The sequence below is a fragment of the Lytechinus pictus genome, chromosome 5 (assembly GCF_037042905.1).
Source record: "Lytechinus pictus isolate F3 Inbred chromosome 5, Lp3.0, whole genome shotgun sequence".
Lineage (NCBI taxonomy): Eukaryota > Metazoa > Echinodermata > Echinoidea > Temnopleuroida > Toxopneustidae > Lytechinus > Lytechinus pictus.
This window is the reverse complement of record NC_087249.1, coordinates 22,716,837-22,861,015: the sequence shown is the minus strand read 5'-3', so window position 1 is coordinate 22,861,015 and position 144,179 is coordinate 22,716,837. Positions and strand designations below refer to the sequence as shown.

General features: G+C 35.4%; 4 protein-coding genes across 6 annotated transcripts; 3 read left to right on the top strand and 1 right to left on the bottom strand.

Moving 5' to 3' along the window:
- Positions 1-37,864: 37,864 nt before the first annotated feature.
- LOC129262260 (leucine-rich repeat-containing G-protein coupled receptor 5-like) lies at positions 37,865-42,227 on the top strand. Its single transcript, XM_054900349.2, has one exon. It carries the CDS (start codon positions 38,663-38,665, stop codon positions 40,682-40,684), a length of 2,022 nt encoding a protein of 673 aa, XP_054756324.2. The 5' UTR covers positions 37,865-38,662; the 3' UTR covers positions 40,685-42,227.
- Positions 42,228-48,831: 6,604 nt separating this feature from the next.
- Positions 48,832-68,883, top strand: LOC129262262 (lysosomal acid glucosylceramidase-like). Of its 2 annotated transcripts, XM_064100047.1 has the most exons (11): positions 48,832-49,081; positions 53,450-53,638; positions 54,204-54,362; positions 55,266-55,399; positions 55,991-56,202; positions 57,237-57,474; positions 57,917-58,138; positions 65,247-65,410; positions 66,504-66,620; positions 66,825-67,807; positions 68,084-68,883. In XM_064100047.1, exons 1-10 carry the CDS (start codon positions 49,024-49,026, stop codon positions 66,925-66,927), a joined length of 1,596 nt encoding a protein of 531 aa, XP_063956117.1. In that variant the 5' UTR covers positions 48,832-49,023; the 3' UTR covers positions 66,928-67,807; positions 68,084-68,883. The 2 variants fall into 2 exon arrangements, with proteins under 2 accessions (XP_063956117.1, XP_063956118.1); XM_064100048.1 differs by having other exon boundaries at positions 56,045-56,202; positions 66,825-68,297.
- A 69-nt stretch (positions 68,884-68,952) lies between these two features.
- Positions 68,953-77,094, top strand: LOC129262261 (lysosomal acid glucosylceramidase-like). Of its 2 annotated transcripts, none has more exons than XM_054900350.2 (10): positions 68,953-69,186; positions 70,417-70,605; positions 71,268-71,426; positions 71,885-72,018; positions 72,941-73,113; positions 73,423-73,660; positions 74,065-74,286; positions 74,960-75,123; positions 75,471-75,587; positions 75,810-77,094. In XM_054900350.2, the coding sequence occupies exons 1-10, from the start codon at positions 69,129-69,131 to the stop codon at positions 75,931-75,933; spliced, it is 1,578 nt and encodes a 525-aa protein (XP_054756325.2). In that variant the 5' UTR covers positions 68,953-69,128; the 3' UTR covers positions 75,934-77,094. The 2 variants fall into 2 exon arrangements, with proteins under 2 accessions (XP_054756325.2, XP_063956119.1); XM_064100049.1 differs by having other exon boundaries at positions 68,958-69,103.
- Positions 77,095-83,529: 6,435 nt separating this feature from the next.
- Positions 83,530-113,675, bottom strand: LOC129261654 (S-adenosylmethionine-dependent methyltransferase Rv2258c-like). The gene is made up of 4 exons (XM_054899706.2): positions 113,464-113,675; positions 88,609-88,814; positions 86,946-87,068; positions 83,530-84,196 (listed from the first exon to the last, which is right to left on the bottom strand). Exons 1-4 carry the CDS (start codon positions 113,673-113,675, stop codon positions 83,631-83,633), a joined length of 1,107 nt encoding a protein of 368 aa, XP_054755681.1. The 3' UTR covers positions 83,530-83,630.
- Positions 113,676-144,179: the final 30,504 nt, after the last annotated feature.

Below are 144,179 nucleotides of genomic sequence, written 5' to 3'. Positions count from 1 at the left end.
GTCGTCTCTGCATGCAAAGTCAATACGCGCATTGAGACCGAGGAAAATACAAACAATATACCTATCCCTTCCTGATAATAATAAAATACAGGGAAATACGGTTTTGTAAATGACCAGCTCAGATGTCTGATACGGGTGATAATCAATTAGACTATGGGGCTGGCGCAAATATTTACTGCTAAACATGCTGAATGATACGCGTCGTATAAGCTAAAACAAGAACAACATCAACAACTATAACTGCAATCGTATCAAAACGATGTGCATGCATTGACGCCTGTGCTGTGATAGAGGGCAACAAACAGAAGGAGATAGAGAGAAAACTCTTGATGATATTAATTTTCAAATTATAAGAGGGCCCTATTTCTTAAAGGAATTGTCACTGATGCGTAAAACGCAGTTGGATTATGTGAAATGATACAATAATATGGCAAACCTTGAAAATATGAGACCAAAATAAATTAAAACAAGGAAGTTATGGTCATTTTACTATTTTCGACTTTTCAATAAAGGGCGTTATTTCTAAAGATAATGGTCACTGATGCGTAAAAAATCAGTGAATTATGAAGGATGTTACCATAAGCAAACCCTGAAAATATGAGACCAAAATGGATGAAAACGAGGAAGTTATGGCAATTTTACATTTTACGACTTTTCAATAGAGGGCGTTATTTCTAGAGGTAATGGTCACTGATGCGTAAAAAACGGCTGAATTAGAAAGCATGTTACCATTAGCAAACCCTGAGAATATCAGACCAAAATGAATGAAAACAAGGAAATTATGGCCATCTTACTATTTTCCACTTTTCAATAGAGGGCGCTATTTATTAAGGTAATGGTCACAGATGCGTAAAAAACCTTTGAATTATGAGGGATGATACCCTAATCAAACCCTGAAAATATGAGACTAAACTGATTGAAAACAGGGAAGTTATGGCCATTTTACTATTTCCGACTTTTCAATAGAGGGCGCCATTTCTAAATGTAATGGTCACTGATGCGTAAAAACATGGATTATAAGGGATGATATCATAAGCTAGCCCTGAAAATATAAGACCGAAATGAATGATAACAACAAAGTTATTGTCATTTTACTATTTGTTGACTTTGCAATAGAGGGCGCTATTTCTAAACTTAATGGTCACTGATGCGTGAAAAAATGTTGAATTGTGAAGGATGACATCATTAGTAAAACATGAAAATATGAGACTGAAATTAATAAAAACAAGGTAGTTATGGCCATTTTACAATTTTCCTACTTTGCATTTCAATAAATATGAAGTTTTTTAATGTAGATTATTTCGGATTTGAATTTAGGGCAAGAAGACGGCATTTTGAAGCGCAAGTCGTAGTTTTTATATGAAAGAGCAACTCCTAAACAATCTACAGCAATTTGTTAGAAGTCTGTAGCATTTAGGATAAGAGAGTTAGGACGGCCAGGATGAGGAATGGTATGCAAATGAACTTGAAATTTACAAAATGGCGCCTGGATGGTCATGCATGAGTGATTTTGGAAAATGAAATAGAAGGTGCACAACTATATAGGGATGCTGGACGACATGTCTACCAAGATTGGATGAATTTGGATGAGGGACGGAGCCTGGGCAGAGCTAACAAGAACCACGTGTTAAACAAATGGGATTTTGTGGAAGAAGAAGAAGACGGAATAGGAATACGGAACAACAACAACAACAACAGTTTCAGATCAATATTTGATTTTGCTAACAACACTGGAGATGATACTCATGTAACACATGTATATTTTTAACTTGGCGTCTTCTAGACATTGTCCTATTACGTCATCTTGAGTACGTTTTCAAATCCTAATGTTCTATTGGATATGTGTCACTATGGTTACAAAATGAAACTTATGGCATCAGTTTACTGATATAACCTCGCCTATCTAAAGCAAGCTCGTGTTCCTATTTTGGTAATTATAGATGGGAAATATGAAAATCTTACATAATACTGAAAGTAGCAAAAGCATGTCTTTAATCAGGGTCTATTAGGCACGATACCATTTGTACCCCTTCAGTTGTCTGCTTTTGTTCAGTCTATTTATCTGCCTCTCAGTCTCATCCTCTCTTTCCCTTTCTCCTCTCCAGCCCACCACCTCTCACCTCTCTTTCTTTTGCTTTTCGAGATTATTGGGGATTTTTATTTCTAACCTCACCCTGCCTTTTTATCCCTTACCCATTCTCCTTCAATTGATTCAGCGTATAGCACCACAAACCAAGATCACAAAAACCCGACCTTTCGAATTTTGGTTCATATTCCACTTTGCAAATAAAAATCGATTTTATTTGAAATATCATTCATTTCTAGCTTATTTTGAATTGTCATCAAATATTCCTAAAATATCATAAAAGAAAAGATGCGTTCAAGATGAAAAAACAACAACACTCATTTTATGATTGGGATCGAGTTGGCTCGGATCTCGACCGACCCTTTTGTTTTTGATGAGACGAATATTATAGAACAACCAGATGGCGTGTTATTGATTTTGGTGTGATTATCAACTAACCATCACACATACACCATCCGTGTGTCCTCAGATGGCACTGCTATAAAGCAAGATTATACTTATTACGTAATATCCAAAGTCATAATAAAGGAATAACGATTATTTTCAAATATCGTTATGATTTAGATATTCTGTATACAGCGCGTTGAAACGAAGCACAGTGGGACATTACATCCGGAAATAATGTATATGTTTAGGGTATATTTCTTTTATAAATTTGTGAGGAGGTGAAAAATGTAAAATAGGCTTATAATTTTGTAGGCCTATTATAATACTATATATTAGGAATATAAAGAGTATGAACAAATTACATATGTCTTCGGCATTTACAGCAGTCTACATAATATATCGCTATCGAATATTCCCTTCCCGATCAGAAATATGCTTATGTCTTTTCCGGAAATTTCATTTATCAACAGTCGCTCAAGAAGGTCTTGCTTCATTGAAATGATGCAGATCACTGATGTAGGTCTACTCACATAAAATAGATTTGTCTTCGGGAAATGGCTTGAAAAAAACGTGACTTCTCTCAGTCATCGCACATGCCAATCAATGTTATGAAAATTTACATTTACCTGCATGCCTCCAACCTGCGATGTGCATAAATCCAGACTATGGATGCGTGATGTCATCACTTTGTTCTTTCTACGATGAAATATAACCCTGGGAAGCAGGGGTACTGGGGTGCTGAAGCGCCCCCAAGATTTTCCCAGGGGGTGCTGCGTGTATTATTCTCCATAGGCAGCACCACTCGGAATTCTGGTGGGTGTGGCAAAATGGAGGAATGTAAGGAAATTTACCAACATTTTGTGTTGAAGCCCTTTTTTTTGCTTGTCAATTTTCTTGGGACCAAAACGACCTTCATTTTGTAGACCCCCCTTTTTTTGCTTGTCAAATGTACTTCAGCACCCCCAGGGCCCTGCTATGAGGCTTCTTTACACTAACATGTATATGAGTATAAATATTTTACATTCTCTGGATACGTTGTTTGACGAAAAATTAATACAAGGGGAAAAGAATGGAATTAAGGGTTTATTTTGTTGATTTTAATTGTTTTAGTTAGTGCATTTCTTCATTATTTTTGTATTTTGTGTGTGTTAACTGTCGCCAAATCTTGAAGCCATTCGCCTGCTACGCCATAGGTCTCAAGCATTTCAGGGAGAGGAGAAAATTGGATATGCCTGTTGTAATGGATATAATGAATGAGAACCAGGTAATAGGGCGGTGCAACAAGAGGGGCAAGGAGCGACCTCCTGTTTTCAAGTAATAATGTGTCAGAAAAGTGAAGGGATCAAATCATGGCATATGGGTGAAAATAGTAGCGAGGGAATGAAACTAGCGAACGGAAAATCTAATTCATGACAAATTTTGGCATAATCTCCAGAAAATAACATAATATTCTACCATTTACTTTTCTTTTCCTTTATTTTTGGGGGTCTTTCTTACTTGTCTTTCTAGGTCGTGGAATTTTTTTATTAATCAACTGCCCGGAGCCCCCATTTGTACGCTAGCGATTATAAAATGAAACAAGTAAATACAATATGACAGAACTACGGAAAATATATGGATTAATCACTAACCCATTCATTTTTACTGAAAAAAAAATCGAGCTCAATTTTGGATATGTCGCCCTATTAAAATACACTGGCGCCATCTTATAGGAATATTTATCCTTTAGTTTTTCGGAATTCCTACTGGGATATAAAGCTTGGATAATACCATATAGGTGTAATAGGCCCATTGTATTAAATACTTATGATATACGAGCCCCGTGAGGGTGACAGGATTGTAAAGCCAGTTTAAATGTAAAATCCTACAAATCACTTATACAATTTACATTTTCATTGCTTTAGCTTGTAAACAGATTAAAATTGTGAATGACTTTATGGGTTAAAAAAAAACCCTTAGTTTATTCCTGTTTTATTCTCCTTAATTTCCTTCAATTTATTTTCAAAAAGCGCCTTGAGTAATCTACAGAGTGCATATGCTGCGATTGGGTATAATTTATTACTGTCATTGATATTTTGCTTGATTTTAAATGTTCTTTATTCAAATTTTATCACCATTGCTAAGCTATTGACCTGATGGGTGTTTCATAAAGCTGTTCGTAAGTTAAGAGCGAGTTTAAGAACGACTGGTGATCCTTTCTTGTGGCAAATGGTATATTCATTGGCGATGGTTTAGCGCGTAAGAAAGGTTCACCAGTCGTTCTTAAAGTCGCTCTTATCTTACGAACAGCTTTATGAAACGGCCGCCTGTTATTATTCAATCAAAAGAACTCTTTATATCATTCATGATTTCAATCGTCACGTAAGAGGGCACGCATTTCATACTTTCATTGATCTCACACAAATTGCTATCAATCACAACCCAAGAGTATACATAATACATATTGGAATTTGAGAATTTATCTGTATGATCCCCAGTGCATAAGATAAAAATGCACGCCAATATCTTTCGATGACCACTCAAAGACTTAGATTTTAGGGAATACATCACTAAGAATTGAAATTGAAATCGAAGGATTTCACTCATCAGGTTTATGCATTAGTTCAGATTCAATTCATCCCCATGTCTAGGCAAGCCGGACATACAAATCGCTTTAAATGATATCCCAACAAGGTTGCATCGAAAGACGATGAAATTATATTTCTAACATCATTTATAGGCCAAAAGGGTCCACAAAGTCTATAATAGGATAAGCATAGATGGGGCACAGAAATGGTACCGAATTCATATAGAAATTTAAGTAACGTGAGGTATAGACAGTGATGTGACAAGACCTGCATGTGCTTATCTCAAAGGAAAAGTCCACCCAAAACAAAAGTTGATTTCAATAAAAATAAGAAAATCCAACAAGCATTACACTGAATATTTCATAAAAATTGGATGTAAAATAAGAAATTAATGACATCTAACGTTTTGCTTAATTTTACAAATCAGTTGTATGCACATCTTGGTCGTTATGCAAATGATGGAACTGATGACGTCACCCACTCACAATTTCTTTTTGTATTTCATTATAATAAAGTATTTTAATGTTCTCCTCACTACGATGTGATACCGAGTTTTATTCCTCCTGGACGTGTGAAATTACCAATGATTTAACATTCTGTGGCTTAGTCAAGTTGGTCATTATTGTCAATTCTGTAAAAAAAATATTGCATTATTCAAACAATAAAAAACGAAAAAAAAAGTAGTGAGTGAGAGACATCGAATCTTGTGAAAAATAAGCGAAACTTTAAACTGTCATAGCTTTCTTATTTCACATCTGATTTCGATGAAATTTTCAGTGTTGTGCTTGTTTGATTTTTGTCTATCGATTCCAATCAACATTTTATTGGGGTGGACTTGACCTTTAATCTTTATTATGATCTGTTTATTTCATGAACTTTGTCCGTAAACTTCTTTCCTTTACTGTGTTCCAAATAAAGTGACATCAAATCAATCCTAACTTTATGCATTGATTATTCAAAAGAATCAAGCCCTCGTCTATTTTCTTGATTAAAATAGTACCAGTTTTAATCATTGATTTTTCATTTTCATCAAGGTAGTGTTTGTGGATCTTCGAATATGGCATAAATCATAGAATTCAATCGAATTCCATCATTGAGTACAATATTCACAACAAAAATAAAACCACAGCCATAAAACCGCATTGATTGCTTAAAACTTGTATAGATTGTTACGAGTGTTGTTATGGAGCATGAAGCTGTATGATTGTTATAAATACTTAAACATGTTTAAGAATCCGTTGGTTCTCCACCCCCCCCCCCCCACTTCAGTCTCTCGTCTCCTTCTCTCCCACTCTCTCTCTCTCTCTGGTTTCTCAGTTCACAACCGAATATGAAAATTAATTATTTAAGATGGAATTAGGGCAAGTACTTTGGGACACACACGAACAATATTAGGGAGCTGGTTGATCTTACAATTTGAGAACCAACAGACTATCGGGTAGAAAAGGGAGATGTGGCAGTTATTGCTGATCACTAAAATCACCTTGTCTCACAAGTGGGCGCAGCGAGCGAGGAATATATTTTTTTTCACTGTCAAAGCACCCTTAAGATAAATTATATAGAAATGTCATGTACTCCAGTCTCCAAACTTGCAAAAGATGTTAGGCTTTCCAAAACCGTCTTTTCTTTTCCATCCGTTTATCCTATATACTATTATAGGCCTATAATTATTATGTAAGAATGAGCGTAGTCATGGTAGTGAGCAAGGAAAACTAACACCTCTCTTTCATTGTTGTCAGCCGAATATGACTCAATTTGGGAGCTGTATTTTCAGCCCCAAACACTTCTATTTCTGCATGACTGGTGAGCAAAATTCAAGAAATAAAATACGCTCACCTCTTTATTGAAGGGATTTCAAGCAGCGATCGCCCTTCTTCCAAACATGTAGCGAGGATTCTGGTTAACCCCAAATTTTACAGAAAATATAATAACTAATTCATATTCTTTGGATAAATCCTACATCAAAAGAAAAACAAATTGTTGGCGATGGCTCGCTCCGTGTTGGCAAAATATGCAAAATGACAATACAATAGGAGAAAACATAATCTGGGTATACGCAAAAGTAAATAGGGTATCGTTTCAAGTGATATAACGTTTAGTGTCACTTAAATTTCTTATAAAAATATATTTTTTTTCCTTGATGGGAAAGAGTCTATTTAAATTATTACTTGATGGTTTTAAGAAGCTGAATGATTAACGGAAATTGAGAATATAGCTAGATGATGAAGACTTTCCTATGTCCGTCCCATTTCAGATAAGCTTTGGTTTGTGGGTTCGCAGTGAGCAATTTAAATACATTCCATGTGCAAAGGCCTCTGTATAGATTGTAGAATCAATAGATGAACTGTAAATAAAAAAAATATTCATGTACCTTTTCATGTTTACCGGCTATGAAAGTCAAGGAAACATTGACGGTCCTGATTGAACAAATTCATGAAGCAATCAGCATGATCAGAGGCATTAAAAGGTACCTCCTACCATTCGTCATAGTTTTGGCCGATTATAAAGGGCAGATGAGCAAGGGGCTGAACAATTTTACAAGCAAAAAAAAAGGGGTATCACCCCAAATGTAAGGTAATTTCGACCAAATCAAATGTTTTATTTCGATTTTGAATGATGTATTTCTTTCCATCATAGAAGACCAAAAAGAGTAGGGGGACATTTGATATTGTGCCCCCCTACTATTTTGGGTAGGGGGACGCGTCCCACCTGTCCCCCTAGGATTTCCGCCCATGCAGGATGGGGTTGCAGGAACGTGGAACTCAAGTATATCAAAATGAGGGAGAAACGAAGAGAGAACGTAAAATTATAGATATACCGTAAACCACACAACCAAAATTCGATTTATACCGATATAAATATTATATGTATGTACTAAGGTGATTGATCAGGGAGCATGCACGGTAATAATATTGATCGACATCTAAGTATATAATAATGGTGCCTGTTGCTTCGTTAGGCAAGCAAATAATGAAGAAAAAAAAACTATATGCGTACATGATATTACGAAAAGCTGATTCCCCATTGCCCCTGCCTGAACTTGACTACGCCTCACTTTTCATTGAACTACCCATCACCATCCTCAAAATACATGCATTTCAAACAATGATATTGACGTTGGGAAATTTCATGTACAAGGTCAAAGTACTATCACCTCAGACTGACAGAAAAGAATTGCATCGTCACCCAATGCCATATGGGTGAATAATGCAAACAACTTTTAAGCCAGGCGACATGGTACAATGTATATTCATGACCAATTACTTTGACAGGGACTTAGTATTTTTATGAATAAAATATGATGCACCGCGGACAAAGGTGCAACTTCTTGAAAGGATTCATGATTGCTGATGATTTATTCAAAAAAAAAATTCTCCTCTATCTGCTGTGAGGGACGGCAATGACAGAAATATGAAAAATGCATCTTTTCAAATAACCAACTAATTTCTTCGAGCTGAAGGTCAAACTTTCTGACGGAAACTTTTCAGTTTATTTGAAGTTTTGTAGGGGGATGTTCAGTGCAAAAAATAGGGAAGAAAAAAAGATTGTCCGACCAATATTTATGCTCGTAAATGTCACCACTTTTGTTGGGTTTGTGTCACACGGCATCTTTTCACATTATGATTATCACTCCTTTCGCATTCAAGTCACAGCCACACCTATACCGATCAAAACAAAACAAAAATACAAAATATTTCGTTGACATGGCTGGATATCGCGTCACATAATGCCTCTTCAACCCTTGAATGTGTCCTCTATTACAAGTAGGCCTACTATAAACACACAAGGTAAATAATAATTCAGCAAAGTATCAAATGTTCACGTTTATTTACGAATATTATTCCCCCCGAATGATGAAAGCAAATGGCTAAGGTTTCAGAGTCATCCGTTTTTCTCACATTCTATACTCTGAATTCCAAGGATTTAAAATAAATTTAGATCGGTTGTGAATAGTGACCAGCCGAATATTAGATCTAGATTTAAACCTTGTTGATTTGAACATAAATCTAAAAGATGTGAATTTAATTTTGTTGGGATTAAAAGTTAATCCTTAAGATTGAAAACAAATTGAAACTTTGGCTGGTCAATATTCACAGACGATCTGGCTTTATTTTAAATCCTTGGAATTTAGAGTGTATTATAAATCACAAATAAAGTTTACAATAAAAATAAATAAATAACAAAAACAGTATCTGTCACATCTCTTTTTAAATGTAAAGTTTTATTGAACGGTTTACAACTATACCAGCAGGTGAATGGAACGCTTAATTCTTGATTGATTGTCTTTGCCACATGCCAATTATTCGGAAAATAAAAATCTTTTGATTTGGATTTGAATTAGCTGTACAATGAAATAGGCATGGCGAATGTGGCCATATGTTTATGGAAACCACTTACCCAAACGGTTTTGAAGTATTACTATGGGTTTTGTGGTAAATGAAAGAGAATTTAACTCGCAGACTTAACGGCATTTTCACCATCCTGAAAGTAAAGCTGAATAATATTAGCTAAGATGCATTCTTTCAACCTTGAAATGCTGGCATATTAACGACATCTGTTCTTCCCAGTTCTGAGTTGCGTTTTTGTTATAAACATCACGCAAAACACAATGAATCATTTTCTTTTTTATTCTCAAGATTCAAAGCTTAGACTTTGTTTAGGGGAACGCAACTTTAATGGATTTAGAATTTAGCTTATTCATTGAGTAAGTATCGTATTATATACTTTAATCTACGTAGCAAATAATTATTCGCATAAAAATACTGAAATTAGCTTCTCCTATGTTCGTGTTAAGCCGTATCATATAATCATGTCTGTATGTTTTACCGTGACACACTACCATCAAGACCATAATTTTTTTTGGCGGGGAGGAGGGGGGGGGGGGGGGGGGAGGTGCATCTTTCCAAATTACCTACAATATAAATTTGCACATTCTTTTGAGAAATAGTTTCATATCAATATTTGAAGGACCAAAAAAAGTATGAATTACGCTACAGTTTGTTTGATTACATTGTGTTAGTTCCAACACATCTTCAATACCAATCTGCCGGTTCTTTCTTTTAAAGTATAGCCATTCACTTCAGGACCCTTAAAGATGTCGATTTAACATCCAAGTGCTTAAATTGAATATATATTGAATTATGACGTCATTAAAAATGTGTTACGTCAAACGTTGCATGTTTATGGGTTTTCTCTTCTATCATCCATTGTATGTCTCATGCCCTGATAACAATGCTTGAACGTAATTCACAAACCCCATTGTTCAGAAAGCATTGCGCGATTTCAATCGACGAACATGATCTGTTATTCATGTTTAATGTTGAGTAAACATGAGTAAAACATATGAGAGTAAAAATATTTTGCCATTACAGCACGGATCCCCTTTGCACAATGCCATAGCCGCAAGCTAATTGCTGGTTTTCTATGACATCGTAGCTCTTAGCCTATAAGATGTCTCAATTATCAGAGAGCTTATTAAGTAACATGTTCAAGCTTTCATTGTGAATATGACCCTGAAACATATATGATAATGTTTGCTTTTGCGAAATTGGGTCAGTTAAAGCAAGTTGGGGCCTATATGTAGTTCAGATTGTAAAGACATGATATTATAAACCCTTCGACATTGTATTCCACAAATTATTTAATTGATATGACTTTTAACTACGACCACACTACTGATCAGTGTTGATGAACTTGTAGTAATTGTACGGTCAGTCTTTTTGTATAGATCAAATATATTTTTATTACAGTTCAATGGGAAATTGTGATTTTTATAGGAGAACCCCATAAACAATTTATATTCAAGTACATGATTTATAGGAAAGGAAAAAGAAGGGTTGTTCCATCTTAATACTTATTTATCAGAACCGACCTACAAAATTGTAAATGTGAAACTTGCACAGATTTAGTGATCACACCTATTTGTCAGTCATTTATCCATGGCATTTTATTTGTCTGATTTCTTTCTAATTTTCACCTTTTCCTTTTCTTACTCTTCTTGTTTCACAAAAAGTGCTTATTTTATATTATGCCCTATAAACAACAGTATTGTTTGGTTTGTTCTTGGAGATTTCAAACGGGATGGCAAAGATTGTATTCATCCAGCTGCTGAGAATGCATGCTCGTAAGAAAAGAAACCACAGAGATGTTGGTATTATGTCCTATCCGAAGGACCTGATGCGATCTTATACTTTGTAGGAAAGGTTAGCTTATGAACTTAATTTTGGAAAGTGGTTTGAAGCATTGTGTCTAGATTAGCAATCCACTTTTCCAGCAACTGAGCCAGTTCCAGCAGGTAACATACATTGTGATAAGTTCACGAGAATTGTTGGTCAAAAGCCCCCCAAATTTACAATGTATATTCTCAAGAAAAAAGTCTCGCTGAATTATGCAAATACTTGAAAAGGCCGGTCCTCACACTTCCGCTGCTGCCACCGTGTCTATTAGTGAATGAATGAAAATGTGCAGAGTTCACGGGGGAATTTCAGGACGATTCATCAATCTTAGGGTGAGGCGGTTTCACAAGGGACCCCGTGTAGGACAGCATGATAGATGGATCCTCGTTAGCATGGCTAACTATAGGATACGATGTAAAGGTTCACATGGTAATAACACCCCTATAAAGGGTCTATATCCGTATAATTCATTACCCAATTTAAGGCTACAAAATACAATCAATAATTGTCATTCCAAAATGGCGTCTAGGCATGACCTTTTCGAAGTTGATAAACGGCATTTAGCTTTAATCTATTATCTACAAATTACCATGAAGCCTGCTTATAATTCAGTATTATATGCGGCATATGCCTACCAATATGAATTATATTGCGCATTTACTAATTCACACCCCTCTCTTTTCTGCCGCCGTCCCTCCTTTTTCTATATGTATTATTTCTAGGCCTACATTGCATCCGAGATGCAGTCCATTTAAACACTGATAAAAACTTATTAACACTTATAAATCTATGATGTCACTTTAGATATGACCTTACTCAATTTTGGATTAAAAAATGAAATTGTATCCGAAAGCCTTATTGTTTTTTTTTAAGTTTAAACCCATTTATGACTTTGATGACGCAGCTTACAGGTACTCTCTTGAAATCAGTACTTGTTTTGAATTCATAAGAATAAAATTGATGGTACAATACTTTATAAAAAGTCATTGATTCCGAATGTTGTTTGAAATACAATTAAGTATTTTTTTTATAAAATGGTTGGGTATTCCCAGTCTTAGATAAATATTTGCCTACATTGGATCTTAATTCATGAACCAATGATACACTAAAAGAGATGAGGTGGAAGATATCTGCACATGTACCGCACTATCTTCTTATAATGGCAAAAGCGGAAAGACATCTCGACATATGTTTCAGCAATAGCTTGGTATAATAGACTTTGCAGTCCACTTTTAATTATAGCATTGTCAACGTAATGAGCTGAAGTAAAGTTGAAGTTTGACTCGTCTGGTATGTTCATTAAAGCCTTTGTCTTCTACCCCATGTTATTTTCCAGCGTGGCCCTTTTCTTGGTCTATATGATATATATAGCTTAATAGGTATGGTGAAACATGTAAAATTTTGATTATCGTTATACATTCTTTTACATCATTATTTGAAATCTTTATCCTAAACCCTTGTACATCATTTTTCATAGTTCTATGCAAATGTTTTCTCATTCTTACGCTGCAACAACTCCGGTGTTGATTTACTACCCGCCCGGAATCTCTCTCTCTCCATATATATATTTTTCAAGTTCAATTAATTATTATTTCTCACCAATATAAAAAACAATATACAATAATGTCCAAGAATGAAAATGACATGTATGAGAGAAAAACGGAAACTACTAAAAAGTTGATAAGAACTTGTGAGGTAGCTCACAGTAAAACAAGGTAAAATACATATGAAAATCAAATGAAAAATATACACACAGCATCAGCAATCACCATACATACATACATACATACATACATACATGATACATACATACATACAGGGGGGACAGTCGGGATAAGTGTAGGATTAGGCAGAAAAAAATTATTTTAAATATTCACTTATATACACGTTTTTTACTTGGCTTTAAATTAAGTTAATGTAGTTGAACACTTGATATTATCAGAACGATAGTTCCATGTACGAGGGCCACTATGCCTTAATGAATTCAGTAGAATTTGGGTTTTAACTTTGGGATAATGAAATTTATTGCTTGACCGAGTATTATGAGAATGAACTGAACGATTTATTAGAAACATTTGGGAGATGTTGGAGGGAATTATGTTACTAACTGTTCGGAACATCACAGATGCAATCTGAAATTTATGAATGTCATATACATTTAAAAATTTAAGACGAAAAAATAAAGGTGAATGAGATCTAAAAGGTGAATTCGTACATTTATTCTTTAATAGAATTTTCTTTTGCAATTTATGAAAGGGTTCAATTTTTTGTTCCAGTATTTGCTCAAAAAATATTGCAATATTGCAGATAAGATAAGGTAAGACTGTTTTAAATCATAAACATCTCTTTCTGTGGCAAAAAGTTGCTTACTTTAAAAAGAATACCAGCATTTTTTGCAATTTTATTATATATAATAGAACGATGGTTGTTATAGGATAATGAATCATCTAAAGTAATTCCAAGATATTTGGTGGTTGTTCGAAGTAGTCAAAGGGATTCCATTCATGAATATATTTACATCAGAAATACAATGCTTTATATAATCTTTACTAAAATACATAAAGGTTGTCTTATCATAGTTTATTACTAATTCATTGGCTTGGAACCAAGTCGTAATCTTAATTAATTCTTCATTTGTATTTTTCACAAGAATATCAAAATTGGAAGCAATTAAGTTTGTGTCATCTGCAAATAGGACAAAATGAAAAATAGTAACATTGCATAAATCATTAATATATATACACAGTTCACACCAGAGAAGTGTTAAACAACACCAGTTTGGAATCAGACCAAAACGAAACTGGTGTTGTTTAACACTTCTCTGGTGTGGGCATATATATATTCCGGGATGGTGTTAAATCAACACAGGAGTTTTTGCAGTGTACATGTCTTAATCAGTTCGAAATGACTTTCTACCATTATATTAACTTCCTTATTTTTTAAACATTATAACATTACTAATACTACCTAAATAAATCGAACAGATCCGGTAAAGTATTTGCATGCAACCACAAACAGACATTCAAACAACATTACAAAAACAAAGATGCGTTCTTGTTCTCAAAACAATGACATTTGCAATCTGGGCCCATAAAGTGGCCCATTTGTCTTAAAAAAACAACTAAAAGACACACACAAAAATGTTCATACACCACATTACCGTTTGGCATTTGATACGATGGCTGCTAAATTTGTCTCTATCGAATAAAATATGGGAATGACAATTTAATACAGGCAGTTAAAATCGGTTTCCTCTTTTGGCGGGAAAATGACGTCATAGTGGTGAGTTGTCTGGCAACTGTGCACCCAGCCGAGGATTGAAAAGTAAATGGTTGTTCACTGCATGCTAAATATAAATTTACTTGTCCTTACTCCTTCTTAGTTTAATGTCATCTATTGATCTAAAAAAAAACCCAATCTTTATATGGATGCAGATCAGTGATCCATGTACTATGATCTTTACAACATATATTTTTGTAGTCGTGTTTTTTTTTCAAAGATAGCCAACTACCCGTCTAAGCCATGGGTTTCTTTCTCCTGCTTTAAACTCCTCCTCCTACTACTACTGCTATTACTACTACTACTATACTACTACTACTAGTACTACTACTTCTACTACTACTTCTACTACTACTACTACTATTACTACTACTACTTCTACCACTTCTACTTCTACTTCTACATGTACTACTTCTACTACTACTATACCACTACTACCATTACCACCACCACCACTACTACCACTACTACCGGCGGCCATTTTGGATTTTGGCCCGGCACACTATTTTTCTCGGACCCGAGACGGAAGATGGTGTCGTTTCATGTTGAGATAATGAAAAAGGATCACAAAGAAACTGTTGCCATAGTAAAACCCAAAATCACCCATTTATAGCCCACTCCTATAGTTGCATGTATATCTATTTTGATTATGATGTGATGTTTTTGGTTTTGAATAAATAAACATGAACTTGAACTACCTCTACTACCACTTCTACTACCACTCCTACTACTACTACTACTACTACTACTACTACTACTTCTACTACTACTACTACTACTACCACTTCTACTTCTACATGTACTACTTCGGCTACCACTACTACTAAGTTCTAACACACCTACACTACTTCTGCTGCTACTAGGCCTCCTCCTCCTTCACTACTACTACTACTACTACTACTACTACTACTACTACTACTACAACTACTACTACTACTACTACTACTACTACTACTACTACTACTACTACTACTACTACTACTACTAATATACTACTACTACTACTACTACTACTACTACTACTTCTACTCCTACTACTACTACTACTACTACTACTACTACTACTACTACTACTACTACTACTACTACTACTACTACTACTACTACTACTACAACTACTACTACTACTACTACTACTACTACTACTACTACTACTACTACTACTACTACTACTACTACTACTACTACTACTACTACTACTACTACTACTAGATGGAATGGAACCGGCCTTTAAAACCAACATAATGACGTTTGATTTACTCGAAACAAATTGACAATCTCTACAGTCTGTTCTGAATAACAATAATCACATCGTCAAATACAGCGGCTCTCTGATTGTGTTAACGGGGGTGGGGAAAATCCCGTCAGCTTCACCGATCGTAGCTTTTGTAAAGATAACTTTTAAAATTCGGATAACTTTTTTGATATCTTTTTTAAAGTCCGCTGCGGGCACTTTGAAGCAATTTTTAACACGGAGATATTTATGAAAGCGTATAATACTTCAAACAGGAAATAAAAACGGATAACTGGATAGAACCTTACCAGAAGGTCCAATCATCGAGGAAGGAAATCGAAACAAAAGTGGATGAGAACCTTTACGTTCAAAGAAAATCAAGAATCAACGCTGAGGGGGATAATGAAATTGATGGAATCACATTTCGATTGACTATTTAATATGGCTATATTCATCAAGGGATAGTCCCTTTTTGTTAGGTCATGCCATGGAGTGCTGGCGGCGACCGTGACGAATCCACCACGTAACTTTGGTTATTGATTATCAAGAAATAATAGATAATTAAGAAATCAGCAAAGATGGAAAGGAAGTGTTCAGTGATTTCATTTCTTATTTCAGATTATATTTTCTTTGTGAAACCATGATGCGTACATAACGGGGTTTTCAGACAGGCTAATATATATTTTGCGTGTATATGGTATAATATTGATATTTTTTAGTTGAATCCGTGTCATCTTATGACTCAAAAACTTGCTAGCTCTATAATATAGCTTATCACATCGGTGTTACTACTTAAAATATACATGACTACTCTACCTCACAACCACACCGAAAATAAAACAGTAACAGGACAAACCGAATTAAGATTTTAATAACAACGAATATTGTGTCAATAAAGTGTTTTGAATTGTTCTCGACGGTTGTGCCTCCATATCAATCGTTATCATAAATCTTTAAGATTAATGTTTTAAGTTTGAATGATTGTCATAATTAGCATGATTGTGATTATTACATGGTTTTAAAATATTTCAAATATGAATATCTAAAAAGCGCTAATTACCATTGAATTTGAACACTAAAAAAAAAAATGAAATGTTAAAATCAAGAATTGTAAGGTTGGAGGAGTGACAACCTATTTCAAATGTAATATCCAACCTTGTATAAAGCTGAATCAACCATTCTAATGGGGGTGTTGCAAGAAACTTGCGATCAATTGAGAGTCAATTTTGGTCCCTAAATCAAACATATGTCTTGCTGTTAATTGCAAATTAGTGATTGATTGCTAATTTGCTCCTTGAAACAAGAAGTTTAATCTGATTTGCTACAGCTAATGTTGATCTATCAGTTGTAAAATTGCAAGAGAATGTTTGCAGTTGATCGCAAATATTTTCTTGCAGCACCCCCTAAGTGTTGGGTCGAACCATTTATAGTGGTAGATGCAACATTTAGAATAGGTTGTCACTTCTCCAACCTTTCAAGGTGTTGATTTGAAATTTCATTTTTAGAGTGAATGAAACATAATTGTAATCAGGCCCTAAGTTTCGATATGTTTTGGGGCCAAACCCCTTTTCTACATAGGACACATTTCTATTCAACAGCAAAATATGTGAAAAAATGAAAAATAACACAGAAATATCCAAAGGTAATGAGAGGGGCATTGAGGCGAATTAATATAGCATCCAATGCCATGGATTGCTTTTGGCGCTTTGAGAGTTTGAATTGTTTTATCAACTATAAATGCAAAAACTCCGGTGTTAATTTAACACCAGCTAGTATCTATGTCGGTCCACACCAGAGAGGTGTTGAAACAAAACCGGTTTGGCGTCAGGCTAACACCAATTTGATAGCAACACCAATATCGGTTTGATTCTTAACTGGTGTTGTTTCAACACCTTTCTGGTGTGTACCAATCTAGATACCGGGCTGGTGTTAAATCAACACCGGTGTTTTTGCAGTGAATATATCAAGCTGTCGCCAATGTTGCCCGACGATACAACATGTTAACAATTGTAAAAGGAACTTTAGCATGTCAATGACAATGATGGACAGTCCCTCTCTGTTATTGTAATGCACAACATGACATCGAGGGTATCATTGAAACAAAGGAGAATATTTTAATTGATTGGTCGTCTGTTAAACACTACAGTCACACCAAACGAAACCGACTCCAAACGAACCGAATCATGGTCTTATTTGAAATGACGTAATAGCTTTGATCGGTATGGAGTCTGTTTTCATTGGTGTAACCGTCGCATCAGGGTAGACTGAAAATGAAGGTCAGATTCCATAGGGGTTCATAGATGGTCAAACCATGGTCATACACGGTCTAATGCTATATAGTCACACCAACGAAACCGACTCCAAACCAACCGATGTATACCACTGGATATATCACGTAATAGCGTTGATCGATAATGGAGTCGACCTTGTCGGTGGGACTGCGTTGTTACAGTGAGCCATGACGCGAAATATGTTTAGATGTTATCCCCTTTCATTAAATCAACGTGCAAGAAACGAACTTGATGCATACAATAGGCCTATAAAATACATTAAAATGTTTTGTAATCAGTGGCGTACCTAGGATCTTCCAAAGGGGGGAGGGGGGCAAATTCGTCCGCAAAAAAAGGAAAAAAAGGTATTCAACCACAAATAAAGGACATTTTGCACCAAAATAAAATTGACAAGCAAAAAAAAAAGGTCTTCAACCACAAAAAAAGGAAGAAAAAAGGAAGGTGTTTAAGTTCAAAGGAGGGGCCCACTTAGCTCGTCAGGGACCAGTTTTGACTCGTCGGGGGGGGGGGGGGGCAGAGATACGTCCCTTGCATGTGTTGTGACTCGTCAGGGGGGGGGGCAGTCTGCCCCCTGCCCCCCCTTAGGTACGCTAATGATTGTACTGACATATGGTATATTAGAAGAAGGAAATAAATTTTACAAAAATTAATTTCTTATTCAATAATTAGTATGGATGAATATACCACTATAAACCGATAAATAATGAAACAAAAGAGGTTGTGAAACAGTTTACATACGAATGACTTGATTTTTCATATAATTATAAAAATATATGAAGATTTCCAATGCGGAAATATAATTTCATCGATAAAATCCTTCTGAGTTTGAATTGACAACCAGAGACACGTCAGCAAGGTGAAAGGAATCATATTGAATTATGATTACATGATTCAAATAATTCAAATTCAGAAAATACATTAATATATCATACCTAAGTGTAAAAGTTTACAAACAATTATAAAATACTCTTCAGATGATATTGTTTTGAAAACGGAGTTTGAATTTTTATTCAATTTTTGACGAGAGGCATAGAGACATGGCTCAATATCAATCCTATAAGAATCTATTCCTTCCTAAGGTGAGGCATGCCGGATTTAAAAATAACAACTTAAATTAACTTTTATATGGGCCTCTATGGCCTACTGGAAAATGATAAACAGCATTACAGTAGGATACACGTGGGCATGTTTTGTTTATGAAAAATATTTCATCACATGAAAGATCAAATGAAATCGGAAATTAACAATTATCTATTTGCAAAGACCTCTCTCGTGCGCTGATGGACATAACCTAGTGTTAAAAACAATCGGCTTACCGCTCTTAATTTATAGTACGCATACATTGATTTGGTTTATTGATTATTTGGACAGGCTTTCGAATACAGTAGATGTTTCTGAACAAACATGAAATGCATTGTGAATACAGATTTAAATGTTCCTATGCGAAATGTATTACATTTGTTATTCCCCAGTCGAAATGGATTCTTATAGATTACCATGAAGAAACAAGTCGACTTTACTTTAAATGTAGATGTCATTTTGGGTGATTATTTGGATACTTTTATTTTTGTTAATTTTCCCTTCAAAATCATCGCAGTAAAACAATGATTGATTCGTAACATGAAAAAAAGAATTATCACTGAAACAGGCAAATAATGTAATTTTTACATTCAAAGGAGCTTAAATTTATGATTGTTGCAAGATCACATTTGGAGCGACGTGTCATTCGTCATCGAAAGGGTCAGTATCACGTGATTATACAAGCACCCATTATGCATTTTCCTAATCTCTTCTCTTTGAGTATAATATTTTATTATTTTCTTCTTTACGACAGGAATGGAAGTTTAATGGGGGAAGTTCACAGACTATGAAGGAACATTTGTTGTAACAATACAGAAAAAAATACTTTTAAATATTTTATAAGGTTTGAGGAACATCCAACAAATTTTAAGTAATAAGAATTCTAAGTTCTTGATTTGTGATGTCATATACGAGAACCTGCCCCATTTTTTAATGAGTAATAAAATGCATACATTTAATATTTTAATGGTTCCTTTAAAAAAATCTTTCAGGAATGGGTGTGAAATAATTTGTTTGTTGATAGAGTGGAGGTACAATAAAATCATTTTATCTTTTTTTTTTTAAAATGACATTTTATTGTTTTTAAGACATACGGGGAAGCTGCTCGCATATGACGTCACAAATAAAAAAAAATACTTTGTAATCTTTGATGGATTTTCCTCAAACCTTCACAAATATTTTTTATTTACTATTTTTGCTATTTTCAGGATAAACTTTTTGTCAGGATGAACGCCATCTTTACATCTTTCAGACCTTTAACAACCAGATGTACAAGCTAATTATGGAAACACCCACACCTGTTAACAACCTTTCTTAGGAATCTAAACTGTTTGAGAAATCAACTATAATTTTTTTTTCATATTAACTACACAGATAAAAATCTCTACAAATTCTAAAGAAGTAGATTCAAGGTAATCCAATCGATAATTCCCACATCTAGACTATACCACGTTTTAAAGACGTTTGATTTGATGACAGATTTCGAAGGATAAGGATTTCTTAACCATGGTTACGAAGAGCCTTATTTCAAATTCCTCATTAACGAGCGTCGTTTAGAAGCAGACCTCGTCTCGGAGGGTTTAGTGAACCTTTCAAAAAGCAATCTAGACATTGGGAAGCAATTTCGCCTTGTAAGTGGTTAGTACGTATACACGGTTAGTGATATGGCAAGGGGTTTTATTAGAGGGATTTAGATGGGGGGACGTTTTGTGAATTGATGGGGGCATTGTCAAAAAGGAGGAGAATTTGGAAATCGGGAATCCGCCTCTACGATTATCCATCTCGTTTTCCTCCCTCCACGCATCTTTTTAATTTCATATGATAAGGAGATCGTAAGAAGGGGGGGGGGGGGGGGGATGATGTTCCTGAGAGGGCTCCTAACCGTGAAATTATCTCCTAGTGATGGAGCTCGGGGAGTAATCATTTTACTCGGAGTCCTTCAGGCTAGCTGATATCCTCAACGCCCATTTGGTCCCAAATGTGAAAATCAACACCAGTGGCAAAAGAAACTCCTTGATGTTTCGCACAAATTGAAGGATCTAGATTTAAAGGAAATATATACACTGAAACAAGATGATAATAATAATTATTTGAACAACAACAATAAAATAATAATGATAATAATAATAATACTAATAATAATTAATGATGATGATGATGATGATAATAATGATAATAATAATAATAAGTTTTGTATATAGCGCATAACTCATAAATGATTGCGTTTCAGATGAGATATACTTAAATGGGGGGGGGGGGGGGGTATATCCGCTAAGAAAATTCCAAATTGCACTTACACACTGATTACAAAACAAAAATATGCGTTTGTATTTTAATGAATTACTGCAGACTGAAACTATATTTGAGTAAATTTTACGTTGATTCTAGGCCTAAAAAACAAGAATAATCGATCATGTTGATTTCAAGTACCTATATCTTATTTCAAGATAATCAAAATAGAAAAGAATATGATTTTCATCCCTATCAGCATTAGATATGAACATACCAGGGATATGCATATCTCTGAACATACAGACATGGTGAATATTCTGAACAAAAACAAAATAAAATGTTTACCAAATAATACGTAATAGCTAGTTGAGTTTGTTTTGTATAATGAAATTATAACTATCATTATTTTCACCGATTTACCGGCGGTAAACGGGATGAGACTTGAGTATGTTTAGAACCCACGGTCCCCATTAAAAATATTGTATTTTTGGTAACATCATTGTATTGTAGTATAAAATGTCATTGTTTTCATAAAAATACTCGAGTATTGGACCTATTAGACACCTGGTACACGGCAAAAGAATTACAGAAATCGAACATGTTTATATAAAGTCATTTTTATCTACTCGCTCGCTTCGCTCGCTCTTATTTCTATTTTTTTTCTTAGAGTGAACTGTATCAAACGCTTCGTCAGTAACAACACTGTACGTCATTATCTACTTATGATTTTTCATAATGGACCAAGTTAACAGATTTCATTAGAATACCATAAAATAATCCTTGTTTTGGTTGAGCAAACCAATCTTTTTTTTTGGTTCGTGTCGTTCTCTGTATCGCTCACGTGACGTGTATGAACTGTGTTTTCACACCTCGGCCTCTCATCAGTGTCTTCCCTGTATCTTGTCGGTTAACGCAAAAAAAAAGGACCTGAGAGCCGCTTGGTATTAACCAGTTGATTCGCGCTCTATCACCTACGGTTCATTATTACCGACTTTACAATTCCCAGATGGACTTCTTATGTACGTCACACTTTGTGGGAATGGTATAATTACAAGCCGATTTCTAGAAAGGTGTTGTAATTTCAAGCCAGCTCATCTTGCAGGTAAACAAAGGTATCGGGTTGGTTTGCATCGTCTGTGGTCGGTTAAAAAAGACCTAAATACATATTTAATGTAACTGTCTTGTTCTTGTTTGGCATAAGAATTTTAAGTATTTTCTTCTATAGCCCCCGAGCAATGCACTATCTAATCAATACGCGTTTCGTTACACGATCATCTTATGAAGATAATTAACAAAGAAATCGAGAGTTTGCTTTTGTGTATATTGGGTCATTTGCAGTGGCGTAACTACCGGGGGGGGGGGGGGCACGGGGGGCACGTTCCCCCAATCGGCTTGCCCCCCATAAAAAATAAACGGGGAAAGGAGAAACAGAGAGAGAAAGGTAGAGAAACGTAGTGGGAAATAAGAAATCATTGTACATTATAATTTGTTATATTATAATTTATTACATATATCTTTATATATTATGTTATATTACATAAGAAAAATAATTATCATAACTTTATGAAACATAATTTGCTCAGGACCTATGTGTTCCTCGTTCCTGGCGCTCGCATTGTCTGTTTAACTAGACATATAATCCTGTTTTACTAAAACATCCCGTTTTCAAGTCAATATACACCAATTTTATTTCCTCGCACTTCAAGTTTTATGTAGTGACAAATGCTTCCTTTTCATGACTACTTTTAAGGTCTGAACATTTTCATTCCGTGCTTTTGCATTAGTGGATTGGTGAGATAAGTCTGCTCTTCATGAATTTCTATAATCAGTCCTAAAAATGAACCCTTTTCTGATATGAATATGAAAAATTTTCAGCTCGCGCTCGCATCATTTGGTTAGTGAAAAACGTATGGTTTTATGGTGAATTCCTAAAACAAGCCTTATAATGCTCTTTCTCAGGTCTGAATTCCCTACATTTTTGGCACGCGCTTCGCGCTCGCAATATTTGATGGGTGAGATGCATATGATAATCCTGATTACAATGACTACAAAAAGTGCTTCATGTGTTTAGATGTAATTCTAACAAAATCAGCAAGCGCTTGACTTTCGCATTAGATGACTATGGTGAGCTATATGTATACTCTAAATGGATTCCTACAAGATTAAAATGTCCCTGTTTGTGGTCAATATATACACAAATTTCAGCTCGCGCTCGCATTCTTTATTTAGCGAGACAGGTACGTATCATTATTAAAAAAAATTGCTTATAGTGTCCCTTCTTAGGTCTGATTATCAAATAATTTCAGCTCGCGCTTAGCGCTCGCATTATTTGATCAGTGAGATACATAACCGTTTGATGGCAGTCCGTAAAATGTCTCTATGAGGTCAGTATACCTGGCAATTGAGCGCACTTTGCGCGCCCACTAAGTGACTCAAAATTTTTGCTGGTGCCCCCAAATGCCGTGACCCACGGTACGCTACTGGTCATTTGAACATTGTTGCAGTGTATAACTTGTTATTGATATAAGTAGTAGTATTATTAGTACTAGTAGTAGTATAATTAGTAGAAGTATAGTAGCAATAGTAGTAGTAGAAGTAGTAGTCGTAGTAGAACTATTAGTATTAGTAGTAGTAGTAGTAGTAGTAGTACTATCAGTAGAATTAGTAGCAGCAGCAGTATTAGCAGCAATAGTGGCAGTAGTAGTAATATCAGTAGTAGAATATTTGCAGAATCAAGAGCAGTTGTCGCTGCGTCGCTGCGTGTATCGAAATCAAAGCTTTCTCGTCTTGCAGATAAGCACCATTTGTGGTGGAACATTCCGACCAAATTTGTCTTTTGTCATTTTAAAAATATTTCAAGATATACTTGTACACCAAGAGTCAATAATTATTTGTTTGCCAATTTACATTGTAAAAATATATACATTCTGCCGTTGGTATAGCAATACGGGATTTTACCAGGATTTTTGTTGTTAATCCACCCATATACCCGAGCAAGGAGTGAGTGAAAGGCGATTTCTGAATCCAAATAAAAAACTCATGGCCATTATTGACTGTTTTTCTAATATAAGCGGGTAAGATGACGTCCAAAACTAAGGTACTGTATCTGTACATAATCATAACCCTCTTCTCGCTCTCATGGCTGTATAGTGGTGTATATTATTATCCGAGATATAAAAATAATCTTAATAATTCAGGCAAATAATATCTATTCCTACCTGCTTCGAAAATCAATATCGCTGATTGCACCTGATATATACGATTCGAACAGTGCACGGTTCTCGCATTGATTGTATTGCTAATGCTAATTATGTCATATCTTACAAGGAGGCAGAATTTTGTTGGAGTGTCTGGCGTTGTTCTTTCAGATTGAAATAGAATAGCTTGGCGGGATTGTCCCATGGCGTTGCCATCCAATACCCCTAATTGAGCCCCAGAAATGTGACATTGTATTTTCCTTACCGGTAATCTGAAAATTGGGGGCAGGCTCGCATAGTGGTTTCAAGGCATTTCTTTCTGAAAGATTTTTTCTTCTCTTGCATTTTCGGCATAGGGAAGGACTGTTCAACTGGCCACCCTACCATTGAGGCATGGTCTAATTTTAGCAAAGCGTGTTATCATAATTTTCTTCTTGGGGAATCGCTGGTGGATTTTCAACTGGGTTACACTCATATTGCACGTTTATACTAGCTGTTGCGGAACTTAGTTAAGAAAAAAAAATTTGGGTACATATCAATTTTGACTTGAGGGATTTAGCATTTTAAGTCTGAAGTTTCCAGTGTACTATAATTGTCAGGAAGCATTAAGTCTTTATACAGGTAACACTGTTCTATATAAAAGCGGTAAGTGCTGCTTTATGTTGTAAAGTATGCTTCAAATTTCGCACTTGTTTTAGTGGGCCATTTCCGTACGGAATATATTGATATCTTATGTACAATATACGAAATGTCAACACGTTCTTTCCCACTTTTAATGCTAGGCTCACAAAAAGCAACACGATATAATGAAAAGAGGCATGGCAAACAGTCCTATCTGCACCTCTCAAAACCCCCATACTCCACAAAAAAATGCAGACATTTCAAGTTAATTTGTAAGAACGGACTCCACACAGATAATTATTTTATATTCCTAAACAATTCGTTGTCATATTTTTTCCTTGCTGTTAATTAGCAATAATTACGTTAAGAAAATAAGTACTTTGAGACGTTTCACTCCCAGCGAAAGACAAGAATCAAGACACACTGGCTTGACAACATGGTTTAAATAGTAACCAAAATAGGGCCGTTTGATCAGTGGCGTAAACTGGTCCGAGTAGGGGGGGGGGTGATATCAATATATTGACATTAAAAAGTTAAAAAAAATGAGGGGGATCCAAAACACTTATAGGCCTATCACGACTTTATTTCGATGATTATATTGTAATGGTTTTGTTGTTGTATAAATTACTGAATTACAGTTAATATCACTATGCGAGCGAGCGAAGCGAGTGATAAAATTTTCAGAAGCTGGAAGACAGAATGGTGTTCAATAACATCCTTCGAGAAGTGTGTAATTACCACATCAACCATGTTATAACGGCGATGTATACGGAGTATATAACGGTGTAAATAATACTACCATCTACCAATTTTGGTGATGACATTAAAGGGCTATTACATTTTTTTTTTCGATGGCTATTTCAATTGTTTTGTTGTGATATAAACTACTGAATTTCAGTTAATATTCAAGGGGTGTGTAATTATGGGAGAAATGCGGCGAGCGAGCTTAGTGAGCGAGCCTTGAAATAGTTGTTTCAGTCGTTTAAAATAATGTGTATACATTGTACACTGTTAAAAAAAAAACCGATTTTACAGAAAAAAGATTTTGCAGAAAGCAATAACAGAATCATTCTGTAAATTCATAAAACAGGAATTTTATTAAAGGAAATTTGTAAGGTTCCATACACCAAATACAAATTTCCTGCAATTTTACATGATATAATGTAAGATTACGCAATCTGGTAAGATTACAGGTGTTCTCGAGACTCTGCTGCAGGAACTTCTTTAATTTTAAGGATGATTTTTCTAACAGTGTATACGGGAGCATGATATAGGTAACTCATTAAGAACGAAAACTCTAGAAGAAAGGGAAAAAAGAAATATGAAGTTGTTACACCAAAAATTGGAAATAAGGATTAACAGTTGAGAATTCTTCAATGAAAACACATTTTCTCACTGGTTAGAGTTGAGATGATAATGAAAAAAAAAAAAAAACGGAATGATTATCGGGAACAAGGGAGCCTTTATGAAATGATTATAGACCATCACAGGCCACAATATATATGTCCTAAAATGTGTAAATGGTATAATGCAAATAAAAAGGAAAAGATCGCGAAGAGGAAAGATTTTGAACAATCTTTATTTTATTGGGAGATGATGTAACCTTCAAAATTTTGAGGAAAATGTGTATTTGAAATATTCATGAGATTGTTGTTTAATTAATGTAATTTAAAGTTTCCTATAAAATGGATAAAATTGTAAAGATATGTGGGAAAAATTGATTTGATCAATGCTATCAGTAACTTATCGCACACTTAACTTGAAGAATAGGGAAGGTCTATATTTTATGTTCAAAACTACCCCCCGCTTCCACAAAAATACCAGAATATGAACCCCCTCCCGAATTCATAAAAATGTATAGTGTATTTAAGAGATGTTATGATTCTGTTATTAAAGTCATTGGAATCATATAATCATAAATGGAGTTATTACAACCATACTTCCACGATGCAGTGGATATAACATTTGCAATAAGCTAAACGTAGGGATTTGTCATGGCCAAATTCTTGTTAGAATATAGATTGAGCGCGGGAGCGGGGCGACCGCGCGAGAAATTCTGCGTTTTTAGAACGCAAAAGTAGGCCAATTTAAGCACTTTGACTGCATTTAAAAATGAATATAGTATTAACCATTTGATGATTAAAAAAATATAGTTTCTCTCTGAAAAAATGGGGGGGGGGGGTGGCGTAATTGTACATGCCACCCCCCCTCTCCGAAAGTGGGGGGGATATATATCCCCCATCCCCGGGATTTACGCCCGTGCTGTTGATTCACAAATAATGTCGTCGCAGTCAAAATGGGATTGAAGAAAATTGTTTATTTCAATATAAGCACATTTAAAATTCTTTGCGCGTCAAGAGTAATTCACTTACTTTTGGCGGTTTGTTGATACCTTTAATCTTTTGCAAGATTCGTGTGCTTAAATGTAAGAAAACGAACGCCTGCACTAAAAACGGTATGCTGATCACGCACATGTTAATAACTGCACGTAGAAACTATCTATTATGTAGAGGTATGTAGAGGCCTGTTCTTGTATTTTGTCTGAATTCAGTTTGTACTTTTCCGTGGATCGAAAAGAACCGTGCCATTTAAACAGAGTTTCCTACGAATCATCCTTTTTCTCTCTACTTTCTGCTATTGATAAATCAATAATATATGTTGGACCGGCTTGGACAGAGACCAAAATATAGGGCGTCTACGTTGTTGAGAAAAAAAAACAACAACTGTAGAATAACCTTTTAACTATCATAATTTTATTGGATCCCCTGTCCCCCTCTTTTCCCCACTTTTGTCACCACCACTTCTTCTTTTTTTTCCCTTCTACTTCGGTTTTTTTCTTGTTCTCGTTCTTCCTTTTTGTTCTTGACCTTCTTCTTTTCTCTCTCTCTCTCTTCTGTTTGATAATGCAGAACGGATGTAAAGTAACAGGAATAACTCAACACAAGTCATATCTTTTTCCAAATACCTAGTATACTATATTCATTTATATATTGTTTTGATAATTTTTGCTATCACTGTTTGGTTTGACTGGCTAACCCATCTGGGGCCTGTTGGCCTCAAGTGCTATACTAGAGCTTCTGTGAATGATGTGCTGACCGGGCGTGTCCCTTAAATCGTTGGTGAACGGAGCAGCAAGCAAGAGGCCACCAGGCCTCACCTGGCGCAGCTGAAAATACTAATAGGTGATTCAGTCTAATGTACACAATTTAATATATAGATATTATTTTGTTACTTAAGATTTATATTTATATTCTATGTCTAAAATAATTTTAAGCGTTGTGATACTTTTGTGTATTGCGCATTATAACCATTATTATTATCATCATAACAAAAATCGGAAGATTTCTCATTATGTACGTTGCTCTTCTGCTATACTTCCAGGAGTACAAATGATTATTACCTCTCGGAGGGCGTATTAGGTCCTATCACGGTTGTTAGTCCTGCCTGTCCTCAAAATAGGTCGTCGCCCTGTTGGGTCAAAGGCTAAATGCAGTTGAATATAATCGGCATAGCAATAAAGTGATATAACGGAGACCGAGTTTGATCTTGTGACAAACGGGAATGATGTAAAGACGAAAAAAGAATCGGCCCTAGAACGGACTCTTGGAGTACACCGTATTTGGTAACCCACGCGGGTTGACGTCCAAACAGTTCGCTAGGACTTTTAGTTGAGCTAGACCTAATATAAGGAAATCCAGTGATTTGTCTCGGTACACTTATCTAATTCTGCACTTAGGTCTAATGAGACTAAGAAAGCAGACTTATTTTGATAAAAAAATGGGATAACGTCATACCCATTCACTCACCTGGGTCGAGTGCAGCACGGTATGGATAAATTTCTTGCTGAAAGAAAAATACGCCAAATACGCGATTTTCTAGCAGTAGTGATGTAGTATCAATCAGTTATCACTTAACAACACAATTCGTTTATTAGTAACCTAATGATAATTATTTACAGTTGACGATAAATTTTGGTACATACATGGGTTTTCATTGTCTCGCATTTAAGTGTCATACGACGAGTTGTATCTGCTATGCAATATTCAAGTTTGAAGTACATGGCTTGGATAGATTAAAGACTCATTATGATCCACCGTATGAATTGAATTGATAACCTTGCACACGCCTCTAATTAAACAAAAAATCAAACGGAAGTAACTAGATTGTGAAAAATGTCACAAAATATCCATTAAGGCTGCATTATATAAAGTTTTAGGGAGTTTCATTAACATACAAAATTTGAGAAAAACAACTTCCTTTCTCACTGGACGGTCAAGACAATATAGTGCGAAATGGTATCAAATGACGCAGAAGATTGGTTAGAAGGGAGAGTTATTGGAAGCGCTTCTGACATTGTCCAATGGGAGCGGCGGGTTAGGAGGAAGGGGGGGGGGGGGGGGGCGTGGTACCGGATATCCATTAACTCCCGTATGCATTTCAATACAAATGGCATTTGACGGTCATTGGCTTTTCTAACTTCTTCACATAATATTATGAATTACTCGTCACTTTCCAGGGAAAGGAAGCTTTACAAAGAATGGTCTTAATATACAACTCATTTTAGTTCAATTGACTCGATGACCATGTTGATGTCTTAATGGGTTGAACAAGCCTGAGATTTCGAACATACCATCATCAGTCCGGTCATGGGGGATTTATGCTGTAAAGTCGAAAACATTTTTATTTTCTCTCTTTTACGTCATTTGTAGCCTATATCCTCGTTTCCGGCCCTCACAGTTATACACATTTCGTTGAACATTAAATCTAATGTAGCTTTTGTTAAATATAGAATTGCTGTCTTTAATCACATCTACACATAAATTACCCATTAGTAGAAAAGCCTTTTGAGATGTATTTCAAGTTTGTGATTCACGTTGGTTGATCAATGGCATTCATGGGAATTGACAAACCAGTGTGAAAACCAGTGGATTTTTTTATAGGCCATCCAAACACCTCGTGAAATGTTTGTATGACACTTCTCAGATTTCTTAGATAGTAATACAAGTATGATAAAGATAGAAATACATTGAGAGGCAGGTTCTGCATGTGCGTGTGTGTAAAATTAGGCGTGTGTGGGTGTGTGTATGTATGTGCGTTATGTTAAAGGAGCATGAAACCCTTGAAACCAGCTGAATCCATATCAAAGAGAAAAATCAAAGAAACATATTGTTGAAAGTTTGAGGAAGATTGAATGAATAATAAGAAAGTTATGAGCATTTAAATATTGAGATCACTAATGCCATGTAGATCCTCCCATTGGCAATGCGACCAAGATCTGTGATGTCACACACGTACAACTCCCTCATTACTTTAGTACTTATTTCACTTATATTCTCACTTTTATAGAGTCTATCACAAGGTGATGTGTTCTCTTTATGAGAGGACAAGTACAGAGGTTTCACGACATTATATCATTGATGAATCGTTTGTCATATGATTAGAATGAGCAAAAAGAGATGTTTTGGGGTATATTTTCAGCGTCCAAAAGGGGAGAGTTGTTCATCTGTGACATCATAGATCTTGGTCGCATTGCCAATGGGAGGATCTCCATAGCATTAGTGATCTCGACATTCAAATGCTCATAACTCTTCTATTGCTAGTCCTATTTTACTCAAACCTTTGTTGATCTTATTCTTTGATTTTTCTGCTTTCACAAAAGCTAACTTGCTCCAAGAGTTTCATTCTCCTTTAATATAACATTTTGGCAAACCAAATTATAACAGAACCCCCAATCGTCCAATGATTGTCATCAGTATTACGTGTAATAATACATGAATATTGAATTAGATATTTTTAATACCTATATTCATTTAAAATTCTTAATATTTGTTCTGACTAACTTAAAAAAACCATGCAATAAGTAGGACAGTGACAAACTTCCGGTTCGTAGAATATCAAAGTGTAAATTGTACCAGCGTGCTGTATTTATGGATACCTGGATAGCAACGAAACATTGTCAAACTCCACCAAAATATCGATTTAAGATAATGAAGTTGTGAATTGCTGAAACAAAAACATCACAAATCTTTGTTTAGACTTGTAAATTTTTACCAAATAAAAACCGATAAGGGTTTATCTCTCAGACCAATACCTCTCGATTTTGTTCCACAGCGGTGAACTCAACTTCAGACCGACTTAGTTCGTTATATTCCAATGGAATCATCAGTCGATGAATCAGATTCATTGGTATACAGGAAGGGATCTGTTGAAGAGATGCGTTCAAACGGAACTTGAAGATAACATGTTGATAGTCGATTCTGATTTGTAGACATCGAAATTCTCTGTTTATTTTTTGTAGTATATATATATAGATTGAACTGCTCCGTAACGGGCACTGATGAAAACATGTATTATTTCACTCGGACTGAATGACGGGAGCCCATAAAAAGCCCATGTATTGTTGGTTTCAGTGTGACTGGGGCTTCGATGATCTGTGTGAAGACAATTGACCAAGGTGGCGAAGCGAATGAGACGTCCTAGACATTATGAAATCAGGCGTGTAATAGATGACCACGCAAGATCCTTGAAGTTTCTAATGAGCTTCAAAAAGCATCACCGATGATTTTGTTTTAGGGATACAGACGGCAAAATATTGCAGTAGGAAATAATGAATATTGACGCTCGTGAGCAAGAGGAGTGTGAAACTGGTGGAGTGAAGTTGCAGATGTAAAATAAATGTTAACAGAAGTCAGAAATGTAAATGAGTTTTGCCAAGCAAGCGGTGAACATAATTTTGCTCTTTGTCATTGATGTTTGACTCTCTAGAAGATAAAGATGCAGCTCCTCTGAGATAAACTGCAGAAGAAGTATCTATAGATAATGGAAATACTTATCAAAATTTGTTTAGATGCGTAAAGGTTCGATCTTTAATGTGGTCTGATAACATATAATTTTTAATAATGATAAACTTGAAACAAATTTGTAGAATGATTGCGATTTGCGAATAATGTCAGAGGTCCAATCAACTTTCCACATTTCAATGTATCGCAACGATTTGCAAATACTCAAAATGTGCACGATTTTACCACATGATTGTTTTCTCAGAGAAGTAGGACAAAACGTTACACTCATGGTATATTCCTACTCGCTATGTTGGAGGGTTCAGTGAATACGTGGATGTATCGCATTTGTATGCATACACAAGTTAACCAAAATGAAAATATCGGAAAGGAAGTTTGCATTCTATATGTGATAATGATCAGATAACTTAATTCACATTCTGATCTGCTACCAGTTTCGTTCCATAAAGAGAAATAATTCTTTTCAATCCATGGGCGCCAATCGCTTTCATAGAAATAAACATGATCTTGTCTTTTCCACGGCTGTGGCACTTCAAATTTTAATTCGTAGAGTATTATCCTAACATTTCGAATTATTAGTGCCTGGTATACTCCCCCCGCAAGATGCGGAGATGCTGTCATTTTGTAGTGAGAGAAGAAACGCAGAAACACGTTCTCGTAAGTGAAATGATTTCGACTGACGCCACTTTGTGATATCTTCATTTCAAAATGTTCAATGCAATTTGTTTTTATACTACGAGAGATGACGCATTCTGTCAATGCAAGATGATTTTCCCCGATAAGCTATATCATTTCCTTTATACCAATTGACATCACTGAGTCAAATATCGCTATTGGGTGTAATCATTTTTGTACTGGACTTTCTTTTCTGGTATTTGCATGACTGGCCTATCGTTGCTATTGCCGGGGTGAAGTTTGTCTATATGGTCTTTTTGTGGTCTGGGATGGGTATGTATCGTCCAGGTCATATCACCTGTTATACATGAATACCAAATCCTGTGAGATAATCGTACCAAGATTGATTTTTTTGAAGGACGAATCCATCCAACAAAAAGTTGATTCGAATAAAAAGAGAAAAATCCAACAACCATAACACTGACAATTTTATCAAAATCGGATGCAAAATAAGAAAGTTTATGACATTTTTGAAGTTTCGCTTACTTTCACACAGCAGTTATATTCACATCCTTGTCGGTATGCAAATTAGGAGACTAATGACATCACTCACTATCTCTTTTGTATTTTATTATATGAAATATGAAATATTCCAATGATTAATTCCTCCCTGAACGTAAGGAATTGGCATTGTTTAATGCTATATGGTTCAATCAAGTCGGTAGTTATTGTCAAATCTGTACAAAATGAAATATAGTATAATTGAAACAATAAAAAACAAAAGAAATATTGAGTGAGGGACATCATGGACTGTCTGATTTACATGACACTGAGTTGTGCATATCACTGTTTTGTGAAAAATAAGCGAAACCTTGAAATGTCATAACTTTTTTATTTTACATCCGATTTTGATGAAGCATAATGCTTTTTTATTTTTCTCTATTTATTCAAATCAACATTTTTTCTTGGGAGGACTTGATCTTTAAAAGCTACCTTTGTCTATTCAGGGGTATTGCCCCCCCCCCCAAAAAGGTTGCATTTCAAAGGAGTTTCAAATTTTAAGAAAACAGCCAATGAAAATGATTTGCCATCGTGGCCATTTTATCTAATATACAAAGCTTAAAACGTGAGATGTGGCATATTGGTAAAAATGTAACAACTTATGACGGCCATTTTGAAATTAAAAAGTGAGGATGAATACATGGTAGGAAAACATCATACGTTTTTTTTTAAATTTAATCATCACTCCAAAATGAACAAGTTGGCTAAAAAAATATTTGGCACAATTGTCTTCTCACGCGATTTCACAATAAAACTTCACTAACGCTTCGAATCGTATGAAAATCGCTATGCCATCAAATTTGCCATTGTCACCAAAATGATCTTATCGTTATCAAATCTATAAAAATCATCCCCATTTCCAAATGTACGTTACACAAAACACATACGAGCAACACTGCTGTTCCTAACAATATACCAATCAACTTATGTCCCTTGTTCATTGAAGATCGATCTGAAATTATAACAAAAAGCCTTATGAACTTGACTGCAATCATTTCCTGAGAAAACTTTTTAAAGAAGAAAGTCAAAAAGGGGCCTAAGCTTTCGATCCTAGCAGAATCTTCGTCGGAGGCAAAATGACAAACATATAAAGTGGGACAACCATAATTTAGAAGAAACAAAAGGACAGTTATTAGGTGTTTGATGGTTCGTTATTTTACGAATTGATAGTTTCCTAAATTCATCAGGCTGACAGATGAATTCCTCGATTTTTTAGAGAGAGGAATAACTGATGAAATAGCTGATGCTAGAGTCTCATTGCTTGATATCTTTCATATCATTGTAGTTTTAATCAATTTATGAACCTTATGTAGAATGCTTCTGTTTTCCCTCGGTAGACATTCAATTACATCTGATTACCACATTTAGTTTTATTTTACAATTCTGATGGAAAATTCTGATGGAAAATTGTGATGCAGCGTCAGATCGGTGTATAGAAACAGGCTCCCAGAGAACGAAAATAGAAAGCCAAGTTTCCGGGGTGTTGCAATTGGCACTTGCATTGAATAATAAGACGCTATCAGAGCCCAGTTGGGAACGCAATGCCACTGGGAACGAGTCTGTATTCTATTTGATCCACCGTGACATGTATGATTTAAAGGCAACTTCTTCAGCAGTACATCGGAAACACAGATGATTTTAAAGTTACTTAGGTAAAATAAAGAAAGAGGAAGAGAAAGAGAGTGTGGGGGAGGGAGAGAGAATGGGGGCTATTTCGATGTTTCAAAATTCTGTTACGAATACCTGCTCTTTTTTACCTGTCGTAAGTTTATATATGCTCTCTGATCATCAAATTCCATATCCAGGTTTTGAATCTATAACATTTGGTTATTCTTTTTCAAATGATTATGATCAGTGTATCTTGAGAACTATCAAATCAGCGAAGGAGTTTGTTTCCGCCTTGCGCTTTCTTTACGCGCGAAAGTAGGTCGCCTCTTTAGCTTACATTGTAACTTGAAATCTGTGCCATTCTGCCGATATCAAGATATCGATTTTGAGAATGATCCTCTCCCGGTTCATCTGCTGATGCTAAGTCACACTGAATGAACGAACTCCAAACCGACCAATGATATGTCAGTCGAAATAACGTGATAGCTTTGATCGGTCTGGAATCGGTTTCGTTGGTGTGACTGTTGCAGCAAGCTTAGGACTTTACGAATACGAATACGAATTAAGTGTACGAATAAAACATATAGTTTCCAAAGAGGCGTTCTTAGTCTCGCAACACAACTCATTGCACTTGATATATGGGCTAATTGTAACCATTGGTTGGATAAATACTTGGATCGATTTTTATGCACAATCAAAACCTTTTATATTTTGAATTTCACTTCAAAATATCAATAGAACATTTATCTCAGTATACACTTTACTATGTTTTATTAATGATTGAATTTGCATACTGTATATTGGTACTTGAATTGGTTCTTCTCACTTTCATATTTTATTTTCCTCAAATAACTGCCAATAAAAACGTGTAAATTTTGTGATTTGATTCGATTTGAAACAATAAATCACATAAAAAAAAAAAAAAACATCATCTCTGATATGTAAACACACCCACCCTCACACACACCCACAAGCACGCGCGCGCACACCCTCACACACACACCCACCCTCCATACATACGCACATACATACACACACCCCTACACCCTCAAACATACATATATATTGTTTTCATTCATGCATTTTCCCCTCAAGGTCAGCCTGCAGATATTTCATTCAAGTGTATCGTGAAATCTGTTCGTACGACGTGTTTATCCTCTGTATAAGTTTCACATCAATCACAGCTAATCGTCCTTTGTAACGCAAAAAGGAGTAGCTCTATTTTTAGCTCAATTCCCGTGTTAAGTTAACACTTCAGAACAGCGGAACTCATCAATATAACAAGGACGATTATCAATAATCATTACGTGATTATAAATATCGTTCATTAAGGATATTGTCACAAAATGCGTCGAGTCGATATTCCAAAACGAAAAATTGTTTTGACACGACAATAAAGTAATGACGTAAATGCAATCTCAGTTGATAAATCGAAGAATACTAACAATTTTTATAAATGTTTTTCTTCTCATACCCAATAATTGCAAATTGAAAAAAGTAGGGCATATACGGAGATGAAAATTACCTATAAATCACAATCCATCATTTTGTATTAACGCTTGTTCTATCCAACGCTTCCATGAATACATGAAATAATGAAGGAACTTTGGGGTGAAAAATATTTTTAGAACCCTTATAATAAGATGAATTCTCTCTTAAACCTGTCGCAGTTGTGAGTCCGGTCTCTTCTGCATTTTCAATAGAATTTGAAATGTCCAAACTGACTTCTGGATATTGAAATCAATAGATAATTATCTCCTGGGCGACATTTTCACAGCTTTCACATGACCTCAAAATATTTTCCTAGAAGACATTTCTATTATTTACAATATGATTTTATATTTCCTCGAAGGGATGAGCTGGAAATCCGCAGGGGACCAAGAGACCTCTATAATATTTGCATTGACTCAGTTGGATGCCTACGCTAATGAGTGATCGAACTGCATCAGCGCTAGGCATATCTCGAGCCGTATCATTCAGAAACAAATCTACACTAAGATCAGTGCCTGCATTTTAACATCATGGAGAATAAAGAAACTTCTTGAGATCAAAATTTATTTCTTGATAATAACTCTAATGGATCGTGACATGTGATTACCTACTACAGACTTCTACGTTCTTGAAATATAAAGTTCCCTATTTAACGATTGTCATAATGATAATGTTGTGTTAAGATGGAAGGAGTTATTATACAAATCTAGGTGTCATATAAAATGGATTATGTGACATCGAAAAAAGTGAAACCCATATAGACGGTCAGGCAATTTTTCAAATATTGTATCAAAGTTTCAGTTGACCAGATACTATCGAAGTCCAGATTTATGATATAAAAAATAAGAGCCCCGTTTAGAGTAATGTTTAAAGAAAAATACCGGCTATTCTTTGTTTTGTTGGATAATAATCATTATTCAGTGTAAACGTACCTTCTGACCATTCTTTCACAGATATATAAAACGATTCAAAAGCACCCGATTCTTCTCCATTCTATCCAGGCGTCTCGCGCACCCTTTTGTCCCCAAATGTAAATTCTGCGTTCCCTTTCATGAGAAGCTGTGCCTCCTTTTTTAAATTGATGACTTTTTACCCCCTCATTTACAAAGTTCTGGAATCGCCCCTAATTCTTAGTGATGCAACGTTTTTAGCCTACTCTTGGTTTTAGGATGTCGACTATCCTGGTGCTGTTCAAAGCCGATATTGGTCAGTGACGTAATTCATAAGAACCTGCATGCACTGTGTCAGACATACAAGGAACGCTCATAAGCTGCAGCCCTGTACATCTAAAGGTTAACTCTTTAAGTGAAAATAAAGGTGCTTTAGTTGAAATGTTTCAGAAAAATGTGGAGAGATCTACAGAGATCGTTAGAATCACATCATGGATGAATGATTAGAGCGTACACGAGATTTTTTTTCAATTTATATTTTTTTACAACAGATATTTGTATTTCCTTTAGTCTTAAGTAAAATAAACAGAGGATAAGGAACATACAATCACGTTTACTTTGGCTTATTGGAATTTAATGGACTTTTATTTTTTTTCTGCAAGAAAGCCGGGCTGTCTTCGAGGTTTGAAGCCTAATATTACTGCTTATTCTATTTATGTTTTACTCATGTCTTGTTTATTTACAGGTAGGCGGAAGGAGAGAAGCCCTGTGAATGATGTATATTTAACGAGATTCTGTTTATCTGATGTGACGTGATACCCGCTGTCTCTGCCCGCGCCAAAACCCCTGAACGTGAGGGATCCAACAGACTTGAGCCATCCATCCATACAGGTGTGCGACCAGTTGAACCCGCGCAGCAGCTGTGGAAGTAACTCTCCAACTCACAAAATAGCTTCGCCATGTGGCGGGTTCGAAAGGATGACATTGCTGTTTCGGTGCTTTATTCTGCATAAGCATCAACTATAGCATCGCGAGCCACCGACGGCATTGGAACATGCGAGAGGAGCCCAGTGGCGCTGGATAATGATGTCCCATACGAGTCGCTTATCCCAAACAACGACTTGTCCACGTGACAGACGTATTAACCACTTTTGAAAGGTGATGACGAAGACAGGAGCATTCTATGGGGGTCATTGAAGGTCAAATTGACAACTTCGGTCTTATTCATTTCTGGATATTAATATAATGGGATGAATACAAGCCATGAGTTGATCACTTTGCTTGCTGGCTTCTCCAAAGAATGTCGCTTACAGCAAATCGTCATCATGTTGTGGTTTAATTGAACTCTATTCTTTGGATCTGTTTTTAACCTTATCATACAGCTATGTATAACCGAAATGCGCATATCACATGTAATATTAATGATAGCTCCATTGGAACAGGAAAACATGGGATGATTACGCACATTACTTTGTGCAGCGGCATTTGTCTTGTAACCATGCCATGAAGAAGCAGCGAAAAAGCATGTTAAGGCTCACGTGGATGCCATGGCTTATTCCTTACTCCAAATCAATTTGCGTCAAAAGAGTTTCATCAATGGCTCACTCAACAATACCTTCTACCCTGCATTCATCTCATTTCTAGCCATTCTGTTATTTTTCTCCCGTACCGTTCCGGGAATAACCGCCCCATTTCGCTGTCCTGACGGATGTGACTGTGATCACATAAACGACAAAGTAGATTGCACCGGAAGGGGAATTGCTTATTTAAATCAAAATCTATCCGTTTCTACTCGTGTGCTGTTGTGTGGCGACAATGCGTTTAAAGCGATATCAAAAGAAAATATAAATCTCACCCACTTGCGGAAACTTCGAAAACTATCTTTCGCAAATAATGAGATAACTATTGTGCGGACTGGAGCTTTTCGAGGTTTGGAGAAGATATCATTCATTGACCTCAGCAGAAACAACCTACGAAGTATTCCTAGTGATATAAGACTTTTAAGATCACTGAATACCCTTAAACTAAATGAGAATGCTATACAAAGGATTTACCGAGATGAATTTCATCCTGAATCTAAACTGGAAACTCTCTCCATGGCACACAACAATCTAGACATCCTTGAGTCTGATACCTTTATGAATCTTCAATCTTTACTCTACATAAACCTACAAAACAACTCGATAAGCAATGTCAGTAGCAGGGTGTTCACTGTTAATGAGTTTCTTATAGAGATGGACCTGTCTTGGAATCAAGTGGGTTTCTATGATCCTGAACTGCACGTCAGTGATTGGTTTCAGCTACCCGCACTGAACTTGAACAGATTAAGCATCAGTCACAACATGATACAGGGGTTCAATAAGGGTGCCTTTGATTTGCTTACCGAGTTGAAGAAGCTCGAGATCCAATTCAACGAGATCTCGCAACTAAATCACGATGTCTTTCAAAACCTACATTCTCTCGAGATCTTACTCTCTAGTGACAATCAAATTAGCAGTCTACCAGTGCAGCTCTTAAAGGGATCACCTGATGTACACACCGTAGACTTTAGCAACAACCCTATATCCAACGTCCCAGCAGGAATATTCTCGACAAACGAAGCTCTGGAGACCATCAACTTTTCAGGTAATGAACTTAGTGATATTGATTGGGTTGTGCATACTTCCAGTAGTTTACGCGAGTTGTACCTTTCCGACAATTCAATCAGCTCACTTCCAGACATAACATTCAAATTTTGTGTTAATATGGAGATCCTTGAAATGCAAAACAACGCTCTGACAGAGTTTCCTAAGTTAATGAATATGACGAATCTAGAAACCCTAGATTTGACCAACAACCAGATATCAGCCATACCAAAAGACACGCGTTTTGTGCAATATCAACATCTGACTTTTATTTCGCTTGCATGGAATCGACTAGTAACGTTGGAAGAAGATGTCTTTAATTCCCTACCGCCTGTGGAGACTTTCGATGTTGCTGAAAACCCCTTTAAATGTGATTGCCATTTGCTTTGGATGGATGATATATACGCTGCATTATGGAATGGAGAAGAGGTCCCTCCAAACCTGGAAACCTGGCTTCCGACCACGTTTGAAAGCATGGTTTGCGATCAACCTAAAGGTTTCCGAGGCAAGTCAGTTGCCATGTTGGCGGAAAACAGGAACAACTTCATGTGCTCTTCGTTTGCCAGCCGTCGAGGAGTGATCGGCCTGATCCTCGGGTGGCTGATTCTCCTATTAACTATTGTTGGTGTGTACTGGAGATGGAAAATTAAGAAAGCAAGGAGACATATGCGAGCGTGGAAGACGAAACGGAGGAAGAAATTATTCAAAGACAGACTGAAAAAGAGGGTCCAATCGGATGGGGGTCGTGTGGACAGCAATAGATCAAATGGTAGAGTCAAGATGTATTCTCCTAGTCAGCACGAATACATTAGTCAATTTGATCGCGACTCGTATCATTCTGTGGCAAATCCTGGGGAAAAGACTTTCAGTCCAGCATGTGTTTGTTTGTTACAACACGATGACTCCATGCAGAGCTGTGATCTCCTATCCGAGACCACGGTTTGACATTGTTCTCGGGAAAAAAATGAAGCCGAAAGCGGAAGTGACAAAATATATTTTGATGAAATTCAAGTGCAATTATATAAATCAGTATATCATTGTGAAAACATTATGCACATTTTATACAGCTTACATTTACAGGGTTTCGTTGTATGTTACTTGTTCCTTATATTAACAACAGTAAGGTATCTTTGAATTTATACAAAGTGATGTGTATAAAAAATTGCCGTTTCACCATATTCTCTATATAAAAAATATTTCCCTTTTTTACAGACACAATAATTTGTCAGTGAAACATGTTTTTATGGTACTAAGTTTGATAGGAATGTTCAAATTCACATTAACTTTATAAGTCAATCTTGCATGGTGAACATACATAGCGGGAGACATGGCCCTTTTCAAAAGGCACAGGAGTCAACATGGCCATTTATAATGCTAAATTAGCAGTAAATTATTGTAGCATTTTAGCATTTATTGTGAAATGTGCGAATGCAACCATGACAAGTTTTGACCTCATATTTTGTACGACACGTGAAGACACATTTTGCTTTGAAAATTTTAAATTTCATTAAAAAATGAATTTATTTCATGGCAAGTTTTGATCGGAGCTCACCAGACCACAAATATGTGAAAAGTATCAGGAGACGAATACAGAAAATAAACATTATATAATTAACATTAACAGTGCTTATTCATTTACCAGAGTCGGAATCCAAATGTATACGAATCTCCCGGTAACCTAGTGGCTTTTGAAAAGTCGGTGGCACTTTTACCTTTGATACTGTGCTCATCATGCATTCTGAAAGTTAATTTGGTTTAACATATATTTCTATCATGTTTTCATTGGGATTTCTTTTTATTTTACATTTGTCATTTTTAAATGTAATTGTCAGGCCCCTTTTGCATCGTAAACTGTCTTTAAATTCTATTTTTTTGTTCTCTGAAATGAATTGAAAGCTATGTCATGTAAATCATAGTAGAACCTTCGATTTTAAAGATGTGCCTCTTCAGACTCTTTGTGAAGAAAAATCTTAAATAATAGAGTTTAATTCTATTCTTTACCTACTAAAAAGCTAATTTATTGAATAAATATTATGTTTTTATGATCAAAGCGTTCTGTTTTTTAATCGGTTTTTACCCCTACTCTACGGTGATTTCATTTGTTTAACTTCAAAGATTTTCTCAAGTTTTGGTAAGTTCCTTCGAAAGTGTTGCTCACTATTCCAGGTTATTACTACAAAAATATGAAAATTTGTTTTATAAAGGATCTCATCCGCGATTTACTCTAATCAATAAAGCTAAACCAACTCTTCAAAGGTTGTGATGATAATAAAACACGAATGAAATTAATTTTCTTTTTCTTTATCATGCTACGAAATTAGCACGTTTATTTTGATGTACAGAAATAAAATGATATTGAAAGTTCACTGCATGGCATCTAGAAGCTATACCCAAACGGTAATGTCGCAGACACACTAAAACCGACTCCACTGTGATGCTATGTAAAGAGAAATACAGTCATGTATCTATCATTAATTATATGCTGTGTAGAGTGCAGGGGCGGATCCAGCTTTTTATAAAGGGGGGGTTGGGGTGGTATGCGAGGGAGCGTAGCGACCGAGTCCAAGCGAGCGGAGCGAGCGAGGGGGAGGGTGTGGGAGGGGGGTGTCCCCCCTCCCACAGTAGGGAAAATTTTTGAAAATCTGTGTGTGAAAATGGCGTTTTCTAAAATTACAAGTTTTAAAAAAAAGATAAGATTTAAAAAAATGGTCCCCGGATTTTTTTTTTGGGGGGGTTGCAACCCCCCCAACCCCCCCTCTAGATCCGCTTCTGGAGTGACAATAGGGAGTTTTCGCAATACTACGCATATGCCTTTTGGAACGTAGAGAATTTATTGTCAAAAGCATTTCATTACAAAGCAGCCTTTGTCGAAAACTGGTGAATCAAAACAGCAGTTTCGTCCGTGACTCTAGACAAACGACACTATTTGTAATTTTTCGTCAACTCAGAATTTTACGACGATCAGCTGTGCCAGTTGACCAATTTTTTACAAAGACCTCTCTGCTGTTCATTGTGAGTTGACGGGCATTTTTCAATAGATTTACTACGTTGTAGAATCCGTCTCCGTTGCAATTGAGAAAACTCGCTATCAGTGTCGTAGTTACATCATCCAAACCGACTCCAAACTAACCAATGGTATGTCATTGGTAATAACGTCATAGTCTGGATCGATATGAAGTCGATTTCGTTGGTGTGACTTGGCATTAGTCTGTGTGTCAGAAGCATGAAATATCGTTTTTTCCTCAAATACTTCCAATCGGCAGGATAGATTGACATAAAAATCTATGCAACATCATTGAGTAGTCTGTGACTGTTCGCTCATCACTTGCATATGCTTTTCCTTCTATAACCAGACAACGATATTACGTAAATTTGTAAAAAGTATATGGCCTGTTTTATGTAAGGTGATGGACATGAAGTTTGTCATTTTCGAATAGTCGACTTCGTTTTTTTAAATGAACCTTTTATCAGTATATTCAGTTTAGCACGAATCTTTGTTTTTATTTCAATGATTTTTAGGTCCTTCAAAAGATTTTACACGGATCAAAATTGATTCCAACAAGCCATTTGCTTGTTTCAACTGGGTATAAAATTTGGGGTTTAATGTCAAATTTCAAATTGTTTCATATCATTCGGAATTTTTAAAAAGCATGTAAAGATGGGTGCAAGTTCAAATGAAATCAAATATAAATGTTGTGCTATGATTTTGAACAGTTACCATGGTTTTACCTTCTCAGAGTTTTAAACAGAATTATGGTCAATTTTACTTTGAATAGTTTTGGGTATTTCATTACAATAATATAAAGAATTCCTCATCGAATAAAAGATAATTATATATTGAACCATCACTAAAATAAAAAATATGTTATTTTGTTGAAATAGCTTTTGTATTAAAGCGTATACCTACGGTAAATGGGATAAAACGACTTCATCAGTAGTGTATAGTTCAATTATTGACACAGAGTCGTAGAATGTTACAGAGGTCCTAAAATACATGAGATGAAAGATTAAAAAATGGACTCGTACTATGTCCATGACATCAGTATCTTTGATTCTGTATCAAAAATAGTTGAGGCCACCTGGTGATTTTATAAAATATGAGCGACACGACCCTGTATGAATAATAGCCTAAATAACAAAAAAGATAAAATCATGAAAAATTCATGTCGAATGAATCACCGTGTCCATTTCATATTCAGTACTATATGTCCCGAAAATAGCAGCATTGATTTCAAAATCTTCATATTCTTCCATGTATGAATTACAAGTCAAAATATAAAAAAAAAACACTATTCTAAGCTTCCGTACTTGGCCGATAACAGAAAAAGTAAAGGCTTACTAAAACTCTCAAATAACCGTTTTCTTCCAACAGAAAAAAAAGTTCTTTTAACAATCTCCATTTAAGCCATGCAGATTCATTATCTCTTTTAAAAAATGCGACAGTGTGGGAAAATACCCATATTGCGAATTGGAAGAATAAATACTATTCACATTAGAGCTCAAAAAGTTTATAGTTATGACATGAAAATTCAAGTGCTTTTTCCAATGTATGCATGTATTACATGTAAGTAATCTAATGCTAAAGGGGGATTGTCGCCTTCCGTTATTGAATGAAAATTTGGGAATTCATTCTTCATGATTATCCTTTACTTTCTACATGTTGCATAAAAGATGCATCACGGAATCGCTCTTTTCTATGTCCTCAAGCGCAGAAGAAACATCAATTTGAATTTTGATGTAATATATGGGCCTTGGGAGACTGGTGAGAATACCTAATCGTTCCCTGTCGAAGTCCTTCCCATTCCGATGGTTTTAATTTGAAGTTTGACAGGATGAATGTAAATCGATCACCGGCACACATGGGAGAGGTTTTGATAACATTTGTTGGTTTTGTTTATCGATAATATTTGTATTACCGCGCTGTTATAGAATTTTGCGCCATTCCTCTTCCACTGTATCCTTCAAAGAAGCGCACACATTGATCACATTAAGATGTATGGGAAAAGAGTTGTTTTTAAAGGACCACTTTCAAAACAGGTTTAGTTTAATGGACGGGGTAACAACAAAGTAAAACTTTTCTTGGAAATATGATGAAAGTAACAGCATTGCCATCTTCGTTTTATCAAACAAAAGCAAAACTTAAAAATGAAGTAATGACCTTATAACATGACCCATTTCAATGAATTTCGTTTCACTGTTTTTTCTTGTTTAACGCTAACCATGTCCAACCAAATACATTTGATGCTAGAGGTGACGTGGCCGTTTAAGAACTGACCACATAATTATCTTTCTACCTCATCTTTCCCTTCGCTCATTGAAGCACAAAGCAAAATGTAATATTCTTTAAATTTTGAATGACACCAGGGTAAGAGACTCGAATGAGCATTCAAGCTTAAAAGGGATATATATATATATATATATATATATATATATATATATATATATATATATATATATATATATATATATATATATATATTATCAACATACATTACCCAATACAGAGGGCAGTATGTTGTCCAACATTTTAAGTGTGTATATTGGAATCCAACAGGCAAACCACTTAAGCTTTCACTGAATGACTGAAATAAGATTTAAGGATATAACACAAGGTTACCCGTCATAATGTATAAATCAACACTGATGTAACTCATTTTGATGTAAGTGAAGATATTTCACACTCCGAATGAAACCACTCTTCAGCATTGTTCAAAAGAGCATAATTCAGAACTTGCTAATGCAAATTATCGCCATGTTTATACTAAAATTGATCTTATGCTTGCAAATATTGATCAAGTCTCTGGCCTTTATACATTCCGCACATTTTGAAAAGAGTACTTCGTATACAAAATAAAAAGATCTAGTAGTAGTTAAAGTGTTTATCTAGCATTCACAATTTCCCACTGATTCCTGAAACAAGTTTATATATTGAAAGATATGTATTAAACGTAATGTGAGCACCCTTACAATAAGTAAACATTGCACGAGCGTATCACAACATAGTCCCACTTATATCATTACGCTTAACTGTTAAGAAAAATAACCAACGTGTTGATTGATGTGTGGCTGATTGAAAACTACATGATTTATAAAAATAAACTAAAATTCTACTAGAATCTAACGAATTTGAGTGACACTTTATTTCTCGGTCGGATACATATTCACCAACACATTGGGCTTTTTCCATTAGTCTTTTTAAAGAGTGTTATCTTGTGTTATTATTTGCAAAATTGTATAACCAACTTATCCTATTGTGTTGATCATATAACTTTTGGTTTGTTTTTCATTTGCATACTTGTATAAACACTGAAATCGTAATAAAGTGAAATTATCATGTTTATTTCTACAACAAACTTAGATTCGTAAGATGTTTCAGTCATTACCGTATATGAATACGAAATACCTTTGTAAAGTATGATATGGTGATATGCGCTTGATCTATTTCTTCCGAATGTGTATGAGAAGGGCGGCGAAAGTGTAGTTTGGTAGGGAGAGGGACAGCAAGATCTGTCTGAGGGTGGTGTAATTGTTAATGATTGAATAATGGCGCCGCCCCTGATCCCACATGAAGTAAACTGGTCAGTTATCTGCTCAGTTAAGTGTCGGAATTTCAATGATTGATATTTCATAATATTATTATCAAGAAAATAAAATGAAGGGCTAATTTAGCACATATGGGGAGCTTGTATCGTGACTGTACTTCAGAGTGCTGATTTATTATTTCAATTTTGAACTAGAAAATTAGCACTCTCAAGTGCAGTCAGTATACAAGCTGCTTTTAAGTAGCTTAAAAGCGCTAAATTAACACTTCACTTTTTAGAGTGTGTATTCATTTTGAAAGATAACCCTGTGAATTGAATAATACTCTGAAATAATCGTACAAATTGTTTATTTTAGACAAACATATTCTTGTGAACATTGTGGTCAAAGAAAAAAAAATTCAAATATTCTTTTGATCACGTTCGGATTTTTTTCCTTCTGCACATATATGACTGATAAAACTTTAAATTCGTGTGAAATTCATGCTAAAATCGATGGCTTAGCTGAGAAGGTATGAGAATGATCATAATCATCGTATAAAAGATTTGGTAAATTGATTGACGGGGTTTGCATGTTAGTGTGCAAATGTGGGTTTGTATGTGTGTGTGCGTGTCTAGGTGAGGGGTGTGTGTTTATTTAAAAAGTGTGTCTGTGCGTGTGTGTGAAAGGATGCATAATTACGCACCCCTCTCTACAATTATAGTTAATGTATAAATCTCTACAGAAAGTCTAAAGTTCTCAATAGAGAAAGAGAAAAGGAGGACAGGTTGAGCGGTAGGGAGAGAGGGACGGAGATAGAGAGGGAGAGAGAGAGAGAGAGGGGGGGGGGAAGATAAGAGATAGAGAAGCGAGAAAGGAGAGAGGGGGTAGTTATAGATCGTGGGGAGGAGAGAAGAAGATCGAGGGGAAGAGAGGGAAAAGATTCACGTAAAGAGAAATGGGGGAAGGGAGTGGAGGAGAGGCTCGCACAGGACTATTGATATAATTATCTAAGAAACAAAAACACTTTCAGATTTCACTCTAAAAAATGAAGTGCTAATTTAGCACTTAATGGGCTAGTATAGTGACTGCACTTTGAATGCTGATTTTCTAGTTCAAATTTGAATGACTAAATCAGCACTCAAAGTGCAGTCACTACAAAAGCCCATTAAGTGCTAAATTAGCTTTTCATTTTTTAGAGTGTTCACGTCAGAAAGCTGCTTTACAAATATTCCCCAATATGAGCCACGATGATAATTTGAATATGAATCCTTAAAACACACTTAAAACATCCTGCAAACTCCCTTAATCATTCAGAATGCATTGCTATGTTGCATTTTGTTATAACACCTACATTGTAAAAATGAAGTGCTAATTTAGCACTTACAGTGCTTGTATAGTGACTGCACTACGAATGCTGATTTTCTAGTTCAAATTTAAACTAGAAAATCAGCACTCGTAGTGCAGTCACTATACAAGCACTGTAAGTGCTAAATTAGCACTTCATTTTTTACAGTGTAAAACCATTACCATAAGTCCTTAAACAGGATCATAGTGTCAAACTGATCTTGTTATCCTAAATATATGTCTCTTCTTTGACTAAAATAAAATAGATATAAAAATTAAATTAAGTATTAATCTAACATTCAACAAACTTAAATAAATTCAATTAATGTTTCAAGTTCGTTCAGTTATCGCCTATTTTGGTGCAAATTAATCAGCTTATCGTTTGGCTTACCGGGAAAATAATATTGATTGCATCGCCAGTGGTGGTTGACCGTATATCGTGAGTGTTTTTTGCGAAGACGGACACCTGTTTTGATATTCTTATCTTTACCTCACATTTATCTTTCAAGGCATGGAAATAAGCTTGGCTTGTTTATGTACTAACTTCACATTCTCATTTGAAATACATCAACCATTAAGAAAATGTACGAGGGAAATACAATCACATAAATTTCTTCTTATCTGTGCATATCACGGTTTGCTAATCAAGGAAATGAGAAAACGCAGTTCTGCAAATATTATGTTGGATCTCATAACGCAATACAACAGTAACAGTCGAATGGAATAGCGTCACATTTTTACCTTCTTAAAAAATACAGTAATTACACTTTCTTTATATCACATGATTCACGGATGGCAACAGTACATTGTCAAAATTATAAAATGACGACAGCTGTAGAAAATTTAGTTTTCCATCAATTCATTCATATATTTAAAAAAAGTTTCAGTAATTTCAGAATGAATCAATCATATTTTAAGAGGTTCCGGTTATGTAGCCAAATATTTGTCAATGACTCCTTGGAGACTTATTCAATCAAACTCTTCTTTCTTATCTAAAAAAACGCTTCAAATACTAATTCGCTTGAATATACAATGCGGGCATGACATATCGTCCTTCGATTTGGCTTGTTTTTAGGTATCCTTTAATCATTTCAGGCGTTCGACAATTCTCTCCAAGAACGACTCTATCGAAGTCGCATGCATGATAAAACTGTTAATGATTACACTTCTTTAGAATTCTATCATATGGCTGTTTCATTATTTTAATCTACTCACGAACAAACCCCATTGCATGATTTAAGAGCGTCTTAGATGAGTGGAGTTTTAGGGCCGTCTGTCTAACATTTCTAATTGCATCACTCGCCTCGTTCGAATTAATCCCCTTTGCTAATTTTTAAACGATTGACTCCCATTACAATATTCCTCAGTGTATTGTGGGAGAATATTCGATTTGGAAGTAGAGGAAAGTTTATTCCGGGATGGATTTCATCTTCTGGCATTTGTTGTTCGTCCTTGCGGGGATTGTCAGTGGTACAGGTTGGTAATCGAACAGTTGTTATCCTATTAATTAGCCTCTTTTACTTCTATAAATCAGATATTTAGATGATTACATCTATGATGGGTAGTAATTATATTGTGGGAGGATCTGACTTTACATTGCTACTGAAAAGATATTGATTCAAAATACAAAAAACGCATTGACAAATTAGGCAAAGGGGGGATGTAATTTATTGAAAAGTAGATATAATCACACTTGCATAATTATGGTAAAATCAATTAAGTATATATATATATATATATGTATCTATATTTTGTTCTCACTTCCGGTTTAGTGTTTCTAAAATCTCTAATGATTTTTTTCATTCAACCTCAATAAAAATATATCCAGGTTCTTAAAATCATTATTCTGTATTCATTCAATCGTTTATCAATCAACCCGTCAATAGATTAATGTGTTCTTCCTTTGTTCACTGGTTAATTGAATTATTTTGGTTTTAATATTAATTTTTTGTACATCTTTACCTACGGGGGGGGGGGGGAGGAATGAAGACTCCTTTAATCATGAATTTATAAAAGATATATAGTACGCCGTGTAATTCCGCTGAATGTTTATAATGGCGCACACTCAAGCCATCAAGTACTTTTACCAACACTTACACAAAATGTCTTACCTAACATGTTCCTTCCAAAGTGTCGCCAACACCCACACTCTTTCTCCCTGGTTTTGCTTTCAAACAAGCACACACACCATCACACACACACACCCTCACACACACCCTCACACACACACCCTCCTACGCATATACCACTCCTCACACACACATTCAAATACTCTCGCCTAAAAAAACACACAACCCATATACATACCCTCACCCACATACACACACATTCATCAAGCAACTAAAAAAATCTCATTCGCAAATAACACCAGGATAAGTGTAGCCTAGGCCGTTTCATGATTGTTATTTTTACTTTCGTCAACATGTATGGACAAAATTTGTTATTTTTGGAAAAGCATCATGTCGTATCATTTTAAGGAAGCTTCTTAAAGGGATGCTCCAAGTTGAAGGTATTTATATCCAAATAAATCGAGTAAAATTCACAGAGCAAAATGCTGAAAATTTCATCGAAATCGGATAACAAATAACGAAATTTTGCAATATTTTGTGAAAATAGATACATGCACGTCGTCATGAATATTCATTAGGTGGGCTGATGATGTCAAATCCCCACGTTCCTTTTTGTTACATGAAATCATGATTGTTTCATTTTTTCATACATGTGTAAATGATGTGTCTCCATTAATGATGAAACAAGTTGCAGCAATAAATAACTAATGAACTTAATTAGTTGTCAATCCAATTGTTTTAGTTCTTAGCAGAATTTTTTTTTGAATGAACCTCACTTCATATAAAAAATACAAAAGAACAAGTGGGAATATGACATCATCAGCCCACCTAATGAATATTCATGAATACATCCTATACCTGTTTCACCGGAATAATGCAAATCTTTGACATTCAATAACTTCGTTATTTCTTATCCGACTTTGATACGATTTTCAGCATTTTGCCTCGTGAATTTTACTCTATTTTTCAGAAAATAAATATCTACAGTCTAGAACATCTCTTTAATTATTTTCCACCATTAGCCCTATTATGATTATTATATTTTAAAAGTATTTTTTTTTCTATTATTGGAGTTGGTATTTGTAATGTTCATTATCATGATGATTATTAGCATTATAAAGACTAATTATTATCGTTCTCATTGCTGTTAGTTGTAGTAGTAAAAGTTACAGTAGTAGTAGTAGTAGTAGTAGTAGTGTCGAATTAGATAAAGTACTACGACTACCACATCTATACAACTGCTACTACTACTACTACTACTACTACTACTACTACTACTACTGCTACTACTACTACTACTACTACTACTTCTATTTCTACTTCTACTTCTACTACTACTACTACTACTACTACTACTACTACTACTTCTACTTCTACTTCTACTTTTACTACTACTACTACTACTACTGCTACTACTACCACTACCACCACCACTCCCAACACTACTACTATCATTATCACTTTATTCCAACAATATCAATGAAAATATACTTTGGTCCAATTTCACTCATCATACTCATTTTGTTTTTCAGTAGGTGCAGAATAAAATGAAGAATATTAAAATAGTACTTCCATTCTGATTTAAAGTTTTCATTGAAGCAGAAACAAAATGCGTCATTCGAAACCGCCAATGCCAGTATGAACTACTATTTATTACATTTTCATTCAATAACATTCTACTGTATCTGCGACACAATGCTGCAATGTTTAGAGGCCATAACATGTACATGTCTCTCACATGTATCTATAGATGTGACGTTCTGACATAACTTATTAATCAACGACACTTCATTTGAAAGGCCGCGTATTTTACGTATAATACAGCTTTGTGTTATGAGAAGTACAAACAGCAATGATAACAACATAGTGTACTCTATACCCACGGCCAAATAAACAATTCGATATACACATTATATGCAACGCAAATTATGCCACTGTTTTGAGAAGGCATGAAAACCCCCATATGCTAAGCGTGCCTGTAGAGAATACCGATACATTTTCCCGTTCTGTCTGTTTTTCTAAGCTATCATCTGTCCATTATAGCACTTTCCAAGGTTCAACCTGTACCAATGTGACGTCATTTTAACGCTTTGGTGATTACGTATGAGTTGAAACGAGACGTGACGAAACCAATCTATATTCGTCATTATGTTTATTTTAATGGCATGATCTCCAAAAATTCAGATATCACATTGCATAGAATTGGTTCATATAAATGACCCGAAATAATGGCAGTTGCTATTTAAAAATTGTAGTCTCGTTTTGTGCTTCCAGTGGTAGGCCTACTCGCACTGCAATTAGAAATGAAAAAAAAAACCGGAGATATAACTATGATGTAAAAAACTTCCTTAAGCCACTGTTTAAATCAACTGATATTAGATGCTACAAAAGATGTAATTCGGCGCGGCCGATTATACTGATCTCCAAGTAAAACAACAACAACAACAAACAAAAAGAACAAGAACAAAAATATACAAGCCTTTTCATAAACGAATGATTAAAATTCTCATAATATACAAACATTTCTTCTTGGAGCTTACTAAGGATCATGGAATTGGGGACATTATGATGTCCCAGGTTTATTGATTAGGGGCTTAATTCATGTTTTCAAGATTATGAACATTCGATACACGATTACCAAGACATAATTTTTGGAAAATAACATTTGCTTGTTACGGGCATAATTATACAGATGAGTTATAAAATTTTTTTTTTTAATAAGTCGACTTATTTTGTAAATCTAGAAGAGAAAGGACTCCGATATATTATTGATAATTACCTTAAATAAATATCAAAATAACATTTAGGTATTCATTTAATCTTTGCGAATGTTCATTCTTATATCTATCTTCATGTACCGGCCATATTTCTTTTTCATATTCTCACCTAAATCTATATCCTTAAGATACTATTATGTGGGTGATATGCGCTATAAAAGTCTATTTGGCCATCTTCAAACCCCACATGATCATACAGGTCAACATACACAATACGAATCAGCACGCAAATTGCATTTGTTCTTTGTGTTTGTTGATTCATCGAAAAAAACATGACAAATGAAGGAGATTCTAGGGTCTAATTCAATAGTAGTTCACTGTTGATTACACTTTGATCAAATAATGAGGATTGAGACTGCGAACAGGATGACTAAATGTGTCATTTCTAATATAAATAAAAAGATGTGTTTCTTCGGAGCCTGTGTTCTGGTTCAGGAAGCTAAACTTTCCCCAATCTAGTGCTTCAAATTCAAAGAAGTTGATAATGTGGGTCACTTATTTGGTGGGAAGAAGGGGGGGGGGGGAGGGGGTTCGAAGTGCAAGGTAATGAAGGGTACCAATAGATGTATCTACTGTTATCAGTAATGACGGAAATGTTTTGATGAGTAACAGGGGCGGATCCAGGATTTTCCAAAAGGGGGAGGAAAATTTCGACACGCAAAAAAAAAAAAAAGTAAAAAAGTTCTTAAATTTAAAAAGAGGGGGCACACCTCTGTTTTAATGGCATTTTTACATTACAAATTTTAATTTTGCTTCTCAAAGGGGGGGGGGGGCACGTGCCCTCAGTGCCCCCCCCCTGGATCCACCAGTGATGAGTAATAATCAGAGAGATATCGCCATTGTCTTTACATTGTAGGCCTACTTTAAGCAAAGGCATTATCTCGAGTTTAATACATAAATTATCTTTTGTAACTTGATCCAGGAGAATTCCTCGAATAAGAATTGTAGTTTAAAATATTGCCTGTGAGTCAGCATGATATTGGTCTCCCATGATACAGATAATGATTGCAAATTTCGTCAGTTTTCCGACACAAGCTCTTACGTCTGTGAGTGCTCCGCCTCTCATTGTGACGTCATCGAAGAATACACCCTCGACGATGAAAACTTTGTAGTGTATACTTCTGGAAAGCGAGGCTTTAGGTTGGATAAAGATGAGATGCCAATCAGAAATCGACCAACCCCTAATAGTAAGTGAGCTCATAAGACATAAATCTAGTATTGATTCTTTCTAGACACCACCATATACCACATGTTCCTATTTCTAATTTGATCAAATATTTTGTATGTTTTTCTATCATAATTTTGAATTTCTATTTCATTTAACGATGAATGAATAAACTACCAGCTAAAAAATTGCTACCACAATAATTTCCATAAATTTGTATATACATGCATGGTTCCCTATCTTAGATATACCCACTCTTTTTTGATCATCCGATTTTCTTTGCTCGAATTACAAGCAATTTGTGTCCCCTTTGGGATCAATAACCCCTTTTTTTTACCTGTCAGAAAATTCTTACTGTAAAAAAAGTTTTTCTATCCCTCACAAATATATTAAAGTCTAGCTCCCACTGGCTCAGAATGGGCATTTCCCTTTTTGGCAAGTTTTTGGAAGTAAGTTTAAATTGTTTTAATTGAAGGTATCCTCTATGGTTGAGTGAAAGAAACAGAATGATAACTGACAAGAAGTAGCTTTCGGTCTTTGGTGTCCTTTTATCATTTAGTCTCCCTTCTTATTCATTTTATTTCAAGTACCAGATACGAGCATTACGATCACAATTGACAGATCAGACAAGTACCAAACCATTCTTGGTTTTGGCGGTTCTTTCACCGATGCAGCTGCGCTCAATCTCTACAACCTATCGTCTGGCATGCAAGATACCCTGCTGAGGGCGTACTTCTCACCTGACGGTAATACAAAGTTAAAGATAAATTCCAGTTTTGGTAACGATCTAAAAATGACTTTTTACAGAATCTAATATAATGACCACCTAAGTGTCTGTTTGTATGAATAAAAAATATGTGCCAAAGGATTCTGGAAGAAATTGTGTGATTGCTGAGAAATAAGCAAAATAAGCGCGGATTCGGTCACTTCCGTCGGGTCTTTATTTTAGCAATTATAATACACTGTCCCACGTGTGCCTATCTGTGTTGGTGATCTTCAGTATGAACATTTTTCAGCGTAGATTTCAAGATTTCACAAAGTTCAGTTTATGTAACTGTACCAGATCTAGATCCTCGATGATATACTGACAATTAAGCCTTGTTTTACAGACTTTCTCATGAAATCAGTGTTTACTGCAAATACTGGAATTTCTCTTTAAGTCTATCCTTGAGGAAGGAAAGTGAGAGGGAGGGAGAGAGAGAGAGAGAGAGAGGGGGGGGGGGAGAGAGAAGGGGGAGCGGAGGGTGAAACTGAATGATCTATTAATATTATCGATTTTTTTTTGGGGGGGGCAGAGTCTAGGATCACTTGTTTTGACGTGAATATTTATATATATATATTTTTACATATAACGGTTTAAAAACTCTTTAACTTTATACGTATGATGTCAGGATCACTCGATTTGTATATATCCAAAAATTAGCTGATCTTAAAACTTTGTATTAGTCCACCTGGTGTACATTATAACTTTCAAAGAATGACGTGTTTCAAATTTCACGGTAGAAGATTTGATATCAGATGAACTTAGAATTTCGACATGCTTTTGTCACACAGAAATCACATGAGTCAATCAAGATACATTTAAATGTGTATAGGCCCTATTTGGAACAAATAATGAGTATCAGTGTCTGTCTTTTGCAATATGTCAGGAATTGAATATACCTTTGGTCGTGTACCTATTGCAAGCTGTGATTTTTCAACCAGGGAATATTCGTACGCCGAAATACCGGAAGATTTCAATCTCGATTATTTCCAACTTGCCCCAGAGGACACCGATTTCAAGGTTAATTGAGCGTTATTTTTCTGATATAAATGATTATTATTAGTATCACATTGCCGAAGAAATTGCAAGGAGTGATTACTATTGTTTTGAAAGAATACCCATAAATCAAATCTACATGACAATTTCGTTGTACACCATACTCATTGTCATTTATTACATAATTCCTAGCTTTTCTATCCTCTCAGGAAATAAGATTGAATTTCTTGTCACTCAAATTAGAGGATTCTGATTACAAAAATAAGTATATTCATGAAATTTATCAATGAAGTTAGTAATACCATTAATAATTATAATCCACATCTTACCCGTTAATTTTGTTTGCAGTATGAAGATCAACTACGTGTTAATCGTACTAACATCCCTTTGCAAGAAGTCAATATAGGGAACTGGATATTTAGGTGTTGGGGGTGGACCATTTCACAATTTTCAGTGACTTTCAGCATTTTCAGCCAATCAGATGCGAGTATTTCACAATCCTATACGAGTTGCTAAGAGAGATAATCACTGACAAACCATATTGAGGAATGATTTCATGATAAATATCAAACTCCACAAGATAGTAATTTCACTTATATAAATATTGTATCACAGTGCAAAAACTCCTACCTCGTCTTTCTTGTCCTCTTTCAAATCCCGATGATCAAGCGAGCGTCAGCCATGAGTTATAGACCCATCAAGTTGATAGGTAGTGCCTGGTCAGCTCCAGGATGGATGAAAACAAATGGTGCTATGAAAGGAGGTGGTCGACTCAAAGGATTGCCTGGCGGAGAATACTACAAATCATGGGCACTCTATCTTGCCAAGTGAGTTTTACAATTCGTGCCATAGAGACGTTATTTGGAGATCTCGAACGTGGTATTATGGTTCAAGCTACAGTCAAGTATAGTTGAAAGTCACGCTTAATTGCCACTAAAGCATGGTAATCACAATATTTGTTGTGCGGTAGAGGGTGTCCCATGAACGCAATCTGAACAATGCGTTCAATGACTTTCATTCAGTAGCAGATTGGATCCAGGGGAATTGGAATGAAAGGTTCATGATAGAGAAACAAAAACCTCTGTTACACCGGATTTCGTAAGTAGTCTCGGGGCGTCTCGGCCAGGTTTCTAATCTGGTGTAAACGCACAAATCTATCCGAGAGCCCTTCTGAGCAAACGAATCTCGGATCACCTCGCGATGTGTTCCGAGACCGGATCTCCTCGCGATGTGTTCCGAGACCGGTCTCGGGCCGCTCAGCGACTGCTTTGGATTCGGTGTAAACGCAATCCTGCCCGAGACTGGTCCGAGACAGGTTCGCTTGATGCGCTACACGTGTCCAAACCATAGGTCCAAACAACAAACGCAGCGCGCGCTTGGCCAATCCTATCTCGAACAGCTTTGGTAATTTGGGGTAAACGCACAGAAAGTTGTCTCGGGCCGCCCCGAGACTCATTACGATTCCGGTGTAATGGGAGGGGGTGGGCAACAATTTCAGTAAATTTTTTTTAAACGGGTAGAAAATCCGGTGTAATGGGGGTCAAAGATAATCTTCATTTGATTAAATCTTATTCATTGCCTATGCTTCACACCACTTTGTGGAAGTTCAACATCATGTGTTTCAAAAGTAGCAAGCAATATGAAACTACAGAAAACCCAAATTGCTCTTGCGTCCTTAAAACTAGCATGTCATACTGCATTCATGAGGGGCCAGGAGCACGGTCGTTGCCTGAGATTAAAATCACGATACGATACCTTATTAGACATCATCTTACAGTTCCATTGAGATCCATTCGAAATCCATTATATAGGCCTACTTTACACGTTTTTTTCACTAGCCTTTCAATTTTCTATGTTCCAGATTCTTAGAAGCTTACAGCAATTACGGCGTTCCCTTCTGGGGTCTGACCGGAGGCAACGAACCCTCTGCGGGTCTGTTTCCAAACTGGGCCTGGCAAGCCATGTTCTTCAGTCCAAGTCTGCAGAGGGACTTCATCAAACTTGACCTTGGTCCAACCTTACGTGAACGAGGTCATTTAGATATTCAGCTTACTATTCTAGATGATCAGAGGTTTCTCCTTCCCCGTTGGGCAGAAGTGGTAACTATATAGTTTTTATCTTTACCACTATTATGACCGATATTAGCGCGGGATGTGTATAACAAATGCCATTCTCTGAAATTAGGGAAGACGTTCTCTTTTCAAGCAGTGAATTGAAAATAAATTGAAGGTGACGTCTCCACAAAAGCGGATTCAGATCAAACATAACTATGTCTTGCCTAATTGGACTAAATTCAAAATTTGAACTGAAACTCACGATGGCACTTGAAAGTTTTATTAGACCGGAGGAGACATTTTTCTTTAACTTCTAGTCATAAGAAAGTGAGATAACGAATCATGAGAAGCAACAAGTAAAGCAAACAGAGAATCCTCAACAGATAGAATGATATCTTAATCAACAAACTCGATGTTTTCATTCATCATTCCCACTAAGCTCTTCTGCCATGAACTGAATATTCTAACCTCTTATCGTCTCCTGCAGGTGTTGGAAGACCCCCTCGCCTCACAGTACGTATCCGGTATTGGACTCCATTGGTATTGGGATGACTGGGTAGACCCTAGTCGTCTTAATGCTACACATCATGCTTATCCAGACTACTTCATGATAGGAACAGAGGCTTGCGAGGGCCACTTGGACAGGGAAAAGGAAGTCATTCTTGGAAGCTGGGAAAGAGGAGAAGCATACAGCTTTAACATCATCGAGGTACTTGACTTTTGATTTAGGGGTGTCTTCTGATTTTTACGTTCACCCAGAAAGTAGATTTGCTTTGACATTATCTTAACCCTATTTTCTTCCATGATCCATTACATCAAATTCAACGACAATTTCTTTACCCAGCATTATAGGCGTGCGGCAAACTAAAAAAATGTTATGTACCCAGCTATGAATCTTCCGAACCATATTATTCTCTTTTTATCCGCAACATTTGAATTTCTCTTTACAGCTGCTCTTTTTTATATGATAAAGTTTAAAAACCAAGCTCACCGTACTCATATATTTGGTAGACAAGCAATACAAACAAGGTGATTTTTTTTTTAAATAAGAGAAATAAAGTGGTGTCCTTTAATTTACCATTGCCAGTATGCATGTAGGTATATTATTGAACAAATGGTACTGTACACTTCAAAGTGGATTATTTTCCTCAAGATTTGTTAAGGGGAACATATTTCATTGCAAAGGTAAATAGTGTTACTAGTCAATGAAATTTTGTCAGTAGAAAATGGTAAACTCCGGAATGCTGTTTGCCTATCGATAACAAACTATCATATGTTAATTTTCTCAATATTTTTACTCTAAGGCACAACTTAGCACATTAGGCCGAGATGAAGAGTGGTAATATATCCGTTGCTAGGGAATGTTGTTTCTAGGCAACACATTTGTCTCCATGGAAGCTATAAGATAGTCAGTTTGTTGAATGATTATTGAAAACGAGGTTGTAGGCATCTATATGATAATTGTGTCAGTATTATTGCTCATAATGGAATATTTTTCCACAGATTTGTTCAGGGAAAAGAGTGTTAACATAGTCGTTGCTATGGAAAATAGTTGTTGCTAGGCAACAAATTGTATCCATGGGTAATATGAAAGGTCATTTTGTTGTTCTATTGAAGAAAAGATGATACATATTAATTGATCAGGTATTATTAACTCAATCAACTTTTTCACCAGAAAATAGTATAAAGTATGTGACTTGTACATATGTGTATCAATGTAGACAAAATGAACAATAATATGGCGATTTGTACGATGTGAAGGGGCATAGACAAGACCAATATGGGGAGAACTTGAGTTCAAGGAGCATTTTGGGGTAAAAGTTGGGAACCGGTCTATTTCACCTAATTTGAATGTGCCGAATCTGATAAGACCGGTTCCCAAGCCAATTTTTCATGTTTTGACCACCTAATTTGCATAAACAAAATGGCTGCCAAATTGACAATTTATAATCTTATTTCTACAATATTCTTTTATAATATTCGCTTTCACCGATATGGATACTGCAAAATCCTGCATACTTAACATGTACCATTTTGGAAAATTTGTTATTTTTGTTTGCGGCTAATTAATTATGCAAATTTATGCATATTTTGCAATATTATGCTATAATTTGATAATTACACCTAAATGTTTTATTATTTTGGGTACAAACAGCATTTGTATCATTATGATAATTGTTTGGCCCTTGAATATAATACTCAAGTCAATTTTTATATTTATTTTATTGTTCTTTGATATTTCTTTTGTGTTCTTGTATTTTCTGCCATTTGCTTTGTATATGTTTGATATGAGATCTTTAAAAAAACTAATATCAATGGCTGACAAATACTAAGCTTCAATGATTGAATCATTTGATAAACTTCTTTTGCCACAACTGATAATTGTACTCAGGAAAAAATACACACACATGCTCCCACACCCACACCTGTGTATAGAAAGTAATATACTTGCAAGGTATGTGTAGTAGACATGCCCAATATAAAAACATTGATGCTGATCCTATAATCATGATAATTACCACATTCAATGAACCCGTAAGAAAAGAAGAGTTTAGAAGTTGGAAAACCTGTAATCATGCTGAACTTAAATTTCTTGAAATAGATATATTAAAATGTTTTATAACAGATCAAATAATCAATTAAACGTATGATTTACGCAGTGTAGTTTATCAATCGGATATAAGTATCAGTACATTGTTATTATCCTTGTAGCAAAATTATATCTTTGATTCAGCTCCATCAGAACTGCAATGATGGCAGTTAACCAAAGAACAATTTGTAATAAATGCAAAGGGTCTGTATTACTGGATCACTTACTAGTTTTTTGGTCATTACCGATTTATTTATTTATTTGGCAACGGTACATTTTCCCCAAGTCAACCATCAAAGTGATAACTGAAAACCACAGCTTTTATCCAATCATTGCCTTGGAAGATTCTTTGACGAACGATACTGAATACAGAAGAGGAAATGATAAAAACATTGGGCTAAACACAGATTAGCTCCATGGTTAAAACATGGGCAAAACAAGGTTTCCAGCCCAGCCACTGCCCAATGCAGAAAAAATTTTCACAGTGTGTCCTAAGGTTAAAAAGTGTTAGAGATGCATGTTGAAGGTAAACCAGCATGGAGACAGTTGCAGAAGTCCAGTGGCAGTCTAGAGGTTATCCGGTCATGGGTGATATTTTCTGCACCACCTCATGTAAGACAATGTTTGATCTCAGCAATTCTGTGGAGCAGGTAATATGCAGATTGGCAGACATGTGATGTGTGTTTCTTCATGCTCATTGTTCTATCAAAGACTACGCCAAGAGATCTAGCCTTGCATACTGGAGATATATAGCTTCCTCACCTATTAAGACTGGAGTTGTAGTCATAATAATTACGCATATATGGAGATGACAGAACAAGATACTTCGCTTTTTATTGTTAAGCTCCAGGAAGTTGACCTTCATCCAACATCGAATCCTCAATGGCAGCACCAACAACAGCAGCTGCACGAACCTCTGTATATTTACCTTTTTGATCAAAAGTGAGGTATACAGCTGGATGTCATCAGCATAGAAGTGTATACCAAGACCATGTTGCCACATTACAGAGCCAAGAGGAGTGATGTACAGTTTGAAGAACAAGGTACAAGGACAGACTCCCAAGGAACTCCATATCAAAGGGTAGTCACAGGAGACTGCATGCCAGTGATGAATACAGCTTCAAACAGCTCTGTTGGCAAGGTAAGAGGAAACCTGCCATTGGAGTGCAGAATCATGAATTCCAAAACAGACTGTCAGTCTCCTAAGGAGAATGACATGTTCACTGGTATCAAAACCGGTTGACAAGTCAAACATAACTTAGGCAACTGCTTTCCTCATAGAAAGAGAAATCCTGGCTCTACAATCGAATAAATTCTCGAACTAGACTTTGATGGTGATATCTCAGACTCGCATGCAGCCTATCAGTGCTGGGTAAGCTATTGGATGCTGTTGGGTTTAATACCGATCAAAATAAGTGGATTAATAATCACCTACAGGAACGCCAAACATGCCAGGAACCCACCATCCTCTGAAAGATATCTTCGTTATCAATTTGAAATAGTCTATCTTATGAAGATATGAAAATGTGTGAATATTAGAAGTTCGATAAATGGCCTAGAAGACATTACACAATTCACTGCGGTATGGAAAAGGTGCACTCCGAGCATTTTAACACCTGAAACAAGATCTGGTTAGACAGCAGATTCTCTCTTAAGACAAAAGTTTAGGTTTTCTCTATGGATCTGTGACATGAGAATCGGACATATCTCAAGAACACAAACACGATGACTTCGATACGAACTGCCTCCGCAGAATACTTGTACTAAATTGGTTTGATTTCAACAATTAGAGATGACTTTTATAATATGAGGCTGCCCTATCAATCAAGCCATCCAATGGAACACCAAATCGATGATAACTGAAATTGATCATTCAACACCCCGAAGGTAAAGGTGTATATCAAGCTGGGGGAAGCTGGATGCCTGTAAGTTGGATGAAGCGGCAATCATTGATAGGACAGATGCAGTACTGCATTGGAAAAGATATATTATGGAGATGCACATGTAATCCGTTAATGAAGTCCAATGATTAAAAAAAAATTATTAAAAGGATATGCAGTGACTTATTCGTTGTGGAACTTTAGAACATCACAGTCTGGCTTTTAAAACACGGAAAACGGTATAATTGATAGGCAAAATGAGAAATTAGATGGATTATAATTATGTGGGTTCAGTTCTGAGAATTTTTGTTCAATATTGGAACAATTTGACGAGCGTAATGGAGTAAAACACAGGTGTGGTATTCTGAGATCCATTTTAACTCAGATAAAATAAAATATTTTATCTCCGTTTAAATCAGTAAGATAAAATACCCTTAAAATCTCTCCGAATTGGTATTCTGAGAACAATTTTATCTTCATTTTATCTTTGCAAGACACACCTATTTTTTAATCAATATCCAATTAGAAACGCGCTTTTATAGCTCTCTCATATCACTCAACCAATGGAAATCCATTCCGCGAGGAGTTGTGGCGAAGGAGTGAGATTGCGTCAATTTATTGACTTCAATACGCTTGCACTATACGCTTGCGCGTCTTTACAGAGATTTCTTTTTAACAAAAATGGCAATACTCATCTTTTTTTCGAAGTCTATATCGCATCTTTTCAAGCTTCATTTCAAAGACAATATTAGTCAAGAAAAGTCTTATGAAATGATTCCTGATTGTACAGGAATAACTTTAAGGTGTTGTTCTCAATGAATATATAATTTTTCTTAATTTTCATGCCAACATTTGGAGTTGATTCACCTAGAAATATTGACGAAATCAACGTCGCGGAGATAAGATAGCCCCTACCCTCTTTTAAGTTTATTTTATTTTTTCTTCAAAGTAACTTGGGCGCAAGCACATTACCCGCGTTGCAATGGCCAGATACGCGATGGGTATATGTCTAAGCAGCCACTGCTCTGTTGCGTATCATGATATATACGCAAGATAAAATTTATACGCAAGATAAAATTTTAAATTTTATCTGAGAGATAAAATGTCATCTCAGAATACCAATTTCATTTTAAGAGATAAAATAAAATATTTTAAAGATAAAATGACCTCAGAATACCGCCCCAGGACATCTCATTTTCAGCAGACGGTTTTCACTTCATTTTGCTGAAGAAAAACACACTAAATATATATACATATATTTATATATATGTATGTGTGATCAGATTCTGCTGGTCGGGAACATAACTACTCCACAGGATATTAAATGCAACTGATTGACTATTAGGAGTTGAGAATTACAGTAATGTTATGATTCAAATTTAATAATTCATCATCTAAAATTGTAAATATGAATGAATTGATTGATATCATAATTCAAGATACCATATTTTAATAAGAATATAAGCAATTAATAGTGACATTCGCTTGAATACAGATAGGTTCATTAAATTCGTTGGATCTCCACCAGTGTGCTTTTAAATGGGAAGGCAGGAGTTTACCTTTGTATGCAGATGTGGGTGTGGGAGTGGGTGCATCTGTTTATGCCCATGGATATATGCGAATAAAAAAGTGATTACATAATTAAATCATTGAAGCTAATTATTTTCTGCCATTGATAATCAATAATTTGACAGATCCCATAACAAAACATGTACAAAACAAAAGGTACAAAAAACAAAGAAATTCAAAAACAATAAAATACATTATTATTCACTGTGATATTATATTCTAAGGGCCGTACAATTATTTATAATGATGTAAATGCTATTTGTACCAAAAATATGAACATTTGAGCTGGAATTATCAAATTATAGCATAATGATCCAAAATATGCATAAATTTGCATAATTAATTAGCCGCAAACAAAAATTTACAATTTTTCCCGAAAGGTACACGTATGTATGCAGGATTTTGCAGTATTCATGTCTGTGAAAGCGAATATAATTAAAGAACATTGTCGAAATAATATTCTGAATTGTCAATTTGGCAGCCATTTTGTTTATGCAAATTAGGTGGTCAAAACATGAGAAATTAGCTTGGGAACCGATCTTATCAGATTCAGCGTATTTGAATTGTGTGAAATAGTCCGGTTTCCAACTTTTACCCCAAAATGCTTCTTAAAGTTTATATAGGCCTCTTTTTCCAGAATGTGTCTAGTCTAGCATGTCAGGTAGAGCCTAGCAAAATTATTTGAGGTTCGCAATATTTGAAATGGGGTTTTCAGTTCTTTTTGTTATTTTTCAATAATACTTTGTATAAATTCATTGGTGTAACTTATTTGGTTTAATTTAACCTAGTTAAAAAGTTAGGTTTGAAATGGAAAATAAGTGGTTTACTTAGGAGTTAAATGGTTGCTAAGGAAAGTTGTGTTGCTAGGCAACAATTTCTGAGAAAATGTTCATAAAATTCATGCTAAGATGTTTTTCAGTAATTCTTCTTACAATATATAGTGGATCCATCCTTTGAAAAAAAAATGCCTGATAAATGTTGAATAAGTATCTAAAATGGGCGTGGCTTATTCAAGGCTGGTTTCCATAGTGATGCTACACATTACGGCATTTTTAATGCCCAATTCCGAAAAATTCAGAAAATTTCCTTTAATTTGATGTATGATTTTGCTTTGATCCAGCCGGGGGGATTAAAGTCAATAAATACGGCACTTTTTGGCTTCTGGCCGCCCACCTATTATACATTTGCCTTGTTCTACGAAGTCTCCTAATAAACATACACAGTTTCGAAGCAAGTCCTCTTACATTTCATGGGAAGAAGACATTATTTGCTGTCATCAAACTCTTTATGTGCATTTGTATTGTTTTCTACCATTTACTGTTCTCACTGACCTTAGGTTGATGGATAATGTTTATATTCAAGATGACAGCTACCCTTGCCCATATTCCACAACACCCAAAATTTTTAAAGTAGGTCCCGGATCTTGTTTGACATATGTCTTAAATGTCACTGACCACTGCCCTTGAGAAACCAACTTGTTATAGAATTCAGGCTCGTATATATTGCATTCCTAAACCCTATTGAGTCAAGTATCATTTCTTACCATGATTATATAAGACTTTGTACAACTACTTATAAAACAAATTAAAATGGTCCTCAGGGAGCGGTGTCAGGTCATTTTAGCAAGAAGCCAGGCCACCCCTCCGCACAGGTAAGACGAGAAAGAACTATGTACGAACTGAAAAAAGGTTCTAAATGGAGGTTTGGACAGTTTAAACCATTTAAGTAAATTTAAGTCTAATCGTAACCTGCGATCCTGCTAATTGTTAATACCTTAGGATTTTGGCAATTGGGTTGCTGGTTGGATCGACTGGAATCTAGCTCTAGACATGATTGGAGGACCAAACTGGGTGGGTAACTTTGTGGATAGTCCTATCATCGTCAATGCCGAGGAAGACGTGTTCTACAAACAACCAATGTACTATCACCTTGGTCACTTTAGGTAGGTGATAGGCGGCCGAATAAGTTCCTGGTGGGTGTTTCATAAAGCTGTTCGTAAGTCAAGAGCTACTTTAAGAGCGACTGGTGATCCTTTCCTGTTGGAAATGGTATATTTAATTGGAGATGGTTTAGCGCGTAAGGGTTCACCAGTAGTTCTTAAAGTCGCTCTTAACTTACGAACAGCTTTATGAAACGGCCCCCTGGTATCATGCGTTACTGAAATAACAAATAAATAAACCAATCTAAAGGAATGTCAACACATTAACTTCTCTAGATTTTCATGGTTTTAGTGGAAACAGAAAAGATCATGCCCACCTGTGTATAGACCATGATCCCACCTTCACTTTCTAAATTTGGTTTCAAAATATACATGTAGGTTTATTAAATTTAATGACTTAAAACAGAAAATATATACTTTGATACTTGATGACAGTTTGATATTTCTTTCTTTCCTAGATGAAGAATAACAAAACTGTGATATATATGATATATATATATATATATTTATATATATATATATATATGGTGACCCGGGTTCGATTCTCACTTTGTGCGCTAGTGCCCTTTGGTAAGGCATTAATCCTCAGTACCAGGTCCTTCGGAGAGGACCTTAAGCCGTCGGTCCTCTGGTTGCTTGCTTACAAGCATTCATGCTTTCTTAGCAATCAGGCAAAAAATCACCACCAATACCAATATATATATATATATATATATATATATGTGTGTGTGTGTGTGTGTGGTTTACCACATCATTTTTACTTTCATACACGATGGCTTTACAATAATAATAATTATTATAATAACGGTATATTTACCCAGGGTAGCCACTTCAGTTCCGAAAACTATTCTCCCGGCGGGCCCTGCTATTATCATTACCCCGGCTGAGCTAGGCTACCGATTCAGGTGCACACACCTTTTCAGGAATTTCTTCCTGCCGGTACGCATTCATCTCACCTGGGTCGAGTGCAGCACACTGTGGATGAATTCTTGCTGAAGGAAACTATACGCCATGGCTGGGATTTGAATAATGTTTTGCTTTATGCATGTTTTTTACTTTAATTTTTGTGTATTTAACTTCTACATTTACATAATAGTAAGTTCATCACCCCTGGATCGGTGAGGGTGGGGTCATCGGCTGATCGCGATAGGTTGGTTGAGCATCTAGCATTCAAGCTCCCGGATGGAAACATGGCGCTTGTCGTCTTGAACAGGTAAATACTGTCTGTTTTTTTATTTGATCCTTTAAATTTTAACTTATATTTGCATTGGTATTGGCCCATTGCCTCTTATATATTCCTATACGTTACCCCCCCCTTTTTTTTCAATAACTACTCTTTAAAAATTATATTTTCCTATACGTTACCCTTTTTTACAATAACGTCTCTTTAAAAATTATATTTTGTTTCTTAATGCAGGAAGGAGTTCACGTTTCCTCTTCATGTCTATGATCCGGATGTGGGTTATCTCAACGCCGAGATTCCATCTCGTTCAATTCAAACGTATATCTGGAAATCATAATCTAATAATTTAAGAAAACAATAAAAATCTTAGTGATTATGTCGTTAATATTTACCACCTTGGATATAAATACTTTGCTATACATCCTACTCAATAATTTAATTCATTAATATAAATTATTTAGATCTACTAGGTTTACAGTTGAAAATAACTAGGACTAATCGTTTCATTATTGAATCTGGACCTTATTTATGCGTTTAATTGTTTCGTTTTCAGCCATACCCTGAATTTCTATATCTTCATATTAGTTCTGAACTACTGTACCAAATTCAAATTTTGTGCAATTAAATGATGCAAAAATTACTTATTCTCCTGCAAAAAATCATGGTGTGCATTAGAACAGTGATTTCAGCTTATATATCATTGTCACATTCCTGCACTATTAAAGGTCAAGTCAACTTCAGATAAAGTGTTGATTTGAATCAATAGAGAAAATTCAGACAAGCATGATGCTGAAAATTTCATCAAAATCGGATGTAAAATAAGAAAGTTATGACATTTTAAAGTTTCCCTTATTTTTTACAAAATAGTTATATGCACAATTTAATCACATGCAAAAGAGAGTATCGATGATGTCCCTCTCTCACTTTTTCTTTTGGTTTTTATTGTTTGAATTACACAATATTTCAATTTTTATAGATTTGACAATATGGACCAACTTGACTGAACCATAAAATGTTAGACAATGGTAATTCTACATATTCAGGGCAAAATAAAACTTTGTTTCACAGGACAATGAGGAGAAAATTAGAATATTTTATATTTCATATAATAAAATTCCAAATTAATAGTGAGTGAGTGATGTCATCAGTTCCCTCATTTGCATACTGACCTGGATGTACATATAACTATTTTGTGAAATGAAGCGAAACCTAAAAATGTAATAACTTTCTTATTTTACATCCGATTTTGATGAAATCTTCACTATTGTGCTTGTTGGATTTTTCTCTTTTTATTCAAATCAACCTTTTGTTGGGGTGGACTTGTCCTTTAAGTATCATCATTATTTTTTTATTAAATAATTTCTCATATAAACGCGGCAGAAAAGTAGCTTCCTCTTTTTGAAACAAACGTAGATTTTTAACGAGAAATGGGAGCGGGTTGATTTTGATTTAGATACATAGATATTGAAAACTGGTGACAGACTCAGCAGAATCTTCACTTTTCCTTTTTTAAAAGAAGGGGCCGTTTTGCAATAGACAAAAATATACACATATTTCCAAAAAGTCCATTTTCACTAATAATATTTCAGATTATTTTTTAATATATTTTTTTCAATAATACTTAAATTAAATAAAAAACATTTCAGCGAAATTAAAGAATTATATTTCATATTATTTCAAATAAAACGGTATCAAATTTGCTCGTGGGAATGGCTATTCTACAGTCTAGTGATATTTAACTCTATTATTCTCTGGCTGTCAAACAGGAAAATTAATCTTTGAAAGATAAACTTTGATTTTTATATTCAGCAACATAGAGAGAGAGAGAGAGAGAGTGTGTAATAACACCAATGCTCAGATATCAATGTGTAATGTTTTAATTTCTTCTGAAGATACATGCATCAAACTTTTCAGAGATTAAGAAATATTACTAAAATACTGGATTAATAGATAGGAAACTGCTTCTTTGCTCATACATTATCAAAGAGGGCTTACACAAGCATTTGTACTATCTTTAAGCCTCCGATTGGGGTATAGCGCGGCAAACCTAGGAAGGTTTGGATGAGAAACGAACCACCTGCGAGTATTTATCTCCTCTCGTGAAATAGAAGGCCACACCACCCTCGAAAGATGTTGATTTAATGTCTTAAAATGTCAACATAATGCAAAATCCTTAGTAAAACGTTTTATTGTAAATACAGTCTATAATTAATCCACTGCACTGGACCGCAATGGATAGGCCTTCAGTTCCCATGTTTCATTTAACCTATGAATTAAATACAAAATGCTGTAATTCTCTGACGAATTTACCTTCGACCAATCAAATTGCACCATCTTGGTAACAGTGGGACGTAACTTACTTGATTCAGTAATTAATGAAACGTGACCCGGGCAGTGATTACGAAAGGAGGAGACTGGGAAAAGGTTGGTGCCATTTTACTTCCACCCAAATTTTAGAAACGACTTTGGGAGTTGTGTAGCAGCATCGCAACAAGGAGCTACATGTTTGTCGAGTAAGTGGGAGAAATCTGTCATGAAATGATTACAGGAGAAGTTTTAACGATTCTCGCACTGGTGGCCATGGTTGCTGCAAGAGGTCAGTATAATATTGTTACAGACAGGTAGACTTGTGGGTGTCTTCGGATCAGTGGCTAATGGGTAAATTATAAGGGTTTCATGTCGAAAGCCGGGGATTTTCATAGGTTTATTTTTAATATAGAAATAATCAAATTATATCAGTTTTTGGTGTTGAAAAATATTTGAAATGAATTGTCAAGTGTATACAACTATCCTTTTCAACGAACGGATAAAACAGATAAATGCAATGAAATTAAAATAATTAAATTAAATGGAACTGAAAAGAAACAGGTGAACCTAAGATTGAATAAAACTGACATGAATGAAGTAACTTAAATTCGTATGAATTTGATTGAAGATTGAATGGAATTTAAGTGATATGAAATTGTATGTTTTTGAATCGTGTTCAACCGAAGTAAATTGGATTGCAGATTAAATGGATCTAAATTAAGTTTGATTAAACATGAATACATTTTATTTTGTTTCTGTTCAACTGAAATTATTGCACTGGAAATTGGACAGAAGTGAATTACATAGATTGGTTGGGATATCATATATTTACAAAGATATCAAAGGGATTCTGAGTTCAGGGGGAAAAAATGGAAATACCTATACTGGATATCCAAAGACTTGGTATAGCATCGGGCTGAGACGGTTTCGCAATTCACGTACTCGTAGTCGTTTACCTGTTTAAAAACGGTACACGTGGTATATAAAAAAGAAGAAAAAATCATGTCGACTTTGTGTGGCAAAGTAACGGTTTTGATTTAAAAGCATCAATGTTTTTGTTGTGATCCAGCCATCCTTTGGCAGTGTATAAGTTGGAGAATGGTGGCATTAGTGGATTAGTGATGTTTTGGATGTAGTTGAGTGACTATAGTGACTGCAATAGTCACATCCTGTCACCTAGATCCTCCAGGATCTCACCCAGAAGAAGTTTTATTGTTATCATGGTTAGGCAGTGTCCGCCATTCATGCCAGTAATCTGTCTATTGTTTCCGACTGCTGCCCGCCATCTCCTTCTTCAAACACTCCCCAAAATAAAAGATTACTTTCCCTTACTATCCACACATAGATAACTTTGCCTTTATCAAACGAATTCTTCATACAGTGAGGTAAACATCTTAATTCATAGTATATCTTGTAAAAGAATCTATATGTAGAATGGAAAGTGAGAAAAAACTAAATTACATAAAAACAAGGGGCGTGGTTGTTTCTCCTACATTTAAGAAATCTATTATAAAAACAGATAATGACTGCAAGTTCCGTCAGTTCTCCGACACGAGCTCCTTCGTCTGTGAGTGCTCCGCTTCTCATTGTGACGTCATCGAAGAATACACCCTCGACGATGAAAACTTTGTAGTGTACACTTCTGGAAAGAGAGGCTTCAGGTTAGATAAAGATGAGATGCCAATCAGAAATCGACCAACCCCTTATGGTAAGTTTCATTGATGTTGATTTTCAGTGATTATTTATTCATGATGAGAATTGTGTTAGATCTTAAACTTTCTTACAGTTCACCATCTATGGTACTTCCACAGCCTAGTACCCCCTCCTCCTCCTCCTATTGTTACCACAGCTGCTACCACATCTACTTTTGAGCCCGATAAGTTAATTTGTCTGTGCTTGACACTCATGGTATCTTTTACAGTAATTGACCAATTCATTCAGATGTCAACGGAAACCCAACATCATGATTTTTCCTGCTCCATTCGAAGTTGATAAATGCATGTCTTATGCAGTGAAACAAGGTTTACTTCTATTACTACACTCTTAAAAGTGAAGTGCTAATTTAGCACTTAATGTCCTTGTATAGTGACTGCAATTTGAGTGCTGATTTTGTAGTTCAAATTTGAATGACTAAATCAGCACTCAAAGTGCAGTCACTATACAAGGACATTAAGTGCTAAATTAACACTTCATTTTTTAGAGTGTAGGGGTTTGTAAATATATGTATAGCTTTCTTAAAACCGTAATGATGAGTCAAATAAAGTCATTTGCCCCCACATTTAACTCCTACATCATGCATTATATATTTCAAAGCTCCTCTAAAGTTACACTATTTAATGAGTTCCCATCATCGTTTACTCTTTTAACAAGTTCCAGATACAAGTATCACAATTGCAGTGGACCGATCGGACGAGTATCAAACCATCCTTGGTTTTGGCGGTTCTTTCTCAGACGCAGCAGCGCTAAATCTCTACAACCTCTCTTCTGACGTGCAGGACAACCTATTGAGGGCGTACTTCTCATCTGATGGTATGATAACATGAAGTTCACCATGTTCACATACAGGTTTCTTGGTTTACAAACGAGGCACTGTACTAATCATCATTGTTTTGTTCAAGCAACCCCCTACCAAATATTATAAGATGCGATATTTGTAATTTTTCGTATTGCATATTCTTTTATCAATTACTCTGAACTCTGAAGACGAGCCCATTTCAGGCTTTAAAAACAACTCATCCAGGTATACATTACGCCTATTTCCCCATCAAACATAATGATATTTACCATTTTCCCTTTTCCAAAGTTAGGAAATAAAAAGAATGATAAATAAATAAAATCAATCTGAATACTTCTCGTGTTTCTTATCCCCCACGTATCCACGTCTTAATTTCCAAATAAAAAAATATTGAAGGTTAACCAATGCAAATAAATTATGTTAAAATCCATTGCTCACAAGACGTTATATTTCAAAATCTATCATCAAACAGGAATCGAATATTCATTTGGTCGTGTACCAATCGCTAGCTGTGATTTTTCAACCAGGGAATACTCTTACGCCGAAACACCGAATGACTTCGATCTCGAAGATTTTCAACTTGCCTTCGAAGACATTGATTACAAGGTACATTAAGCTTAAAGGGGAATCCAACCCAAATGTAGACGTGTTTTTATAAAGAAAAGAAAAATCAGACAAGTTGATAGGTGAAAGTTTGAACAATATTGGACAAACAACAAGAAATGTTGTAAATATTGGTAATCAGTATACCCATGGACACTTCAAATTGGCCGCATATGGGATGTCATAGTGATGTAAGGCAAGGACTACTCTTCCATGTACTCCAATACATATTATGGCTAAAATGTCATTTTCCCCAAAAGTTTTATTTCAAATTATAATTTTCTTTCATGAGGACATAAAACAATATACTACCTGGGTTATATTTAGATTACTGCCCCAGAGGAATGGGTACTTAGGAGAAAACCACAAATCCCTGATAATAAAGTACATGGCCCATGGGAAAGTTGTCCTTGCCCCTTGTCATAATTTACTTACCCAGTTGCCAATTTGAAATCTACATAGTATTAGTGATCTCAATTTTAAAGCAGCTATAACTTTCTTATTGCTTGTCCGATTTCTTTCAAACTTTCACTATTCTGTTTAATTTATTTTTTTCCTTCCCAACACAACATTTTATGGCCAAGGCTGGATTTCCCTTTAACATTAAACAAAAATGATTCAGTGTGGCAACTTCCTTTATTGAATAAAATCTTATCTTTATTAGACATGCTATCATTTAATGTTTTTCGATTTATTTGATAAACGACATTCTCACCGGTCACGTAATAATATTAACTCGTGTTAAAAAACGGGATTTCTATGATGAGTCAATTACTTTATTTTCCATTGATGTCAATAAATGTCATTTTCCATTTACAAGAATCTCACATTGAATTCAGGAATAAAACGGGAAATATAGATAAATGTTATAGGAGACCTAAATGCACTCAGCAGACCTGTCTTACTTTGTCACTGATTTCCTCAGATCCCGATGATCAAGCGAGCCTCGGCCATGAGTTCAAGACCCATCAAGTTGTTAGGTAGCGCCTGGTCAGCTCCAGGATGGATGAAAACAAATGGTGCAATGAAAGGAGGTGGTCGACTCAAAGGATTGCCTGGCGGAGAATACTACAAATCATGGGCACTCTATCTTGCCAAGTGAGTTGTAATGCTCCATTGCTCTTTGAAACATATCCTAACTATAGTATTAAGTTTTCCTTATCGACGCAGTAAGGAAGTCAACGATATCTATCATACCAATAGAGTTACGTAATATAAGAATATTCGTCATTCACCAAACTTAAAAAAAAAAATAAATATTAGACATGCTACACATGCTACATTATTATACTATACCAATATCAACCAATTTTTGTCAAACTTTTAAATGAATCTTGCAATAAAAGATTCAGTGGCTAAGTCCCCAAAGTCACCACAATGATTTGTGGATATTTGATTCGCTTCCAGATTCATTGAGGCTTATAGTGACTATGATGTCGACATCTGGGGACTAACAACAGGTAACGAACCCACCGCAGGCCTCTTTCCGGATTGGGACTGGCAATGCATGTACTTCAACCCTGAACTCCAGAGAGACTTCATCAAGCTGGACATGGGTCCCACGTTGCACAGCAGAGGACACCAAGATGTAAATATCGTCATCATGGACGATCAACGGATACATCTTCCGGAGTGGGCTGATGTGGTAGGTGAACTGATACAGGTGTAATCAATTCAAATTTCAAGTTATTATCATTCCTTTGGTTTGAGAACAATGACCAGTCGATTGTTAAAATCCGGGACATTAACCAGAATGAACTCTGACGGGTTATGCTTGTCCATGATCTGCTGATCAGGAGTAGATGTAAACATGATTCCTCGTTAGGAATTTCCCTGGGTACTTGGAAATGTGTAAGCTGTCTGTGTATGAACATGGTTAAAGCAAGTCAAAATCAATTGATTGCAATGATAACTTGGTATTTCTAAAAACAGAGGAAATAAATTGGTCTACAGGTAGGCCTTTGAATCACTCAATTTTTGATCGCATAATAAACTGCTTTTCCGGTTTCAGACTGTTATGATCTATACGACACCTTTACTTTTGTCTAGGTCATCGAAGACTCCGTGGCATCTCAATTCGTTTCTGGTATAGGCCTCCACTGGTACATGGACTTCCTAGTGGATGGAAGCCGTCTTAACGATACCCATCACGCTCATCCAGACTATTTCATGATCAACACAGAAGCGTGCCAAGGGTACCTGCCGTGGCAAGAGAAAGTGGTTCTTGGTAGTTGGGAGAGAGGTGAATCCTATAGCCACAATATCATTGAGGTTTGTCTGATAATAATTTGGTAAACTCGAAGAAAAAAATTCCAAATTCTTGACCCAATTTTAGCATAACAGCGCCTACTGAGATGCTTGAACCCTACCTTGTAAGATTGCAATTTTTTAAATACTTTTTTCGTCTTTTGACTTGTTTTACACGCTGAACACAGAAAATTAGGGTAACCAATATCTCATACAAATATGTTAATTCATACCAGTTCCATTGAATGGTCTTTGATACATTCCTCAATCCTTTTTCTAGGCTCCGGTGCATAAAAGTTACTATTATAGTAACTTTATCCTCCAATGGTAACTTTTATGGAGTCCTTGATTTGGATTGGCTGTTGAGCATCGCTTCCATGGTAGTTACCATTGGATGGCAAAGTTACCTAAATAGTGACTTTTATTGAACTGGGCCCTGAACTATTTGACCACATGCATACGTATTTCCTGATAGTACTGCAGCAGGTCTGCAGGCACGGTTTAGTCCCCTTTAAAACGAAAATTGGCAAAGTTGTCTTCCAACAAATTATCACAGAAAATGCAACACAAATCAGACAATGTCCATGTCACAGGTATTCCAATGGATGAAGAATAACTATACACTCTTGATTTTTTTTAGAAGTGGATACTTTTCAGGAAATTCTTTAAGAGTTCATATTTCTTCATATCTTGCCAGGACTTGAGTAACTGGGTTGGTGGATGGATCGATTGGAACATGGCCCTTGACACGATCGGAGGACCTAACTGGGTAGGGAACTATGTGGATAGTCCTATTATTGTCAACCCTGATCAAGACGTGTTCTACAAACAACCAATGTACTATCATCTTGGTCACTTCAGGTAAACGAGCACGTTGGTGAGGGGAGTCAGAGTTGTAAAATCATGATCAGGCTTTTTCTAGATGTCTTTCTTTCTCGATATTTGATGCTCGTTTTTGGTTTATCTGCAATTAAGGAATGTCCTCAAATCATTTTAATAAATCTCTGTTCCTCCTTCATTTCTAGTGCATCCACTTTACTACGTTTTATGGCACAAAGCATTTTGCCTGGACGATTCATTGATGATTTAAATTGTTAGCATGTACTGTCTTGTGTAACCAACATTAATATGAATGAATAATATCGATGGTATAATTCAAAGAAAAAGTTGGCATTTATCATGAATGCATTTTATGCTTCTTAAACCAGTAAGTTCATCTCCCCTGGATCAGTGAGGGTGGGGTCATCGGTTGATCGCGAAAGGCTGGTTGAACATCTAGCATTCAAACTCCCGGATGGAAACATGGCACTTGTTGTTCTAAACAGGTAGGCATTGTGCTCTCTTAGTTCTAATTATTTTACTTTTATCTGGAAGCAGGAACCAACTCAAGATATTCTGAAATTCCATTTTATTCAAATCGAGCAAACTATAAAATGGGAATTTCTAAAGAGTTTTCCAAAAAGAGGTTCTCGTCTGCACTAGTGGCTTTCAAAGAATATACACACCAACATAAAAAGAATATTTTGCTTTCTTATTTCGAAATGCAGGCAGGAATTCTCCTTTCCTCTTCACATCTACGACTCTGATGTTGGTTATCTTAACGCTGAGATTCCATCGCGATCGATTCAAACTTATCTATGGAAATCACCATCATCAACATCTCGGAAGTAATTGACTCTCCTGTCCCACAATTAATCAGATTAAATTGAATAATCGTTCGGCCCTAGACCCGAATACCGATTGCAATTGGGGTATAAATATTGCACGAAGAAAGACTTTGAACAAGGCCCTGGGAACGATTTTTTGTCTGTGGGTGCCGATGTCAATTTGACAAGCAAATAAATATAAAAATGGTAATTTTCGTCCCGATTTATTTGTCAATCACAAAAAAAAGGTTTCTGTAAACAACGGCCATTTGTGTTACATTTCTCAGATTTGTCACACCGCCCAGAATTCCTGGGGGTGCTGCCTATGGAAAATAATACATGCAGCACCCCCGCTTCCCATGGCCATGACTTTGAAGAAATACCTTGGGGTGTGCAAATGTCATCCATAAAAGTACAAGAGGAGGGATGGTCTTTTATGATTTACTGCTAAAAGGAAAATGTAATATATTGGCGGACAAATGCTGCAGCATCGGTTATCAAATTATTAATGTATTAGAGCTTTGTGAATACAGGTCTTAGTCTTTGCAGTCAAGGTTGTGATGAATCAGCAAAAATAAAGCAAATTAGTAAAGGTTGTATTCGTAATTTCAAAGCAACCGCATAAAATAAACTGAAGGAAAATTAACCTTGGCTACAGATAAGCAATTCAATAAATAGATACACCGTGATATTTTTAGACATTTCTAAGACTACAATACAATGACTATGTTTAGATCATTTTGAAAGCATGTGGGTGAGGGGTCGTAAATTGCGACATATGTTTAAGAGGATTGGACGAAAACAAACGTAACATCATATCATCGATTAAACTTTGAACATACCGAGGCTTCCATTTCGGGATTGATTTCACCGTGAACTTGATGTGGATGGACTAATGATAAATTGAATGAGAAAACCCCACCTAATAGATTCTTCTTTCATGAATAGTTTATTACAATTTCTTTAATTCTAAGGATGCACCGTATTTAAAAAAAAAAAATTCTGCGTATTTCCCTGAATGTTATAGAGTATCAAGATAATGGACGCTATTATGGCAATCTGCGTTATTATTATTATTATTTTTTGTGGACATTCAAAATCACTTAACCTGCTTATTATACACAAGGTCCTCGTTTGAAATACGCAAACCTTGAAAATGAATAAAAAATGAGAAATGAAGTTAAAAGATGGATATATATCATTATTTAATCATGGAGTCATCCTCGAAAATGAAGGCATTGATGGGAGGGGGCGGGTAATATAATGTTATATTGAGAAAAAAAGAAAAATATATCGGCAGACGGTATTGATTATTGTATTTAGAAACAATGGCGTTATTCCCAGTCATAGAGTTCATTTTCAAGGGTATTTTCTTAGAATATGTAGTGAGACTTATATTGATTCAGAACATGAGACGATGACTCTTGTGCGTAAACATTATTTTTGTTATTACAAAATTTCTTATTCTTTATAGACTATTTCATTTTTCACTTGAACCATTGTGGGTAGCCAGGTGTGACGCAAACTATATATATATATATATATATATATATATATATATATATATACAGTGCGTATCAAAAAAAAGTTTACACTTTGAAAAAGCCTTGGGAATTAAAAAATATACAACATGTGGGTAATTTTTTCACATTTAATCTTGGGTTTGGGTCTCATCTATCTAATGAAAGTAAAAGTTTTGACAGAATGTTACACTTGAGTGAGCACTTTCTATTTCTGTAAAGCTCGCAGAAATCTGTTTGCGCAGAAATGCTTGTTTTCACGCTGTGTCAAAGGGAAAGGGCGAAATCTACCTTACCCAGCGAAACATTTCTCATACATTTCCCTTCCACTTTTAGTTAATTGAAATAAAACGGATACATCCAAGCATTTTGTAAGAATTTTGCCACCCAAATGGAAATTTCAACACTTAGTAAGCACAACCTTTACCCTTTTTGTGCCAGCTGGATCTGAGGACATAACTGAATCTCAACAAAAGTGTATGTCAGACACTTCCAGCATTTTTTTACTAAGTCTTTATCATTTGAAGTGGGTTTACATTTCATTTTTCATTTAATACTTGTTTCTCCACACTTTTCCTTAGCTTGAAAATGATTAGCAAAATGAAAATCAAGCCTAAGCCATTTCATGTAAATGACAGCTCAGTGTAAAATCAAATATCATCACGATGGCCTCGGTGTGTGGGGGAGTGGGGTTGGGCGCAATGCACTCTTCGAAGTATTTTGGGCAAAGAAACAAGTTAAAAAGGGTAAAAGATATCTTCAAATAAATTTTACTGGCTACATTAAATGTGTTCTTCATGATTAAGGTCTTCTTTTATTCGCATAACTATTTCAAAATTCTGCGCAAATCATTTTTCACTAACTTTTCAAAAGTAAGTGGTGATCACTCAAGCAGAAATATTTTTCGACAGTTATATCGTCATTTGCTTAAGTGGATCTGTACCAATGTTAAAATGTGGAAAAATCTTCAGGATATTACAAATTTATAATTTTACAGGATTTTTTCTAAGTGTAAATTTTTTTTATACGCAATGTATATATATATATATTTGCAAAAACGTATTCAGAGTCCCATAGACTTTTTGGATTGGGACAGACTGTCTCACTTGTATAACACTATGGTAAATCTACACGCTAATGCTGTAAATTCCTTAAATATTTTATATTTATTTATGTTGTCTGCTGTTAATATTCTAGTTATTTTACGACGCCAAAGATGACATTTTAGTCAATATTAATGCAATGGAACCATATAAACTGCTCCATCTGACCACATTTGTCAGGTCTAAGTTGGACAATAGGTATGCGTGAATTCAGTGAATTTGTAAACTTTTGAGATAAACAGGCCATGCATATGCGATCACGAGTTTACAGCATGTCGTAAATTTATCATCTTCCTCATGATGAAAAGCTAATTTGCAAGAGTCTGGACCCATAAGAAGTGCATTTGCCTGCTGCATCGCCCCGAAATCCCGATACACTCACAGATATCCAAACACACACACGCACCCACCTCCTAAACGTCAAACACGCACACTCTCCCCTAAACACACACACCCTAACATAAACGACACACTTACCCATGCAAACGCACATCATTACTTCCTATGCACTCGCTAGCTCGTGACCAGTAACCACTGACGTACCTAGGATGGGGGCACATTTTTTGGAGGATATTTCGTCCGCGAAAAATTTTGACAAGCAAAAAAAAAAGTCTTCAACGACAAATAAAGGATTTCTTACCACAAAAAAAAATTGACAAGCAAAAAAAAAAAGGGTCTTCACGTTCTCGTCAGGGGGGGGGGGGGGCAGGGATACGTCCCTTGCATGAGTTGTGACTCGTCAGGGGGAGCAGTCTGCCCCCCTTTAGGTACGCTAGTGCCAGTAACGTACACAACACACACAGGCAACAACACACACCATTACGCACGTACGCGCACCTTCATCCATACACGCGGCACACACACTGGCGAGTAGAGTTAAGGCCACCGCACACCTTACGACTGTTCGCGATCCGATTTTCAATGATTTTGGGACAAATCGCAGTTTGCTCATTTTCTGAAAATGTGAATGGACTATATCATTTTATTTGAGGTTAAAATTAATTGAATGAATACTAATTTAACCATTTTGAAAGATTGTAAGCATTTATTTAAGAGTACAGACCAAATTAGATTCAAATCGTTACCAATCGTACGACTGCTATGACGTCATTACGACTAGATATTAAATTCGCTTTTATTCTAAGAAGGGTGATAGCATAGTCCCAGATTTGAAGATAGGTATTCGTACGATGATTTAGAACATTACACAGTAAGATATTCCAAGTCTCAATATTAGCATCAAATTCTACTACATTTTATTCTGAAATCGGATCGCGAACAGTCGTAAGGTGTGCGGTGGCCTTTACACACCTTTACAAACCTTGAAAAAATCATGGAGATCTATCCCTCGTACACCCAATCTGACGCAAATTTAATCTAAAAACGACAACACAATATTTGATTAAAATAATTTTAATGCAATTTGTATGTAACAAGCATCGATTAGGTGCTGGTATATAACACATGTCTACTAAATAAAATTGGACGTTATTCAATAGTGCCTAATACATAATTATTTACAATAACATTTGAGCTGTTATGATTTGCCGACAGCTTGAAAATATCATGCTAAAACAGACAATGTCCAAACTAAATGATTATAAAGTATTCATTTCCTCATTTTTTTCTCTCGGTTGTTTGTGTGTGATGGTGTGTGTGGTGAGGGGGGGGGGGGGCTAGTTGCAGAGATTACAAGTTCATGATACTCAGCATAATTTCTTACCGGTTAGGAATTTACATAATCTACTAGGAATTCTTTATATTTTAAATCAAATTTAGAAATATTTTGAACTGATTTATTAAAATGTACAGTGAATATAAGGAAAAATGGTAAAATGTAACGTTTTTGCATTAGTTGTATTTTCTGTGATTACCTGTAATGGATGTCGTGCAACTACCGTCGCACTGCATTGGCGCTTCTTGTGAAACAATGACACAAAATGTTTTTTAATACATATGGTAAAACAAGATTCTTTTCATATTAACAAAACTCACTTCAATATCAACACATTTGAGGAATTCAATACACAAAAATATGAAAACAATGTTTTGACAAATAAGCCGTAAAAGGCGAATGCCCTCTCTTCCATCTCACAAATTGAAATGTTGCCATACACTGACTGTATAATGAACACAAAGCATACATTCCTCTTTCCTGAAGATATAAACACATAATTCAGATATTTTTCACATATATTAAAAACAAGCACAACAATACCATGATTTTGCCAGTCACAGAATCGGATCATAATTATATACACCTCATTAACATGCTAATATAATGAAGACAAAACACATGTAGTTAAACACATTTATCATATCTTATACACAATAGAATACTGCCAAATGAATTACAAATTAATCATTTTACAAAAAACACAAAATCGCAAAAGATGCAGCTAAAATTGATATCGTGGTGGTGAGAGCAAAAGAAAATAAAAATAATTTGATCCTTATATCGATAACTAAAACAATAAAACTAATCAATCACGACTAGACAGACAGATGGTTAGATATTGATTTAATATCGTTAGCACGATTGATATAGACTTTATTTTTTGATAAACAGGAACAGTAAATAAAACCCCAATTGAAAATTTATCAAGTGGAACTCGAAAAAACGAAGCTGGATTTAATTGTCGAGTTGTACTGAGAAATCAAAAGCGAAGAATTTGATTTGTGAAATGTAATCATAATAATAATGTAATAGCTCAGAGGTACTTCATCAAGAAGCAAATGACAGAGTTTTATATATATATATATATATATGTATATATATATAAAACTGTTGGCTTGGTCGGAAAATAAATATTGAGACAACTTTTAAATTCAGAACGTATTACAGATGCCAATATCATCAATGTCACCTGTCGTCTACCAATTAAGTACTAGAATAATGACCTCCCACATGTGATTAATGATTTATTTTTGCCGATCAACAAATACAAACAAAAATTACAAATTGAAATATTTACAGGTTTTTCAATCAAACAGAGGAGAACAATAATAAACCTAAATATCATTGATTAATTAAATCGGGGACTGAATTTAAAACATATCAATTTAAATAGAACCAATCTGACTAAACTAAAGAAAAAAGTAACAAAACGGAGGAAGCTTGCCTAAAAAGCAAGGCTTGTAAACGAAACATGGTAAAGAATCTTGTGTACAATAATTAGAGGGGAGGGGGACAAAATAGTTAATAAATATTGATAAATTGATGTGATGCAAAGAGAGAGTAGGAATAACTCATATGATGTACATCTGTTCTAGTTATTCTAAAATTAGCGTTCTTAACATGACGGAGCCAAATTCTAAGTGAACAAATTATAATTATTGTAAATTATTTATTAGTAAATTTGGCAAATATTACATAAATCAGACTATAATCAACGATGTTCTTCCCCCCCCCAAAAAAAAAGTCCACAATGAAAAAAAAATCAACAGACAATAAGTAGGAAAACATGATACAAAAAACATGTCAGAATGTGTTAATTTCAGCCATCAAAACCACCCATACATATATTTTTTTTCAAGTTCAAGTTAAGAAGATCAAATCTTAATCCGAGTCCAGACTCATTTGTGTTTAGGTTTTCATTTCTTAATTGTAGGATACTTGTCACCCATCTCCACAACTTGACCAGTGAACACTTTTGTATAAAAAAATGACGATACACAGACTTTGACTGTCAAATAATTGTCACTTACCTCTAATGACAGCTAATTATTAATTATAAGTAAAATGCATTTAATAAATGGACTTATTGATACCATATATAAAAGGAAATATGTATCTTTGTAAGTTGTATCCTTGACGACACTTGTATATATATTGAATCAATCTCTAAAACAATTGACAATGGTGTATTCTATTCAGATATTTACATATCATAATATGTACAATTAAGAAGAAGCATTCACATTGTGTCGTTGTATATATACGAAAGAAATATATTATGAATACCAGGGTATAACGGTCTTTATTTTGATAACATACATATATAATGTACGATATTCGTAATGAAGTTACATACAATGAATACATGAGCTGGAGTATGTCAAACACCAAAGTTGTGTTATTTTTAAAACAGAAATAAGGTCCGAAAATAAATCAAAATTAAATCAACCACTAAACGAAAGATATATAAATTACATTCCAGCTTTCAACAAAATAAAGAATGAAAACAGCAATTCATAGCTACCGGCATATATAAACGGCCATCAAAATTATCTAAGCACATTTTTTTTAATACAAAGTTGAAACTGTAAATAGTCATACAATTATGAGGTTAAATAAAACAGAAATACAAATTGATACATAAATCAAAGTGGCAAAATGGCATGTCTATTTCAAAAACATATGTACATTTTTTAATATAAAAAATATGATCTATCATTTTTACCATTAAATAAATTATTTTTACTGTATATCTATCTACTACGTAAATTTCAGCTTTCATTTTGGCTTCGATACATATTTTATAGCTCTCAATGTGGCACCAAATAAGTTACATATTAGATGTTGTTCTATTCAGCGAATATTCTGTCAAATCCACAACAGTATTTTAAGTATCACAATCATTCTTGAAAAGAAAATACTAAGTAGTTATACGTTATGATCACAAATCCATGGAATCGGAATACCTCAGTTCTAAAAATTCCTTCCTAGAAGTCAAAATTACTGTAAGAATTTAGGGTATTTTTTATCATCCTGTTTTACCGATATGTGGAATTTCTTTACACATTCGTATCATTTCAGAGTATCGAAATTGATATGCTGACCAAAGTAAAAACAGTCTCAACACATGTCTTTTAGCTCTATGATACCTAATCATAGAATCGATGTTCTAAATGAACACCGTTTCTGAACTTGGGGAAAAAACTTCGTAAAAAGTTTCGGAGATGGTCAGTCATTCCAGTGATACAAACGTGATTATGGAAGTATTTTCATGATTCAGTTGATAGTAGCCAGTGCTTCCTCATTAGTCTGTGACTCACTATGACAAATTAACACAAAGAGCGCTTGATCTATGAATTCATGAAGCTTTTCGGTTTGACATCCCTAAAGGTATAAGGATGTTGAATGCTCAGCTGTGGACCTAGTCTGTTTTCTTTTTCCCCGTGATAACGACGTTGAACCTGTCCTTCGATGGTTTCATGGTGATGTCTCCAAATCCATGCTTCTTGAGCATTTCCGAAGCGTTCTCCTTTCCCCACATCGTGCCAAGTCCTGGGCCTCCAAAGTACATGGACACCGGTGTGCAGTGGAGCATACTGATGACGTAACCATCAATGGCTCGGGGATTCCCCACGTTTTTGTGCGGCGAGCTGTGCACGTTGACTTCCATCATGAGTAACAGACCGCCATCGACCATCACCCGCCTCGTCTCGCGGAGGACACCCTCAGGGTCGGCCATGTCATGGAAAGCATCGAAGGAGGTGACCAGATGGAATGTGTTTCTCCATGTGTCTGGGAGTGTGGCAACGTCTTGCACGAGGAACTTGCAGTTGGTGAGGCTGAGTCGAGCGGCTTCTGCCCGTGCCTCGGCGATGGCCTTCTGGGAGATATCAAGCCCATAGAAAGTGCATCCGGGGAAGCGCTGCGCCATCAGCATTGTTGCATGACCTTGACCACATCCAAGATCTAACACAGATACGTTAGTTTCTGGAGAAGGAGAAAGAACGCAAATTCAATTATGTTAAAATAATTATTGAAAAATGTCTCCATAACTGAATTTTGAAAAAAGCGTGAACTAGCATCCCAAATGGTATATTCCTGATCGTTGTTTATAATTAAATACAGTTAAAACAAAATTGACATCCAGATGTCCAATAAAACTGGTCTTGAACATCTGAAGGGTAACATTTTCATCAAAGCCACCAATTCAATAATCCGCATTAGCTTCCTACAGGGGCCACTTCGTTCCGGGTTGCAAAGACGGCCAGGAAGATCAGTATCTTCAGTCAACCAATTGTCTTCCGGTGCTCAGCATGATCATCGTTCTGGCCTTACGGTCACACACACACACACACACACACACACACGCACCACTGACCAGGACTCCATGGGTGTTTGTGCTAACACTGCAACGACTAATTAATTTCTCATGGTAATATCCGGAGTCTCAACAGGAGGTTATCAGTAAAGGCAAAGTACGCTTGCTAAATATCTGCAATCGTCTCGTCTGTATCTAACTTTTGAATTAATGAAATGGATGAGGTAATAATTTCATTCATTGATTAATTCCCTAGTAAATGGTTAAGCTGATGGTTGAATAAGTAAATAAATTCAAAAAAGGTTGTCCACAAAAATATTGACAAAAATCTCAAAATTTCATTCCACCTCTGTTCGCCACAAACTCTCCCCGTTACCACCACCCCACAAATTATGTCAGGTACCCCCAGCTGCCATCTTCACCATCCCCTTTGTCACTCATATCATCATTGTTATTCCTGTCAGTAATGAATAACATTGACACTTGTCAGTGATGTCTGCAACCTAACGTGCATACCAAGGGGCCGGAAAAGACACGACTACCACCGGCGGACCATCTACATCATCATCACCATCACACGGACAGTGACTGAAGCTGCGGGAGCAGATGCCAATGAAATACGATGGTGGTATCCTCTTTCAGACGTATTCGTGAAGACAATATATTATTAGAGGACGGCATCGCCGTTCACATGGCGCCAACTGCTTTTGGTGTAAACCATCAATACTGTTTCCGCTATGTCCTTGAAGGCGAACTCATTGAGAGTAACATGAACGTGTCTCTGACATAGGAACCCAGCAATGTTCATTAATTTGTTGTTCCTTCGTCGTATGTTGATTATATCGGTCTCTTTATGTTGTAATGTGATATTGATGATGGATATGGGTGAAGGTTAACGGAGGTACGTCGATTGACACGATAGCTGAGCAATACAGACATGATAACTTTATCATGTTTTACAAAATCATACATCAGTTGTAAAAAATACCATATAGATGAACAAACAATGTAAAGGAAAGACGGATCTATATATAATCTGATAAAAAATATCATGACCATTCGACCTTTTTTAAGGTAACGGTGTCTTTGTAACACAACCCTCAAGAGGGAACGTCTTACTCTCGAAATAAATGTCATTGTTTTGGCAATGCAAACGTTCTTTCTTGATACGGTAGAGGAGGCGTTTAAGTTGGAGGGCATTCATCCCATTTCCCCACTTTGACATTGATACCTGCTGAGCTAACTACAGACGCAACATGCCATTCATTTACTATCCTTCTGTTCGTAGTTCTTGCCCTTAACATAACACCTACGCAAAATCTTTCATAGCAGACTACATCATTCCAGATCATTTTTTTTTGTCTGCCGGTTGCCATGATAGTAAAATAATATTTTCTATTTTTGGTTGCTTAAAATGTCAATTTCTTTATGATAGAATAGCACTAGAAACCTTTGCAAATGACCTCGCCTTCCTCGAGTTATATAAATGATTGGGGATGATATAAAACAGAAACAATAATTGCAAAAGACACAACATCATTCAGAATATATAAAGGGAGAATGTCCTTCAAAGATGGTAAATTATTGAAAGGAGAACAAGAGAAAGGGAAAGAGAGTGAGAGAGAGAGAGAGGAAAAACAAGAAGGAGAGAAGGAGAGAGGGGGATGGGTGGGAAGGTGAATGGAGGTAAAAGAAACCAAGAGCATAATAATACAGATAATAGTCAAGGTTAGCTGAACATGCAAAGAAGAATGCTCTCAGCACCGCATGAATATAATTGAGCCAAGGAAATACGTCATTCTATTCACCTAACGTCTAATGGAATTGATATTTTTTATCAATAGTTTGTGACGGACGCCACTAACATTATAAAATAAGTATTTAGCCTTGTAGGTGCCGATAAAATGGTTATCAAACTCCGTTCGATGTTCATATTGAGTATGTTTAAAAGTGGGTAGAGTGGGTACTAGACCGAATACACACGAGCCCTTCCCCATTTGCAATCATGGTATACTCCAAAAACTCAATTTATCTGGAAATTTCAAGGAAGTTTCAATATGTTTTACAGAAAGTGAGAAAGGATTTGTATATTAATTATTTACCAAGCTTAATAGAACACAATTCCTCAAAGAATGCATGCACTGACTACACACGAATACTCGACCAGACAGTTTTAACTGATTTTTATTTATGATCACATAAATTTTAAGTTTTGGAATTAAAAATCCCTTGCAGTGAACCACATTTTGTATCATATTTTCTAAAATCATTAGGAAGAAGAGAACATGACAAGCTCACCTCCTTTTCATCTTTCCCACAATTATGAATATAACTTTTTTCCGTTGAAAAATGGTAGTCATTCATCGAACTTTTCTGCATCTTTTAGATTGCATCTTTACATTTGATACATGGCCTTACCTAACATATCAACAAGTCCTGTTATGGAAGGAATCATGTCCTGGATCAAACAATTATCATGCATCTTCCGTGACATATGATCCATGAAACGATGAAACCTGGGATACTGAGAATATGGAACACCTGCAGAAGAATAAAACGAACAAAACTAAATTATTCTTGTGATTATTAATGTTTATCAATGTTATTATCATAAATAATATTCGTTTTTTATCGTCTATCTCTATTTCATTATCATAATAATTATTACTATTTCAACGCACCAATCGGAATTTTTGCTTCACACTAATTACAAATATTCTGCTCTACCTGTATTTGCGGATGAACAGTGTATAAATATGGATATAAACATGTTTCTAGCAGATAGAAAGTCAAAATGTACATGGCGCAATATTCAACTCAAGTAATCAAAATAGAACTGACGTGGAATGATAAAGCAACAAAAAGGTTTGATTGTAAATCTATAAAATCAAAGCCAATCTCCACATCTCCACGGTTTATCAATTTGTAATGACGTTAAAATCCAATACAATTTATTAATACAATACCTTGGATCGAGTTCTGCTTTGTAGAATATCATCAACGGGGCAGTAATCATTTATAGTTCACACAAATTTGCGTTATTCATAATCAACTGGTCTCCAATAATTATTTGTAAACCATTATATTATATGCTTTGTCTTTTGATGGATTTGTCGGTTGACAATATTCTTGAAGTTCTACTTTAAATATAAAAAAGAACACCCCATCCCCCCAAAAAAGAAGAAAGATGAAATATTTACAGCAGATTTCATTTACATACGCAACGTTGTGGCATGGAGACACTTTGCCTAAAAACACCACGGTGAAACGACATTTGCTCCTGCGACATTTGATCCGGTCTTAATATATCGGAGGGCATACAGGGTTGGAGCTAATATTATAATAGAGTTTTTGGTTCAGAATAATGTAAAGATTAAGATTAGGGCTTATGTTTGGCTTAACGTGCAGATTTTACATCGGAGCAATTGTCGCCGGAGCAAATGTCATGGAACCAAAACCTCGTCGATGATTGTCTACTTGCCGTCTTGGTTTATATATGTAGTCACTGTCGATTTATTTTCTTTGCATGAAACTACACGATAGAAGGTGAAATTACCAGAATTGTTTATTCATACTCACATCGAGGAATACCACACTTTGATAGCTTACAACATGCACCTACACCTTTAGCTTGTGGTTGTATCAAACTGATTTAACACTATCAAGCCAAAATTTCCTTGTCGAGCTAGACTGGCTAGGCTGACAATAGGGAATTGGCGCTCCGCGACGCACGAACGATTTAAGAAGACAGTGAATGTATCAAAAGGGCTCATTAAACGATGACAGAGTACAGCTGGAAGGTCTTTGTCGAAATATGGTGAACTGGATAAGCAGTTTCATCTCAAGTCTCGGAGCTGACAGAAAAGAGTACGTTTGTCGAGGGTCCAGGACGAAACTGCTGTTTTGATTAACCACTTTCGACAAGGACAGAGGGGATTTGACAATGTATTTTCTATGTTTTTTAATCCGTCGTGCGCCATGGAGCGAAAACTCTCTAATATCCTGACCGGACCTGATCAAGGTGATATACAGTATAAGGTTCTTGGAAGCTAGCATCATATTCATAAGCTAAACATGTTACCTTGTGGCCCGTCTTCTTTGAAGCAACCGAGAACGGAATCGTAGGCCTGACATAACATGGGGACCAAACCACTGAATGCGACGATGTTACAGGGGCCGTTGGTGAGGAAAGGTCGCCGAGATTCGGGTACGAAGTATGTCTGGTTGTCAGGGTCCATCTCTACGATTCTCGCTACCACCATCGATCCTAACCATTCTCTGACGTATCTACAAAAGGAATAGAGAATATTCATGGTTTAGTTCGCTGTGATTTATTACTTTCTTTGGAAAGAAATCATCAATTGTGAGTAAGCAATATTCAAAATGGGAACAATTATCTGTATAATATAAAGATGTAATCAGAATGTTCATTCCAGTTTTCATTTAGTCCCATTTTAGGGTCCAAAGATATATATATATATATATATATATATATATATATATATATATATATATATATATATATATAATATATATATACAAGAATATTAAAAAAAAAAGAATCCCGATCTTTTTCAGCAAGCAATTTAAAAATTTAAACATCTAGGTGTTGCAACGAGACAAAAGGGGTGTCAGTTGAAGGACAAAAGCATAAGCAGTGGGTAAATGCATCTTCTGCGATCCAAAGAAGATTCTGCAAATCATTGTTTGGTATAGTAGACAAATATATACGTGATGCCCATGGTTCACATAAACACGTTAGAATGTCCAAAAATTAACAGCTGAACGTGGGGTAACTCAACTATAGAGAGAGGGTTTGAAAGGCAAACGAGACAGAGAATGTGTACCAGTAAAAAATTGTTTACAGAAATGAATTGCTTGATTGAAACCATTTGGATTATCAAAAATATAAGGTTTTAAACATGATGACCAGATTAAAAAACCCAGAGATATCAGTTATTCGATACTTTTGTACCATATTGCGGTACCGAACATCACATTCAGAATGTCACTGTCCTTTACCGACCCTACTAAGCAAGAAAAGGAGAAAGAGACAAATGTCATAACAATCAAAATTGTTGTTGCACCTGTTTGTCTCTCTCATGCCTTGTTTTCCATCTCTAAATTCTGTTTATTTCTTTTTCTCCAACCCAAGTCCAATTTTTTGACATGATATTGATACTGTTTTCTTTCTCATGTTATTGCAGGCGACCAACATGGCGCAGGGAGGCTTTGGCGGGCTCAGTATTTCAATCAGCGGCAACTTTCGCGCGATTTAAGTTAGGAATGTTGATCAGGTTCAACGCCCCAGTCGGCCCACCATTTCACTATTGTCACTCCTTCTTCAACTTTCCCCCCTCCAACTCTCATCTTTATTTCATCTTGAAATTGCTTGGTCTGTTTTCATGAGAGAGTGGTGGGCGTTGCAAAAATAGCGAAATTTGTTGCGATAGTGATGACAGTAGATTGATCTCAAGTTGAGTACTACTCATCGTGTGCGGTATAGTCACTATCTGCTGAAGATAGAAGAAGCTTAATGTAGTTTCGAGCATGCGCACATCATGCAGGCCCGTTCCATCAAAAAGAGGCGACCGTTGACTGTTCATTAATTCTAAGTGCGTTATCTGACTTTACCATTGCCATAAGACTACGAGAATAGAAACATAAAATCGAAAGTTGTTTAAATTCTAAAAACTGTAATTGATATTGACTTTCATTATGACATTGCTATTTGACCTTATCCACACTGTTTTTAAGAATAAGGAGACCAAGGACTGTATATATATATATATATATATATATATATATATATGCATATATATTGAAACTACAAGATGAGAAGGATTCAATTATTCGTGGTGTAACCTCAATACCTTTTGTATTGTCAACATTTAAGAATATTGACCCGATGATGATATCGGGGAGGCAAACGAACCTGGAATGACCTGAGGTTGATATCACAATTATTTTCTTGTAATTTATTTTTGGTTCCCTTTGTTCATTGCGTTTATGCGAATGGGGCAATTTACCAAATTACTGATGTGATCACTTTTGTTTCAGCCGTGTAACTCAGTCGACTCTCTACTTGTCAGGCCTCTCATCTCCTAATAACATGCCCGAATGAAGCATCGGTCGTCAACAGACTTAGGCCCCCTGACTAAGCCTGTTTGGAGAACAAACTCGACCATATCCGATGTTTGTTCGCCAACCAGGTCTCGGGTTGCTCCAGCAATGCGTGAGCATTCCCCCTTCGAATCACCCAGCCTGCGGTGATCCTGCCGAGACGGTGGTGAGGGTCCACCCCCAGTAAGGATGCAACCACGAGGAAAGGATGCCATGAATAAATGTGTACCTCGCTGGTTTCACACACCTTGGTAGTGAGGTATGCATTAACACGTTTCCTTAGATTTAAAGGATGCCAATGTTTCATCACCAGCATATATAACAGTGCATCTTGGAGATGTTGGACTCGTATTACAGCTTCAAAGTCAATCATAAGGGAGAATGGACTATGGAGGTAGCCATGTTCGACAGGAACAAAATAATAAATTGTTGAATTATCCTCCAAAAAGTACAAGCAGGAAGTAAAGAACAGAACAAGATGTATATTCATTTTTTTTTTCACTCCGTATGGACTTGTTTAAAGATGGCGTTTCACATTCGATCCATGATATTTTTAAAGGTGCGAAAACATGGCAAGTACATCGATGAATTGATAAGAGAATGACTGAAATGTGTAATGCCTGAATTTTACGACGTTCACTTTGTAATATTCTGCTTTCTAAATTATATATCTCCCCGAAAACTATTACGTTTTCAGACCGTCTGGATATATGTAACCTGCACTTAATTAATTAACAATATTTACTCGATTTTAATTTTTCATCATTTGAGTGAAGGGAATTGACGTATTCACAGTCGATAACCTTTAACGTTAACGCCAGCTCAGGTAAGAATGAGACGGGATGACATGGTTTAGTCTTGATGCATAGCAGACATACCTCACCGGTCATCACATACCTGTTTCTGACTTTCAGGATAGTGCAACTAAAGCAAGAAGGTAATAGATCGAACTATTCACTCTTGATCAATAGTCGAAATTACCTGATGGCGTGTGGGACACCAATTGATGTGGGATATACATTAAACAAAAATATAGTTTCAACTTCACACCTTTAGCAACACCACACTGGGACAACTTTTTACAGGTGCTACTTTGCACTTTTTGATCTGATAGGTTAACATTTGTACATGTAAATAATTATGCTCTAAGTCAAGAATGTAAATAATATTCTGTGTAATTCAGGAATAACAACAAGGCAGTCCACATAGTCACTGTTCTTATTTTTTTTTTTACTTGACTTGATTAACCTAAAAAAAAACACCATTGTTTCAGAATACATGCCTATATCCGGGGACACTCATGATACATGATAAATATCATCAAATGACAGAACATAAAACATACTAAAAGTATTTTTCAATTGCTCAAGGAAATGGTATAAAACCTTCTACAGGGGCGAATGCCTGCGGCAGCAGGTATGACGTTCTTACCCTTTGTTTTTGTCTATTACTGCCGCTTCCGGGAGTAATTTTTGTCATCTTGGAAAAGGGAAAAGAAGTTTCCTCCTTCTTTTCACTTTCATTGAGAAAGAGATTGCCATTTGACCAAGGATCATACCTCATGTAATTTGACAATTGTTTGTCAGGATAGAATACGATAATAACAGGAACTACCAAACGCTGTCTTTTACGTCATCAGATGTCGTCATCGAATGCCGTATCACGTTTCACCACCGAGGCTACACTTTTGGCTTCAGGCCTCCCGGTGACACAACTTGTTGTCTATGTCGGAAGGCTCCGGGGAGCGTTCCACAATGTTACCTATCAGCGATGTTCACTGACTACTGTTACACTTTACTGAAATCCTTGCATTTGATTGGCTGAGAGCAATACTTTCTAAGAGAAACCCTGATAAATCACTTCTTAAAATGCCCCCTGGTCAACTGGCGTACTCTCCTTGACCTCTCATCATATCAATGTGACATTCCCTTAGAACATGATCGGCACACCGACATCGTCCTGGGGGCTATTCTTCTAAACGGAAACCAATAATCTTCAGGCTCTTTGAGCAGAGAGATCACCTCAAGATCTGAAGTGGCAGAATAAGGGCTACCAGCCATCAATTATTTGTGCGATAGGTTGTAATATTGGTACAACCCTCGAGATAGCCTTCGACCTCTTGATGATCTCAATACCTAAGACACAAGAAGGAATCTTCAGGAGATGATAAGAGGGGTGAACGACAGAGGCAGAGACTGTTAAACCGGAAGTCGAGGGTACAGAGGACAATCACCCATATGTTCTTTTCTTCTGGGAACTTTTTTGGCAGGGGGGGGGTCTGAGAATTACAGAAGCAAATTGGCTACTAGCATCATTTAACTGCATGTAGTAAACTAAACTACAAAATCTTCAAAATGTATAAAAAAAAACCCTTTCTTTTTAGATAGTCTTCTAGTGATTATTTGTCACAAGTCCGATATGCACCATCAAAAATTTATCGAACAAAAGATCCTTTCCTTCCCTTTGAGATTTTATCTTGTGACACTAAGGCCATATTGCACAAAACCTATCAAAGAAATAATTTAGTTCATATAGTAATGTGTATCAGCTGAGTCACATATTAGCAATATTGTGTATGTGTCTTGACCAAACTCAGTAGTTATATTTTTCTAACTTCACTCACATTTAATATCTATACATAAATACACTTTGCACAAATGATAGTGAAGAGCCATTTTCATTCTATTCTACCCCATAGGATTATTGTTGCATCGTGGTATGTCCATATTCACATTTGTGACAAAGGAATATAATTTTGAACAGTAAAAGCATTAAATGCAAATTCCTTCTCAACAAACTTATTTGAACATATTTAAAAATATCAATTTCTTTAAGTTGTGCCTTGTTTGAGTTCACAGAGGTAGCGTTTTCATTTCAAACTTAATCCAACCCAAATAAAAACTTGTTTTTATAAGGAAAAGAAAAATCAGACAAGTTGATAGGTGAAAGTTTGAACAATACTGGACAAACGACAAGAAAGTTATGAATTTTTAAAAGTTGTAAATATTGGTAATCACTATACCCATGGAGACTTCAAATTGGCCGCATATGGGATGTCATAGTGATGTAAGGCAAGGACTACTCTTCCATGTACTCCAATACATATTATGGTTAAAATGTCATTTTTTCCCAAAAGTTTTATTTCAAATTATATTTTTCTTTCATGAGGACATAAAACAATATACTACCTGGGTTATATTTAGATTACTGCCCCAGGGGAATGGGTACTTAAGAGAAAACCACTTATCCCTGATAATAAAGTACATGGCCTATGGTAAAGTTGTCCTTGCCCCTTGTCATAATTTACTTACCCAGTTGCCAATTTGAAATCTACATAGTATTCGTGATCTCAATTTTAAAGCAGCTATAACTTTCTTATTGCTTGTCCGATTTCTTTCAAACTTTCACCATTCTGTTTAATTTATTTTTCTCCTTCCCAACACAATATTTTATGACCAAGGCTGGATTCCCCTTTAAAGCCAATTAATAAATAGCATACACCCTGTTTCCTTTATTCCTAGTTTACCATACATAAATGTGTACATAATGGCCTTATCAAAATTTCCCATTTTTATATACAATTATGAGACATTTCAACCGTTTGCTTATTAAGAATTTTGTAATTTGTTCTAATCAAGTTGTTATCCGGTAGCCATGGCCTTTGATTGAAAGTAGGACAATCGAGGAAATTTCTAGTTAAATATTGGTTCATATAATATATCCCGAAGGAGATGACCAGATCTTGTAGGTGGCTCCGTATCGCATCTACAGGAAAACTAATTGCAGTTCATCTAGCATGTCTACGAAAAACAGATACATTTGTAAAACAAACAAGAATAATAATAATCCAATAAACTAGATATTCTTGATTATAAGAAGTTAGGAAAAGACGTTCCAAAAGATTCTCGAGGAATAAGTAGACGGTAAAATCAACATGTCTGAAAACTTCAAGTACGAACACCCGATGTATATTGAACTAAGGGAACATGGCCTCTGCAAAGTACGCTTGTCTCCATAAAATAATGTCAGTGTAGCCTTCGGGCACATGGATCAGTAGCAACCCGTTCCGATTATGGTCAAGTGGCTCTTGAACCTTTGGCCTTGCTACCACAAGATCTATCCGCAAGGCTTTGAACATCATCGTGTTAAAAAAAAGCGCCACAGTGCCACACACTCATGCGCACGAATGGAAGAACAATATATCAATACTCTGCTGAAGTCCATTTATTAAAAGAAGAAACTACGAATGCTGGAATCGTCTAATTATCTCAGCCCACGCACTGTTAAATGAGATGAGTTTAATTAGGGCAGATCAGGGTTATAGGCATGGCTGCGCAAAATCTGATTACTGACGTCTCTGAAATGACAAGGAAAAATATAAAGTAGAATTGGAAAATATATATACATTTCGAAGCTAGATAAGTTCGTATGATGGGAATTTGGATTGATGATCAATCGTAAACAGAATAAAGTATTCTTATTTCATTTCAAGAGAAAACAGAAGAAATTCAAACCACTATGATGCAAAGCAAACAGTCCTAATCACCTTAAATCATCAAATCTAAAATAAGATTAGACAAATGATGGAAGCCGTACTTTTGATTTGAGGTGTTCTTTCTGTAGCCATTATTAGTCGATCTACCTTACACCCCTATCTTCCAGACAAGATTCGCTCGCGGCCAGAGCGATGAACTAGATCTATTTGTGATATACTTGAACCCATTTTTGGCGGGATCTGTACCTTCACGCGATCCCCCAATCGTCTGCAGGCTAGCTTCACAAGTACATCCGGCGGGGAAGCGAGAAAGAGAGGAGACTTGTTTTTCGGCCGACCGGCATACTAACCCATATTATAATTGTTATTATTCATCTCTGCCTGTCCTACATACAAATTACACAGGAATCGCTGATCAGACGCTCCATATTTCTTTCTGAAATCTTGAAGAGGATTAATGACTTGTCTTCACGTGGAATCTTTTTATAGAAGACTGGAAAAGTAGGTGGTATTTTCGATTGTTACAAATTAAATAGGTTACACGAAGATTGGAATGAACGGAAAAAAGGGGGTTTTCAGATGCAATTTCCCCCTTTATTCGGTGGTAGTAGTCAATATGGATATCCTCCTCTTTCGATTCTTTTGTGATGTAGATTCCGAAAAAATTGAAAATATTAAATTCGAAACCTTAACCAACGACCTCTTTGAATGCATTCCTTACCTGTATGTCTTAACTGATTCATGTGTTACAGAGTACCTGATTAAGGCAAAGACAAAGGTAGGAAAATTGGGAGAAAATCATGATAATTGTATATGAAGAACATAAAAGAAAAGAAAGGAGTTGTCCTTTAAATCCCTGCCACAGCATATGACGGATATTCCTGAAAGTTCACATTCTTGAAGAGTTCCTTCAAGTTTGTTAGTCAAGGTATCATTACAATGGTCCTCACCGATACCCGAGCTACCAAACATATTACCAAGGGGTATTCGTTACCGACTTAGGCATCATTTGAGCCCAAAGCGTGGGTGTGGAACCCACCAACTTTGTCCATAGACCAAAGTACAGCTACACAAGGGGTTCCTAACTTAACCTGTCATTGATTTCATTCATTTGACCTGTCATTGATTTCATTCATTTGAATTCATCACGTATGCTCAATCCATTAGCCTTTCATTGTTACATTCACAGTATATTTTGGTAATAGTTGGCAGTCGACAGCCAATAGGTTGATCTCACTGTTGCCACAAATAGAAATGTTAGTAAATCGTAATATAAGATAATGTATCAAGTCATCTCTACATAACAGCAAATGACAATGTATCCTTTAAATTTCTGCATGATACACTCTTCTCCTACCATCCTCTGTTTTGGTCGATGCAGAAATTCCAGTCTTACATCATTTAAAACCAGAACAGTCTGTGAAACAGTAATACCTTTATAATTGTTATCGAACCATGGTCTGAATGTATCAATAGGTAATTTCGACACAATTAGCTCAAGAATACCTTATAGGTAACTCCACTTCCTAAAAAAAATGTAAACGGACAACAATCGGATCCGTTTGGTGAGGTGCGCATTTAAGTTTAACGTTCATAATCGATTTTCCAATATAACGAGGGGATTATTTTTACCAATTAAGACATCGCAGGTGGTACACACGTTGTCTTGTGTAGACAATAGGGAATTTTTCGCAATTAAAACGAGGACGGATTCTACGACAGAGTATATCTATTGAAAATGCCCGTCAAATCCCAATGACAGCTGAGAGGTCTTTGTCGAAAATTGGTGAACCGAGGTAGCTGATCGTCGCAAGTTTCAGAGCTGACAAAAATTGCAAATATGTCGTTTGTCCATAGTCAAGACACTGCTGTTTTGATTCACCGATTTTCAGAAAGACTGCTTCATTAAGAAGTCATTTGACAATAGATTATCTACGTTCCAGAAAGCGTCTGTGTACAGTTGCTAAAACTCCCTGATATCCCGAACGACTCAACTCTATACAATCCTCGTAAAAATGCAATGATTTATACCATTTGGTTGGTGATGAAGAGGATGATGCCAACAATAAAATTTTGAAGTGCCATAAACTTGACATTATATACTGACAAATAGCTCCGGGTCGGTAAAGTACCCCATAAGTCATTGTGAATGTTATTTTATTTATATCATCACAATACAAGCTCTTAACATTGCGTGTAATAAGGACGTTTTCAACTAGGACCCAGGATAAATCAAGTTTGTTTTCATAGCCTATACGTTTTGTTGCCAATCGGGATGATTCGTTAAATACTGCCTCCTATTTCAGGGACTCCCTGGCCAACAACTTGTTTTCATCCACTTTTGTCGGACGTCATATAAATATTGACACAATATTTGATCGTAAAAAAATATTTTCTCTTCCTATCTATACAGGCATAGAGAAGGAGAGATGTGAAAAGCAGTGTTTACGGTGATTTTATAGCAATTAAAGCTACTCTGTGTTGATAAAAGCATCTTAGTCTTATTCAAGACGTTATAGGAATAAGAATGATCACCATGCTTAACGTAGGTCTATTCGATAGGCCCATAACCCCATAATAAAAGTGCATTGTTTTTGTCTTTTTAAAATCTAGTGCGTTGGACTGTCTATTATGACCCATCGAAGACTTGATGCGCGCACTTGAATGATGAGCGTACTTTAATCATTAGAACAGAGCGATTTTAATACTGTTGTGTCCTTATGATTTTGTCCAAAATATATGAATGAAGGTGACATATGTCTAATAAAACCACTGCCATTGTCATTGTCAAGGCAATGTAGATACTCTGCCGAAGATGGTTCAATTGTTCTTTTAAAGAGTTGCATAGTTGGCCTTATGTTGTAAAATAGTAAAACATTTCATATGCGGAACGAAATAAGGCAAATATTCACCTTTCAGCTAAGAATAATATGAATCCTGCACAAGCCAGAAATTTGTGACCGCTTTCCCCCTCCGGGCTACTCATTATATCCACATGAAATAAGTGATATTTAATCGTTCAATATTTTCATTTGGAGCAGCGGTTTACCTAAAGCGTGGTCACCATAACCCAATTCACGACATGGCATCGCAGCGTGAGTCTTTCAGGGGAGGGAATAACTAAAATAAGAAGAACACAAAATTGAAATCCTCCTCTTTTCCACGAAGAACGTCGAAAATTGTATGAATATGAAGTGCAATATTAAACATTATTTGTTAAAACGAACAATGTATCATCGTAAGATCATGGAGCAAAATACTCTCCGTAATGAGAGTAAGGAATTTAGCTTGATAACTTCAAAAGAATGTTTAATGGTTGCATGTGTGGCGGAGAGCGTATGTCTGCGTTTGAGGGTCGTTGTGTGTGGGTTTGCACAGTGTACAAAACCAATAATGTATCGGGTGCATATCTATATTTGAATTAACGTGTTTATTCACTCATTCATTTATTCATCTTTGCATTCCTTATTCATTTATTCCTTAATTAGATGATTCTACAATATGGCTTTTGTTTTTATTAGTTTTTCAAACCGTAAGGTAAGCCCATTGGATGGTAAAATACTTTCCATAGGGCTCAAATGATGTCTTTGGCATAGCAAAATACAATATTTACATGAAAATACAAAACACGTGAATTCAAGTAACAATGTGATCTACATGTATGAACATGGAGAGAGTATTGATGGAAATTACAAAAGAAAAACTCACAGCTTTCCACTTTAACCACTAAAATATTAGTTTTTTTAGAACGGAGGGAGAAATGTGAACAGGCGAAGCAGCCGAGTTAGGTGTGGAAGGAGAAGTCCCCTTTCAACCAGTGATATTAACCAGTTCGTACGATAATGTGATGTATATAGACTAGAATGATAATATTGTCTTCTTTTTGTTTCCTTTTCTCTTATTTTGGGGTGGTGGACATGACCCTTGTGCCCCTGGCTGCACAAGTAAAGCTATTCAATATTAAAAGGTTTTAATTCATTTTACTTCTGAAGATGCAAACAAATTGATTCTTCATTTAATATCTTAAGATGAGTTGCTCGTTTTTCGTTTCATCTTTACCGAACAAACAATGTTCAAGACGATCAATTGTATTTTCTTGAGGAACAAATCTGTATTTCCCAATCACAGACGTAAATATATCAATTGGGCAAGTCAGTTGAAAAAGTTAATGTGCTATTAATTTCCACTGAGTTGAAATACAAGAGAGATGTGAAGAAAAAAGGAAAAATTATGTCCTTTTTCGGGCTTTTTGATTTTTTGTGGTTTACTGATCTTTTGGACAATCCCAATTCTCAAACTCTAACAACGAATGATTCCTACACTTAATACAAGAAATATCGATTTATAATACCACTTGGAATACATTTTGCCAGGCGCAGGGGGCGAGAGGTCGCCCAAGATTTGAAATAAATGAACGAGGAAACTCCATGTCGGGTTAAAAGTGATTTCTGTAACGCTTTTGACAGGTCATATTCCTGAAAGATCAATTGAAAAGAACCTCAAGGTCAACGACGAAAATAATGATTTCTTTTACATCCATGCGAAGATGACAAGGGCCTGCTAACCATTATAAAGGAGTTAGTGTTAAACGTATTTACAAGATTGATCCCCTGTGGTTAAAGAAATCTGTTTTGAAAATGAGTACATGATGTTGACATTGATGTACACCACATGAGGATTAAACATAAGATACCGAAGTTGGAGGAATGATGTAAACTATAAAACAACCATACTACCACACAATCAAATATAAAATTTGAAAAAAAAATGTTTTAATATAAAGATTATATTCCCTTAAATATTATGCACGTAAAAGTACAGAACCGATGTGGAAACAATCTAACCTTGTTTTCATTTTACATTAGTCACAGTCTTCGTTTTTGTCTTGCTATCCTGTTCTAATCCATTTTTGTAATTTAATTTCACATTTATGAAGGAAATGTACTAAGAACGCCTGTCATTTTTCACGACCGGAGCTACCTGTTAGAAATCCTAACATTGCGTGCCTTGTCGTTTAGTACATGTAGGAAATAGCTAATTCGACAGTTACATGGATGGATGTAGTCAACATGATTGTTGCAATGTGGGATGGCTTCCTCAAATTCAATGGCAGTCTTATTAACCTTTAAAAAAAAAACCTTCTCAAGAAATCATATTTTCTATTCTTGAAGATGACACGCATATCTTCCTACAAGGAAGTAAATCCAGATCACAACAAGTGGATTTTTATTCTTTTCTCCCTCTGTCGTTGCGAAGAGACTTGATCTAGATACTCCATATATGATTATTATGACATGGAACTTTTCAAATTACCTGAGGAAATTGTCAACCGCATTTCGTGGGATGTTACTCAAGTTTTGTCTTAATTCGGTGCCTTGGTTTGTTGCTTTGTATTCAAACTCTGATATTCCAATTTTTCCGCCGGAGCCCCATTTCTATCCTTTTGTCAATGAGGAAGTAAAATGGAGAGCAAGGGAGATAGGGGTTGTCAGGTTATGCACCTGTAATCAATTTGTGTCGTTGGTTACATCATGACGTCATTTAGGTGATTATTATTAGGTTTGACCTCTACTGAGACCCTTTTCGAAGTTCTACCAATGCCCAGTCACTAAGGTGAGTGAAAGTAAATGCCAAACCCCATCTTCTGTAAAATTATTTAAGTGAAGAATTCACTTGAATAATTGACAGTAAAATATTCATCCAATATGTAGTTTTTCGCGTAACATTACACTACGAAGCCTTTACGTACATGTACATGATTGATAAAACACCACGGGGCTCAATTCTATTTCTAATCCTCCTGCCGGTTCTATTTCGCCACCAACATTATAATTTCCACTACTATTACTACTACTACTACTACTACTACTACTACTACTACTACTACTACTACTACTACTACTACTACTACTACTACTATTACTACTGCAACTACTATTACTCATACTACTTATGATAATGATAATAATAATGATGATGATGATAATGATAATACAACTACTAATTATTAACAATACTGAACCAGTATTTATATACCTTTCTAAAGTTCAAGGATCAAATTCGATAATTCACAACATGTTACATATAAAGACCGTTTCAAATGTTATCTTTGCCATTAAACTTGAACAATATCACTTATTTTTCTATTGCCATCCGGACACTAATGACATTTTCTTTTCTTATTTCTTCTATTCAGCTAGTTCTCAGTTTCGTCATCTCAAAACCAACGAACGATAAAATCCTTAATATTTCTTTGGAGCAAAAGACGTTTTAGGTTAGAATAAACATACGTTTAATCTATTCAATTGCTATTATCCATATATCCACAGCCGAGAAAGTCATAAAATATATGTTTGATTTGGCCGCGTGCAGATATAAACTATTGACCTTTCACTTATTTTGTTATATTATATGTCAAGCTTTGACGCTATCAATAAAACAGGTTGTTCAAATCGTTTGATAACGAGAAATTAAGTGCACACATCAACCTCCAATATAATTACAATTCGCTCATTGCAAATTATTTCAAATACTTCCAAAACACCTGTTTTGCGATTGACATGTCTTTGTTAAATAATTACAAATGATAATGCAATACAATAATCATTGATTCATTCATTAATCTAATATCATATTTGCTAGTACCTTTTGTTAAGACACTGACTTCTCATTAGAAAGACATCTATAGGGTTTTTCATGTTTGCCGAATATGAATTAAAGCAATATCGACAAATAACGAATATAATAATATTTCAAAGAATAACTAAATTACAGGAATTTCAGAAACAACGAAGTAGTTAAGGTGTTGTTGTAGTCGTACTTGAGTCACAATTATCCTAACGATGGTAATGATGATTATAATGATATCGTTAATGATAATCACTAATATTATCATAGTAGTAGTAGTAGTAATATTAGTAGTAGTAGTAGTAGTAGTAGTAGTAGTAGTAGTAGTAGTAGTAGTAATAGTAGTGGAAATTATAATAGTGAAATTATCATAATTAATCGTACTCTGTTCATTATTTTTATTAGAAGTAGGCCTAGTGGTGGTAGTCATGATAATGAAAATAGTTAGTCAAACTGCAGAATGTCGTTACAAAGCGCTAACAAAGATTTCAGAATTTATCAGACCGTCATCTTCAAAGATGAATGTAAGTTCCAGCCGAGATCCTTGGTAATGTAATGATTGTTCGAATCAAAAGATCACCTGATGTACTTGAAATTCCAGGAATGGAATAGTCAGAACACAGACATACATTAAGATACGATTCAGGAACCTGTCTATTAAAGCCAAGAGATGGTTGTCTTCATGATGAAAACCAGTCAAGCACCACTTTGAATTTGTATCTCAGCGAGGTATCTACATGTAAATGAAAAATCGTAATTTTTCTCCCTTTCTGTCAGAATACATATCTACATGATGCTGGTGAATTCCCTTAACGACGCCACGGCCTGGTTGTCTGGTTGGCTTGTCTTTGAATCAAGGGCAATTTCGTGTAACCTCGATACTACGCGGTATAACGGCGGAAATTAAGGGAAATACCTTAAAATGGAGACTTCATGCTCGCGCTAATATGTTGTGAAGTATGACGAGATTAGGAACATGGAATCCTCGGCATCAGAGGCACAGAACATCCTGATCAGAACATGATCGTGTATTTGAGAAAGAATTCGACGGAAGACAAAAGAAGAGGGGCACAGCTTTGGATGAGTCTCACAGACATGCTCACGGGAAATACAAAGTGAAATGAGCATTCTTCTTCAGCGGATCTCGCCATGATAGCACATTAGCGGGCACATGGTTTAATGGTTTAGACTCGAACATTACTTTCTTATCTTCTTGGTGATTCAGGATTAGTTTCATAGATATACTGAAGAAATCCAAGGAGCAAATTTATTCAGAAATACGTCTAAGTGGGCGGCTATGTGGAAACAAGGGGTTGGCGAAATAAATCTGTTTGGAATAAAAAATGGAAATTACACTTTAAATAAAAAAAAGAAGTCGCAAATCTGTGTGAAGGACAAGAAACAAAAGAGAGGTAGGAGCTTGAAAAGTCGAGAATATGAACGAATGAAGATTTAGAAAAAGAGACCGAGTGGCATGTTACTCTATCCCTCTATAACATCGGGGGGGGGGGGGGTAATAACGTCCCGGTATTTGATACCAAGAGTACTTAAAAAATATATGAAATTCGAATTTGCAATGCAATAAAATATAACCTCAATTAGAGTTATCGTAACATACAAACAGTATCTAAACGTTACTTTTTAGCATTATACATGAATACTGAGTATTTCGTGTTTTTTTTGTCCAGGAGGTGGACAAGAAAAACCCTCTCCCATATGCTGATGTACACGGCGATACGCCCATCGCCCCTTCCCGAATGATGTTACAGATCCATGCCCCAACTGGATCGCCGCTCATGACACTGAGTTTGCGAAAGAGCTACTTTGTAACCCGGATGCAGAACCTACCGGAAGAGAATCCCTCATTTAAGGTCATCTAAATTAGATAAATCCGCTCGATCCATTTCAACTGCAACAAAGGTATAGAGAGAACTTTGCAACGTAAAACTCTTTTGGATGTCCATCCCATTCTGATTGTATCCATTAGGGGTATACCATTCTCGGATGAATAAAAAAAAAAGTCTATGTGTACAATTGTTTCACAAAATACCGGCATGTATGAAAGAATTGGAGCTCCGTTAAAGGTACGTATATAAATGATAAACAAATTTGCAAACTGGGCTTAGTTTATTTCCAATAATATGTAATTACTAATTGCCTGAATTGGCATTGTGATATCTATTTTATTCTTCGTAGACGTTTTAATATTTTCCCAAAGCAGAAATCTCTATAAAAACACTCCGATATAAAAATTATATAAGCATACCAACAGAATGGATGAAATATATAGACACATATATACTTGTTTTAACTCGTGCTTTATTTACAGAGGTACTCCGGGAAGTGTATTGAAGTCTTAAGTTAAGATAGACCATTCTACCTTCATCTGATTCAAATTCTTTGTTTACTGACAATTCAACGAAGTATCAACCATGTTAATTATTATCTTGTGGATAATCATTTTATTCTGCGGTGTCCTTGATGTTTATAAATAGAGCGAGACGCTGACGCCAATATTTCCGTGTACTATTGTACAGATATGGATATGGTATCGGATAAATAAAGAGTTATAAGAGGTGGCACAAACTCACCTAGGTAATTCTGCGCCATTGAAGGTCCAATAAAATTTGACGTCACAGATTAAGGGCTAATCAAAATCACCTTACAGTAATACATCCTACATGGATCCGTTAAATTTGCGTTCAATGCTAAGTACATCGGTGCGTTTTTCATTTCATCAATATTTAGCATATTTTCATCCACATAGATTTGTTGTTTTATTTTTAACTTATAGCATTTCATTAGTGTTAATGTTTATACTATATTTAGCGTAGCTATGATATTAAATATCAATGTCGATTTTTAGTCATGACGTGCAAGCGTAAGGTTCAGTGACCATTTTTCATTGATGCAAGTCTTATCACATTTTCATCCTATTTTTTAAAACAAATAAATTTACGCGTTTATGGTATTTGACAATAATCCGTGAATAAAATCCATAGTTGACTATAAAGACAATTCTCTCCTGCTCCTTGATTTGTTTAAATACATTCAGATATATATGGATGTATTTAAAAACCAAGGTTGAATTAAACTTTTGTTTTAGCTCTTTGAATGATGATTCATAAACATGTTTATACCTATCACATTTCCAAGTTTAAAGGAAAAGCTACGTTGCAAAAACTCCGGTGTTGATTTAACACCAGCCCGGAATCTATATGTTTCCACACCAGAGAAGTGTTAAACAACACCAGTTTCGTTTTGGTCTAACACCAGATAGGTGTTTACACAACACCAGTAAGTATTAAAACAGCATCGGTTTGATTCCAAACTGGTGTTGTTTCAATGCTTCTCTCGTGTGGACATATATAGATTCCGGGCTGGTGTTAAATCAACACCGGAGTTTTTGCAGTGTAGATTCAACTGTATAACGATTTTGTTTTACTATTCTTGATTTCACCCGTCTTCTTTCTCGTCAAGCTTTTGTTTCATCAACGAGAGAGATCACATTCTAAAACTGTTGATTATCTCCGATCCAGAGCAGAGCTCATTTTGTATGTAAGATGGTTATAAACGTTTCTTTCAAAAGAATGAACCACCCATTGCGCCATTGCGCCTATTGTCATTACCTGACCGGCTACAGGAGCACCAAGGTACATTTGGTCGGCGAGAGGGGAGGTGGCTAGGTTATCTGCTGGAGGACCATTGGTCATCTGATCGCTTTTTACAATATGATTCCCCCAACATCTTTTGGTGCGTAGATCATCTTCCATTTTCTCAACGAGGCGGCTAAGGCAACCTTACTTGATTGTAGAAAATACAGTACTGATAGGTAAGAATGTCGAGTGATGGGGGAGATCAAGTTTGAAGTTTTGAAGGAATTCTATCCATGGCATTCAAAACTGAAATATGACGATTATACCGTATGAATTTGCAAACAAATGTCTATTTCTTAGTGTGTATTTTCTCCCTTCAAGCGGTTTGGAATGAACAAACAGGTTATCATTTGACGGTCATACTGTTTGTTTTCACAAAAAAATGAACAACTACACTCTTTACTTTCTAATAATTCTTAGACGTAAAGTTGCTAAATACCAGGTAATATAGCTGTGAAATAAATATGATACAGCATTCAGGTTTCCCAGTAATTTTTTTTGTATATAAACAAAATGAACATTGATATGAACTTTTAAAAAAAATGGCGTCTTACACGTCATAATTTAATCCGATAATTATCTAAGAATTAAACGTAGTAATTAAACAAGGATAGCAAAGTTTAGGTTAAAGACAACGTTTGCATTATGTAAAAAAAAAAAGACGGCGATAATTTTATTGGCACCATTCTCTTATGCATGATATATTAATGTTATTCTATTTATTCATTTATCTATTTATTTATTCTGTATTTATTTCTTCTCTATTCAACAGGGTAGCCCCATCAGTAGTTACATTACTGTTATACTAGGAGACCCTGCATAACATAAAATACATATACATAACTGAACATGAAAAACCTCCAATGGTGATAAGAAAGATCAGTACAAATTAATATAATATCGGATGCTACTTGTCAACGAGCAGTAATAGAAAACAAATATTTGCAATATAATTTATGATTACAGTAAATGTTCATCTTTGGTTAAATTATGGTCAACGAAAATATGATAAACAAAACAGTTTATTTTAAGGCTACTAACAAATTAAGTGTTAGAGAAACAAAAAACATTCGGTAGGAGCATATCTGGTCTAAACTAGTCATATAACTTATTATATTATAATAAACTCCTTTCAAAAATAACATTAATGAATAGTATAAATCAGAATAGGATAGGCGTGATTGTATGCAATTCAATATCAGAAGGGGGCAATATGGGGTTGAATGGCAATGTTGATATACATATAACTCTTGTTTAAAACTATACTTTTAGACATGAAGTTTTCTTTACTTTGTGGCATTGTGTAGGTACACAAACTCTTTATGTCTTATTTTCATAGTTATATGCCCAAAGTCTGGAAACTGCTTACATATCTAAATGCCCCTCCCATAAAAAAAAGTCATCATAATTCCATGGCTCATGTATTTTTTTTAGATCACAGACAGGGGTTGCGCAGGACCACAAATACGATAAATCATAAAGAATTGTGATTTAAGTAGAATTAAATGACCAATATTAGAAGTCGTTACGGTCCTTATTTGGCACATTATGCTCCAAAGAGACACTGAATCTTAACGATCGCCGTAACGGCAAGAAATATACATCTTTGTCGATAAAGGTTGCGAAGAAAGGAAATATGATATGTTATATGCGGCATCATATGTAAAGAATACATTTATCTACACATTTATATGAGAATGACCGTGTCTGTAATAGCAATGAAAAGATCGAGTTTCTCGGATGAGTAGTTGTTATTTTTTACATGAATTAGAAGCTATACAAGTTATACAACACATATATCATAATCAAAATGGACAAAAAGGTATTTAAAATGTTGAATAGGTTGATTTATCTTTTTTTATTAAATGCAACGTAACAAATTATCGGCCTTTATACTTGGAAGCTGAATATTCAATTGAATGACAAGAATACATTAATAGCCTTTCCCACAAAGCGCATGTAAATGAGTAACACTCTAGTAGTTTTATACTAAATCTAAGAAATATAGATTTGGCACAATTATACACTCAAAATAAATTTATTCAAGAACCCACTGTTCTATGGCTTCGATGTAATAAAAGTAACAGAGAGAGAGAGAGGAGGGGGGAATCAAACAACCACCTATGAAGGGGGAATAGCATGAAAATAATCAATTAAACAATCAGTAGGGTCCTAAAGATTACAACCTCTTTTAGATCGTTAGGTCTTTAAAAGATTTATTCCAATGTCCACGAAGCCTTAAATGTTGATTAGGTAATGATAGCTTGAAAAGTGCTCAATCACAACTTGAGTTAAATGGAAATACTTCATCGAACATACCCTAAACGTCTTTTGATTTCTCTCTTTAGAAATATCAAACAAAATCATTTTCTCCCCAAGGGTCAAGGTCATAACGTTGCCCGTGATGGATTAGCAGACGACTTAACATTTGTGGAGAGAATAACTGAATATTGCACGGTGCTATATTCATTCCAGTTTAAGTTCCATTTCTGAATTTTCAAAAGGTAGGATTTATCATTCGCCTAAATATTTAATACACAATAAGCATCTATCACGTAAAATGGAAAACTAAATGGTGCATATTAGCTTTCGACATTTTTACATCGTTCAGTACACAATTAAAACACAATTGTTACACAAAATGGCAGAAGACCATATAAAGAAAAGAAAATGTTTCAATTTTGTTATGTCTCTGACACGTGTTCAGCACAAGGGTGGGCGGCTGGCAGACCAGTTTCGAATTCTGGCCCGCTTCGAATTCCATACATACGATGAATTTCATATACGCTTTCAACTTGTTTATCTCCAAAGTTTCTGACCCGTTTTCACTTTGAAACATAAATGAATCGACATGTTCTTCTCTCGAAATATGAGTGGTACGAATCGCAAACAATTCCTGGTCTGCCTTTTTGATTTCTCCGCTCAACCTTCGAGTCCAATCCGTTGGTATTTTCCATGTAGCAAGCTTTCGATCCAAAACCCCTTCTACATTTTCGCTTAAATCTTCTACATGTGTTTTGAGTCAAGATGAGTAAATGGAGAGGTGTTTACCGATGTAAACAAGCCCGAGACTTCCGAAGGTAATAGCTGAGCGACAGACAAAGACAGGGCAGTCAAAGTAAAAACAACAAAATAAAGGAAATATACATTTCTTGATAAAAGCAAGATTGGTCGTACGCCATCCAGGAATGACGAAATCAATCAGAAATTGGTTTGCATAAGAAAAATAGATATAATATATGTGAGTGAGATTATTGCATATATTTTGTGTTGGTTGTTCCACGATTCTTCATTATCTTCCCCAAAAAGTGTCAGTTATTTATGTTCCAATATAAAAATAATCCTTATTTAATTAACTTATTGTTTTAATCATGGATCTTAAACTCCATTACGAAGCGACAAAATACTTGTTGAATCCCGTGTTGAATGTACGATAACGCGAAGATGAAATACCTTTACTATTGAAGTTAAAGGGGTACTCGAGGCTGAAAATAATGTGATTTCATCAAATAAAGTAAAATCAGAAAAACAAACACTGAAAATCTCATGAAAATAAAACGAGGTACAATGTAGTCATAAAAGGTAAAAATTAATCCTAAAGATGAATTTTGGGGGGACTGATACGATAATTATTTTACTTGTTATACACAAATCAGATTAAGTCAGAAACTGAATGAATAATTAAACACGTTTAAGTGTTCTGTCTCATATAGTTAACGGTTTCTCTGCATGCCTTTTACATATAATCGTAAACGTCATAAATCATTACTATTATCATTTTAATTACCTTCATCGTTATCATCATCGTAATTATTATCATTACAATTATTATTATTATTATCAATATTATTTACGATTATTACCATTACTATGATTATCATCATTGTTGTTATTACGATTATGATTACTGTGATTGTTATTATCAATTATTAGCATTATTATTAATAACTAATAATTATGATTAGTAATAATTATATCATCATCATTATTTACATGATTATTTCTACTTCAATCGTTATTAGCATCACAGCTCTGACTATCTTTATCATATTGAGGTGGAATATTATCATGTAATATTACCATCCCCATCATTATAATATCATGTTAGACAGCTTTGAAGACTGTAAATTACGAACATAAATTATTAAGTTAATATGTCAGGAAAAAATTACCCCAGCGCGAGAAAAGAAAGAAAATATTCATTTTGTCACATACATGTAGCTGTGATACCACACGCACAGTCTGACTGGTAAATAACAATAGGCTGATCTTATAAACAGTTTAAAACAACTAATCGATATAGACAAATCGCACAATTAGATTCGAAATAAATGTATTGATTGGTGCAACAATTGGTTGATTATTCATGGGAATGCAGTGGAAACATCGAGTCCGAGGGTAACTTTGATTTTGATCTTCTTTTCATCCAAGCGAGATACTAAGCCTAATATTACGACGTAAAGACCCATGCAGATTTTCCGTTTAGAAAAGGGAAAACCTAGGCTTTAATACAAAAGAGTTAAACTCGTACAGCCTTGTGTTTATCTATATCAGGAACAACCAGCAGATGCAAGTCCTGTTACTTTAAGTGTTATCATTTTTAGTGTTAATTAGTATTCATTTGTAATTTTATGCTCCTCATACAATTTAATTCGAATAATAAATCAATAAGATTTAGGGTTCATTTAAACGACCTCAAAATCAGCTTGATTGCTTTCCTCCCACGTTTTACGATTGTTCTTTAACATTACTACCCATTCTATTCCAGAAAACAATTTCCGTAAACGAAGATGTTTATTCATAAAAGTATACAACCATTTTGTTCTTTTTTATAATAGATAGGTAAACGATATGTGATCGATAGGATATTACACATGATTACCAACATCTAGTTTATATAAGTACAATTATCATGATGTACAAATTGTCTGATTATTCAAATCTGAATTCTTTCCCCGTTATTGCTTATGGTAATCGAGCTTCATGTCGTATAATCAAGGTTTATTATTACATCTTTTGAATATTTTCATGTAATCAATATGAGTGAAATACATTCAAAACAAACAAAAGAAATGAAGAAAAAAAAACGATAATTAACATGATGAACAGTTTTCTTTATAAAATCGATTGTTTTTCCAGTAAATAATAATTGAGTAAGACCAACGCAAATGTTATGTTGCTTGCCTTCTTTACGCGGTAGCTATACACAGAGAACGAGCCAAAAAGAAAATTGCACAGCTTAGCCACAATAAGGAAATATTTGTATACACCAATCGTTTTGATGCTATCTCCTCTATTTTGTCGACATAGTTTTTCTATTATTTAGTGGGCGTTATAGTATTATTAGCAAGCGCAACGGGCATTAATACAGTACAATCCTCACAAACAATGTAAATCTAGCCCCCGATCCATTGTGCTATTAGAGAGTTCAACTCTCCTCCTGAGATTGAGCAACTGTTTGGGGGTATGCAGGTGAAATATATTTATGCACGACCATACAAAGCATTGTTGTTTCCATTTGACTGTGACAAATTAAATCGAGAGTTAGATTTCAGACGTTATTGGTGATATTGCGTTGAGCTGAACTTGAATTGCCTATTCGATTTTAACGGAGAACATATTATTTGGATAACTATACTCACTGAGTCAAGTTGGTCACAAACATATCCTCATTCTCCTTAAGAGTATTTTTGGGGTCAAAGAACATATTTTATGAACGAAATTCACACAAAAATAGAGGCATTCCCGTTTGTATATAGCTCACATCATATCAAAGCAAAACCAGTCTTAACGTTTGAAGGAAATACCTTTGAATAAATACAAATAATTACCCACAAACCAAATCAAAGTATTGCTATATATGCATGTATAAGAAAAAAAAAATAAGGCATGCACACAATGTTGAAACTGCAAAGTTCTAATTATTCTTTCATTCTTATGTAATTTGTTCTACTACTACTGCTACGTCTTCTTCTTCTTTTTCTCTTGTTTTCTTCTTCTTCTACTACTGCTATTAATACGCAGTAAAAATCCTGTTCCATTTGTTTGTACAGCTGTACTATATAAACTTACCAGCAGTCGTTTAACAGTTTATTTATTGAAGATTTAATATTAAAAAATCCAAATTTCTTGTTTAAGATTTTAATATCTACTATAAAGCTCATGTAGTGTACAGCATTGTATAAATATTTTGAACAGCGTATGTACTATCAATACCCATACTACTTAGGAAGATGTTGATAACGTTAATGACAATTTGTTTTAAAAGACGAACGTTATGATTATAGCTATCATAATACAAATCATGATGAATATGATAACATTAAGAGAAAAAAATCTAAATTATTTTAAAGTTTTTATTTACCAAGGCAGCAAAACTATCAGTAATAAAAACTACAAAGTTAGGTTTAATAAACCATGGTGGACATTCGTGACAATTATGAGGTTAAGTATTTCAATGGAATGATATTTAAGCTAAACAACATGATTCATCAGTATTCCATATTCGATGTTAGTAAAAGCCAAATGAATAAACATGATAAATGTAGGTGTTCAAATTTACGTTGGATTTCTGAAAAGGAATTTAGCTATGAAAAACAAATGGACAATTCTTTCATTTTTAAATTTACTATCATACACGTTTACCTAGTAATGTATATACGCAGACGCACACATAAACCTGCACGCACCCACACCCACACACATACATATATGTATGAAAATATAAAATATTGTTTGTTTATTATTCTATCATTTTCATTTTTCTTTTTTAGTTTATTTGTTTCTTCAATTTATTGTCGTTAATTGTTCATCGTTATTATAGTATTTTAGTGGGGGACATGAAGGATATTGGGCAGCTTGTAAATAATAATAATAACGTTTTATTTACCCAGGGAAGCCACTTCAGTTAGGAAACTGCTCTACCCTTCTCCAATCTAAATGCTGAGCGCATAGCAAGAAGGCAGAAGGTCCCATATTTTTTAAAAGACTTAATGTATAATGTGCAGTCAATTCGCAGGCAAGTCATCTCTGACATGTTTAAGAGATTTAAACAGGGAATAGTATTATAGAAGTTCATCACGCCTTTTCCCCCATAAACCCCCTTCGGACATAAATCATGTAGCGAAATGTTACATGCTCAAAACAATTTAGCGATGATAAAATGGTAAATAATGTTCGACTGCAACACGTCGTACGTGTTCATGATCACGAAATGGTCATTTGGACGCAATGAAACATGTTTCTCATGGTATTTATTGCTCGATGAAATGTCTTTATTGTCTTCCTGTGAAAGTTTCATCAGAATATAGCCAATTAAATGAACATATTTCCAAAAGTTAAAGAAATCCGAAAGAAAGTATATGTATTTATTTTATGGGAGTAGAAAGTGAAGTTGCCTTGCTACATTGATAACCGATGAAGTATATAGGCTTATGATCAAATCTAAACATCACATTTATTTACTTGAGTAACCCAATTTCGTTTTTATGCTTAACGTTGTGGCATATAATACAAAAAATATTCTAATAATTCTTAAAACATTAATGAAAAATAGATGTTTATTATTTAAACTTCTACAGTTTTCCTTGAATCTATTTATCGCTTTGTCCACTTAAAACCATAATCTATATTGTCTCCCTAAAGAAATAATCAAGAAACATAATCAAACAAAACCACAAATATCATTAATTTGTTTATCTTCTAATTCTAGATGCACTTAGATTCTAATTACAGATAGGTTAAATTTGTTTTACACTAAAGTAACAAATGTGTCTCCTTTCAGACTGCTGCTTGAAAATATTTGGCCATAGCATCACACCTATGATTTTCTTTCTTTTTTTCAAATGATTTATATTTTGCTTTTCAATCTAAAGGGATGTCTTGTTCTTATGCAGCATAAATATCATAAATATGGTAATTTCTATTGGGTCACACATGCAGCATTAAATATGATATTTGAAAAGTAAAAGAAACTTTTCTTGAAAACAAATTAAACAAATGTCTTCATCGTATTGAGGGTTTGGGAAAAACTCACCGTTCTTTCATGCCGGCGGATTCGGCGATCTGTTTGCTGGTTTGTGGTTCTTTCTGGGTGGCGATGACGTTAAAGAGACCCGTTTCGCACCCCAGACTCAGGGCGAGGGTGAGAGTCGCTGCATTGATTGTCTTCATCATCCGATGGGCGAATTCTGGCGGTGTCTCCTCGCTCCCACCTTCAGCTTTCCGCATTCGAATCTCTGAATCCATGCTTGTTACCCGAGGTATGCGATTGTTATCAGGATTGAAATCGTTTTTCTGGAGCTTGAATTCTGGATACGCAAATGTCCCTACAATGTAGGTTCACCTTCAGTTACCTCGAGCCAAAGGAGAAATTACTCTACTTTCTCTGCTGAACTTTACTTTAAAACAAATCATGGAGAGACAGAAACCTATAAACACTGCCGAGTCGAGAAAAGAAATCAGGCAAACTGAGAAACCAGCCAAAGCCGCGGCTCATAAAAGTTTTGAAATACAAACACTTTGTACAGGAAATGTGGATACCCTCTTTGATACACTGATAAATGCTGTTTCACCTCCAACTCGCTTCACCTGCTCTTACTCGAATGATTGAGCTAGCTGGCAGACAAACTAAAATATATACATCCTACATCTCGGAAGAGATACATACTTTTATCTGGATTTTGTCTCTTCGCTTTCACTGCGCACGCTCAGAGTTTCTTCTCCAACCTCTCCTTGTGAAACTGTTCTCTCGTCTGTGCTTCTCTGACGATCGGGCGCTCACGTACGCACGACGCACATCAGCCCAATCTAAATGATACACCTTCAGTTACAGCCACTGAGGCGTGGGGCATCATGGGCATCAATGTACACTCAGAAACATTTAAACAAAATCTAAAAGTCACTTTCATAGGGATGAATTGAGAGAAGATGGAGTAGGGGTGGGGCTGAGGACGGAAGAGAAAAATAGCAAGCATATGATAAAAGACAGAGGATATATGAATATAGAGGGATTGGAATAAAGAAACACAGAAACTGAGGGACAGGGATGCATACACACTTAAAATGTTGGGCAACATACTGTCCGCTGTGTTGGGTAATGTATGTTGGTAAAACATATATATGTTCTGGGCAATTATTATCCAATTGAGCAAATTTATTACCCAATTATTAGTTTCTATTACCCACTTTGGACAGAGTTTAACCAATAGTTGTGTGGACAGTATGTTGCCCAGGTTTGGTTAAAAGTTGGGCATTTTCGCTCAACTATTTTAAGAGTGTAGATAGGGAGATAAAGGAATAGAGAGATAAACAGAGGTAGAAAGAGAGAGAGAGAGATATATAGAAAAGGAAGAGACATAGTGTGGTATGAGTGTGCGTGTGTGAAGGAGGGTGGGGAGAGAAAAAGGCAGAAATATGCAGGGAGAGTGAGATATGGAGAGAGACAGTGGAAATTGAGACATAGCTAGACAAAGAGAAATTTGGACATGTTGGAGGTAGAAATTTTAAACCATTGTAGGGCCTATGCTCTAATCCAGAAACCTGCCTTGATCACGGGTCAGCATTCTTTCTTTTGCCAGAAAATATGATGTTATTTAGTTGAATTACATATATAAGATTTTGTCTTATTTCTCCATGCTTGCCGTCTCTTTTTCCCTTTAAAATGGGAAAGGTAGAAAAAAAAAGAATAGTGAACTGTTATTGCGTTATTCAAAATGGCATTCTTCACGCCGTAGGCACATACTAACATTAATAAGGTGATGATATTAAGAGTTGAGCTAATTTTATAACCAGGTTCCATTTATGATACTTATCCGATATTACAAATAGTTCCTACTCAACACATACTTTGCTCTTGATAAAATATGATTTAAGTAAACTTTACATTAAATCAAATACCATTTAAAAAGGACCAGGTATGCGATTTTAGATGAGGAAAGAAAACATAATCTGACGAAAATCTATCACAGGAGACCAGATGATACAATTAAACAAAAAAACGTGAGGAAATATTGGCAAACCTGTAAGGTAAGAAGCAGACCTTAAAAAAACTTTTTTTTAAAGTAAAATTTACCTATGTTTATGTGCATATTGGTGATTCCTTGATCTATCATCTTACGGTCCCGATGAATGACAGACTGTGCATAGGCATATGTATACTATACACACACACTCCCTCACACGTATATATATATATATGTATATATATATATATATGTATTTATATTAATATCATCACACTATATATATATATATATATATATATATAGTGATGATATTAATATATATACGTGTGAGGGGGCGTGTGTGTGTGTATATATATAGTGTGCATATGCCTATGCACAGTCTGTCATTCAGACTCCGTCTGGAGTGTGTGTGTTAGGATGCGCGCGAAGGTGTGTGTGTGTGTTTATAACAACATGAATAAGTTAACCCCTCCAAAATCACATTTCTTTTTAACGAAATATATCATCATTGTTTCTAAACAATGTGCAAATTTTGTGTAATATAATTTCTGTGAAAATTACAATTTAATATAAAACAATATAAAAAAAAGGAAAAGAAACAATGCATGAACTTGCGGTGCAAGATCAGATGCCTCACCCATCTGGACAATCCTAAACGTGTAATCGTCATGACTTAGTTCCAGTCATTTCCCCCTTTATTTATTTGATGTTCTCACTCAAACATGTCATGGTTAGAAATATTTATACATTCTGCAGAGAAATGTATTATATTATGTTCTTCCATGAACTTAGATTTTACAATTTCAAAATTTAAGAAGATGAACTCTTTTTAAAATACTGACTTGAAAATGAAAATGAAATTCTTGATTGGAATTTGAATTTTCAAAGAGTAAGTTCATTCCATCAGATTTGAATGAATTTAGTTCATGAGTGAAGTGGGATAGTTCGTTGTGTGGGTATAAAGTCGCTGAGAATTATGTGAGAGCTAATTTTCGTCCTGACCGTGTCTATATTATGTTTGAATAAGTGTAATCTTATATTTCTGTGTTTTGTGATTGTTGTATATGACATTGATAATTGCTAAACAAAAAAATAGCGAGCGACAGAAGCGAGCAAGCAAACTCTTTGACTTATTCAAAATGAAAGTCAAATCCGTGACAGACTTTGACAGAATATGCAACAAATGATATCACATTTTAAATCTTCAATTCTTTCCTTTTCTCCTTCTTTTTGTGTGTTTGGTCGTGGAGCTTTGTTCTCTCCATGTGCGTGTATTTCCATGAATACATATATATATTTTTTTGCAGGAGTTTCTGCATTTATTGTAAAGTCAAAATAAATTTACAATACATAAACATAATCGTAGTATGACATTAAAGTACATTGCAATGTGACAATTTAAAAGAGTCATAACAAAATTTAGACATGAATAATCTAAGGATAAGACAAAGTAGTGAAAAACAAATGCAGTGGCAAACTATATAAGCAATATAAACGCTTGGGTAATGGCAGCCAATCTTCATATGTGACTTTATACACACATATGTGACTTTATACACACATATGTGACTGTATATACATATATTAAATTTTCATATGTGACTGTATACACACACCCTCCATTTAACTGTTTATCAAAGAGTTTTGTGAGTGAGCCAAGCTAGCATGGAAGACCCCCCTTTTTAAAATAAATTAAACTTATAGGTGAGTGCATTAAAATAATGATAATGATGACGATAACAGTACTGATAATTCTAACTTACAAGTAGAAATAATATCTTTTCTGTTTTCTCCCTTGGGACTAGTACTCTGCATCTAATGGAAAATACGTGATAATTACACTTTACCATTTTCATATATGTTATGATTACTTTTTGCATCAAAGCCAAATTGGAAATGATGTTTTCAAAATATTCTTTCACGATACAGTAATGCCACTGATGAAATATATTATCATCATTGGTCGAAAATTTCAGTTTATCTCTGATCATAATTTTGTTAGAGAGCTTTGTCGTAGCAACCAAAGAAAGATTTTATGGTGGAATACAATTTTAAGAGAATAGATTATGGCAGGTTATTCTATCTAAAGGAACCCGCGGTTTTAATGTTTCTCTCTTCAGTTTTCTTTTCTGGGAGACATCTGACATGTCACGAATTCAAGCCATCATTCATGAGCTCCCTCAGGGGAATTAAACTGAATACCCTCTCCTATCCCCTGCTGTCCTGCGCAGGTCGTTTCCCTTTCACTATGATGGAAAATCAAACTATTTCCCTCCCCCACCTTCCCCGTCACCGAGCAGCCCACTCCTGATGAGCTTACTTGCAATGTACTTTTCAGCTGTACTTTTTGATCATGCTATACACCCATATCACATGCAAGTCCATGCCGATGGAGTTACAATTTCTGCTCAGCCGATGCGTGAGCACAGAGGTTAGATGACGGACTGTCTACCCCGGCAGTATCACATTACGCCACTTCTTATCCTTGCTCTTGGAAAAACCTTTAAGTTAAAAAAAATCATCGATTTTTAGACAAGAATCTATTAATATGATTACTCATCATTAGACCCTTTATATTTTTGGAGTTGTCACTTTCGTATCAAATTTCTAGTTTAAATTGTTATTAAAGTAAACTAAAGTAAAGTGCTAAATGAAATTATCAACTTTAAATTACAGAAATGGGAATAGCTAAATAATCAATTCAAACATAATCCAAAACAAATTACGACCAATGTTTACATTGAAGGAAAATAAACACAGCATAAAGCACTCACGAAGGAATGAGCTTGAATTATCAATGAAAAGCAAGCCAGATAGGCCTTTTCCAGTGACACTATGAGCCAAAAAATTTGAGGATTAAAATGGTGTATTCTCTCTCGAAAAAAATACGTACTTTGACTTTTCGCGTTTGGCTTTACCCTATACTATGATTATTGATACATGACTAAAAGATGTATGTTTTTTTTTCAATTCATCTTTCTTTTGGATCTTCTACAAAAGCTAAATTAATTTTCTTGAACTTAGGTCTAGCAATTCTAATCATGACTTTGTAGTCTTTTAAACGATAATTCAGCAAAATGAACTCATCAGTCTTGGGATATTCGTTTTGGCTCTTCCTCGTAAAGTCAATAATATTTGAGACTAGATGACCAATATATGTGGTATTACTTGATGCTACATCCATGACAGGTCATTCCTAAATATTGGCCCCCTTAATCCTTAGTCTCCATACGCCTATTAACCCAAGTGTCCCTCGGGGCAAATCAACGTAAATCCGAACTTTCTGACCTACTTAACTTTTCCATTTCTTGCCGAAAAGAAACCTAAAAAAAGGGAAGGGGGAAAAAGGGAAAATCATCTTGGAATATTTTCTTATTCTCTGCGGCTGGTCCGAATTCTGATCACTTCATTACTGTCTAATTTCAATCGGTGTATTAATTGGGGAAAATATCGATGACCCTGAAAATAACTTTGGCGGAAGTTTTGATTTACTTCCGTGGCGCGACTGGTGTAAGCCTGCAATGAGTGATCTAGGGCAATGACTTTGACCGTTAATAACCTCCAGAAAAAAAAGAAGGAAAAAATGAGAATGAAAGAAATCTACGATGAATTAGATTGCATTAATATCAAAATATTCTTTTTTCAAAATATGTTTTCAACTATCCTTCAAAACAAGTTAATGTTTAGCTAGCTTTGTACCTACATGTATTTGCAACTGTTTTAATCGCTTCTATTATATGTCCACATCATTGAGACACATTAATCTGCTCTCTCTGTAGCTCTCACATGCCAATCAAATTAATCAAGTTATTTTCAGATTATGAACCCTCTCTCTCCCTTTGTCTCCCTTCTCTTTGTCCCAATCTCTGCACATCTCTTGCTCTCTCTTTTTCCCCCTTTCTTACATACACACCCTAAACACACCATTAACCCTAACTAGGCCGGGCTTTTTTGGCTGTTCTGTGGCCGGGGGGAGGGGGACTGATTCAACCCCCCTGAGATCTCGGCCGCCGATCGCGCGAGCGCCGCAAAAATTTGCACGCCGGTAGTGTGCGATGTAATCTACAAGGCTGTATGGTAAAATTTTCCAAAATAATGAGATTTTATTTTATATGAATTAATTATGCTAATTTATGCATAAATCATACTTTTTGCTCTAATTCACTAAATAAAGCTCCTAGAATGCTAATTTTTTGTAAACATATTCTTTGTAGCATTCTTAACAATCGCAATTGAAAAAAACTCCGGTTTGGAAAATAATTTTCTTATATATTTTATTGTTTAATGAATTTCTTATGTATTTCCTTGTTTTTCAACTTTTTTTTTTTAAACCAGATTTATCGCACAACCTTTTTGAAGCATAATTATGCTAAAATCAATTGATTTCAGCTGTTTAAAGTAAAAATAATCATATCTTTATGAATAAGATGAGAAAACTCAATTTGCATTGACTTTGTACACAAAATCACGTTTTGGAACAATTTTTGGTCTGACATGCACTTACGAAATGTTGCGTATTTTCGGAACCGCGTATCCGGGCGTCTCAAAAGATGCTCGAGACACAAAAGTATAAACTCTGCGAGTGGGGCGGTCAAAAAATTTCGCGCACCGGAATGATCGCGGAAAATGTTGAGGGGGGGTTGATTCAACCCCCCGGCCTGTTTAGGGTTAAAGAAAGAAATAAGTTAAATTTTGTTGGTGTGTGTGTGTGTGGGGGGGGGGGGGGTACAATCTTGCAAACTATAAAGCTTTTTGCACTTTCAAGGGTGCAGTTAGCTACAGTTTGCATACCTTTGTGTTTCAAATTTGCACTTTATCAACCCCTAAAAATCCATCGACCCTAAAAGGTACAACAATTTGCCGTTTAGGTCATAAACGGGTACACAAACCTGAATTATCGCACTTGTTTTAACTTAAGGTGCAAACGTGAACCCCTTTTCTTAGTTTGTAACTTCCCTCTCTCCATCTTTGAGTCTTTTTTAGTATTTTGTTTTCTTTTATATGTGTATATACATAAAAAAATATTGTATTTATATAGATATCATGATAAACCCAATTCAAGTTATGTTTACAATAATTCATTCCAAGGATCCATATACAGGCATTGCTTTTTAAAGAAATAAACTTTAAATTGTTGATTGTATTAGCCCTGTGATTTTTATTCCAATTATGTTAACTTACTACATGTACTATGCAAAGGAACTCTAATGGGATGATACTTTAATATCATTATTTTCAACATTTGTTATTATTTTTGGTCCGTCGGAAGTAAAATCATATCTTGATTCTTAAAGCAAAAAAACTTTCTTTAAAAAGGATACTTTTCGAAATACCTTCGATTAAAAAAAATCAACTTCAGTGGAAAAGCATTTGGATTTATAGTTTCGCGGAGCACATACAGTAAATTTATGAAAACGGATGCTTTCAAACATGTTTTGAAACTGGGAATAACAGGGCTTGACATTCCTAGATAAATAACTTCAGTGTAATGATGCTAGTATTTGATATACCTAATTAGAAAACATAAACTGAAATCGACAAATACAAGGGAACTTTGATGAATGATACGGCAAAGTTTCGGTTGCTGAAGCAAATGGAGCTACCTAGATTGTTTGGACAGACATGAAGAAACAAACATCTAAAAGTTTGCATTTTATTATAAAGATTGATCCACTGGTCATTTATAAAGCATCTAACTATATAAATTAAACCAAGGGCTTAGACGAACGACAATCTGACAATGACGCATTTAGTTCATCATTATCCTTAACTTCATATTTATTTATTCAAGGAAAGGATGAAATCTACTGCCAGGTTTAAAATTATGTGAAATGCCATCTGCACGGCTCTTGAATTTTATACATCATGTCACATGCCTGATTAGTATAGTTGACATATTTCCTGACTGGGTTGGTTTCGACGTACCTAAGACTTTCCCCTTAACAACTCCTTAATATATAGACTGATACTAACCATTATAAAAAAAAAGACTAGCACACCTATATTGTGCCTTTATTCCGAGAAAAAACTGTATATTATAGTGATCATAAAGACATCGAAATGCATCGAAAATAGTAACCAAACCTATTTTGTTTTCATGGACGGTAGATAACATTTTAATTGGAAGCGTTACACAAGAAGATAGTGAGAAAGTTACCAAAATATGAAGGAAACAAAAAAAAACTACCCATGATTTAATTGTAATAATGCACTGTTGGAAAAATTCAATATGGAAGGGGGGGGGGGTTAAATAAAAAAAAACAGTTTATAATACCTAAACAGGAATATAAAAAAGGTGGCGACACGGTTGCTTTACGTTCCAGAGAAATTACCCTTTCTGCATACATGTATTATGATGATTATGGTGATCATTGACTTTGGCGCATGTACAGAATTGAAGAGTTTAGTTGCAAAAGGGGTAAGGTCCACTTTGGACCATTCCGAGAAAACCATGTTTCTTATTCTCACTTTTTGCAATATTCTTATGAGAAACTAAATTGTCATGATGTACTACCCTATCATGTGAACATAATGCTGGCCTGGGTATAAAAGAAATCTACCTATCTTCAATTTTTTTCTATATAGTTATTATTATCATTTTGGACCTAACCCCCTTTTCAAGCAAACTGAAATAAATCCAATCTCTTTTGATTAAAAAGTGATTTTTCTTTGCCACTTTTATTCACGTTTTCATTTGAAATTTTCAAATTGTCTTTGGTATCATCAGGGCGACTAAAGATTTAGAGGTTTAGAGACAAAAAACAATAAAATTAACCCCATTTGACAAATGATTTCTTCAGAAGAGTTTGGTTGCAATAGGGGTCAGGTCCACTCTAACAAAATCATTTTTTTTATTCTCCCATATTGAAATATTCTTATGCGAAACCGATTTTTTCATGATATCCTACCATGAGAACATACAATTGGGTATAAAAGAAACCTACCTGTCTTCATATCTTTTAAGATATTCTTTTCCAAAAAAAATCTGTGTGGACCTAACCCCTTTTGCAACTAAACTAAAATGGACCTAACCCCTTTTGAAAAAAAGTGATTTTTCTTTGCCATTTTAGTTCACTTTTTAGTGGGAATTTCAACTTTCCTCTGGTATCATCTTATAGAGCTACTAAAAATCTATACATTAAGACATAAAAATCAAATTTGATGAAAAATTGACCTAACCCCTTTTGCAAGTGAGCACTTCAATTAGAAAAAAGAGGGGGGGGGGGGGTTAAAACTTAGAAGGATAAAACTAAATAATGAGTGAGGTGAAACAAGTAAATAGGTAGTACATTACCGAGAGATCTCTAAACTCATTTATTACATACTAAATCAAATCTACTTTTCAAAATAGACTTTTTTTAAAGGAATACGCTGACGTAAAAAAGACAACATTTCAAGCAAGCTGAGTTAAAGTTTGAGAACGAGAGAGCAATGGTATGAATTTACACACTCGTTTTGATCAAGATCATCGCAATTAGCATTCCTTATTTGTTTTAATTTGGGACCGTTGGTTGTCCAGGGTATCCAAAAGGGGTACACTTACAGTTATGTTCTGCATCTACCTAAAGACATCGTGAAACAAAATAAATACAATTAGCATACTATACTTTGGTAAATGGTTATGTCGTCTTAACCCATGCCTGGTATGGTTCAAGTCCCCCCCTCCAAAAAAAATTATAAAAGCAACTTAATTTAAACAACGCCTTTATTTTCATATGTCGGCGTCCCGTCGCCCTGAAGGCATCGACACCTCTGCTCCAATCGCCTGAACTAAAACAATGCGGTGCAACGTGAGCCGGAAAACTACAATATCGGATGACTAACAGGCAGGGTTGGTTTACAGGATCAAATCCAAGTAACGTGTGAAGATTTCTGTTGGTTTCTTGACGTTTTCCCGTCTAAATTGATTAAAGCGGTAAGAACTAGAGGAGCAAAGGAGCTAAAAACAGAAATTTAAATGTCTTTATATGACTGCTCCCCTCCGACTGGGTCGAGGGTGGTGCTAGGGCGCCGTTGGTGGTAGGTAAAGAACGTCTTCAAAGAGCAGCAGCTGTGTAAGACATCACAATTCACGGCGAGTCTCTTGAAAGAACCGGCAAACTGCAATGGTTTTCAAATGATTTTTCCGCCTGAGAAATGTACGTGGGCCCTCCTGTTACTTGCAAGGAAAGGAGTCCGTTTCTTTGACCAAATTTCCCCCCGATCTCTCTTGAGGTGTAAGCTAACTTCTAATCTCGATATGATAACTGATGTAAACAAATTATGGTCAAGTAGTCTACAAGGTAGGGCAATGGACCTCTCGTGCACTGAGATCATAATGTTAGCATCTGCTAAGAGTTTTGCTAGGAGGTACAATGACCTTGGAAGTGTTGACCTAAAGCATTCAAAGCACTATATTCACTTGGAGAAAGTGAATGTTATGAAGTGCCAGACGATGGAATTAAAGAGTAGTTTATCAAAGTCAAATTCTCGACATGTCTTCTAAAACGCGTTACATTCAAAGGTAAATTCTACATTTTTGGAAACTGTATTATTGGAAGAAAAAATACCGGCATACTATTTAGATGAAAGGCCATCTACAGATTCATTCGAAAAAATTTGGTAAATGCCAAATATCGATGGGAGATATCAATGCAAGGAAATTTATACATGATAATGATACTCATTAAGAAAATTTACCATGCAAATCTACTCATATACAAACGGAAGAAATATTACAATCAAGGCATAGGCCTAAAGCTTAGGCCCTATCCGTAATATCCACTTATGTTTTCCACACTTAAACATAATGATCCACAATGGAAACAATTACTTGAATTAGGATAAAGATGAAAATTATAAGATGAACATATACACTGTAAAAAATGAAGTGCTAATTTGGCACTTACAGTGCTTATATAGTGACTGCACTACGAGTGCTGATTTTCTAGTTTCAATTTGAACTAGAAAATCAGCACTCGTAGTGCAGTCACTATACAAGCACTGTGAGTGCTAAATTAGCACATCATTTTTTACAGTGTATATATATATATATATCCATTTGTATGGCAGCAATGGTAAGTAGCCTGATCCAGACAGGCACAAACATCGCTACTGTCTGTGATTATTCTTTAAAAAACATGAAAATATAAATATTAGACATTCCGGAGGGGAAGAAAGAATTTAAAAGAAAACATTGAAAAGGAGAGTGAATGAGAGTATGGGAGGGGGTATTTTACATAAAACTAATTTGATTGAAAGTCGAAAAGAGGGAGAGAAAAATAGGGCGACGGGGGAAGTATCGGTCTGTATTGGCTAATCAGTCATTCCCAAACGTGATGCCTGAACCAAACAAGTAAACGGAAGGTTGACCCTATTTGCATTGTCACTCTTTTTTAGAAACCCTGATTGTTGGGGAGGAGTCAAACGTTACCATGGTTACCTGGGATTAATGGCAATAAGGGGGTATTGCTGATAAAAAACACACAGTTAGAAGAAACGGTGCAATTTTGCACAAACAGAGGAGAAAGTTACAAAGATGCCTTCGTTGTAATTGTCTTTATTCAGAAAAGCAAATCTGCTACTCATGATCATGAACCTGAAACGGTTTTTTAAATTTCTACAAAAAATGTCTCATGTCATGAAAGGTCATGACCTTGAATCAATGAAGGTGCTTTGTAGTGCGTTCGAGACGAGTAGATTTGAACAATGTACCAAATAGTTTGTGGAGAAAATAATTGACCAGACAATGTTAAAATATGAGCAGAACAGTTTATGGAATATCATGGCTGTTTGAATTAATATAATAAGTCATTTCATTATCATGATTTGATAAATAGAGATCTTAAGTGATAAATAAAAAAACAGCATTGATATGGTATTGATTCCATCACAGGATTCAAATCCCATGCTCCAGGCGTCAATTTCCTTCAGCAGAGAAGTTAAGCATATTGCTTTGCACTCGTCCCAGGTGAGGTAAGTGGAGATCTGGGGAGCGTTTCATCAATATTTTTGTCCGACAAGTTGTCAGATCTGACATCTTTCCTTGATTTTTATTGGCTGATAAGCAATGTTACTATGGTAACTGTCGGATAAAATGGGACTTGTCGGATAAAACGTCTGACAAGTCATTTCATGAAACGCTCCCCAGGCATAAATATATTCTCTGGAATGCTAGCTGCCAAGCACTCAGAGACTTCCCAAAAAGCAAGTGTTAAGCGCTATGAAAAAAGTATATTTTTAATAATTACCGATAATTTGCCAGATGAAATAATGACAGTTTTGATAGTTTCAATCATACTTTCCCTAGCATTTCCGACACGAGGGAATATTTACATGTTTATATGAGGTATCATACCTTAAATCTTTCTGTTGTCTTTCAAACAACTTCTACACCGTCTCGCAATTGATTATCATTCCTTATCATTCCATAAACATGTCGGCAGGAGAGGGCATCGTCTCTCCGCCGAACCACCCGGTCAGGCTCGCACACGTAAGGACATTCACAGCTGCGAGTGGAAATTAGGTGATTAAACCCTTACCCTGGCAAGCAGTCGTTCACTGGCTCACCAACGATCCCAAATTATCTGAGCAGAGGGTTCCCTAAAAGATCACCAAAATGACAATGGTTCGTATTGTGCCCCCCTCTTGAAGACCAGGTCCATGTGAAGACCAAGTAGTCGACTTTGGTGGTGGTTTTATTTAATATGACTAATAAGAAACTGCATATACTTATGAGAACCTACGGAACGCCGAAGAATCTAAGGGTTTCTGACACTTGAAAATAATTATGACTGTCTCCTTAACCTAAGATATTATAGCGCATCTCTCTGATCTAGTAGTACTTGGTATACAACGAGACAGCGTTGCTCTTCCATATGCGCCATCGCGCCTTCTTTTAAAACATCTCAAATGTGTTGCAGATGCTTATATGTTTCAATGGATAGACACTAATGGTACTAAGAAAGTAGTGGGATAGAGTTTAAGTTCTACCTGAATATTTTTATCTCTTAGTCCAAGGGATTTTATATATAGGGATTCGTTTTTTTATAGGTTCTTTTACATGAGGTGCTACATATTAGTTCCAAGACAAACTCTCTGAAGGAACCCTTGTATCCGTCGTGATTTCTGTATGTTATTATTCGATTTGCTTGGTGAAAAAACAGGTTATGAACAATGGGGCATAAATAGCATTATGCACACTTAAAATGTTGGGCAACATACTGTCCACTGTGTTGACAGTGCTTTCACTTTTCAAAACGGAACTTCCTGGAATTTACTCTGAAAGTTCTTGGAATTTCACAAAATATCCTGGAATTTTCCGAATATTCTCCAGTCTTCCATCAGTTACAGACTTCTCTCCTATATACAAAAAAAAATTGAATATAGGGCCCAGTGCCGTAATTGAGCCAACAATTTTGAGGGGGCGAAACATGACGTAACGGGCAAAGTTTATAAAGAGTTGCGAGCGAGCAAAATTTTTGACATTTTAATTAAAAAGATCAAATTTTGTGATAGATTTTGACATAATATTCAGACGATAATATCATTCCCTAAAATGATAACTTCCTGGAAAACTTTCTGGAATTTCTCACTTCCTGGAATGATCCTGGAAAATAGCAAAACTTCCTGGAATTTCCTGGATTCTAGGAAGAGTGGAAGCACTAGTGTTGGATAATATATGTTGGTAAAAAAATTATTATGGGCGATTATTATCCAATTGAGCAAATTTATACGCAATTATTAGTATTTATTACCCGATTTGGGCAGATTTTAACCAATAGTCGTTTTGACAGTATGTTTCCCAGGGTTAGTTGAAATAATAGTTGGGCATTTTTGCCCAACTATTTTAAAAGTGCACATGTGGATATTTGACAAAGAATATGCTTTTGGATTTTTGCCAGTTTGAACGCTCCGACATGTTGACAAAACTTTGAATAACAAAGACAAAATATAAAAATGTTCTCTTCATCGGCGTACATAATATATCAAGTCATTGTCACATTTAACTCATAAATTGAACCCCTTAATTTAAGAACAGGTTAGCATATTGTTTATCATATGCACATTGCTGAATAATATTTTATATCGAAATATTGCATAAGATATAAAGTAAACATCGTGAAGAAATTTACTCTTTAAGAGCACGTGTCTGAAATCTACGTTCTGATCGGATGTCTATGCACTGTTATCTATGTAATGTGCAGAGTATGCTATGTTCTTAATTAAATATGTATGGCATATTTTATTTGACATTGAGAAATGATATAAACTTAATTGAATTCATATTGTGCTGTTTCTGAATATCTTTTTGGCTGGTACCATCATACATCATGAAACATAAGAAGATGCACTGTAAGAAAAAAAAAATTACAGAAGAAAAATTAAAACACAGATTTTACAAAAAGAAATAACGAAATCATTCTGTGAATTGATACAACAGGAAAGATTTTCAACAATTTTTCAGAACAGGTCTGTAAAAAAAGGGAAAACAGTTTTATTACAATAAATTTGCAAGGTTACATACACCAAATACCAATTTTCTGTAATTTTACACAAATGCATGTAAGATTACACAGCGCAGTAAGATTACAGGTGTTCTCGAGACTCTGCTGCAGGATTCTTGTTTTATTAAGTAGAAATTTTCTAGCAATGTGGGCTATTTTATTTGATATTTTCACCCTTTTCAAAAGTTCAGCCTATTTGTGCCGATGAACCTACTAAGGTTGTGAGACACCTAACATGACCTTCCTTCATGTCCTGAAAGACGACACGTATCTCTCACTCGACGTTTGATAAATCTAATCAAGCACATTTTGTCACTCCGTGATAAGATTACAAATAGACGTAAAATCCCGAAATATCTCCACTCAGCCTCCGATATTAAAGATTTTTTTTTTCATAGGCGGCACATCAATTATTGTGAAATCGATTCATTGACATCCGTATATTATAAACCTTTAAAAAAAAATTTTCAATAATTCTATCAACCTGAAGTTAAGGATCTTATACCAATTTTCTGATTATACGCTTTTGCAAATCGGTTAACAATTTTGGGCATTTATCTCAAAGTTAAAACGGTATTAAGCACCATTTGGCAGCTGTAAGGAAAAAAAATATGCTTCACCTTATGAGATGGCTTTCTATTAACACCAATAACATGAGACAGGCATGCGTAATACGTTCATACGCGGTGACGGGAAGGACTCTAATAATTCCGATAAAATTTAAAACGCTTCACTTCAAGACCATTGCTTCAACATATAGAAAACATAGTATGCCTGGCATACCCTTCATTCATTATCCTTTTTAAAACAAAAAAAAACAGCCTTTGGGGGGATTCTGGGGGCTCAACAAAACGTGTATAGTTGGTCATTTGAAATCAAGCAAGATAACATAACTTAGTAAACATGGGAATGGTGGCTTTGTATTAAAAAGCTAGGATTTAGTGTGCACGATATCGAATGTGTCCCACTCCAGGCCCTGTGTGATTTCAGTTATTATGCAAGGGAGTGTAGAAACCGAGCGAAAATAATCACACAAACTGTCTAAAAGTGTATTACAGAACCATTCCATCGATAACATATCCCCAGAAGGTGTGTCATGATAGGAGGGACTAGACAGGCAATGAGTAGTGTCGGTGTTGTTACTCTTTCCATGTGCATAATTTACAAAAAACGAGAGGGAGCGTAGCTAACGAGCGAGAAAATAGCAATTTTAAAGAATGAAACTTCTTTTTCAAATAGACCTTTAAACGTGTAGCCTATTATAAGGTATAACGAGGCATAGGAAAGGATTTAACACTAATTCCATCCTCCCATCAAACGCGATGATTTGGAAATTGTTTTGAGAATCATTATCTCGGTATTCACCATTCTTGTGAAAGGTGACAGAAAGGTTGAAGTGTTGAATATTGCTCTCTTGTTTTTTTAACAATCTTTGAAAAATATTCATCCGGTAATATAATTATGCATGATAAAGCGTTTGATTTAACAATATTTTTATGATCTTCATGTGTGGTACCTGAATATCAAATGTCGAATGTTTACGATAAAGCTGTTTAAGTCCATGTCGTAAAATGCACAACAACATTTTGTTCGACTCTCCCTGACCCCCTCCTATTGAGAAAGTCAATTCTTAATTCGCTCCCTTACTAGGAGATGAACTACGCTTAAGGGGTCCAAGAACCCCAGGTCATTGACCCCGAACATTCAAGTTCAAGTTGGGATCTGGATCCATTCTCTCCCCTCAATAATTTTCTCTTCCCCTTTCTCTCTTACTTTGTCTCACACACACCTATCATTATCACCTCATATCTACTCTTTCACACACAATATGACGTCCTTATGTTTTATGCCCTTGCTTTGTTTACAATTTCACTTCATGATTTTGTTTGTATTCAGGTTGATGACACAAAATAAAAGGATAGTCCACGAATACCAAATCCCGGTGAAGTCTGTGTTTCAGACAATCTACACGTAGCCTACGCACATCTCTCAATCCGTAACAATTTATTTCACGCAATGCACACAAATACACCCCACACGCGCACCCACACACCCACACACATAGACGACATGCATCATTTCCCCTCACGCTTACACGAATTTGTCACATCCATAATCCATTCACACACACACCAACACACATTCTACGCACACACACTTCCTGCCACACACAAATGCGTGCGTGGAGGTCATGATAACATGCATGGGTGTACTAATACAAGCGGGAAATTCTATTCTACCATTTACTACTGTGACTGATTAACCTAGAAGTAAAATGTTTCTTAGGTAATTGGTTATATACCAGCTTGGCGTTTACCAGCAAAACGCTGTCCTGCCGAGTTCCTACGGGAGTTACCATAAACAGAAACAGAAACAAATCGGAAGAAAACACTTTAGATGAAATATGTTTGGCCTACTATTGTTTTCAAAAATAAAATTAGTATTTAGCTTTGGTGTTACGTTAATCAAGGTTTCATCTTTCATATCAAGCTCATATTAAATACACTATATAAAGTTGTTAGAGTACGAAGTCATACATTTCTACGGAAACAAAATTGAAAGTAACCAATGAGTATACAAAGAACTCTCTTAAATTTGAAAAAGGCTTGTACAAATTCGCATATTGGATGAAAATAAGTTCTAATTACAATATAAAAATACTTACCCAATTATTTGTTAAAGAGGGAACATGCATTTGTGTTGGGTAAATATTTCAAAATGTCGTGCAAAGCTTACACACTGTTACACTTGTACCCATAAAGCATGTTTACAACATGCATGTTCTCTTTTTACCCAATATTGGGTACTGGTTTACCCAAGTCTTTTAACAGGGTATCGGGTCGTATACAATCTACATGATCAAACTTGCTTAATCTTACGTCCACCAGTGCCTTATCATTTTTATCCATATTTCCAACCTCTAATCTAAAAATATCATTTCAACGGGATAATCATAAAATAAACATTCCATTCATTTTATAGATCTGTTTATAGTCGGTTACTACTGTATGAACGTTGTGACAATTCCACCGACAAATTAGATATAGTACTTTAATTTTCAATTAGTTTAGGAATATTTATGTCAAATTAAGCTAATGTATCAATGTTGTCTCAATGGACAATGATTCTATTTGCATTTGTTTCCTTTTAATATCTTAAAAATAAACGATTATTTACGTAATCCTAGTAATTTACGCAATTGTGGTCTTCGTTATTCAAGCTTTCTCCGTGCAAGATACGTTTTGTAACAATAGGCAAAGTGTCTATAATTGAATAACAGTGGCATTTAAGGGTTGTTTTATTGAACTTGAAATAAAGTGCAAGGTCTACTGTGCTTTAGTAGGCTAAACCTCGAGGGCGTAAACCGTAACAGATTTGGCTACAAAGTAGTTCACCCGATCTCTGTGTAGCATATTGACTGTTAACTAATTCATTCATCGGGTTGTCCCACCGTCATCCCACGGACGCCAGAAAGCATGGGAGAGATCTGGCCACGGGTGCCGTTAACATGCAAGCTCACGCCGCTCATTTGCGACGAATTCAAGACCAGCAGATGGGGTAATCATAGAAAATAACACAAATAATGCATTTTGGGCTCTTATGTGAAAACAAATTCCTCACCAAGGGGGCAAGGCGGGAATAAAAATACCAACAATCGGCACGAAGGAACTATGTCGGCTGCCATTTAAATTAATGCCAGTGTATTCTACCTCTTGCCAAGTTCGCCTAAAGTACATAGAAAGTTTCAAATGAACGATGACAAATCGTAAAAGGTCAAGAGCAGATCAGCTTTCTGATCAACAATCCAAGCTATTGAAAATCTCGAGTACAATGTTGGGACGGCAACTGGTAAAAACCAACACGCAAATCAGCAAGAAAAGCGATTTGGGGAGGAACCGCCACCTCTGTAATGGGAGTAAAGCTTGCCAAGGGGCATTCTCAGAGATTAGCACTTGCGCAAATGTCGATCTCTTCGATTTCTAAAGACGAAATAAAAACATTCGTGCGATACGAAAGAAAGATTTTAAATTTCTGGGAAAGTTGATTAACCCTCAAATTACTGCTTTACGCTTGAAGAACAAGAAACAAAAATAAGTAGGGGATATTTTTTAATGAGAATTTATAGACTGATATTGCACAAAGTCATTTTACGTGAGTGATGATTGTAAAAAAAACTGTTGAGGTTCAGTGACCGAATAAAGTAAAATATTCACGACTTTCCATCTATATTATCTTGTAATAAATGGGAATTTCCCGTATTTTCACATAGATCTGTAAATCACGCATATACCACTGCATCTGGGAGTTGAAGTATGGTAAGGGTTAACCAGTTAACGAGGCGTGACAAACCGGAGTGTTTCTTGAAACAAGTTTTCCACAAAGTACATTATTCTGTTTAAGAAAATAAGGTGTAAAATATATTCATTTGAAGTAGAATCGCAGTGGCATGCGAAAGAGAAATATTTTTCTTAGGGGTTGGTTTACAGAGGGCTATAAATCAATCTGGGGTGGATATGGGAGGTTGATTGGTTCCTTTGCTTTGGTGTGTTTTCTTCTGAGTTTTCCATTGGGAGATTATCCGCTGTGAGGAGAGCGTGGCACGAACCAATGGGAGTCATCAAACCAATCCAACCTGAAATGCTTTATTGTCTTCACCCAAGCAAGACTCGGCCAACAAGTCTTAAGGACGAACTTTACGGGGACGAACTTTAAGGTGACGAAAAACGACAATGACCACCGATGATTTTATTTCAAAATGTTGTTACATCTTGGTCAGAAGTACAAACCAAAAACGAAATCAATACAATCGCAATCTTTCTAACCATGAATAAGAATGAGATCACAGTCATAATCATTCTCTTAAACTCTCAAGTGAATATGTGACATTAATATTAGAGATTTCTGGGTTTTTTTCAAAATCACTAGGAATTTAGATCTATGTAAGATTGAATATACTGCACATATGTTACCATTTTTATATTTTTCTTTGATAGTTAAATATAAAGTCACACAAATACTTTGAAACAAACATATACACAAAGTGCCATATGATGAAAAAACGAGGACAAAGGCACTTGATTACCACATATTTGATTTTAAACCCAACCTTTCTACTGATATTCACTTCTCTCTTTCTAGATTAGATACCACACGATATTATTATAATTATATTGCATCATACGTAATAGTTTATTTTAATGTTTTGTTACTAAACCTATCAAGCATACTTTGCAGGCGAATGTTCTAAAGTGTTTTTTATGCACCTAATGAAAACTCATATTGAGAGAATGAAGATCGTAAGAAAGCTCACAAACACAAAATTTATTAGCACTACTGTTTTGGGAATGTTTCATCACCGTTTACTTGCCTCAATACAACAAATATATACGCCACTATCAATTGTCCCAAAATTAGGGACATAAGTATTTTTGCTAAGAATTTTTCACTCTGCCTATAAGAAATGAAATGGAAATTTAGTAGATAATGAAGAACTGAAGTATACGATTGTGACTTTTGGCCCAAAGCGCTCACAATTTTAATTTAGCTTATACACAAACAAAAACAACACAATGACACACCCGCACATCCTCACAAACATACACACACACCCTCACACACACACACACACACACACACACACACATATATATATATATATATATATATATATATAAATGAAGGCAGTTAGCTATAAAAAAAAGAAGGTTTTATTGACTTCTTGAATGATTCAATTGTTGGGGATTGTCTCAATGTGAAAGGGAGTTTGTTCCATTACATTACGGATGCGACAGTGAATGTTCTATTTCCGGTGGGTCTGTTTTCGGTTAGTTATACATGTCAACTTAAGTGGATCCTCAGACGATCTAGTTCTTCTACCTTGGACATAAATTTCTAAACAATCAAGACAAACAGGTTATTTTAGGTTATTTTAAAGTAAAGTGTATACCAAAAGAAGTAGGGCCTACCTTAAAAATGATTTGTTGTCTCATAGGCAGCCAGTGCAAATTATGTAACAGGGGTTCATTGCAGACAATGTTTTACTAAGCTACTACATCTTGAGAAAATATGTGAACAAGGTATATACCCCTTTGATCATATATTCACATTTTTTATTACTGGCCGGTGAACCTCCTGTGCATGTCGAACGCGACGCATTAGTCTCCGCGTTCGTGTAAGCCAGATAATACGGTAAAAATTGTATTAATTATAAAAATAGTTCATATCGGCAATATTAACCAGACTATATGTGGTCAACAGTAGAGAGGGTATCACGTTGTCTATTATATCAACAAATCCAAATCCTGTTCCCACTGATTAATACACCTGTTCAGATTTTACAGAACTTTACACTCAGAATATCACGGCATGAGAATAGCCTTTTCGTTTCAGGCTAGTCCTCCCTGGACATACCGTCTACTGTAGTCTACCACAATACGTAAAAACCTCAGGGTCAATGGCTCCACTTTCGATCTAAAGTTCTGGTTCTGGTGAAAAAAAGATTAAAAGTGCAAATTTGAAGTTCAAGGTGTGTGATGTGTTGTCTGGTTCACCCCCCTTTTTTCAGGACTCGCCTTTCACGGGCAAATAGATGAATAGTGTAATCAGATCCTCGCTTTCAAAGAGGGGTGACCGAGAAAAAATTCTGACTACTTTTCATTGTGATTTGATGGAGAGAGTCCCCGTAGATGCAATAGTTAAGATTGTCTGGAAAATGGGTCGAGATAACCAGAAACACTCGACTCTAGATCGTGCAGAAAAAGCTACTTTCATTTTCATAATTGAATAACCATTTTCAGACTTTATATAGACTGAGGTGCTAATTGGACCATGTTCATCATCACTATGATGTGTTTTGTATTTCTTTTTCTCATTCATTATCTATAGATTTTGATTGACTAAAACTACCATTCATTGGACCTTGTCAATGATGCCCTACATGAGTGGTTTAAAAATTATTATATTTTTCCTATGTGTGTGTGATCCCGTGGGTGTTAAAAATTCAAGAAAATAATTTCATTACCTGGTTAATTGGTGAAAGGAAGTTCATCAAAACCTTCGTGCTCCTCTAGGGAGAAGATGATTTTATTAGACTTACTTACCAATCGTCTAAATGTATTTTTATCATTTCTTTGATGTAAACCTCTAAAGTGATTTATATCTCGTTCATCTGCCCAGAAATCAATCATTTCTTTCCATATCTTTATCTTGTAACATTTTCATTTATCAATCATCCTATCTCCTCGTCTACCATGGTTCTGTTCAATCTATCTCTGTCTGTAGATCAAGTTTCCCACCAGATGTGTCTCCTACCCACCCCTTCAATTTAACCCACCGGTTGTTCCCATGTGAAAAGTACCATCGTGCAAAAAGCTCTTTAGGCAACTGAAATTCGCATATCCTTATCATTCAACACACTGCGCATACCTGGATAAGATTTGCAGTGTCGGACATCATGCACTCCTTGTCGTCTCGGAGGTTCAATGTGAGCGCGCCAGTGATGATGCTGATGAGTTTTCCGTGTCGCCATATTGCGTGAGGATACTTACCCGAACGAAAAGATATCTTGCTATCAAGCTGAAGATACTTAGGGTGTGACTCAACAGGTTCCTTGTGATTCCTTGAGGTCTAAACTTATGTTGATATCGTGTCAGTATATGCAGTTATGATAATCATGGTATTCGGGACATCGGGTTTAAAGCCGGTTGAAGAAACCGAATACACTGCAAGAAGGTTTGAGCGACATTGGGGATGTTTCTGAGCATAATGAACCATGAACATTCCCAAGGTTACATTACGATGGAGCAATTGACAGAAGAGGACGAAATTTGCAGCTTTTCGGACAGATTCATTCTTATTGATAAAAATCAAATCAAACTGGGATGATAGAATAAATAATTGATGGAGAACATGTGCAAAGTGACAGCGTAAGAAGTGTTATGCATGTCTTTTCAAAGACTCGCCTGAGTTAACATTAATTATTTCGATAAGGATATAACGATGAGAATTATAAATGGCGAACTGATTTGAGTGTTATGTGATGTGTGCCAGAAACAATGCAGTGGGCATATAGGGTGGAGGGCAAATACATTGTAATATAATGACTGATGTGTATTATGACATGCAATTGGTCACTTTGTAAGGTTAAAAGTTAACTAAGTAGAGTGGGTCCATATAATCCGTGCCATAAACCATGCACCAACTTTTTTTTATTTTAAAATATGGAAACGTACAGTTACCAACAAAGAATAGTTCGTTCGACATTCCCTATACCCTAAACTCTTATTGATGAAAAGTGTGGAAGGTAGCTGGTAAGCTCGTTGTCACCTCCCCGCTCGTTTCTCTGCAAGAAAAGCAATTAAGTTATTGGCATAGGTGCTAAATGCAGGGGCGTATCAGGAGTAATGGCACACAGCCACGTTATCAAAGATGATATATTACAAGGGGTGAAATAAGAGAAAGAATCTTCAATTTTTGTCTCATATATACCTACATATTCCACATTATCAGCTAAAATAATTTATTTTGGTTGTGTTTTTCTAAACTTCCTACCTCAAATTCCCGTTTTAAGTCCACACTCTAAAAAATGGGTCGAGATCAATCCAACCGTTGTTGGATAAAATTGAAACATCCGCAAATGTGACAAAAAATAAAAATAAAAGGACATTAAAATGGGTAAATGTTCACAATCAATAGCGTATTACACAAAATTTTATATATTTTATATAGGCCATACCTTACTTATGTACACATTCTGAGGTAAACCCTTCATAGGGTGCACTGAGGTTGAAAAACTGGATGCGTGAGGGGGACACTTTCCCCCTATTAGCAATCCTCCATCTACACCCAAGTTAAATATCTAGTAGGTCACCGTCACCTTTCAATGTCAAGGGCCACTGTTCTTTGAATTTCACACGACCTCAAAATGGCTACCCTGTTACACTTTCACACACAAAAGAAAATTATCATTTTATCACGTGAGATGGATAAAAACCAAAGTTTTCTCGCTTCTCGCACGTTTAAAAAACACGAAAATGCTGGTGAATTTTACCAGTCAAAACTTTGTAATATCTTGTATTACTAAATGACACGTGAGGTTCTTGAAGAACAGTATAGACTGTGAGGTCATGAAGTTCAAGAAATGAATGAAGTATCATACAGGCCTTCCATTGTTTCATACAAATCTAAGACACATACGAAAGTCTTTTTTGTCAGTCCCTATGACAAATGCAATAAAAATGTTGATCCATGAGTCTAAAAAATAATGTATCATCCAGTCCTCAATATCAATATAATGATCATACCGATACAATGATATTTATATAGTGAAAGTTATTGATAAGGTTTCCGTAGCTACAAACAAACTGGAGAATTTAAGAGTGCATGTAAAAAAAAATCAGAATGTCCCTGTTTCGAGTTATTTTGAGACATTTACGGTCATTATGGAGTACAGAACGAACAAGATCATCATTAGGAAAATAAGGAAATGATGGAATGATTTAAAAAGACGGAATTGTCAGGTGGATGATCACGTTAGAATCGAGATGTAAGACCATGAGATCCGTAAATATACACTCTTAAAAAAAGTTTTACAAAAAAGAATACAGAACCATTATGTAAATTGTTTTTACATAATTTTTTTCTGCAATTTAACAGGACAGGCCTTTTTTTTAAAGCAAGGTTACATCATACCCTATACACCAGGTTACTGTAATTTTACACAATGTAAGATTAAAGGTGCTCTTGAAAAAGGCTGCAGGAACTTTTTTGTTTTTAGGAGCAATTGTCTAACTGTGTAGGCATATACCCGTACAAATTCGTACAAATTTACTCTAATATCAAGAAATGGGTGAAAGGATATACTCCGAAGTTTGCATAAACTTTTGAGAAGTGCCCAGCTACCATAGAATATATTGCAATACATATTACATACACTGTTTAAAAAACCCTGATTTTACAGAGAAAAAAAAGATTTTGCAGAAAGCAATAACAGAATCATTCTGTAAATTCATAAAATAGGAATTTTCTGCAATTTAACAGAACGAGTCTGTTTAAAAAGGGGAAAAGGGTGTTTTATTTAAGGAAATTTGTAAGGTTCCATACGCCAAATACCAATTTCCTGTAATTTTACATGATATAATGTAAGATTACGCAATCTGGTAAGATTACAGGTGTTCTCGAGACTCTGCTGCAGGAACTTCTTTTACTTTAAGGATAAATTTTCTAACAGTGTAACCGAGTCACATTGTCGACTGATGACATCAGGCGAACAGACCGCCGCGGTGCGCCGCAGATATGGAAACTGACGCACATGTATGAAATAATAATAAAAATAATAATAATGATAACAATAATGATAATGATAATACTAATAATAATGATAATTAAAAAATAATAATAATGTAGGTTTAAGTAAGCAGATGTTTAGTTAGAAATTGAGGATTTTCATCTTGCTTGATTTCTCAGTAGAGATAACTGCACTCACTCCTTCATATAGAGCTGACACACCTTGAAACACACTGAGCAGGGGAAAATAGTACATTACAGAAAATGCAGCAGATAGGACGTCAAACCTGGTGATTGGAAATTGTGGCAGACACATGCATCAGGCATCACTTTATTCGTCATGGCCGATTTTCACTTCGATGAGGTTAATGTTTTGATTCGCAATCTGGGACTGCGGTTTTTTAAATGTTGAAGGGCTCAAGTAAAACCCACAGTTTGTTTTTATCAACTCCATTCACCGATGGATGCGGTTAACCATAATATCGGTCATTCATTACCGATACAGCCGCGAATCGCCGATATAGAACATGCCCTAATAATTGTTCTTTTAACACTTTCGCCTAAAAGTACAGATTGTCCGGTGGTTTAACATATTAAAATCAATTTATATATCTATAACGCGACATAATTGTCCTTATAACAGGTTCATCTAGAAACACAGAATCTCAAGGGGGCTAAAGTAAATTAATTTACCCAATATGACAGCATGACTTATTTTTAATAGTGAAACTCAAAGGTACAGATTCGAAAGTGACCTAAAAGCAGGCTGAAATTATCGATGATCAAAATGGGAAACGGAAGCATCGATTTCTACATCTTTACTTTTCTTCATACTTTGGTTGGTTTGTTAGTCAGCTACAAAGCTATATTTCTGACACATCAACAACTGCTGCTGCAACTACTATTATTACTATGAGTAGTACTTTTTCTTCTTCTACTGCTACTACTATTACTACTAGTACTAATACTAGTAGTAGTAGTAGTAGTAGTAGTAGTTACTACTACTTCTGCTACTACTACTACTACTACTACTACTACTACTACTACTACTACTTCTGCTACTACTACTACTACTACTACTATTACTACTACTACTATAACAACAACAACTTCTACTACTACTACTACTACTACTACTAACTATTGCAATTTAACTACTACAGTCTACTCCTACTATTCCTCCTCCTCCTGCTCCTAGGACTACTGCCATTATCTATTTCTACTATGACCAATACTACTACTATTAGATACTCCTCTCCACCACCGCCAAGATGAACAATGATCGAAATATTGTTTCCATTATTTTGTGCTATTCTGATGAGAGGGATGGGTATATTGTTGCAAAATGTCCTGTAAAATAGTACCCTGGAAGACTGGAAGTATGAATGAATTATGCATATCGACTTGGTTCTTAGCATTCTTATTGTCCACTGGATTACATTAATATAGTGCTTTGCGGTTGAAGAAAACAAGTAAATGGACAGTTGAATAAATCCATATGATTGAATTATTCTTTCCGATATACCTAGTGCTTTTTTTTTTCTACAGTAAAATATTTTCAACTAAATTTACCGAAACCCGCGATTGGCTTACCATACATCCTTTGTCGTGGGGTTGTGCGTAATTTTACGGACAGCTCTTTATAAAACCCCGCCTTTTGGTCTGCTAAATCGGAGCGTCTAATTAGGCCTCCATCCTTGTGGTTTAATCGAAATTGTGGCGCTCACTTATCACATTCATCATGACTTGATCGTGGCCTATAATTCATCATTCTGTTGACGGATATCATTAATTTTATGAATTCACACTCTATAATTTCTAACCACAAAATTTCCTTTTATTCACCTTAAAATCTGGTCTTTCTCTCCTTAAAACGCTTTTTTAAATACTGTTATTGGTTCAAATTTAATTATTTAGTACGAAACCCCACTTTTAGTGTAATGGTACTGATCAGTAACATACAGGTAAGACGTACAGCGAGATATGCAGATAATCTGAAGGTGGTAACAAAGGAATACACTTACCGATCCCCACTTTCTTTCTCAAATAAACCCATCCTTTATTAATATATATTACACAGGGAAATTAAAGGGGAAATATAAGCCAAATGTAAAATTGTCTGAAAAGAAAACAGAAAATCAGAAAGCAAATTGGTGAATGTTTGATTGAAATCAAACAAGCACTAAAAAGGTTATGTATTTATCAATAAATCACATTTATTAATAACAATTAAAGATTGTAACCACTAAATTCCTGGGAAGTGGTAATTTGACATGGTAACAAAGGTGGTGTCATTGTGATGTATATATATACAGTAGGTCAGGACAAGCCTTCCATAATTACGCTTCATTTAACAAAATGACTATAACACCTTTAAAAAGTTCTACTCAGAATTACACGTTTCTTTAAAGGGGGACATATCAATATTTTAAATAATCTAACGTTACAATTTTGAATAAATGAACCCATATATTTTACCATGGGCAGGGCCAAAAACCGACCCTAATATCCTCAAAACCGTAGGCTTAGGGGCGATAAATTCATGCAGAGCCACCCCACACTAGCCTAAAAGTTTATTTAAAAAAATTAACACTCGCCACTAGATCTTTTAATATTATTATCAACCCAAAATATTTAACGAATATAACTGCTTTCAACGTTTGGCATCACCTTCCTTGATTGTGCAATCTTTAAGGATTTCTAAAAACTAATAATACTGTTAGATATTAGATCTCTTTTTTAACTTTGTGTCTGTGCGATGAAACATTTTTCTATTTTATGTATCGACAAATCTAAAACTTGAAATATCAGATTTACAAATGCTATACTAAAATGTACGTCTAGTAACTTCATATCTTATTACGATAAGAAACACGTGTTTATCACGGTTAACCCTTTACCTCCTCCTACAAACTAAATATGAACAAAGCAACACAAATATAATAATAAAAATGCACATTTGGACCAGAACAGTGTAAAGTGAGGTGATTGAGTCTGTTAATGTCCTCTCCCAGTACAGTTACACAAAACGAAACCGACTCCAATCCGACCGATGATATGCTTTGGTGATAACGCAATAGCGTTTGTCGGTCTTGAGCTAACATGCCGGTGTGACTGCATTTTCAGCTTTTACACGTGAGAATGGTGCATTGTGGGTTCATTTTGACATCCTTTCCAAATATTTCTAAGAATGAAATTCTGTACACGATTGTATCAGTCCATTTAAGCAAGTGGTCTTTAGAAGCTCTCGTTAAAGAGGGAAAGCCTGTTTTAAAGAATCAATCATAAAATACAACAACGTAAGCCTGTTTTGGTTAAGGGACAAATCCACGCACATGCCGATAGATAGAGGAGGAAACGATAATATCTTATCCCTCCTCAATTCAAATCCTTTCACCTGCTGACAATTGTTGCTAGAAATCCGACCAAACTTATGATGAATAGTTACCCACGCAGAAAGTGTTGTTCCATCATACCAAGTTCACTTTCCCCAAGTGGTTTGTAGAAAGTCACCCCTACCCTCTGTTAACCTCCAAAAATATCAATGGGAATCGCCCACGAAACTCAATTTAATTGTGATCAATCTTGCTAATGGTATGTGCTTTGGGATTAAATCGTTTAGGGCACGTGAAAAAGAAGGCCCAATGAACATGATAAGAATAAAACATGGTGTCTGATTAAAATAGTCGAATAAACAACTCTCTCTGTCTTTCTTCCCGTTTTTAAAAAGAAAATATTTAGATTACTTACGCGGTTCGTTCTAAATACTTCAGTTAACTTCAATTTGCGTTCGCATTGGTCCTAAGAGCAATTTACTGGGCGTTTTTTTTTTTCCAAGCTGCCAATGTTATATACATTTTAGAGATAAATTGAGCTTAATCTTTGTACTTTTTCCCTGGTTTAGTACGCTATTAAGTAAATTCATTTTCCCAAGTTCTAATGATCAAGAATAAGTAGGTAGGCCTATTCTTATAGATCAGCGCTTCTCAACCTTTTTTTCCTCGAGGCCCACTTAGACTCTCAATTTTGTTTCGAGGCCCACCTACCAAAATTTTGAGAAGGCGATACGACTACTTGTCTCGACTCAAAGATACGCAATGATTATTGAGCATATTAGTGCGTAACTTTCAGTGGCTCGGCCTTTGAACCCGGCCCCCAAACATTGTACAAGCAGGACAACATAACCTAACAAAATGCTGAATACCTGCAACATTCGACACACATTGCTTTTGGTTTTGCATCACTGCCAGTTATGATGAATCCAAATTTAATGTATTCAGTGTCCTATTTTCTTACAGTTACCTTCTGAGACTTTTCAATAGTAGATTTGTTTCCTTCCTCGCCATTTTAAATCGCTTTAAAAAAGGGTCTTTTTTATGAAAGTATGACACTTGAAATTTTAACACAAAGCTATGACAAAGCACGTTCGAAACAAACAGTTCAAGAACTAACTGCATTCGCAAAGGTCGGGTAAATGGGTAACAGTTAACTACATTCTCCACAATACATGATGAGGTTCACGTCAAAGTTAGATAGAAACCATCATATAATTAATGTGTATGCATATTGCAACATGCATATTCAGTTTTATTTAAAAACATGGTAGTTCTTTCAAAGCCCAAAGGCCTGCTAAACAAGAGCCCCGTTGACATAGAAAGATTTACAAAATAAATAAAATACAATTAATATAAAGTAAAAAACAGTATACAATCAAAATTACATCAGTACATGACATATCAATGCTATCACATTAAATGAATTTTGATAACTAAGCATGCTTTAGCTTTGTTTGACCCACGTAGACCGATCAAATAAGTCATAATTATTCGGACTTTCGGACAGGTCCAGGTCTGTGAAATATACTATAGTTTTTTCCATATTTTTTTCTTCCTCTGGAGCCTCTCGCGGCCACCGTTTGAGAAGCGCTGTTATAGATTACCCAAACTTGTATTTTAAAGTATTGTCTACTTTCCTATCAGGAGGGAAATGAAATCCTAAAATCAATGCTCTCTCGGTTTACAGATATATCTTGTTAGTATAATCCAAAGGGGAAAACTAAATATAGTAGAAACACTTATTTCAGCAACAAAAGATACAACCATGCTTATCTATATCGCTAAGTATATGATTAGATTGAACTTTTATGTAAAAGTAGGCTCTCTTGTTAGGTTACACCCGTAGAGAAACACAATGAAATAGATAAAAATCAACATTAGGGTGATACTTGAACTAATCATCATCATTTATCTGATCAAATGGCGGCTACCTTTTAACACCCGCTAATATGCAGAGCTAATTGTATCCTTTAAAACCTTTCAAAAGAAAAATATGATCGTTTTGGATGAAGTAAGAAGTGATGAAAAGGGGGATTAAATTATTAACAGCTATTGTTTGTTTTGCCAGGACACGGTGAAGTAAGCGGGTCATCAAGATAACCTTGGAGAAAAGAAAATAGTTTGTTTGGTGATTTTGATAATAATGGAACTTACGATTACTCTTTTGCATGCTATTATTCAAGGCGAAACCCCTTTTGACATGGCCGAACCCTTGCTTTTCGATTTGGTTCAATTTCTTTCCTGCCAAGACCGACAAGTGTGTCCGTTGCAAACGCATTGTTTTGTTGTTGAGAGATCTTGACCAATGATAAGTGACATGTCCACTCTAAAAGAAGTAACCCATAACATTGGGTAAACAAGTAACATGCATGTTTGTTGGGCAAAATGAAACCAAATATTGTTGGCCAATGTTTCTTTGAAATTTACTCATAAAACATGCATTTTTGCATAGTATGGGACAAAATCTTACCCAACAAACATGCATTTCCCTTTTTACACAATATTGGGTAATTTTTTACTCCATCTTTTCTTCCAGAGTGCCCTAACAACACCCATTCCTTCACTTTAATGGTGGATTTTTTTTCCTTTTGCACTTTAAATGAACTCTATGTTATATTCAATTACCTCAAGTAATATGACAAATTTTATACAAGTTGAAAATAAATAAACAAAATTGTCAAT

Coding starts and splice junctions, on each gene's coding strand:
- LOC129262260 (XM_054900349.2), top strand. CDS start 38,663: ATGGCTTATTCCTTACTCCAAATCAATTTGCGTCAAAAGAGTTTCATC.
- LOC129262262 (XM_064100047.1), top strand. CDS start 49,024: ATGGATTTCATCTTCTGGCATTTGTTGTTCGTCCTTGCGGGGATTGTC. Junction 56,203..57,236: donor TGGGCACTCTATCTTGCCAA/GTGAGTTTTACA, acceptor TCTATGTTCCAG/ATTCTTAGAAGCTTACAGCA. Junction 57,475..57,916: donor TTCCCCGTTGGGCAGAAGTG/GTAACTATATAG, acceptor CGTCTCCTGCAG/GTGTTGGAAGACCCCCTCGC.
- LOC129262261 (XM_054900350.2), top strand. CDS start 69,129: ATGATTACAGGAGAAGTTTTAACGATTCTCGCACTGGTGGCCATGGTT. Junction 73,114..73,422: donor TGGGCACTCTATCTTGCCAA/GTGAGTTGTAAT, acceptor ATTCGCTTCCAG/ATTCATTGAGGCTTATAGTG. Junction 75,588..75,809: donor GCACTTGTTGTTCTAAACAG/GTAGGCATTGTG, acceptor TTCGAAATGCAG/GCAGGAATTCTCCTTTCCTC.
- LOC129261654 (XM_054899706.2), bottom strand. CDS start 113,675: ATGGATTCAGAGATTCGAATGCGGAAAGCTGAAGGTGGGAGCGAGGAG. Junction 87,069..88,608: donor CAAAGAAGACGGGCCACAAG/GTAACATGTTTA, acceptor ATTCTTCTGCAG/GTGTTCCATATTCTCAGTAT. Junction 84,197..86,945: donor AGGACTTGTTGATATGTTAG/GTAAGGCCATGT, acceptor CTCCTTCTCCAG/AAACTAACGTATCTGTGTTA.